Source organism: Eptesicus fuscus, chromosome 12, assembly GCF_027574615.1.
Source record: "Eptesicus fuscus isolate TK198812 chromosome 12, DD_ASM_mEF_20220401, whole genome shotgun sequence".
Taxonomy (NCBI): Eukaryota; Metazoa; Chordata; class Mammalia; order Chiroptera; family Vespertilionidae; genus Eptesicus; species Eptesicus fuscus.
This window is the reverse complement of record NC_072484.1, coordinates 27261219-27378637: the sequence shown is the minus strand read 5'-3', so window position 1 is coordinate 27378637 and position 117419 is coordinate 27261219. Positions and strand designations below refer to the sequence as shown.

Genomic DNA, 117419 nt, shown 5'->3' with positions numbered 1-117419 from the left:
ATTCCCTGGAGGGGAGATCTATTTTGAACTTACAACCCAGCTAAAATTTAATTAAATAGGGTTTATTTCTAAGAATGGTATGTGAGAGCAAGACTGCGTATATTTGCAATATGGAAATTTACACAGGTGAAGGAAAAAATTGAATGACTCTATTCTGGCACTGCTTGGGCCGTATCTGCAATTGGAACATCGCATATACCACGATAATTATTATAATGCATTTCAATTGCAGAAACTTTATATAAAAAGAATTATCCTACTAAAGTTTGCAAAATATGCAAGAGTAACGGTAAGAGAAGAGAAACGCGTTACAATTGCCAGCTTTGTTTAGTTCCACTTCCTATTACACAGTGTTTTACAAAGTATCATACTTTAAAAAGATATTAGCTTGTAAGAACATGTAATAAATAACTTCAAAATGCAATGGGTATTTAATTTTAAAGTGTGCCTTTAACATTTATGTAAAAAGTTTTTTGTACTCGTTCAATAGAAACTTATCTGGCCCCTGGTAAAGCTAGCAATAAAACTACTAGTCCACAATGTTAATATGTCTTGGCCACCTCAACCCTCAGAAAGACAGTCCAAGTCTCCTCAGGCTTTTGGACACTGAGCTGTTATAAAACATGTAAATTCTATGAGTATAGAACACATTGGAATTGTATTAGGCATGTTTGTGTGAATATTCATGCAAACAGACTCAAAACAGCAGAAATTCATGTTGGTGCCTCCACATAACAGACTCAATTTGGTAATAAGCTTAAAAAGGCATTGGGATAACTGCATCTCTGAAAATTTTATGCTAATTAGTCATATTTTTTTATTTTGCTGTGCATTTTTTTTTCAATTTTTCATCAGGAACTGGTAGATATCTTTTAAATCACTTACTACAGTTCTCTTGATTACATATGTGATGAACCTAATGATACATCTTAGAATTTGGGGGAGTTTTTTAAAACTTCAAACATCTAGAAATACTAGTACCGTATTTTCTGGATTATAAGATGACTGGGCGTATAAGATTTTCCTGGGTTAAAAAGTCGTCTTACACGCCGGAAAATACGGTATATGTGTGTGTGTGTGTGTGTGTGTGTGTGTGTGTGTGTGTGTGTGTGTATACCATATTTTCTGGCGTGTAAGACGACTTTTTAACCCAGGAAAATCTTATACACCCAGTCATCTTATACGCCGGAAAATACGGTATATAGTACAGTTCAGTTATGCAGGTCAAACTTGAATATTCTCAGTTTCTGCAGCAGGGCTTTTGTGTTGCAGCACACTTTGGAAACAAAAGACAAATGAGAACCACACTGGATTTTTTTTTTTTACAGTAGAAATAAATGCTGTTGTGGGTTTAATTGTGTCTCCCAAAAGGATATGTCCAGTTCTAACCCCTGGCTCCTGTGAACGTGACCTTATTTGGAAATAGGTTTTTTGCAGATGTAATCAAGTTAGGTAGGATGAGGTCATACTGAATTTGGTCAGCCTTAATCCGATGTTTACTGTCCTTGAAAGAAGAAGGACATTCGACTTCTGGGTATTTATCTGAAGGAAATGAAAGCACCACCGTCTTGAAGAGATATCTGAACCCCTATGTGTGTTGCAGCATTATTTGCAAAAGACAACCCAAGTTGTCTGTCAGTGGATGAATGGATACAGAAAACATGGAATGCTATTCAACCACAGAAAGGAAATCCTGCCTTGTGCAACAACATGGAACTTCAGGGCATTATACTAAGTGAAATAAGTCAGAGAAAGACAAGTTCTGTATGATCTCGCTTATATGTGGAATCTAAAAAAAATTTTTTAAATACATATTTTATTGATTTTTTACAGAGAAGAATGGAGAGGGAGAGGAATAGAGTTAGAAACAATGAGAGAGAAACATCGATTCAGCTGCCTCCTACACACTCCCCACTGGGGACGTGCCTGCAACCAAGGTACATGCCCTTGACCGGAATTGAACCTGGGACCCTTCAGTCCACAAGCCAATGCTCTATCCACTGAGCCAAACCGGTTAGGGTTAAAAAATTTTTTTATAGAAACAGGTTGGTGGTTCCCAGGGTGGGGGAGGTGGGAGAATGTGTGAAGCTGGTCAAGTCATAAGATGAATAAGATCAGGGAATCTAATGATTCCCAGAAGACAGCATGATGACTATAGTTAATATGTGCATTATACACATATATCAAATCACATTGTACACTTCAGTGTTTTGTGCCATGTATCTCAAAGCAGGGAGCAAATAATAGGAAAGAGGGCACTTTGGACACATGTTGTGAGACAACAGAGGCATGTATAGGTTGGAGTGATAGATCTTCAAGCCAAAGGACACCAAGGATTGCCAGCAGCCACCGGAAGCTAGGAGAGGGGCATGGAACAATTCTCCAGGTCTGGAAGGAGCCAACCCTGCGGACCCCTTCATTGCTGATTTCTGGCTTGAACTATAATAATAAATTTCTGTTGTTTTAAGGCACTCGGTTTGTGGCAATTTGTTAGGATAGCCGCAGGAAGCGACCAAATGCTAATGTAGAGAATTAAAATCTAGAAATATGACCCCCCCCCCTTAAATTTTATAAAATCACTTTTCTCGCCCTAATCGGTTTGGCTCAGTGGATAGACCGTCGGCCTGCGGACTCAAGGGTCCCAAGTTCAATTTCAGTCAAGGGCATGTACCTTGGTTGCGGCACATACCCAGTAAGGAGTGTGCAAGAGGCAGCTGATCGATGTTTCTCTCTCATCGATGTTTCTAACTCTCTATCTCTCTCCCTCTCTGTAAAAAATCAATAAAATATATTTTTTTAAAAATCACTTTTCTCCCTAAGATTGTATAAAAGTAAAAAGGGGTGTAGTAAGGCATATCCCACACACTGATACAAATCATGAAGGCATTGTTTAATGCAATTGGAAGGAGAGAAATGCTTTGGCCTCTAGCTAGAGCCTTGAGGTTTTCTTTTGCTTTTTTATTTTTTTTTTTTTTTGGTTAAAAAATATGTTTTTTATCAACTTTAGAGAGAGAGGAAGGGAGAGAGATAGATAGAAACACTAATGAGAGAGACATCCATTGGCGGCTTCCTGCACGCCCCCTATTGGGGATTGAGCCCACAGCCCGGGCATGTGTCCTGACCAGAAGTTGAAACCTGACCTCCTAGTTCATTAGGCTGATGCTCAACCAATGAGCCACCCTGGCCAGGCCTTTTGGTTTCTAAAAAAAGTTCCTGAAAGTGAATGCATTATGCTTACTTAAAAAAAAAAAAAAAAAAAAGTTCACAATTTCTTTGCCCACTTAAGTGAAATGCCATAAACACTGGCTTTAAAAAGGACAACCTTTCCTGTGTTTCACAGATGTTCCCAGAAGACTGTGGTTTTTTTTTTAATTGAATGTATAGGGGTGGCATTGGTTAATGGTGTACAATTCTATAACACATCAACTGTATATTGTTTATATTGTTTTGGGTGTTCACTATCCCAAGTCAAGTTTCCTTCCATTATCATTTACCCTCCTATAGCCTCTTCTACCTCCCTTTACTCTCCTTCCCCTCTGGTAATCACGATGCTGTTGTCTGTGTCCATGGGGTCTTTTTTGCTTAATCACTTCACCCTTTTCACCCAGCCCTGCAGCTCCCCTCCCCTCTGACAGCTACCAGTCTGTTCTCTATCAATGAGTCTGTTTCTATTTTGTTTGTTAGTTTATTTTATTATATTCCACATATGAGTGAAAGCATGTGGTATTTGTCTTTCTCTGACTGGCTTATTTCACTTAGCATAATACTCTCCAGGTCCATTCATGCCGACCCAAAAGAGAAGATTTCCTTATTTTTAATGGCCAAGTAATATTCCATTGTGTAAATATATCACAGCTTTTTTATCCACTCATCTACTAATGGGCACTTGGGATGCTTCCAAATGTTGGCTAATGTAAATAATGCTACAATGAACAAAAGACCTCGAATAGCTATAGCAATCCTAAGAAAGAAGAACAAAGTTGGAGGAATCATGCTACTGGATATCAAAGTATATTACAACACCATAGTAATCAAAACAGCGTGCTACTGGCATAAAAACAGACATATAGATCAATGGAACAGAATAGAGAGCCCAGAAATAAATCCATGCCTTTATGGTCAATGAATATTTGACAAAGGAGTCAAAAACATACAGTGGGGTAAAGATAGTCTATTCAATAAAAGGAGAGAAATGCTTTGGCCTCTAGCTAGAGCCTTGAGGTTTTCTTTTGCTCATTTTTTTTTTTGTTGTTAAAAAATGTTTTTTAAGTGCAAAAAAAAAAAAAATGAAACTAAACCACATTCTTACACCATACCCAAGAATAAACTCAAAATGGATAAAAGACTTAAATGTAAGTCATGAAACCATAAAAATCCTCGAGGAAAACAGGCAGTAATATCCCGGACATTTCTCATAGCAATATTTTCCCCTGTTGGGCAAGGGGAAAAAATTAACAATTGGGCCATATCAAACTAAAGAGTTTTTGCACAGCAAAGGGAAAAATCAGCAAAATGAAAAGACAACCACTGAATAGGAGAACATGTTCACCAGTGATACATTTGATATTTTTAATATCCAAAATTTATCAAGAACATATAAAACCCAACACCAAACAAACAATCCGATTAAAGATGAGCCAAGGGCCTATCAAGCTAGGAGCCATATCCTGAAATGCAACGAAGAAACTCGGGAGGCCTCAGGAAACAACCAGCGCTCTTCTCCCTCACCCCAGTTCTCGGATTAAGAACCCACTGGGGTTGATTCCTTGAATAACAAACGTGTGCCTTGCCAGAGCTTGACCACGAGGGAACTTCTTACACTTAGTATAATGCCCTCAACTTCCTAAAGCGGCTTGAGGATGTCATTTCTAATACCGTATAGGAGGCTGGATTACAGCATTTATCTGTTCCTACTTCCACACACAATTCTGGACGCTGAGGAGCACTGGTTGCTACTGAAAAAAACAACAACAACGCACAAGAATGCCCAGCCCCAAGAGGGGTGGTTGGACGCGGGCCATCACGTTTCTGGAAACAGACCCAGTGGAGTAGCAGGGGGAGAAGTTCCTTGGACTGAAAGACCCGACGTGGCCAGTTCCTGTGTGCGGTGGAGCAGTGCTCGGCTTCTCTGGAATTACAGATGCTCACAACGGACGGGGCGGTGCTGGACCCCCGTATCTTCTCGTCTGCACGCCGGCAGCCAGTTCCTCAGCTCGCGCTCGACTGGGGAGGGGAGGGGAGGCTGAGCTACGTGGAGGTCTGCAGCTTCAGCGGGTGGTCGAAGGCTGGGTTCTTGTAGGCCACCAGGTGCGCGTGGTAGCACTGCCTCCGGCCGCGCCGGCAGAGGCACGCGGACAGCACCAGGGTGCTGACCAGCAGCAGGCCGCTGGCGGCGCACAGCCCCGCGAAGGTGAGCACGGAGCTGGGCCTGGTGGTGAAGGAGGCGCACGGCCCCCGCCGGCCCGAGGCCTGCGGCTGGCTCAGCCCGGCCCCGTTGGCCGCCTGGACGCACACGCGGTACGTGGTGCCCGGAGACAGCCCGTACAGCGGGTGCTGCCGAGCCGTGGCGTAGATGTCCCCCACCGCGGACTGGTTCCCCGGCCAGCCCTCCCGAGAGTAGCGGATCCGGTAGCTGCGCACCACCGAGTTGGGGGCGCACCAGTGGACAAGCGCGGACGTGTCTGTGATCTCCGACACCCCCTGCAGCTTGGGAGGGTCTGGGATGGTGTCTTCCTGGCTGAAGCCGGGGCACTGGCACCTCAAGCGCCTCTGCAGCTCGGCGCACGGGGTCTGGAGGTGCTTACAAGGGTGGTAATCACAGGCCACGCCCTGGGGAGGCGCACTCACCTTCCCCTCCTTTCTCTCCTCCTCCTCCTCCTCACTGGAGTCGTCCAAAACCAAGACTGGAATGCCATCCTCGGAAGGACTTGGGTGGGGAGCCTGCGGGGTGGCCTGTGCCGTCCGGTAGTGCCGGGGGGTGCTCAGGGGGTTCCGGGAGGCAGGGACGAGCCCGCGTTGTTTGCTGGTGGGCGGGACGGAGGCAGCTGAAACGTGAGGGTCCAGGACAAGCGAGGCAGGACGTTCGTGCTCTGCCCAGGCCCGGCTTGCCGCGCTGGAGTTCCTGGGACCCGCTGTAGAGACGGTAGTGGAGGCAGCGGCCCCCGCCCCGACACGGCGGTGCGACCATGCGGGGGTGCTCACAGGGTGGGAGGGGGCCTTGGGGACAGTCTGTGGGCCTCCCACAGCTTGAGAGGAGGGGGCTGTGCTCAGCAGCGGGGTGAAGGGACCCGGTGTAGAAGGCGCGTGGGTGGAGCCCGCAGAGGAGGGTGGGCTGGAGCCAAGGAGGGTGGTGCTTTGGTCCCGGGGGCACACACCGGGCAGCTGGGACAGCGCCAGAGGGGCGGAGAAGGCCCCGCGGGATCCTGCAGCGGGTGCGCACACCGTGTCTGCTGCCCTAGGGGAGAGGTCCACCGGTTAGAAGGTATTTGGCATGAAGGCCGCTTTCTGCGCTGGCCTTTGGGCACTCAGTGCAGACAATCCCTCTTGCTTAGCCCTGTCAACAGGAGCCCCATGGCGCAGGGTAGGCGCGCGTCACCTCCCTGACCTCAGGGTGACCTGTGGAGGAGGCTCCCCTGAAGCAGAAGGGGAAATGGAAGCTCAAGTGAGCAGGGCCAGCAAAGGGCAGAGCCTAAACGTGGGCGAGCACTGCGAAGGGCAGCCCAGATTCTCTGAGTGTTCTCACCTGTCTGCCGCCTGGCCACGAGGACTGGTCACAATACTCATACTGGCTAACGTAGTTTCTGAGTGCTTGCCACATGCCGGGACCTATGGTGAGCACCTTACTGTATCAGTGAATTCAATCTGCACCACCTTATGAGGTGGGCTCTGTTATCCCCATTTTACAGATGAGGAGGGAGAGGCCCGGACAGGTTAAGTAATGCAGCCAAAATGAACAGTGCTAAGTGGGGTGAAGAGCCTGTACTCTCAACCTCTTCATGAATACGAAGTGAGACCCTTCGCTGCAAAGGGCCTGGGTGCTTGTCTTTGGAATCAACATGAAGGGGAGAAGAGGACAGACTGAGCCTCACTTGTTTCCAGGCTTGGGTTGGAGGTGAGAAAAGACCCCCCACGGGATGGGAGGATGTCTCCCAAAGTGAGCTGGTGGAGCTGGCTTGAGGGAGGTGTTCCCAACCCACATCCTTTTCTGGTGGCCAACCTGGGCATGGCTCCCCACTGCAAAAATAGCTCTTCCAGCTAAGAGCCAACGAGAAGTCTTTGTAGGACTTCCGTCTGTCCCCCAGGAGCTCTGTCAGCCCACTGGCCTTGGACTGAGTGATAGAGGAAGCCAGGCTCCATTTGGGGGATTCAGGGGAACCCAGTGGTTAAGAGCACAGTTTTGGACAAAGATAGATTCTGCTTCCTCCACCCAGAAGTTGCATGAATCTAAGCAAGTAGCTCCCCAACCTGCTCATCTACAAAATGGGGCAATGATACCACTGCTTTGGCAGAGACAAGCCAACTGTTCGTTTAGCCCATTCCTTTTTCCTACGTGGCATACAGCTAGACTACATTTTCCCAGCCTTCCTTGCAGTTAAGTGTGGATGTGAGTGGAAGTGATGAGCCCTACCTCCTGATCTGGCCCATTAAAACCTCCCACGTCTGTTCCTCCATGCCCTCTGCCCCTCTGGGCCCCTGGATGTGACTGCCCGGGGGCTATCCGCCCTGCCCTACATTGCCAACCGGCCCAGCCTGCTTATGTGAGCCAGACTTCAGCTCCGGGAGGCTGACCCTCACCCCTCAGTCACCTATTTTGTAAATGTGTTACCTGCTCAGGATAGTCCTGTTTACATCCATGAGGAGCCAGGACAACTCACAGCTGCAAGTAAGGGGGTTGCCAAAGAGGTTGATGGATAGAACCTGGGAGGAATGCAGGGTCCAAGGAGGGAAGGAACTCAGGTTGCAGCTGAAATACACAGGAAATAAATTAGGGCAGGCTTTTACACTCAGGTCAAAACTATTCCCAGAGTCATAGTGATGTATGGAAACCCATTCTGTCAGGGATTAGATGATCTCACCTTGGGCAAAACTCTTAATGACCTTGGACTTTCTTTTTGTCATCATTTCACAGATGAGAAACTGCTCTATAAAGGTGATAAGTAACTTGCCCCAACTCACACAGCTAGTAAGTCATGGAGTCAGGATTTGAGCCCAGGCAATTTGGCTACACATCTTATGCCTTATACACAATGTTGCATCAGTCAAAAGCTCAAAGGAAGATCTGAGACAGAGTTATCATTCATCAACATATCACCACGACCATCATTATTATCACCACCAGAGGCCCGGTGCACAACATTCATGCACTGGGGTGTCCCTCAGCCCAGCCTGCAGCCTTTTGCAGTCCGGGGGCCCTAAGGGGATGTCGCTGCTGCGGAGGTGGGAGAGGCTCCCACCACCACTGCTGTGCTCGCCAGCCGTGAGCCATCAGCCTGGCGTCTGGCTGAGCGGCGCTCCCCCTGTGAGAGCACACTGACCACCAGGGGGCAACTCCTGCATTGAGTGTCTGCCCCCAGGTGGTCAGTGCGCATCATAGGGACTGGTCATTCCACCATTTGGTCTATTTGCATATTACCCTTTTACTATATAGGATTACCATCACTGTCACCAATACATCACATTACCAGCATCATCACAATCACCACTGCCACCATCACCAGCACTTTCATCATTACCATCGCCTTCATCACAACCACCATCATCTGCACTAATGTTATAGAGCACACACCATGTGCCAGGCACTAAGTGCTCTGCATATTCTATCTCCTGTCCCTTTTGCCAAGCCCCGAAGTGAAGTACTCTGGTTGGGTCTAGAGCTAGCAGAGAAAAGAGAGAAATGGTGACACTGAGAGTGGTGATGGGGAAAAGTGCCCACTTCCCAGGTTCCAGTATGGGTTCCCAGGAAAGAAGGTGGCCTGCGATCATCATCAAAGGGACACTGTCCTTCCTGTTAGGAGTCAGGAAGGAGGTGAGTATAGTGACACTTAGGACATCAACAGGCCAGAAGACACCAGCCCTGGGTCCTGACCACTAGTAGGACCTTTCTACCCTCTCATCTTTCTTTCCTAGACCTCTGGAATGGCTGACTTCCCACATGGAGAAGCAGATGGATGGAGAAATAGAGAAGAACCTAATGCCCTCATCCCCTCTTCCACTGCAGGTTTCTCATCTGGGCTTAAAGGAAACCTTACATGCATGAGTGTTTGGGGTTTCACTATTACTCTGGACAGCACTGAGTTGCATGGTTTTCAGGCTGGATGGACTATCTGGGATCTGCCCAAGATACCATCCAAAGGATGAGGAAGAACAAAACCCCAGAGAGGACCCAAAGGAGCCACGGGAAGAAAATTAAAGTCTGGTATGCTCTATAAGATAGTTACACCTATTCAGCATAGGGGAACAGGCAACATTCATTCATGTAGTCAGAAACACTTACTTCTGCAGCAGAAGGAGCTGTAGGTGAGGAGTGTCTTGGAAGATACTTGTATGGACAGAGGTAAGTGCTAGGGAGTCTTGGCAATCCAGTTGTTGCAGGTCAGAGGCCATCTTGAAAATGTCCCCCTCCAGGCTCCTCAGCATGGGCATCTTCCTCAGGTAGAGGGATGTGAGCTTGGGCAGGTCATGGATCCACCTCGGCTGAACTGAAACACACAGGGGAGACTGCCCACTACCAGGAAGCCACCAACCTAGGAGGCTGGCAGGGTGTTATGGAAACACCAAGAGTGACAACATGAGTTGTGAAGGTCATTGCTGAGTATGGGCACAGTTGGAAGCTTTAGGAAGCTCAGAACTATGGGCTACATCACCTGAAAGACCAGTCCTCCTTCCTTCTAGCTGAGATGACTGAGAGCAGAGAGGAGAATGGTTGGTCCAAGGCCACACAGCTGGGAAGGGACAGGGCCAGAACTTGAACCCAGGACACTGTCTCCAACTCCGCTGCTGCCCTACCCTCTTGTTAAACTCCACACAGAAACACCCCAAACTTCACTCCGATGGCTAACAGGAGTGGGCACATACTTGAGAAAGGTAAGGAAGGAGGAGAGAAAGGCAAGGTGGAAGAGGCCCAGAAACCTAATTTTGTGGCTCTCCTAATACTACATGGAGAATGTGCCCCTTCCCCTCTGTGTCCAGTTCTCGCTCTTTTCTTCCTTTGTCTATGGTGGGACAGGCGATTACAGACACATGGAGTGTTTTTAAAAGTAATAAGACCAATCTTGTGAGCCAAAATCAGAACACACCAAGGGCAGGAGAACTGGTATTCTCACCTCCCTCCTGTGTCTTGTTTGAAGGGTCAGTAGCTGCAGTAGAATTTTAGCCAACCAAGTAGAAAAGTCCCTGAATTCATCCCCAAGAGCATCAGCTGCTTCACTGAACTGCCTGTTTGATTCTGATCCGGCCAAAGCAGTGCATCCACCTCCCCATTCTACCAGCATTCCCCAGCTCTGCTGGGTCCCAGTAGAACCGCGTGGCTAAAGGGTTGGGCTTTGGACCCAGAATGCTTGGGTTTAAATTTGGAGGCACCACTTACTGAGCTGTGAGACCTCGGGCCAGTCATTCACCTTTCTGGACCTTGGTTTCCTCACAGGCGACACGGAGATAATAGCCGCCTCCTCTTGGGACTCAAGGAATTAACCCTTGTATGGCCCTTGGAACGGGGTGCACGCGGCTCAGGCAATCTAGGCCGGGTTATCTATGAGCAGCACCGTGAGCGACCCCTCCAAGAAACTGGTCCCGCCACTGAAAACTCGGGGCGCCCAGGACTCACCCTGCTTGAGGAGCGTGCCGCTGAGGTCCAGGACCTCGAGGGAGGCCAGGGGCGCGAAGGCGGCGTCGGCGATGTCCACCTGGCCCAGCGCCGTGCAGGAGAGGTTGAGCAGGCGCAGCGCGGGGAAGCAGGCAAAGGCCCCGGGGGGCAGCGCCTGCAGGGGGTTCCCGGCGAGCTCCAGCGCGCGGAGGCTGCCCAGCGCGGGCCGGGCGCACGGAGGCAGGGCGGCCAGCCGGTTGTAGCTGAGGTCCAGCGTGTGCAGCCCCGCGGGCCAGCCGGGGTCCCAGCGCAGCGCGCCGATGCGGTTGTGGCGCAGCGTGAGCACCTGCAGCTGCGGCAGGTGGCCCAGCTCCGACGCGCTCAGGGCGCTCAGCAGGTTGTGGCTGCCGTCTAGGCTGCGCAGCGCGCGGGGCAGGCAGCCCGGCAGGCGCTCCAGGCTGCGGTTCGCCAGAGTCAAGGTCGTGGCCCCCACGGCGAAGAGCCCCTGGCAGGGCGAGCTGGTGGTGTCGTTGGCCCCGCTTCCCCAGGCGCCCAGCTGAATGAGTCGGAAAAGAGGGACCCTCTCCTGGGGAGGCTCTGCCAGGCTCAGGTGCAGCGCTGTGGGCAGCAGGGCCGACCACATGGTGCGTGGCTGAGGAGAGAATAACGTGACAGCGCATTAAATCCAGAAGAAACACCCCGAAAGAAGGGTAAGTGTGCCCCCTACCACCGGGCTTGGAGGAGGAGCACAAGTCCTGGGCGGTCCCCAGCATTACTAGGTGTGCAGTGACTTTGCCCCAGTCATCTCCCCCAGGTGCACGGTGCACCTCCTGCTCTTCCTTCTCCCAGCCATGCTCTTCCCTCTAATTCCCTCTCATTCTGTGGATGCTAACCCACAGGGACCTCCCGCAGAAGGCCTGTCTCATCTGCCCCATCTGGGCCTGAACCTCCCAGTAACCCCATAACCCCATCCCATGAGCTTCTGGAGGGAAGGGAACTTGCCCTTTATCGCTGTCAACTCCCCAGGTGCACAGACGCTGCTACAAAAATGCCCATTAATAATGAGCATGGGACTTGAGGGAGATTTTGTCAGTCCCAGCAAAACTCAATTGCCCCCATTTCCCCCTTAGAACTGCCCAGCCTCAGAGGTGAGTCCTGGTTTGCATGCGACCCGGTTTGCAGGTCACATTTTAAAATAAGTTCTAGGGTCTCTTTCATGGGAGGGCCCTCAGGGTTGCTGTCAGGGAAGCGAGGAGCCCCCGGACAGCTGCGATACTTGGAACCCGAATAAAGCCTTTTCTGGTCCCTTCTTCGTCCCAACAAAAGCCAAGGCTTCTGAGGTCAGCCATGCCCAGGGGGGAATGGCTGAGAGTCACCAGCTGTGGAGTTTCTGGAGTACCCAGGATTGCACAGGGCAACTGGGAGGTCAGGTAGGGGGTACATCAAGCAAAGCTACTTCCAATCGAGCCTTGGCCTTGACGTCACTCCTTGATACTCCCCCATTTCTGTAGCTGTGTGTTCCTGCCCCAGCTACTCTGCTGACCACTAGGTCTCTAAGCAACCATCCAGACCTCCCTCTTGCTATTTTGGAGTCCAAGCAGTGAGAAAGAGCTGGAAACTGAGGCCAGTAACCCAGGCCTCCAGCAGTGTGTCATACTCACCGGAAGCTGTCCTTTTGGAGTGTGGCACTTGCCCTTTTGTAGTCTTCACTGTTGTCTTATAGATCCCAGGAGCCAGTGACTTCCACAGCAGCTCAACTCTGAATTCCAGAGGGAGGCCTGTTTCCCAGATGCCCCTGCCCCTGCCCCCACCTGCCGCAGTCACTGAGAGGGCCTGAGATATCTGGGTCCCTGCACGCCTCTCCTTCCTCACTTTGTGGTCTTTAGCCAACACCCTCAGTGCCTGTCTCCTCCTCCCACTCTGGGACTGGACCTGCCCCTTTCCAGGCCTGGTTCCTCCTCCTAGCCCTCCCCCCTCTTCATCTCACCTTACACTTGCCTTTCCTGGCCTGAGAAACAGAGGAAGTCAGCTCTCCCTGCCAAGGTGAGGGCTGAGGGCTGATGGGCGCAGTGAGGCAGAGGTGACACTGTCACCTTCCAGGAATCTGATCCTCCTGATAGGTGGTTTCCACTTCCTGGGATGCTTGGAGGATGAATGGCGAGCTGGTATGAAGAGGAAGCCCTGTGGCCCAAAGGAGGAAGGCCTGCAGAGATTTAAAGGGAAAGTGGCCAGAGGGGTCTTCCGAGGAGTCTGGGAGCAGGGGCAGGCTCAAACCAGATCCACGCGTCTCCAGGAAGAGTTAGTTTGGTTTCTATGGGACCCAGTTCAGTGACAGCGTGGAGGTTTGTTTCTCCTAAGAGATGGGAAAGATAAAGAGGGTAGAAATGCAGAAAGAACATTTCTGCCTCATGGCGGGGGTCTCTGATCCCCGTTACCAAGAGCCCCAGGTCTCCCTGAAGCCCTGGTGACACGGCATGAGCTTGTTTAGAGCAGACAATACCTTGCTCCCCCTGAGTTCCGAGACTGGTCATTTTGTCTGAGGGCCTTTGATCTGCACATCCCAGCCCCCCAGGCCCAGGGTTAATCATCCCGAGTTGTGTACACAGACTCTGAGACCAGAGCTGCAGGGATCTCCGTCCTGTCAGCTCTTATCTGAGCAGCCCTGAGGAAATACAGGACACCTCGGAACTGCAGAGGGGGTTAATTGGGTAATTGCACATCCCAGGCATCTCCTTTCTTGGCCTTCTCCACCCAAAGCCTTAAAACTATCCTTGCAGCCTCAGTGCCAGCAGGGGCCGCATTGCTGCTCAGATGCTTGGAAACAGAGAACAGAATCTCAGAGGGAAAAGGTTGGGGGAGGGGGGGAAAGAGATTAGCCAAAGAATTTACATGCATATATGCATCGCCCATGAACACAGTCAGTAGGGTGGTGAAGGCCTGGGGCGGGAACTGAATTGGGGGTGGAGGGGATGAGGAAAAGGGGGGACATTTGTAATACTTTCAATAATAAAGATTTTTTAAAAAAGAATCATTCCTTTATTGGTTCCTGGCCTGTTCTGGACAAACCTGTCTGGGGCAGCACAGTCAGCACACAGGGAGCCCAGGCCCCAGAGGTAGAAACTCTGTGCCATGGATGACACAGGAGGCCAAGTGGGAGGGAGAAGTCAAGGGAACGGTGGGAAGGTGAGGGGACCAGTGTGTGGGCCAGTGGATGGGCTCAGGTGAGGCTCTGACCTCTGCCTTTCCTTGGTTCACTGGGCACAGAGAGCACCCAGCAGTCAATTAAAACATCAGCTTCTCTCAGCTGGCGATGGACCACCTGAGGCCAGCAGGGGTTTGGGGAGATCAGGCAGGGCTGCCCAGGGGAGAGCGAGCCACACCCACCTGTTTGAACAGAGGCCCTGAGGAGGAAGTAAGTTGGCCCTCCATAGAGGGCTGTCAAAAGGAACCCAGGGAGAAATGTGGGGTGCTCCTCTGTCACCAGTAGGGGGAGGGGTCTGGAGAGGCCCTGGTTCATTGCCCTGCACTTGCCCAGAGCCCCAGGCCCTCTGACCAACTTCTTGTCTCTGCTGCTTGCCGCCTGTCTCACCAATGGTGACAAGAACCTGGACTGGTCTGGATCTCCCATGAAGAGGAGCACTGGTCAGGCTTTGGGGAAGGTGGGAGGTGGGCTCCCTCCCCAGAGACACACATTTAAGTCTGTCCCATATTTTTCCCAGACCTCCAGACCTCGGCAGGGTGGCACCAACAGGAGTCAGGGGGTGGGGCTGCCGACCATTCCCCTTTTTATTTATTATCTATCTATCTATCTATCTATCTATCTATCTATCTATCTATCTATCATCTATCTATCCATCCTCACTCTTTTTTTCCATTGATTTTTAGAGAGAGTAGAAGGGAGAGGGAGAGATGGAGAAGGAGAAATATCAATATGAGAGAGACACATCTACTGGTTGCCTCCTGCACACACCCCGACCAGGCCGGGAAACCTGCAACTGAGGTACGAGCCCTTGACCTGAATTGAATCCGGGACTCTTCAGTCTGCTTTATCCACTGAGTCAAACCAGCTAGGGCCACCCCCCTTTTTAAATTGAGTACTTACTACTCAGAGCCTAACACCATAAGCATTACCATATTGATTCCTTACAGGTTCTGACTATTATCCCCATGCTACAGATAAAGAAACAGAGGCTCACAGAGGCTGACCAGTTAGTTTGTAATTAGTCTGTTTGCTTAATCACTGCTTTTATGTTGCCTTCCATAGGCTTCAACATTTCACACTGTAATATTCCCCTTAAGCCCAAGAGAAAACCTTTCCCAAATATTTAGATCCCAAGAATTGTGGAGAGAGGGGAGGGAAGACACTGCAGGTGTGTTAATGAGCAGGTCACTCAATCCTGTGGGGACCCTCTGAGAAACTGAGGAGCATACCTGAGGATTGTTTCAACAAGCAGCAAGGAAGTGGGTGTATTTACCCACCAGCTCTGCTTCTCGTTGGCTTGCCCTTCCTGTGGCTTTAACTCCCTGGAGTGCCTGGCTTGCTCTGAGCACGGATCAAGCTTCTCCAGGGAGTTCTAAGGGTTGGGCACCAAGAGCATCTGTTTAGCATCCTTCAAGGTTTTGCCCAAACCCTGGCAGGTGTGGCTCAGTCGGTTGGACGTTGACCTGTGCACTGAAAGGTTGCTGGTTTGATTCCCGGTTAGGGCACATGCCTGGGTTTCAGAAGCAGCTTGGGGATGTTCCGCTCTCACATTGATGTTTCTCTCTCCCTCTCCCTTCCTCTCTCTCTCTAAAATTCAATTAAAAAAAAATATATATATATATATAAATAAAGATTTTTGCCAAAGCAGGCCCTCCTTTGGTGTTCTCTCCCAGGTCACTCAGGCTAACTGCCATCAGGTAAATTGTCATGACCCCTAATGTAGGACTAACTTCCCGAGAACTGGGCCATGTTATTATCCTTGGTAGCCCAGATGCCCATGGTGGAGTCTGGCACTCAGGACAAATGTTCAAAAATTAATGGGAAGAGTACATGGTGAGTCAGAATGTCCTCCATGGTGCCCTGAAGTGGATGGGGCAGGACTCAAAACAGTAAACATTAAATTCAAATGCCTGAGATTTGAACATCTAAGCCTTGAGAAGTGCTCAATGAGGGTGAGCTGGAGGGCATGGTGGGTGGGGGTGGGGGTGGGGGCAGAGGTGGAAGGAGAGAAGTTTCTAAGCCAGATTCCCAACACTCTCATGGATCTTTTGGGATAAGATCTCTTGGAAGATCACAAGGTTAGAGTGTTAGGAAAACCATAGCCTGCTGAAGGGAGGGTGGCGGGGGTGTGGGGGTGAGGAGATAAGCTAATGATTACATACTTGGCCACATTTATTTATTTTAAAATATATTTGTATTGATTTCAGAGAGGAAGGGAGAAGGAGAGAGAGAGAGAAACATCAATGATGAGACAGAATCATTGATTGGCTGCCTCCTGCATGCCCCCCACTGGGGATCGAGTCCGGAACCCAGGCGTGTGCCCTGCCAAGGAATTGAACTGTGACCTCCTGGTTCATAGGTCGATGCTCAACCACTGAGCTACATCTGCCAGGCCACATTTATTTTTTGGAATTAGATTTTTAAAAAATCGGAGTCATGGCTCCTTGGTCTTAGAAGTGACTTTAAAACTTGTCTGGTTCCACTCTTCCCTGCCCGTTTTAGAGAGAGAAAACTGAGCCATAGAGAGGGAAGTTGGCTTATCTGAAATCATATAGGTCAGTCCCAGTTATCCAGTGAGAAGAAAGGGAGGCCTAATACTCACTATTCTATTCTGGGATCTTGGCTTATTTGCACAACCGACCAGGTCTCCCCTTCCTGGCATTATTAGCACTGTGAGCCCTTTCCCACAGGTATGACTAAGTAAGTACACCTAGTGAGTGTCAGGTCCCAGGGTAGAGTTTCTAGGGATTCTGACCCCACCCCATTCCCAGAACTCTAGAAATACCCACCCCACATAGGCTGCCCCAGAGAGTCAGAATTGGTGCTTTCTAAGGGGGCCCTGTTCACAGCTCTGGCGTCTGTCCGGGGTGGGTTGAGGGGGCTGGTGGGTTGACAGGTACCTACTCAGCCAGTTGCCCCTGCCCTGCCCCCCAGACACCAGCTGGCTCTTCTGAGGGCCCTTCCCCTAAGTGCTGGGATTGGAATGTACAGACTTGAAGACCGCATTCTTCTCTGACACCAGCGATAAGCTGGAGGAAGGGGAGGGAACTGTGGGAGGAGACAGTACCAGGTTTTCCAGTCTCCGGGCAGCCAGCTCAGGGAATGGTATGCAGAAAAGAGGTTTTCAGGTGATGGGGACCGAGATATCTGAGTGGGCTCCGCTGACGTGGCCCACCTGCCTGTGAGGAAATGATCCTGAGGGAATAACATAGTCATGGGCTGAGACTCATGCTTATTTTCCAATAGAGGTATCACTCAACAGCAGTAAGATTTCAGCTCGAGGATTTGCAGAATACTTAAGAATTTAAAAAAATACCATTTGAGATCCTTTTAAATTCTGTAGTGGAAAAGATTCAAACTGAAATGAGAGGCTGGCCTCTATCTGCCACTTTATGTTGTATATGGCTGTAGGAAGTGGGACAAGACAGTACATAGGCTGTTTTTATAAAGCAAGTTTATAAAAAAATCATAGAGGCGGCACAGGTATTAAAGGTCTTTAAATTGGGACAGGATAGCTGAAACTGGTTTGGCTCAGTGGATAGAGCGTCGGCCTTCGGACTCAAGGGTCCCAGGTTCGATTCTGGTCAAGGGCATGTACCTTGGTTTCGGGCACATCCCCAGTCGGGGGTGTGCAAGAGGCAGCTGATCGATGTTTCTAACTCTCTATCCCTCTCTCTTTCTCTCTGTAAAAAATCAATAAAATATATTTAAAAAATATAAATAAATAAATTGGGACAGGATATTGGGCTCACATTTAAACACTGATACTATTTTATTTGGTATAAGGTCTATATATTCTTTTTTTTAAAAAAATATTTTTATTAATTTCAGAGAGGAAAAGAGAGATGGAAACATCAATGGTGACAGAGAATCATTGATTGGCTGCCTCCCACACATCCCACACTGGGGATCAAGCCTGCAACCCAGGCATGTGTGCCGGGAACCAATTCCAACATGTCATAATTACAAGAGTTTCATCAAAAGGTTGGTGAAGATTCGGGGGCTCAACTAGGGCTGAGCCACATATGTAATTACCTGTTGGAACGGCTGGAAAAGCATCTCCTCCAAACCTGAATAGGATTGTCTACTGCCAGACAGTTCAGGGCATCTTAATCTATTGCCTCCTGTTGGCCAAACACCTGAACAGCTGTAGGCTATTCCCTAATCTGACAATGCTTCTGTAAACCCTACCCTTTGAAGTATACTATCTCCACCTTGCCTTAGGACAATTTGTGTTAATAAAAAGCACGGGATCCTGAGTCAAGCTCTTTTAGCTGAAGCTCCTCTGACCCCCAATGCCTCTCAAAACTATCTTTCATCCTTGGACTCCTTATTGAATCTACGCGCAGCTCCTTTCTCCAGATTGCTGCACCATTCTTAATGCTGGGACAAGAACCCCGGCATTAATGGATGCCCACCCAGGGGCACCAATACATGTGCCCTTGACCTAATTGAACCTGGAACCCCTCAGTCCACAGTCCGATGCTATATCCACTGAGCCAAACTGGCTAGGGCAATGTTTATATTCTTCTTTAAAATATATATATATTTTATTGATTTTTTACAGAGATGAAGGGAGAGGGATAGAGAGTTAGAAACATCTATGAGAGAGAAACATCTATCAGCTGCCTCCTGCACACTCCCTACTGGGTATGTGCCTGCAACCAAGGTACATGCCCTTGACCGGAATCGAATCTGGGACCTTTCAGTCCACAGGCCAACGCTCTATCTACTGAGCCAAACCAGTTAGAGCAATGTCTATATTCTTAAGCTTCAGTCTGTTTCATATTTTTCATCTTAAAGTAAATGACTTGATTCAGGCTTAGCAGTTCAGTGCACATATCCTGAAAACATGCTAGGTCATGCCCCAGGTGTTCAATGTATTAAAAATAAATAAATAAATAAATAAATAAATAAATAAATAGACATGGGAATAACGTTCCAGGGAATGGCATGCCCAAAGATTTGGAGGCAGGGAAGTGCCTGCTATATTGAGTCACAGAAATCAGATCTTTGTGGCTGGAAGGTAATGGGTGGGAGGAGAGGTTGGCAAGGACACTAGCATATGAGTAAGTTGCACATGGCTTGCTTTATGTGTTAAAAGGTCATTCTTGTTGCTCTGTCCATTGTAGGCAAGAGCTAAGCTGGAGAGTTACACTAGGAGGATGTTGAAAGTGTCTAAGGGGGAAGTGATGATGCTGGCTTGAGAGTAATGATAGTACAAGTGGAGACAAGTGTGGACGAAAGGGGCCACATGCTAACCTGACAAGCTCAGGGAAGGCCTGCACGGCGGTCTTACAAACTCAGAGACCTAAATTTAGTAACCACAAAGGATGGTCTGAAATTAAACTTTAACTAAAAGTAGTTATATCCTAGGCCGGTATCTTCACTGACAAGGTCAAACTTTACCTTAACTGAGCCTGTGTGTCTTTTTGCATCTATAATAACATACCCTTGAAATGCCTGGGTAAATTGTAACTTCTCTTTTTCTGGACCCCTTGGGGGCACAACCTAATGTGTCTGGGTGCCAGGACAGATACCAAAAATTCCTTCATTAGCATGTTAATTGTTCCTGCACCCACCTAAGTATGTGTCTATCATTTTATTTAAAATTTTTTTTAAAATTTAATAAGTCTTTATTGTTCAGATTATTACAATTGTTTCTCCTTTTTCCCCCCATAGCTCCCCTCCACCCAGTTCCCACCCCACCCTCTGCCCTTACCCCCCCCACTGTCCTCATCCATAGGTGTACGATTTTTGTCCAGTCTCTTCCTGTACCCCCCACACCCCTTTCCCCCTGAGAATTATCAATCCACTCCCATTCTATGCCCCTGATTCTATTATATTCACCAGTTTATTCTGTTTCTCAGATTTTTAATTCACTTGATTTTTAGATTCACTTGTTGATAGATATGTATTTGTTGTTCATAATATTTATCTTTACTTTTTTCTTCTTCTTCCTCTTCTTAAAGAATACCTTTCAGCATTTCATATAATACTGGTTTGGTGGTGATGAACTCCTTTAGCTTTTTCTTGTCTGTGAAGCTCTTTATCTGACCTTCAATTCTGAATGATAACTTTGCTGGGTAGAGTAGTCTTGGTTGTAGGTTCTTGCTATTCATCACTTTGAATATTTCTTGCCACTCCCGTCTGGCCTGCATAGTTTCTGTTGAGAAATCAGCTGACAGTCGTATGGGTGCTCTCTTATAGGTAACTAACTGTTTTTCTCTTGCTGCTTTTAATATTCTCTCTTTGTCTTTTGCCCTTGGCATTTTAATTATGATGTGTCTTGGTGTGGTCCTCTTTGGATTCCTTTTGTTTGGGGTTCTCTGTGCTTCCTAGACTTGTAAGTCTATTTCTTTCACCAGGTGGGGGAAGTTTTCTGTCATTATTTCTTCAAATAGGTTTTCAGTATCTTGCTCTCTCTCTTCTTCTGGCAGCCCCATAATTCTGATGTTGGTATGCTTGAAGTTGTCCCAGAGGCTTCTTACACTATCTTCAAATTTTTGGATTCTTTTTTCTTTTTTCTTTCCCAGTTGAGTGTTTTTTGCTTCTTTGCATTTCAAATCTTTGACTTGATTCTTGCGTTCCTCTAGTCTGCTGTTGGGTCTCTGTATAATATTTTTTATTTCAGTCAGTGTATGTTTAATTTCTAGTTGGTCCTTTTTCATATCCTCAAGGGTCTCGTTGAATTTATTGACCTTTTCTAGGAAATTCTTGAAAAACTTTATAACCGTGGTGTTTTTTTAAAAAAATATATTTTATTGATTTTTTACAGAGAGGAAGAGAGAGGAATAGAGAGTTAGAAACATCGATGATAGAGAGACATCGATCAGCTGCCTCTTGCACAACCCCTACTGGGGATGTGCCCGCAACCAAGGTACATGCCCTTGACCAGAATCGAACCTGGGACCTTTCAGTCCACAGGCTGATGCTCTATCCACTGAGCCAAACCGGTTTTGGCTATAACCGTGGTTTTGAACTCTATATCCAGTCGTTTGTTTTCCTCCATTTCTTTCATTTGTGATCTGTTTCTTTGTCTCCGCATTTTCGCTGCTTCCCTGAGTTGGTAGGGTGGGTTTGTATGCTAGGTGTCTTATATGGGCCAGTGAGTCAGCCTCCCAGTTACCTGAGGTGGACACTCTTGGTGCACCCCTTTGTGGACTGTGTGTACAGCCTTGTTGTGGTGAAGTCTTGATTGTTGTTGGTGTCACTGGGAGGAATTGACCTCCAGGCCAATTGGCTGTGAGGACCCGCTGTGACTATAATGGAAGAACTGCTGCGCTGGAGACATGCTTATGGGGCAGTACTTGCTTCAGTGGGGCTTTGGTGCTCACTGAGTCTGCCTCTTGAATGTGTCACTTATGGATGTGAGTAGTTAAAATCTGGTGTCGTCTCACACTGACCACTAGATACACTAGCTTCTGGATCTCCAATGGGGTGCAGGTCAGCTACTGTCTGAGGCCACCCAATAGGAGCCACAGCAAGAACTACAGTTTTCTCCTCTTTGCTTGGGGTTTGGAGGTTTTGGAGCTGTCTGACCAGAGCTGCAGTTTGTTTGGTTAAGCTGCGATAGGGCAGGCCATTTATATGCAAAAGCCGCTGCACGGAGCTTGGGTGGGTTTGTAGATTGTGCGGGGCAGGATCTCAGGGAGTCACTGGGTTAGGGCGTGGGAAACAGCGATGGCTGCCAGTCAGCTGTCTCTGCGTTTCCGCGTTTCCAAGTCCCCACATCCCGTGCCCCAGTGCAGTAAACAATGATTGCTGGGCGCACCTCTACAAGAAAGCCACCCTCACTTTCCGACCCGATGGCAGACAGTCCAGCTTCTCCCATAGGAGTTTGGGTCCCCAGCGTCTCCCTAGAAACTGGAGTTCAGAGTAATCGGGAGCTTGTCTCCTTTCGGGTTGAAAGAAGCAGCGCACCCAGACACCCACCACCAGCCTAATTCGCGTGCCTCGTACCTCAGCTTTTCAGCGCTTGTGCACGTCTCAATGCTCTTTTCTCTTTCCTTCTAGTTGTAGAACTTCCACTCAGCCAACTTTCCCGTGGTTCTGGGTGATAGACGTTTTGTCTTTTACTTGTAGTTTTGAAATTGTTGTGCAAGGCAGCAGTTTAGGTGTTTACCTATGCTGCTATCTTGGTTTCTCTCCTATCATTTTACTTTTTATCCAGTCCCAAGGGTTCTCCCCCCCCCACCCCACCCCCGCTTTGCTTTCTCCCACCTCTCTTGTCTATTACTAATGGATTTCATGTAACCCACCTATGTCCCTTCCTTTGATTGCAATGTATAAATATAGATGTAACCCGTCATTCTCAATCCATTGAGGTTCTGCTTCCCGGCAATTGTCAACAGTTTGGCTCAAATAAACTCACAAAAATTCTTTACAGGTTTGAATGTTTTTACGTTAACACAAGTGTACACATTTGAAATATGTTTCAAAGTAGAATCCACAGGATTAGGTAATAGGTATGGAGGGCTGAATAATGGGACCAAAGATAACCATATCTTAATCTCTGGAACTTGCAAATGTTATTTTATCTAGCAAAAGAAATTTAGCCTATGTGATTAAGGTAAAGATTTTGAGATAGGGAGATTATTCTAGATTATCCAGATGAGCCCTGATATAATCATGAGTGTCTTTATAAGACAGAGCCAGAGAGAGATTTTAAATTGCAGAGAAGGCCATGTGGAGACTGAAGGAAGAGGCTACATTGCTGGCTTTGAAAATAGAGAACAGGGACAAGGAATGCAACATTAGAAACTGGAAAAGGCACGGGAAAGGCAACTCTATTGGAATTTGGCGCTGCTGATGCTTTGATTTTGGCTCAGTGAAAGTGATTTCAAAATCTCACCTCAAGAACTCTAAGAAGAGACCTAGCCAGTTTGGCTCAGTGGATAGAGACTCAGTCTGTGGACTGAAGGATCCTGGGTTTGATTCTGGTCAAGGGCACGTACCTTGGTTGCAGGCCGGATCCCCATGAGGAGGTAACCAATCAATGTGTCTCTCACATTGATGTTTCTCTCTCTGTCTCTCCCCCTCTCTTACATTCTCTCTAAAAATCAATGGAAAAATATCCTCCAGTGAGGATTAAAAAAACACACACAAAACAAAACTCTAAGAAAATAAATGTTTACTCTTGTTTTAATTGTGGCAAAACATACATAACATAATATTTAACCATTCATTAAGTTGGCAATTCAGTGATATTAAATACATTCACAATATTTGTAAAAATCACCATTATCAATGCCTAAAATATTTTCATCATCTGCAACAAAAACTCTGTACCCAATAAATAATAACTCCCCATACCCACATCCCACCCTCAACTCCTGGTAACCTCTATTCTACATTCTGTCTCTATTTTTGTCTATTGTAGGTACTTTTAAAAGAGTGGAATCATAAGAGATTTGTCCATCTGTGTCTGGCTTACTTCACTAAGCATAATGTATTCAAGGATCACCAAATATCATTTCATTCCTTCTTATGGCTGAATAATATTGTATGTTGTTTTAATTATATGTGACCAAATTTGTGGTAATTTGTTTCAGCAGCCATAGGAAACTAATACACAAAGGAAGAGAGAAAAAAAGATATCAAGGATATCCCTAGGCTCTTGGGCCTGAGAACTGGATGGATGGAGATGCCATTTACTGGGGTAGAAAAGTCTAAGAAAGCAACAGATTTGGGGTAGGAAAATCACAGGCTCTGCTTTGGCCATTTTCAGTATAGGTGTCTTTAAACATCCAAAGGAGATGTTGAGGAGACAACTGGATATCTAACTCTGGAATTCTGGGGAGAGGACAGAGCTGGAGAGCTACATTTGGAGGCATCACCATGTAGATGGTGCTTAAAACCAATAGATTGGTTGAGGACACTTAGGGAAAGTGTGTGTAGAGAGAAGAGAAGGGTCTGAAATCAACATTTGAAGGTGAAGCAGAGGAGGAGGAATCAGCCTAGCAGGCTGAGAAGGAGCAGCTAGGGAGGTAGGAGAAAATCAGGGAAGTCTAGAGTCATGAAAGCTGAGAAGTTAAGAGAGAATGGTATTTCGTTAAGGAAGGCACAGGTTTTGAGAGGCTAAACAATGGAGGATACTTATGACCTGGACAAGAGTAGGGTCTAGTGATGGGTCGGGACAGAACCAGGAATGAGTGAGTTAAGGACTCGAGAAAGTGTGACTTATAGCTTCTTAACTCTTTGAAGAAGTTTTACTATAAGAAAAAGCAGAAAAATGGGGTAAGGCAGTTTAAAAACTCTTTAAGGTGGGAGATATTGCTGTAGTTATTTATGTAGTTACTAGAGGCCTGATGCATGAAGATTCATGCAAGAATGGGACTTCCTTTCCCTGGCTGCTGGCACTGCCTTTGCTCTGGCCCAGAGCCGCCTTTCCGCCTTCCCACACTACCCAGAGGCCCCGAGCAGCTGGGGCGGTGAAGAATGCCTGCGTTGTCACCATGGCAATGATGCAAGCGTCCCGCCCCGGCCACTCAGTGCCTGCATATGCAAATTAACTCGCCATCTTAGTTGGATTAATTTACATACTCACTCCTAATTGGCTGGTGGGCATCACGAAGGTACGGTCAATTTTCATCTTTCTCTTTTATTAGTGTAGATCATGTGGCTCAAAACTTAGTGGCTTAAAGCAACTAAGATTCTATTATTCAGTCATTAGATTCTATTCTTAATTTTTTTTTAAATTTCTTTATTGATTAAGGTATCACATATTTGTCCTCATCCCCCCATTACCATCCCACACCCTCCCCACACATGCCCCCACCCCCCTGTTGTACTTAATCTATTCTTAATTTTGTGGGTCAGGAATTTGGTCAGAGCTGGGAAGAAAGACATTGTGAGGACAGATGAGGAGTGAAAAGATGAGGCTTTCCCATCTGCTGACTTCACTCTGCTCACTAATGTACAGGTGAGCTCTTCAGCGGAGGGTAGGTGTTGAGGAGGGTTGAGAAGAAAAGAAGGTACAACAGAGTGATTTCAGAGACCTGGAATGTAAATATTCTTTTTGAAAAGTGGATTTTAGCCTGGCCAGTGTGGCTCAGTGGTTGAGCATCGACTTATGAATCAGGAGGTTGCAGTTTGATTCCAGGTTAGGGCACATGCCCAGGTTGTGGACTCTATCCCCAGTGTGGGGTGTGCAGAGGCAGCTGCAATGATTCTCTCTCATTATTGATGTTTCTATCTCTCTCTCCCTTTCCCTTCCTCTCTGAAATCAAATTTTAAAAAATGAGAAAAATTATAACAGTATGGCTTTCTGTCATTACTGAAAATAACAGGTTAGGAGTACATGATTATTAATCCTTAGTACCGTAATATATGAATAACAAAATTAGTTTATTGATGATAATTAATTCATAATATTTATGGAACCTATAAGAGATACTCTAAATTCTAGGACATTGCTAACCAATTTTTGTTTACCATGCTCCTTTTATGTTATATTTCCAGTTTATTTCTGGAGGAACTAGGATTAGTTTCACAAAGTAAGTCTGAGGAAGAATCCAAGATGAGAACTCTGAGACCATTTCCTTTTTTAGGAGTATTGAGAACATGAACAATACCTGTATATTTTTCTTGAGAGGACATTTGAATCACCAACTCCTGAAAGTAATTTACAAAAAAAAATTATCTGGCAAGAGTTGGTGTTGAGCAAAGGTCCTTGGTAGGTGATCTCCTTTTGCAAACTAAGCTTTTAGTGTTGAAAATATGCTTGTAATTCTTGTTCTGGAATTACTTATCAGAAGGAGTTTATGATTCACACATACACATACACAGAAAACAATCAGCAGGATTAGTTATTTATGAAATCATTTACCACAAGATTTTATTTATCACAATCTCATAACTCACTGTATTTAGCCTTGGATATTTCAAAAGAATTAAATCCCCATGATAGTAATGAAGATTTAACAGTAAGGATATCCAAAATAAAATGAATCAGTTTTTGCTAAGAATTTCCTAAGGGGAGTTCTCAGGATGTTTTGAGCAGCACTATTGCAAAGGTCTATACATACTTCATAGAATCACATCATGTCAGGAGTGATTGCTGATGTATTGCCAGGCATCACTTCTACATTCAAGGCAGAAAGAATGCAGAAGAGGGAAGACGAAACATATCCTTTTTATCAGGATAGAAAAATCTTCCCCAGAAATCTTCATAGCCTACTTCCCCTTTGGCCTCATTGGTCAAAACTGGGTCACATGTCCACTCTTAACCTGCAAAGGAATTGGGATGTTGGGGAATAGGATTGTCATGATTGGTGTAAACCATTAATGAGACATCACTGGAGCCAAAATCAAGTTCTGTTAGCAAGGAAGAAGGGGAGTGGTTTGGGTAGGTAAACAATAGTGTTAGCCACAATCACCAACTCTGCTGATTCTAGTTATGAGACAGCCCTCTAATTGCCCTGCCTCTCTATCCACTGGCTTAGCTCCAGTCCTCACGTCTTGTAACTCAGTTGCCACAGCAGCCTCTAATCTGACCCTCTAACTTCCAGTGTGGCCTCCCTTCATCTATCCTCCATCAGCTGCCAGACTCACATTTCTAAAATGCACATCTGATCATGGCACCTCAGGGCTCTCTCTCTCTATTAATGGCCCCTCTGCCAAGCTTGACCTAATTCCCAACCTTCTCCCCACTTGGCAAACCCTTACACATCCTTCAAGGCCAAACCTAAATGTCTCCTCCTTTGGGAAATCTTTCCTAAAGATTTCCCAATTCCAACAAAATCACTTATTATTTTTTGGTTGTTGTTCTCATATTTATTTTTTATTATATCAAGAATAATACTGCCCGGCCTGCATGGCTCAGTGGTTGAGCGTTGACCTATGAGCCAGGAGGTCACAGTTCGATTCCTGGTCAGGGCAGATGCCTAGGTTTCAGGCTTGATCCCCAGTAGGGGGCATGCAGGAGGCAGATGATCAATGATTCTCTCTCATCATTGACGTTTCTCTCTCTCCCTTTCTCTTCCTCTCTGAAATCAATAAAAATATGTTTTTAAAAAGAATAATACTTATCATATAGCATTATAGAGTTATTTGCTTAGATGTCTGTCTCTTACTTGATTAAAAGCTCTGTTCAATATATTATCCTTAGCAGCTAACATAATGCCTGGAACATAGTAAGTGCTTATGACTGAGGGCGTGCTTGTCTCCCAATATCTATTCTCACCTTCTATATCACTAAAAGAACCTTGGTTTTTAGTTGAGCCCATGGCTACTTTGAATGAAGACCAAATATTTCAACCTCCCTTGTAGTTAATTGAAGCCATGTAGTTAATTGAAGACATAATGCCTGGAGCTAAAGCAGCCATGTTGGACCATGAGTTGGTTTTTGAGTAGAAATCGTGCATGGCGGAGTGAAAGATAAAAGGATATGGGTTCCTGACATTATATATACATATGCCTTATTGGCATAGGCTTGCCTTAGGAGTTTTGAGTGGAAGAAAGAAAAACTCTCTTGTTTGAGCTGTTATTATTTTTTATTTTCTCTCTTGTAGCTAAGCAATTCTAATTGATAGAAATCTCTATATGTATATATTTAATTTATATAACATACTTAAGTTTTATAAATTATATAATATGCAATATAAATTACATATATTTATATGATATAAATTATATAATAGAAAAATATTATATATAATATATATGTAAGTATGGTTGAGTTATAATTGGCTGAACCCTAGCATGGCTTTATAATTGTAGGTCCATAGGCTACATTAAGTCCTAAGATATATTATATTTATATGCACATATGTTTAAATATGTGACTACTAGGCAGGGCATGCCTCATAAATCCCTGTGCTCTTATGTCTGACCACTGTGCTCACGTACATCACCTACTCCTGGATGCATTTGTGTTTGCAGCCCCTTATCCTAGAGTGAACTTTGCTTAGGTTATAAGCAGTGAATTATTTAACAACTTCTTGCCAAGTGTTTGGCTGTCCATTTGCTCCCCTGATGTCTACCTGATTCAAAGGACCATTTATGAAGGGAGAAAAAGGTCAGAATAAGAACATTTCACTCAGCGTCTAAAAAAAGAGCTTAGTCCATGAGGAAAAGTCACCCCTCTCTGGTGAAATCAACATTAATCATTTATATGCAATAGCAAGACTAGGCCAACCAGTTAGGGGGTGAATGGGGTTGTCTCTGGCCATAGTCTGGTGTCTGCTCTGTTGGGCAGAAGGCAGAACTCTTTCCTCCCCTCCTGAACTCCACCTCTGACCCAGATTTGCAATCAAATGTCATATTTAGACAAGTGGGCCAGCAGTTGGGATCTGAAGATTTTTGTAGTAGAAATTTTTACTCCTTTGGCCTTTGAAATCTGGTATAATATAATTGGAGGCAAAATGTCTATGGTAGTCCTTACCCAAATATGTTCTGTGAAAAATCAACTCCGAGGTATTATCACAAATAAAGACAACTCAGGGCTCTTAGCTCAAGAGCCCTTGCCGTTCATGTGGCACTATCAAGAGTAGCGTTAAAGAGCATAGCTCAGGTCAGAAGGTCTAAGTTCAAATCCTCATTTCCCACATCCTAGTTGGGTGACCTTGACAAGTTGTTGACTTTTCTGTACACAGTTCCAGTGTGTGCTAAAGCTGGCTTGTCCCTGTCAAGCCAGGGCTTGTCCCAGTCAAGCTGGGTGTTTTTAATCTCTTTCCAGTTCTGTGTTCACTGATGTCATGTTGGTGTCTTGTTGGCTGTGGTGGGAGTATTTACACCAGGGAAATTGGCAAATTGGTGCTCCCTTCCACCAATTTATATATATAAAAGCCTAAGCAACCGTTACGACTGAACAACTGGAACAACCGGAACGACTGGTTGACCAGTCACTATGACGCGCACTGACCATTAAGGGGCAGATGCTCAATGCAGAAGCTGCCCCCTGGTGGTCAGTGCATTCCCACAGCCAACCTCTCGTGGCCCCCAGCCAGCCCCCCTGATCGGCCCCAACTTCCCATGGCCCCCCTCAACCCCTGCTGGCCAACCTCCCGGGGTCCCTCCCCCCAGCTGGATGGCCCTTGATAGGCCTCCATTGCTGGCGAGGCTGAGGCACCCCACCCATGCACGAATTCATGCACCAGGCCTCTAGTAGCATTATGAAGCATTAACCAGCACATCATGGCACTTTCTGAATTTGTACAATGGTGCTGATGATACCTACTTTACCCCCAGTTGAGTTGAGAGAACTCATGGGAAGTACAAGTGATAGACCTTAATACGTTAGCATTCTGATTCTTTTAGCTATGTAACATTAGCTCTATTATTGTAAGACTGCTCTTTGAGGAGGCAGAAGCCTGATTTCACTTGCTCTAACATTGGTTGGCATGGTCATTTAACCTCTTAGTATCCTTTTTGCCCCTGGGGCATATTTGAGTGCCTTGGCAACCCGTCAACCTGCTCCAAAATCAAAGTTATAGAACTATGTGGCCTGACTCAGATAATGGTGCTGAGTTGGTAGAGTGATGGCAGATTTGGAAGAAAAGCACATGCATGGTGCAAAGACTCTGGATTGTTACATCAGAGTGGAGGATGTACCTGGATGTACCTGATTGCGGGGGCAAATGGACCATAATCAAAGAACATTGGCATACAAAGGGCTACAAGAAACCACACAACCCAAACCCTTGCTTTGCAGATGAGGAGACACTTACTCTCAAACTGGGGCTTGGATTTTCCTCTACTGTTGTTTCAGTTTCTTTTTGACCAGACTAATGTGCTTAGCTTTGGGCTATGGTGAAAACATGATCAGTTTTAGAATCAGTAAGAGAATTTACTAGATTGGATTAGAAAAACAAGCAAGAAAATATCTTAAAATGGGAATGTAAACTGGTGCAGCCACTATGGAAAACAGTAGAGTGGTTCTTCAAAAAATTATAGAGTTACCAAATGATCTAGCAATTCCACTTCTGGGTATTTATAGAAGGAAATGAAACAATTATCTTTAAGTGGTATCTGCACCCCCATGTTCATTGCATCATCATTCACTATGGCCAAGACATGCAACCAACCTAAGTGGTCACCAATGGATGAATGGATAAAGAAAATGTGGTATACATTACAATGCAATATTGTAAAAAAGAAGGAAATCTTGCCATTTGAGGCAACATGGATGGACCTTGAGGGAATTATACTAAGTGAAATAAGACAGACAGAAAAAGACATATAGTCTATAATTCACTTACATGTGGGATCTAAAAAAAACAAATCTATAGAAATGGAGAACAAACTATGTTTGACAGAAATGAGGGCAGCAGATGGGGGAAATGGGTGGAGGTCGGAAAAAAGAAAAAGAAAGAAAATATCTTAAAAGATGTAGTATCATATTATACATCAGAAGTTTTAAGATGCCTTAGGGCAGGATCACAGTCCCATACTTTGTATTCAGCCAGCACTCAAATAGATACTCCCCCCCCATGGATTAATTAATGAATATTTCATTAATTAATTAATTTCCATGACTCTGAAATGACTTAATGGATATCATATTAAAAAACAAAAACAGCCCAGCTGGCGTGCCTCAGTGGTTGAGCATCAGCCTATGAACCAGGAGGTCACTTTGATTCCCGGTCAGGGCACATGCCCGGGTTTCGAGCTCGATCCCCAGTGTGGGGCGTGCAGGAGGCAGCCCATGAATGATTCTCTCTCATCCTTGATGTTTATATCTCTTTCTCCCTTTCCCTTCCTCTCTGAAATAAATAAAAATACAAAAACAAAAACCAGGATACAGGATAGTGCAAAGACTAGAAAGACACACTCCAAAATGCAGACAGTGTGTGTCTGAATAATTGTGTGAGTGTGAATTGATTCCCCCCCCCCCCTACTTTTGGTAATATTTTATCATGTGTTAGTCAGCTATTCCACAATAATGCTGCTTAATAAACTATCCTCAAATTCAGTGGCTTACAATAGCAAGAAATTACTGCCATACTAATAGTCTGCGAGTCAGTTGATCCAGCTAGGCTTGGCTCCAGGCTGTGGACTGGGTTCAGATCTGCCGAATGTGTCTTTTTCTGTGCCCATGTGTTACCTGGGGGCCCTGTTTTCACAGTAGATGGCAGGAGTGCAAGAGGCCAGCCAAACTGTACTAGCAGATTGGAGGCCTCTGCTCACATCATACCCACTAGCATCCCATTGGCCAAAGGGAGTCATATGGCCAAGACCACATCAGTGGGGCAGGAATATACACTACTCACAGTGGGAGAGATGCAAGTATTTGCTGAACAATAATCCAACTATCACACAAACTACCATATTTCTTTGAAAACAACTACAAAAATACTTTTATGTTATCATTCAAAATAAATACACTTTACATTTATATTACAGTTTATAGTTGTGTGGTTTTTTTTAAAGATATTTTTATTGATTTCAGAGAGGAAGGGAGAGGGACAGAGAGATAGAAACATCAATGATAGGAGAGAATCATTGATCGCTGCCTCCTGCACGACCCACACTGGGGATTGAGCCCACAACCTGGACATGTGCCCTGACCAGGAATTGAACCGTGACTTCCTGGTTCATAGGTCGACGTACAGCTGGCTGGGCTTGCATTTTATCATTTTAAAAACATCTTTGTATCATTCCCTTAAATATTTTTTTTCCAATAGCCCAGTGCCATGGTGGGGAAGGCAGCATCCCCATTTTGAAGATGGATGTGGGGGCTTTATAACTCCTAGGAAGAAACACTGATTCTGCTACCTTTATTAAGATAGCATAGGTCATATGGGCTGGCCTGGTTCTTTGGGAACATTTGAGGAAGTTAGGGGTAACACGGAGATCCAGAGCCCCTTTGACTTTTTTTTTAAATCCTCACCCAAGGATTTTTTCCATTGATTTTTTTTTTTTTAAGATGGAAAGAAAGAAAGAAAGAAAGAAAGAAAGAAAGAAAGAAAGAAAGAAAGAAAGAAAGAAAGAAAGAAAGAAAGAAAGAAAGAAATGGGGGGAGGTAGAGAGAGAGAGAGAGAGAAATGATGTGAGAGAGACACATCAATTGGTTGCCTCCTGAACGTGCCTGGACCAGAGCCAGGGATGAAACCTGCAACTGAGGTAGGTGCCCTTCATCTGGAATTGACTCTCCAACCCTTTGGTCCGCCAGATGACGCTCTAACCACTGCGAAAACTGGCCAGGGCTCCAGGGCCCCTTTGTAAGCACTTCATCAGACCTCCATCCTCAAACCTACCCAGTTCCTGGAATACCCCACTATTGCAGCACTGGCTCCCTGACCTTCCATTGCCTGGAAGAGTGTCCTTGCTCTCTCTTTCCTGATAGCTGTAGTGGGCACAAGTGGGGTGTTCTTTACCAGTCCAAACCAGGTACCCCATCACCAACACTTGTGCCTATGTGTAGAGCCCTACTCTTTTCTCAAACACACACACACACACACACACACACACACACACACACACCCCTATATGTAGTTTCTATAAATTATTTATTTTTTTGTAACCTCACTTGCCTTCCTGTCCTGGGCCCTGTTTGGGGTCACTAAGGCTCTGAATCAGACAACGCCGGCTTGGGGCTTTGAACCCTCCCTCCCTTGAGACTCTGGGCTCTTCTCAAATGATTGTGCCTCCTCCGCAGGGCACACTTTTGCATCCCAGGGATCTCAAGGAGCAGCCAAAGGCCTTGCCCCTCAGCTTTCACTGGCAGAAGAATAGAAATAATATCCTAAGTTTCCAGTTAACATTCATTATTCGGAGGTCCCCTGAAGGAAAGTGGCTCTCGGATTTCCCCTCTTTGACAGCTGAAGAAACTGAGGCACAAAGGGGAATCATGGGTCTTCAAGGTCACATAGAAGTCAGAGGAAGGAAGGCAGTCTGTTTAGTGAAAAGGATCTTTCCACAGTTAGTCGGGAGCGTTAGTGAGCCTAAAGATAAACCTTTAATTGCCATTGTTTTTGTGTGTTTTAATTCATAGGGGCTCTTCTGAGGTAACTGAGTCGTGATGTGTCATGGGATATGTGGGCAAATGTAGGGAAGCTTTTTCTAAATCACCTAATCTGGCGTTATCCTGAGTGGCTCCCATGGAACTCTGGGCTCACGGTGGCTTACTAGATCCTGTCCTTCATTCAGCAAGAAGGGTTCGCCCTAAGGAAGTCTGAGAACCTATCATCCCAAGGACAGCGGGAGTTCAGGGCCCGCACAGGCATTTGTGAGGACAGAGAATGGGAGCAGGCTGGTGTTCTGTCTCTCCTGATGGCACTCAGTATTTCCACAGCTCCAGTGAGTACCAGGTGTTGAGAAAGGGGATGGGGACACTTCAACACAAGAAAAGGCCGGGCGCTGTCATTTAGTTTTTCCATCCATGATTTCTAGGACTCAAAAGCCCCTGGAGGTAGGAGGCATAAAGGGAAAAAGAGGGTGAAATAGCAAAGAAGAATGCTCCCTCCCACCCTGGCCTTTCCCCAGAGTTTCAGGGGAGGAAGAGGGACAGGGGAGGCATGAAAATCACAACTGTGTGGGAAAATAATGAAAATGAACGAGATGTTAAATGTACTGAAGTGAAAAAGAAGTTATAATTTAAAAAGCTTTTAATGATTTATTTTTTTAAATATGTTTTTATTGATTTCAGAGAAAGGAGAGATAGAAACATCAATGATGAGAAAGAATCATTGATCCCCTTCCTCCTGCACGCCCCACACTGGGGATTGAGCCCACAACTTGTGCCCTGACCGGGAATCGAACCGTGACTTCCGGTCCATAGGTTGACGCTCAACCATTGAGCCACGCTGGCAGGGCAAGATTTTAATGATTTTAGAAAATAAATATTGCCAAATGTCTTGGCTTCTAGTGCCTACAAATAAAAGATGAGTTTTCAAATGAAAGACTTTCATTAGCTTCCTTTTTTGACCTTGGGATTGAAAACCAAACTTACCCAGAATCATAAATAAAATACGCTCTAGGGAACTCACTTTTCTGGCTTCCAGACCTTTCTGATCCACCTCCTGTTAACTTGGGGGCAGCCAATCCCCAACACCCACTGCTCTCTCCTACCAGTGAGGGCCCTGGGGACTAACTCAGGGGAAGCCTGCATGGGGGCTGGGGCTGGGCGCAGGCATTTCAAGGCTGAGCAGCGCTGGGAATGGAAGGGTGGGGTTTTCTGGTCTAAACTTAGTGGTTTTGGGAGTTAAGACAAACCTGGTTTAGAATCAGTTCCACTGCTTACTGGTGGTATTGCCTTGGGTAAAGTTACTTCACTGTTTTGTGTTTTTTTTTCAATTACAGTTAGCATTCAATATTATCTGTTTCAGGTATAGTGGTTAGACATTTATATAACTTATGAAGTAACCTGCTCCCCCATAAGTCTAGTATCCCCCCAACATGATACAATTGTTATAATATTATTGACTATATTCCCTGTGCTGTACTTTACATTCCCATGACTATTTTGTTACTGCCAATTTGTACTTCTTACTTCCTTCACCTTTTCCCTCACTGCACCCCACTCCACCCCCAACCTGGCTGAGCCTGTGTTCTCCTTTGTGAAATAAGAAGGCAAACTGTTCCTGCCCCCTATGGATTGATGTGAGAAGTTGCATGAAGAGGTACATGGCCCATATGGACCATCCATTAATACATCAAAGAAATGCCCTTGACATTTGGCCATCGAATCAGAGGCCCTCTGGTGCCCCCCTGCCTCTGGGTATTTCCTTGCTCTCTGGTGCTGTTTCCAAGAGGCAGACCCGGAACGAAAGAGCCCAGGACATGTCAGGAAATCTGGTGAAGGTCAATGAGAACGGAGTGGAAACCAACCGATTTCGAAGTCAGTCTCACTGGGGAGAACGAGCTCAAATCTCAGAATTGTGAGGAAAATCACGTTAAACCTTAAAGTTGCACTCCTTTTTCGTAACAGAGAAAAATATTTGTTAGAGACAGCAGGCTGGAGAGAACACATGAGATCATACTCAAATCCATATAAACCATTTAATTAGAAAAGTCATAAAAACAACAAAAAGGGCAGATTTCCCAATGTCGTGTAGATAAGAAAGCAAATGGGGTTGAAAGGCACACATTAATTTAAAATGTTGTCATAAGTAGTCAGATGACCTTTTGCGCCCAAAGTAAAAACAAAACAAAAAAATGTCCTCTTTGGAATAGCAGCAGCATTTAAGGTTTCATGTCACACTTGGTTATTCCTTTAGGATGTGGCTGTGTAGTCGTGGGAGAAATGTTCCCTGAAAGTTTGGTGGAAACAGGTTCTTTCAGCGTTTCCATGGCAATGTCAGACAAGCCTGAAAAGCTAAGGAAGAGGGCTGTACTGCAGGTCTGGCTTTGGTAAGTGATGCAGAGCTGCACTGGGCTGCAGGCAGGTGAAATGTCACATCAAGGAGCATTCTTTTACTTTTATTTTTTTGTTAATCCTCCCCCGAGGTTATTTTTTCCATTGACTGTCAGAGAGAGTGGAAGGCAGGGGGAGACACAGAGAGAGAAACATCAATGTGAGAGAGACACATCGACTGCTTGCCTGCCACATGTGCCCCAACCTTGGCCAGGGATTGAGCCTGCAACCAAGGTACGTGCCCTTGTCAGAATTCGAACCCGAGACCCTTCAGTCTGCAGGCTGACACTCCATCCACTGAGCCAAACCGGCCAGGGCAAGGAGCATTCTCTTAATGTAGGGCCCATCATCATCTTAAAGACCTGACTAGGTCCTAAAATAATCGAGCCCAGGACTCTCCAGAAATGACCAATACCAAGTTTAACACAGTGAGCTCAGCACTCGTTTGTATAGAAAACATTTCAAATGGAGTTCTTTCCAAGTGCCTAAGCCACCTCCGAGCTTTGCAGACAGGCCTCAGAGGTTCAGCTGGCACCAGGGGAGTGCTCATTCACATTCCCCTCTAAGGAGAGGCTGAAAGAGATTTCCAGTGACAGGCCCGGGGGTCCCTATCCAAGGCTCTCACTGTGGCTCCTGGAATCCTGGACATCTCTTTTCAAATGGCTGTGCTGGCGTCCTGCTGGTATGGCTCAGTGGTTGAGCGTCGACCTATGAACCAGGAGGTCCTGGGTTCGATTCCAGGTCAGGGCATATGCCTGGGTTGCGGGCTAGGTCTCATCATTGATGTTTCTATCTCTACCTTCCTCTCTGAAATCAATAATAATAATAAAAAAGGTTGTGCTGGGAAATACAGCAACAGCTGGCTGATGTATTCTGGCATCTGAACTCTGGCCAGGCCCCCCAGAGTATGCATCTTAGAGAATTTTAAAATGGAAATGGAGCCTCTGCCTTCCCTTGGCAACCCAAGTCCTTTGTGTGACAGAAGAACGTTACAGAAAAGTAATAAAATACTACCTGACATTTCCCTCTACCCTTGGTATTGCTTTTTACCTTCTCAAAACCCACTCCTCCCAGGGCTGACAAGCCAAACCAGAAAATGACAACCGAGGCAGGTGTTAATGGGTCTACACTTGTTTCTTAAGGCAGAGAGAAAAGAAGTCTATCATTGGCTTTTGATTTAAGAAAGCCAAGGCCTTTAAGGGGAAAGGCCAGAAGTCATACAAACAGACACCAAACCCAGGAGAACACTGATGAGTCACAAGGGCAAGGCTTCCCTGCCGCCAAGACCAGACAAAGGCTGTGCAGATGGAAGCCAGTGGCCAGGCCTGTGTCCTGCCCTTCTCTTTGTGACCAGTTGGGTGGGGACCTCACTGGAAGCCTGGATGTGGGGAGGTGGCTTTATGAACAGAGGGATTTGGGCCTGTCTTCCTGAGCCCCAACCCAGAGTAGAAGCAGTGGAGACATGGGGCTGAGTTGAGGAATAGCTTCCCTGTACCCGTGTTACCCATGTCATCAAGGATATACAGGTGGCCGAGGGATCCTTAGATTGGAATGGGACTTGTGGGACGCAGCAGTAGTCTGAGAGGACCAATGTCCAAACCAGATGGGTCAGTGGTCACCTTGGCAGAAGTCACTGTGGACTGATGACACTGAGGGCCACTATTTTGACCCCTTGTCACCAACGGGTATCAGACAATCCCACCTCTCCTCTCTCCACCCCTCGGCCCCCTCCAGACCTTGACATTCATGGAAAATGTGTATGTGTGGATTTCCTCCACCACAAGATGGGAGCTAAAAGCAGTTGTTAAGGAACGACCTATTTCCTTTCATACCTGAATTTGTGGGATAGATTTGCTCTTGCTACACGTGCTTTTAAAGTTTGCTTTCTACGCTGACTTAGCAATGGAGCAGATAAGCACAGGAACAACTTCTGGCCATTCACTTGCAGGTTCTGTAAGGCACAGAGCTGAAGCCATAGGCTGGGCCTTAGAGTAATCTTAGAGCGCTACCCTTTCTCCCACCCTCCCATTTTACAGAAAAGGCAACCGAGGCTCCTCCCACTGCTTGTAGCACAGAGCAAAGCAAGCAAAGGGGGGAGGGGTGGTGGTGCTAGGCACTGTGTTTGAAATGAGGCAAGGATCTGAGTGACTGGTGGTGAATAGACGTTGTCTGTCAGTCTGGAATCAGTGCAAGCCACGGATCCCACCGTCCGGGGAGGATCACCTCTGGCTCGCCCTCTGTGTGTAGGCCCAGCAGGCCAGCTTTGCTTCATTCCTGACCGCCCGTCAACTTGTGGAACAGGTCCTCGTCGAGTGTTTCATTCTGGCCCTTGGAGCGGGTGGACAAGAAAATGTAGCCACCGATGTATTCATGCACCACCTTGCAATCTGCACTCAGGCAGGTGAACGCAATGGAGACGTTCTGGTCAAACTCGATCGCCACCTGGAAGAGAAAGCACAGGGAAGCTTAACCTCTGACAAGGAAAGAGGAGAAAGAAGCTGCTTTCCTGGAGACGGCCCCAGAGCGGAGGACTACTGAGATAGCTGACAGATGGATTTCTCCCCAAATCCTACAAAAAAACCACTTCCCCTTACAGAAAACATCTTTGCTCTCTGCGCCCTCTTGTGGTGTCAACTTTGCTGTGAACCTGGCAAAACACTATTTTTATTTTTTAAAAATATTTTATTTATTTCAGAGAGGAAAGGAGAGGGAGAGAGAGATAGAAACATCAATGATGAGAGAGAATCATTGATCGGCTGCCTCTTGCACACACCCCCACCCCCTTTACTGGTGATCAAGCCCACAATCCGAGCATATGGCCTTAACCGGAATCAAACCCGGGACCCTTCAGTCCGCAGGCCAACGCTCTATCCACTGAGCCAAAGCAGCTAGGGCGCAAAACACTCTTAACTCCCAACACACACACGTACTTTCTGTCTGTCTCTTGTTTAGATGTAGGACTTTCTAAGCACTCCCCGGTGTCAAAGGGAAGGTATTTTACAGACTTTTTCATGGAGAGTAAAAGGTCCACCTGAAATTTCCTCCAGCCCCTGGCCCTCACCCATTCCCCGCTGAAAGTCATAAACTCTAAGCACTAAGAGAAACATGAAGGGTTCTCAACCATGGAGCCCATTGCAATCACCTGAGACCCTTCACAAATTATTGCTGCCCAGCTACTGCCCTAGGCATGCAGCTTTAATTGGTCTTGGGAGTGGCCTGGGCAGTGGTATTTGGCCTGGGCAGTGGTATTTTAAAACTCCCAGGCAATCCTAATATGCAACACAATTTTAGTACCACTCCCTTGGAAGTCATCTAATCTCAGACCTTCATTCTAAAAAATGAGTGCCCAGATGGTCAACAACTCTGACAGGAATCCATAGTTCTTAAAAAAAAAAAAAAAAGTGTGAGTTTCCGGGTATCTCAGTTGGTTAGAGCATCATCCTGATATGCCAAGGTTGTGGGTTCAATCTCCGGTCAGGGCACATACAAGAAGCAACCAGTGAACGCATAAATAACAAATTGATCTCTCTCTCTCCCCTTCTCTCCTCCTCAATAAAAAAAGTGTGAGTCTCTTACCATGCCTCTACATTTAATGTTTTCTGCTGGAAAAATGAGGAAAGGAGGGAAGAGAGATTCCATACCAGCAGGATGCTAAGGTGCTCTAACTTCACCTAGAATTTCCCATGATATAGCCTTGGCCAGAACTTAGCTCTCTAGGTGCGGATGATGGGGTGCTGAGAGTTGGAGAATTCCTAAACTTGCTTCTCTAGCAGTTTTTCCCCTTTGGGGCTGGAATGCTCTCCAGGTGGGCAATGGAGCCGCCGAGCCCTCCACCAGTTAGACATTTTGGCAGCCGGTCAGATTTTTGGATTTATTTTGGGTGACAATTACATCTCATGTAGTTTCTGCTAAGTCTTATATAATCCCATGGTGAGTTGAAGGAAATGAATCAAAGTGCTCAGCAATTTTAGAATCTGTATGGAGACTAAGCCAACTAGTGGGGTAATTCAAAAGCATTTTTGATCTGTACTTGATCAGAATTGCCTGTGGTTATTTTAGCAGACAATGGCCACATGCTTATGGTTTCTGAGTTCTAAATATAAGAACAGCTTTTAAAATCAGAATAATCTGCAATTTTGAGGGCACGCATTTATAGGCTCAACACCAAATATACCCGAAGCTTTCACTTTACCTGCCGGATTTCCCAATTTACATTCCACTGTTTCATGTTGGCGAATCTCCATGTTGTAATTGGGACCCCAGTGGCTGCATCGATTCTAATCAGCCTATTATATGAAACTCCCAGAATGTCATCTTTCTTGCTTCCTTTAAATCTGAAAAAAAAAAAAAATTAAAAGAGGTAACTGCTTCTTGTAATATGCTGTTTATTCACATACAACTTCTTAAAGATAAATAATACCAACATTTCTAAATCATCTATGCAGAATGGACAATGAAGGGTTACCTTTCTACAGAAGGGCATTTTTATTGTGATCTAGAGAATATGACAAATAGAGAGAATTAAGACTGTCCCAAAGGTATTCTTTAAGTGAAATTGACTTTAGAGGAAAGCAAAATAAAAGGGGGTCAAATTAATTAATTCAAAATTAGCACCAACTGTGTATGCCAGGCACCGAGACGATAGCAGTGACCTAAATGGATGGAAAATCCCTGACTTCATGGAGCTTATAGTCTAGTGGGGGAAACTTGACCAGAAAGGAGGTCACAGGTTTCATAAATCAATGGGTGATTTCTCTCTCTGGTTTATCAAATATTGTTATTCTAAAAGGACCAAATTTCCTTTCCCATATTTTATAGGATTCACGGGTATTGGCACCTTGGACAGAGGTATAGAAGATCTTTTTGAGCAGCCAAACGTTTTGGGCCATTTGTGAAAGGGCAGTATTCTAAAAATAAAAAGAGTTCTACACCCTGAATTAAGTGAGAATGAGCGGTTCCAAGAAAACCACTTAAAATGGAAAGGAAAGTGAGAGATGCAAGTGAACACTGTAATCACCTGACAAGGTAATAGGTGAGGCCGAATTCGGGTAGAGACTGCCATGCCTGAATGAACCGCAGCTTGGCTTCAACCAGGGACATCTGGGCCACGTTCTGGTGGGCCTCCATAATCCGGGCTGCCAGCTAAACAGAGACAAGAGACATCAAACTCTCCCTCGCATGCACTGACTGCTCTATAACCATCCGATTAGTTCCAGGTCGCTATGAGAAAAATAAAAGGGAGATCCACCTGCAGCTTTTCAAATACGAGTCATTCTCATTCATATTCTCTCCCCTGCTCTCTCTCTCTCTCTCTCTCTCTCTCTCTCTCTCTCTCTCTCTCTCTCTCTCATGCAAATCCCCAGGGAGAAGCTGAAACTAAATCAACCAACATAAGAGCTTCTAAGGTTCATGGAGATGGAGAGTTCTGGGTTCCTCTTTCTGGGGTATTGGTGTGTCCAGGGACAATGGGTCTACTTGATTCAGTTTATCTGTTTGACTTTTTAACCCATGCTTATGGAAGCATAATTAAAAAATTTTATTTGTAGGGACTAAATAATTTTATTTATTTATTTTAAAAGATATTTTTATTGATTTCAGAGAGGAAGGGAGACGGAGAGAGTCAGAAACATCAATGATGAGAGAGAATCATTGAACAGCTGCCTCCTGCACGCCCCCTATTAGGGATCGAGCCCGCAACTTCGGGCATGTGCCCTTTACCAGAATCAAACCTGAGACCCTTCAGTCCGCAGGCCGACGCTCTATTCACCGAGCCAAACCAGCTAGGGCTAGGGCCTTATTTTTAATTAGACTATATCAGGGCATAATGCTATATTCAATTAGCAGTACAGTTACCTCTAACATAATTAACAATAATTTCTTAATATCATCTAATACCCAGTCTATAGTCAAATTTGCCCATCAACTGATTTTTTCATGATGACGGTCTCAATCATTTTATTTCAGAAAAGACAGAATTCACTGCAAACCATTACCCCAACAAGATTAGCAGTACCTGTTTAGACTTGTGTTTTTTTGCACACCGGGGTGACACAAAACATTCCGGGTTCATGTCCATGTTTTCAGGACTGGAAGCCACGGAAGATGTTGAGTTCCGGTTTTTCATCCTCAGAAATGAAAGAATGTTGAGGACTTCTGGCTGGTAGGAGCTATCTGCCATGGTTTTGCCCTTCGATGCCAAGATACAGGCAGCCATCCACTGGGCATACTGATTCTCCTGCAGCAAACACAGGAGGGCAGAGAAGCAAGTTCAAGTCCTGGGACTATAATACAAAATTGTCACCTTCCAAGCATGGAAAGATTAAAGTGGCATATGTTCTGAGTGGCCATTATTCACCTAACTTAATACCCACCAATGGCCTTTGATTCTTTTAAAAAATATATAAAGATTTTATTGATTTTTTACAGAGAGAAAGGAAGAGAGATAGTTAGAAATATCGATGAGAGAGAAACATCGATCAGCTGCCTCCTGCACACCCCCCACTGGGGATGTGCCCGCAACCAAGGTACATGCCCTTGACCGGAATCGAACCTGGGACCCTTCAGTCCGCAGGCCGACGCTCTATCCACTGAGCCAAACCGGTTTCAGTGGCCTTTGATTCTTGTGTTGAATGTCTAGTTAAGGGGCTAGAGAACAGCAATGTCAGTCTTGCTAAATTCCACGAATTTAAAGATGAACCAAGGATGTGTGCTATGGAGCACAGACAGCTGAAACCCTCAAGTACCAGACAGCCTTCCTTGATACAGATTTCCATTTTCAGATCACATCTGATCTCTCTGACAGAACAAGAAAAAAAATCATGAACTGATTTCCTATACTATTTCTGCCCTGGCCTATCGTTAGTAAAGACTCTAGTCCACAGTAGGAATCAGGTCCACTGATGAGCTCTGAACCAGAGAGGGGTGCCTCCCACCTGCCTGCATTTTTCTAACCTTGGGAGTAAAGAGGAGTGGTCCCAGAAGCTGAGTGGATGCAGCTGAAGAGTGAAATTCTTCACAGCAACAGTAGGTGTGGTCCATTGACTTACTGGCCTCAATGTCCACACCCTTTGCCATGTAATTTTATAGTCCCTCCCACTACAGCCAGAGTGTAATTACCCCCACTTGATGTTGGGCCCAGCCATGAGGCTTGCTTTGGCCAGTGGAATAAGGGTGGAAACGACCAATTGCAAGCCTACATGTTAGGAGGTCTTATCTGCTTCCAGTTGCTTTCTGGCATTCCTGCCATCGTTGTGAGAACAGCCTCCCCAGGCAGCTCAGGACTCAGAATAAATTCAATGAGCTCAAACTGCAGTGAAGAGCCAGGCTTAGCCAGATCTTCCCTGCTGATACCAGCCTGCTTCATCCACCCTCGGCCTACCTGTACATGTTTCAGAAACAAGTGTTTATTGGTATATGTCATTGTGACTTTTGTGGTTGTTTGCTATAAAACAATAGCTGACTGATACAATAGTGTTCTCATTTGAGACAATACCTCAGATGGTGTGTCCTTAGGTTTAATAAAGGTGAAATGACTGAACGTTTGTATGGTTTTACTTACATGGTCACATCTCAGATACACTTCATTCATACCATCAGCAACAGGGATTAGTAACTTGATTCCAAATTTTCTTCCTGCTACATTCACATCTGGCACAACTTCACAGCCTGAATAACAAAAGGCAGGGTCACAGCTGAGTTGTGGAGAATGTATTAAATAAATATCAGGTGTGCACCTAAAAGAAAGACTTTGAAATAAGCCCCTTAGATTTTGTTCCCTTCTGAAAAATGGAGGAGCAAGCTGATAACATTAATTAAAGGCTAAGTAGATAAGACTTACAATTAACATGGATAGAGAAAAATATTTTCTTTTATGGTTTTAAAAAAATACATCATTAATTGAATTCGGTTTTAAGATGGATTTGGCTATCCCAACCTATAAGAACCATTATGAATGTGAACTAACCCATAGGAACAATTATGAATATGAACTTCAAAATAAATCAAAACCCAGGAAATTCTCTTGATTGCCACAACGATAAGGGAATTGAGTGTATGGGTTAGTAAAATATTTCAACTAATAGAGTTACCAGGACACTCACAGTCACTTTCAGAACTTAGAATAGGCATTAAAGCAACACTGAATTAAACATAACTGTTCTGGAATTCAGAAAGCTTATCAGGAGCCTACAATGTATTATAGTTATGACATCAATTACCACCACTTCATAGATTTGAACACACTGGGAAAGAAGAAAGAGCAGACTATAAATAACCATGTTTACTAAATCACACTCCAGGCCCATGTGCCGGGGGGACCAGAGCTGCAGGCAGGGGCCTCTGGAACACAGGGGCGCACTGGAAGTCAGCCTCGCTTCCCTGGGGAGAAGTCGTGGCTTTGATCTGCTCGCTGGGTCATGACAAGCCACAGCGATGTAGAGCCCACTTACCTCTAAGATTTAACTTTTCCACTGGTTCTCCTTCTTCAAGTTCCTTGTTTTTAAAGTAGGTTATAGACGTGTCTTTAAAGACGAACCAATATTGTTTGAAAGCTTTTAATATTAGCTTCTTGGGCCTGCAAATGAAAGCACGGGAAACGTTGAAACAACATCCAGAAATGTAGAAAACATGGCAAATTTCAAGCACATCAAGACGCTCTTTCAAACAACATATGCTTCATTTCGAAAAACGAGGAATGGGGTTTGCTCTGAGATGTAGAGGTTAATAATAAGTGCTAAATAATAATAATAATGGTAATAATTATTATTATTGGTGAGAAACATCCATGAATCTGTGACATATAAAATTTCCATACACTTCTTAGATCTGAAGAAACTGCCAATTGTGAACAGCATAACTTTCACGTTGTCAGACATAAATATCAGATATGAAAGTAGGTAACCTCTTCTGTAGTTTCCTCTTGACCCTTAAGAGAAACCACCAGAGAATTCCCAGTGAGCCATGGAAAGCACTAAAATCTACAGCTAACCTATATAGACTCTACTTTGGGGGAAGATCTCTAACAGTGATATCTTTGGGGCCGGAAAACGTTCCTCACTGGGCTATACTTTAAAAAGTCTTGTGGCGCACTGGGTGAGAATTGCTGCCTTAACATATTTACAATTGTGTATTGGTGATATTTATATAGAGGTATGGACAAAATCAGGTTTACAGTTGTAATACAAATAAATAATAATGAAATAATATCAGAATAAACTGGTTTTTAAAAATATACATTTTTATTGATTTCAGAGAGGAAGGGAGAGGAAGAGAGAGATAGAAACATCAATGATGAGAGAGAATTATTGATCAGCTACCTCCTGCATGCTCCCCATTGGGGATCGAGCCCACAACCCAGGCATGTGCCCTGACTGGGAATCGAATCCTAAACCTTGTGGTGTATGGGACGATGCTCTAACCAACTGAGCCACCCAACCAGGGCATCATTGTTTTTTATTAAATATGTAACTTACTAGTAGGATTGTATCTTGTCTGATTTATACTTAGGGGTTTTCAAAAAGTATAATCTTGAAAAATTGGCTGGGCAGAAAATTCCAGATTGACTGTTATATTCTCTTGGCACTTTCAAGATATCTCCCAGCCATGAGAAGTCTGCTGCCCACCTGTTTTTCTTTGTAGAAAATCTGTCTTCGCCATCTGATTTAAAAGACTTTCACACTGGTTTATTTTATTGGTCTGCGATTCTTGAATTTAAGGATTTTTGTCTTCAATAATTATATAAAATTTTCAAGCACTCTCTTTTAAGTGCTTGCTTCCCCCCATATGTCCTTCTGGAACTCCCAGCTGATTCTTCTCATTCTATTTACATCATGTTTCCCATTTCTACTTGACTTTAGTTCTCTCTTCAGCTGTGTTTTTAGACTTGATGGTTAATGCACCTATTCCATTTAAAATCTCTGTATGTTTTTTTCATTTCTAGAATTTCTATTTGATTCCATTTCAATATTGCTGTTCTCCTTCATTATAATTTTTATCTTTTAATTTACTTAATGATTCTCAACATACTCATTTTATGGTTTCTTCAGATTGTTCCATTACCTGAAATTATTGAAACCGCTAATCCTGTTGTTGGCTGGGTCTGCTGTTTTTCCTTTATGGTGGTTTATTGATTCAAATGGTTAGTAATTTTTATTGGAAGTTTTTTGTTTTTTTTAAAGGGAGCTATTGTTTTCTGTAGAAGGCCCATGCATGTCAGATTGTGGATATTTCCCCCCAAGGTTTTTAAAATTACATTTGCTAGGGCTTCATAGATTTTTGTGGTCCTGATCCAGTTTCTATTTAAAATTTTTCAGTATTCTCTTATCATATAAGACATTTAAATTTAGATCTACATCAGTGTGTGGCACAGACCTTGGCTCTGATTTCTTGAGAGAGACTTTTCATAACCCCACACAGCACCCCATGCTAGAATGAACTTCCTCACTTCTTCCTTTGGTTGATGGGTAGTTTTTCTACTCCCTGTTAAATAGAGAAGGAAGCCCTTGCAAGTTTCTACCCTTAGGCAGGGCCTTCAGTCCTGGCTCCCTGCCTCACATGAAGCACACCCCACCTTAAAGCCTCATCTTTGATCCCTGCACGAGGCCACAAGAGAACTGATGTCCATGGACCAACTCCCTCTGTGCGGCTGAGGCTCCATGGGTAGACCTAGGGTCCCTCTTAATGTCCCGGAGTTGGGGTTTCTTGGTCTCTCTTTAAGATCAATTTTTTTAACTTACAACTCTTTTATTTTATTTTATCCAGCATTTATTTGTATTTATGATAACATTGGGATTTGCATTAGGTCAAATGCCAGGCTGCTGGAATTAGAAGTCCACTATTTATATAGCGAGTTCAACTGAATTTGTTTAGGAAAAAAACCGTCACTGTCAATAAACACACCAAACAATCCAAGGGTTAGTTCAGTGCTTTTCTACTGATAAGGAAAGGAGGCCCAGGGAAATGAAGGGCTTATTCAAGGTCACACACCCACTAGGAACAGAACTCCATTCTCCACTCTCCTTTCTCCCTTCCCTTCTCCCTTTTTCTTTGCTTCCTCTCTCTTCCTTTCCTCCTTCACTTCTTTCTTCCATGAACTATATTATATATTAAATTCAGTGTCTTGAGACCTTTGATAGATAAAGTGCCCACTGGCCAAACATGAGAATGATATTGTGAGTCTGAACATATCAATCCATTAAAGTGATGTGGATGTGGGGCTTTACTCCAGGATGTCTTCTCCTTTATCTAAAACATCTACGGGGATGCCTTGCCGGCATGGCTCAGTGGTTGAACATTGACCTATGAACTGGGAGATCCTGGTTCAATTTCCAGTCAGGGCATATGCCTGGGTTGCGGGCTCAATCCCCAATGTGGGGCGTGCAGGAGGCAGCCAATCAATGATCCTCTCTTATCATTGATGTTACTATCTCTTTCTCTCCCTTCCTCTCCGAAATCAAGAAAAATATATTAAAAAAGTAAAACATCTGTCGGGAGGAAATCATCATTGGTTTATAAAAAACTGAATTGTTCTATACAGAGAACAGGGCAACCTACTTTCTTTGTAGAACAATTATTAATAACTAGAGGCCCAGTGCACGAATTTGTGCACCAGTGGGGTCTCTCGGCCTGGCCTGTGGGATTGGGTTGAAACCGGCTCTCCAACATTCCCCAAAGGGTCCTTGATTGTGAGAGGGTGAAGGCCAGGCCAAGGGACCCACTGGTGAACGATCAGGGCCAGGAAGGTACGCAGGAGTTTGGCCAGCTGGGAAGGGATCGCGGTGTGGGGGGGTGGGCTTCAGGGCGTATCTGGCCCATCTCCCTCAGTCCCTATTGGCTGGACCCCAGCAGCTAGCTAACCTACCGGTCAGAGCATCTGCCCCCTGGTGGTCAGTGCACATCATAGTGAAGGTTGAGCAGCCTTAGCATATTATTAACATACTAGCGGCCCAGTGCACAAATTCGTGCACAGGTGGGGTCTGGCTGGCCCAGCCCCAATCAGGGTGGATTGGGGCTGGGCCTGTTGGGACGAGGAGATGGTGGGAGGTTGGCCAGCCAGCGCGCCCCGATAGGGGCCTGATCAGGGCTGGGCAATTGGGGGTGGGGCTGGCCATGGGGAGGGGCTGTGGGCAGTGGGCCCGCCATCCCTGCCCCAGAATGTGGTGGGGGATACTGATCGGGGGCCAGTGGCCTGGGGGAGGGGCCATGGGTGGTTGGCTGGCTGGGTGGCTGATCTGGGGTGAGGCTGGGTGGGGGAGGGGCTGCAGGAAGTTGGCTGTCCAGCCTTGCCCCCTATTGGGGAGGCGGAGGGCGATCAGGAGTGGGGCCAGCCAGGGGGAAGGGTGTTTGGCTGGCTGGCCCTGTCCTTGATTGGGGTGGGAGAGTCTGATCAGGGGTGGGCCGGCCAGGGGGAGGGGCTGCGGGAAGTTGGCCGGCCAGCCCCAATCCTGATCGGGCCGATTTGCTGGCCACAGTGGGTGTCATAGTGACTGGTTGTTCTGGTTGTTACAGTAACTGGCTTTTTATATATATATATATATTAAGCTTTGATTGGTTGAACGAACGACTGGACGACCGGACACTTAGCATATTAGGCTTTTATTATATAGGATTTATGAAGATGTATTTGTGGATTCAAATTATTACTGTTTTTCTGTAGCTCTATCACAATATGCATGGTTGCGACTATTAATGACCCTTTTGTTTGAGACCACATCCTAAGATCACATTTTAAAAAGAAAACAACCTGTAGAACAAGCATGTCAAACTCGCGGCCTGCGGGCTGCATGTGGCCCACAACAAATATTTTTGCAGCCCAGCCAATATAACAGTATGTAAGAAACATTTTAATAAAAATTTCCTAACTTAATTTTTACAATATCCTGTTATACATAATTATTAATAACGAACTACAATGTTCGCTAATGACTGATAATTATAATTGTGTTGTATTTATTTCCCTTTTGCTCCTTACACACAGGTGCACCATTTCTCTCCACTAATACTAGCAGCAAATATTTTAGCAGCCGATTGCCACATCATTAGTCTTGGACTGACTTGTTTGGTGTGCGCAACAGGAAATATTTTGCTTTTGGAGAACAAGAAAAATAAGTTTATTTGCATTATGCTTATTAATTTGTGCAGTTATTCAGTGTCTGGTAAGTTAATGTTCAAGAAAAAAAATTAATTTTTATTAAAATGTTCTATTATTTTACGTTAACGATTACTCATTTATTTCAGCCCATTGTATTCAGCATGTCTCTATTGAAATAAACCTACATTTCTATAAAAATTGAAGCTTTTGTTTTTTTGTGGCCCACATAAACTTAAACCTTGTTTATTTGGCCCAAATTAGCCTTTGAGTTTGACATGCTTGCTGTAGAAACCTATGGACAATCCTTTGGGTTCCTTTTTCTCATTTATACCTGATTGATTCATTTTCATTCTTTCTAAGTCTTTCTTTGCATTCTGTATTACCAAAAGCAACTGGTTTCCTTTCATGCCAATGACCCAGTGAAGTGTTGGTTTGTTAAAAGTCAACAAACCATAAAGTGACACAGTAACTGATAGAACTTCAAAGGGACCTTATCCCTTTCATCCTAACACACCTTGGCACCATCACAAATATGGCAGTCCTTTTTTTCCCATGAAATAAAAACTTCTCTGCCTTTTTAACAGTTTCTAATTGACATGAGGTGACTGGGTGGGTTAATCAGAAATAGGTAGATAACTAAGGTTATCCCTCTATAAGCCCGAGATCCAAGTTCTAGTGACAATTGATTTTCAAACTATGAAAGAACCGGGAAATGGTGTCAGAGTCGAGCCTCCCAGATGGAAGGTCACAGAAACTCCAGTCTGACATACGTGTTCGTTCTGCCTGACCCTGGCCATGTTTACACCACCATGTACTATGAGCCAGGCCCCATGCTCAATGCTTCATTTGTGTTATTTAATCTTCTCAACAAACTCAGGAGGAGGTATATCCTCATTTTATAGATCAGGAAACTGAGGCTCAGAGAGAGACAAAAGGACAGCTCCCAAGGTCACCCAGGTAGCATGTGCTGTGGAGCTAGTATCGGCCCATTGTCTGTCCGATGCCAAAGCTTTCGCTCTTATCTTTCAACCATGAATCTGCTTAATGGATCTTCAATTTAAACTCCTGGACTCTTTACCTATAAGGCTTTGTTATGAGTAATCCCTTTTCCCTTTAAGGACGACTTACCTAAATAATTTGAGATTATCTGCAAGTTTAGGGATATCAGTGATGTCCTCCTGAGGAAAAACATAATATTTCATAAGCAGTGATTAGACACGTGGTGCTGACACTTTATACCTGCACTGCCCAACACTGTAGCCCCTCACCACGTGTAGCCATTTAAACTTGAATTAATTACAATGATATAAAATGACAAACTCAGTTCCTCAGTCACACTAGCCACACATCCAGTAGTTGCCTTAGGGCGGGGGGGATGGGGTGGGGCAGGGTTGGGAGTGGGATGGGGCACATGCAGGGGCTTTTGTGGTGGCTGGCCAAGTTCTGGTTATTGGTTTGGTGGTGACTTGGGAGATAATTTAATACTCATTTGGTAGGCTGTACATTTTTGTTTTTCATTTTTCTGTACTAGCATATGTCACATATCACACAAATGAGAAAAAGAGAATAAAAATTTGACCAAGCATGCCCGGTGCCTACCATTCAAGTGAAACATCTGAGTTAGAAACAACTACTTTTACGTACAAACAAAAGTATTTTACAAGTTGGGCATCAGAGTGAGTAACCCTAGGTACACCCGGTTTACTGATTAAACTCTCGAAAGGTACCTGGTTCAAAGTTCATTCTACAGCCCTAGGTTGGTGCCTGTTTTCAAACTGAAAAGCCTATTGTTTGACATCAGAAAGCCTTGACAGAAAATATCTTGAGGGCGGGAGGAGGGAAACTTTCATCTATTCTAAGAAGGAACACTTTCCTGTTGTATGTATTTAGTGGTGGAAGTAGACAAAAAAGAACTCCAGTTTCATGGGGCGGGTGTCTCCTGTACATGTGCGGAGGCTCCGACTCTCTACAGAACCTTGGCTTTGAGTTCATTTCAGGTATTTAGTTTTGCATGAACCAATTCCCTATTTTAAGGAATTTAATCATCAGCGAACACATACTAAATACATAAGAATACAGTGACTCATTTTTATCAATTACTTTTTAAAAATCTAATTACAATGGATCCACCTCTCTGAATCAATGTGATTAAGCCACTCCCATGATTAAAGAAGTTAAACAAAAGTGTGGCACCCAACAAATGCATCAAGCTGCAGGGGCATTCCAATGATAAAGCGGACATTGGGCCACATTTCCTGGGTAAGGAGCAAAAGATGTTTTACTAAAGTCAAAAGAGTTCAGGAAATTTCTATAGTGTTCCAGAAAAAGGCCCTCACTTCGGTCAGCCTTGCCCAGCGGAAAGGTAATCAGGGGTGGGGACCATCTGGCCCATGAAATCACTTGGTCTGGTGCTGCCCAGGCATTAGGGGTGAATTAATTAAATGTTTGACCAAATATAGCGGGCTAATTTTTAAGTTAATAATCTTGTATGGCCTGTGAATAATGTTATAAATATCCAAGTGGCCCTTAGCAAAAAAAAAAAAAAAAATAATAATAAAAATAAATGTTCCCTGCCCCTAAGGTAAATAGATAACAAGGCTTTGTTACCTGTAAGGCATCTATTTCCACAGCGGCCCAGTACAATAGACCGAGGGTTCTTTCTAGACTTAAGGAACCGATTCCACGTTCCATGTAGTGAAATGGAGTCCCCAGCAGTCTTTCTCTCATACCAGGCCAACCCACCCCAAAGAAGACATGTGATGTGATAGTATTGTCATTAGTGTAATGAGAACACTGCATAGTCCCTCACTGAGCCGACCTGGGAAAGCTGGTCAGTTCTGGCTAGGTTTAAGCTTGCCCGAAGACCAGCATGTTTTCTTTCCTCAAATTCAGACACAATGTTCTCTTGTTTCTGATAAAAACCCAAACGTCACCTACACTGGTCAGGCAGGACAAAGCCACAATTCGGAGTTAGCAGGGAAGTCCATACCAAAGTGCTGTCCGCTCTTCCACCTTCCAGGGTCACTTCCAAATTGGAAAGTGCTGCTTCCACCTCATCGACCTCAGACTCACTTGTGAAATCCTGTATTTCAGCGGACGACGACAATTTGCTAATGTGATACTGCAAAGAGACAGGTTTTAGAAATGGCATAAGCACAATAAATCCGTTAGCCAGTTCTTCCTTTTTTTGGGAGACAACTCCCCTGTAATACGAAACATCTCCATGGAGAGCTCCCTCCGGTGCAGAGACAATGACATTTTAATCTGAGTCATTCTGAGATCCAGGGTAGGTCAAGTTCAGACTCGGCTCTGCTACATCACTGGCTGAGTTTGCATTGGGGAAGAGGTAAGGATTGCAAGACGGATGCTTCACCTAAGTTATACACGTGTGTGTACAAGGAGCATTTAAAATTTTAATTCACTGCCCTCATTTTTAGTGCCTTCTTCCAAGAAAAAGCCAGGATGAATACAATGAAACTTAAGCAAAACTAACTTGCTTTGTCTCCTTCCAGAGAAAAGGTACTGAAGTTCCCATACCTGTAGTGCTGCAAAGATCAACATTTCTTCCTCTGTGCAGTCAATTTCCTCTAAGACAATGGCCCACCTGGCTTGTTCATAGAGCTGGTTTATTCGGACAGCATCGTACTAGAGGAAGAAATAGTTATGTGTGTGTGGGTGGTGGTGGTGGGGTAGGGGGCACATTCATATTCCACAATACAAGATTCTGGAATGACAGGCCATTCCTTGTTAGACAGATGCACTAAACTTTAGTTCAGGTAACTAAAAGGGACACACTGCCCCAGCTCTTTTTACTTCGGAATTTAGAACTTCCTCAAAATATTTCCCAGAGGTTCTTCAAGGGGCCCAACTAACCCATCTTAGATTCCATTACTTCACCTCCCTTTTATCACATTCCTATTGGTATGAAAAGCAGATAGTAAAATTCGTTTCTGTGATAACCAATAAAAGGAGAAGGGATTCCCCACGCTGATCTGCAAACTCAGTGCAATCTAATCAGAATCTGATAGGGATTTTTATTTTATTTCATTTTATTGATTTTTAGAGAGAGAGGAAGCCAGAGGGAGAGAGAGAAATATCAATGTCAGAGCGTAACATTGATTGGCTGCCTCCTGCATATCTCTCTCTGGGGATCAAGCCCAAAACCCGGGCATGTGCACTGACCAGAAATTGAACCATGCACAGGACGGGATGATGCCCAACCAACTTAGCCATACTAGCCAGGGCTGATAGGGATTTTTAAATAAAACTTTATGCAAGCTAATTTTTAAGTTAAGCTGGAAAAAAAAATCCTATATAATAAAGAGCTAATATGCTAATTAGACTGGACGGCGGAACAACCTTCCCAAACAACCAGTGGGCGGGGCCACAGGGGCCATGAGGCAGCCGGGACCACAAGGCAGCTGGGGCTGCGAGGGCCGAGCCCCTTGCATGAATTTCATGCCTCGGGCCTCTAGTGTTCAAATATCATGAAGAACATTTTGAAAAAGAACAATATTGGGAAGACACCTGTCCTCCCAGACATTAAAACATATTATAAAGCTGCAGCAACTAAAATGGTGTGGTATTCGTATAGTGATAGACAAAATGTCAATAACACAGTATCTAGAAACAGACCTATATATGTATATAAGTTTAATATAAAATAAAAATGGCATTTTATAGCAGTAGGGGAAGAAAGAATTCAACACTATAGTGTTAACAATGCTGTGCCATTTGGAAAATAAAAATCCAAAATAAAAAAAAAAAAATCTCTCATCATCCAAAAAATATTAATTACAGATAGACAATGAGATACCACTTCACACTCACTAGGCTCTAAGGCAAAAGACAGATCATAACAAATGTCACTGAGGGTGTGGAGAAATTGGAATCCTTATTCATTGCTGGTGGGACTATAAAATGGAGCAGCCTATATGGGAAACAGTTTGGTAGTTCCTCAAAACGTTAAACATAGAGTATGATCCAGCAATTCCACTTGTAAGTATATAGTGAAAAAAAGAAAGAAAAAGATGTACTATAGCTTTTTGCTCTGATAAATCTTGCCATTTAAAAAAAAAAATAGAAAAGAAAAAGAGGGACTCAGACAGATACTTGTACACCAATGCTCATCATAGCATTATTCACAATAGCCAAAAGGTAGAAACAAGCCCAATGCCCATAAATGGATGAATAAATAAACACAATGTAGTATATACACACAATGGGATATCATTCAGCCTTCAAAAGGAATGAAATTCTCATGCACATTACAACTATAAGACATTGAAATAAGCCAGACACAAAAGGACAAATACTGTGTGATTCCACTTTTATGAAGTACCTACAATAGGCAAATTCATAGAGGTAGGAAGTAGAACAGAGGTTACAGGGCTGGAGGAAGGGTTAAATGGGGAGTTATTGTTTAATGGGTGCAGAGTTTTTGTATAGGATGATAAAAATGTTCTGGAAATGGACAGTGGTGGTAGCTTCATAACATTATAAATGTACTTAATGCCACTGAATTGTGGACCTAAAAATGGTTAAAATGGCCCTAGCTGGTGTGGTTCAGTGGATAGAGCATCAACCTGCAGACTGAAGGGTCCCTAGTTCGATTCTGGTCAAGGGCACATGACTGAGTTGCAGGCTGATCCCCAGTAGGGGGTGTGCATGAGGCAGCCAATCAATGATTCTCTCTCATTGTTGATGTTTCTCTCTCTCCCCCCCTCTCCCTTTCTCTCTAAAAATCAATACAAATATATATATGTACATATAAAAAAGAAAAGAAAAGCTAAGCTATTGACTGGGAGAAAAATCTTTAAAAATTAATTTTAAAAATGGTTAAAATGGCAATTGTTATGTATGTTTTACCACAATAAAAAGAAGTAAAAAACAAAACAAAAAAGAAAACCCAAAACCCAAACCTGTACATGAATGTTCTTAGCAGCATTATTTATAATAGTCCCAAAGTAGAAACATTCCAAATGTCCATCAACTGATGAATAGATAAATAAAATGTGGCACATACATTCAATGGGACATTATCCTATATAATAAAGAGATAATATGCAAATTGACCCTCATCCCCTCACACAAGATGGCCGCCCCCATATGGTCAAAGATGGCTGCCTCCATGTGGTCAAAGATGGCCACCAGGGGAAGGCAGTTGGGGGCAACCAGGCCTGTAGGGGAGTGCAGTTGGGGGGGACCAGGCCTGCAAGGGAGGGCAGTTGGGGGCAACCAGGCCTGCAGGGGAGGGCAGTTGGGGGGGGGCAGGCCTGCAGGGGAGGGCAGTTAGGGGTGATCAGGCCATCAGAGGAGGGCAGTTGGGGGCGACCAGGCCGGCAGGGGAGGGCAGTTGGGGGTTACTGGGCCAGCAGGGGAGGGCAGTTGGGGGTGATCAGGTTGGCAGGGGAGCAGTTAGGTGTCAATCAGGCTGGCAGGCAGGTGAGGGTTGGGAACCAGCAGTCCCGGATTGTGAGAGGGATGTCCGACTGCCCGTTTAGGCCCGATCACAGGGATCGGGCCTAAACCGGCAGTCGGACATCCCCCTAGGGGTCCCAGCTTGGAGAGGGTGCAGGCTGGGCTGAGGGACCCCCCCCCGCAGTGCACGAATTTCATGCACCAGGCCTCTAGTTTGACAATAAAAAGAAATGAATACCGGTACATGGTACAATATAAATTGACCTTTAAAATATTATGCTAAAGAAAGGACCTAGTCACAAAGTACCACATATTATATGACCCCATTTATATGAAATGTCCAGGATAGGCAAATCCATAGGGACAGAAAGAAGACTGACTGATGCTTGCCTAGGGCCAGGAGGTTGGGAGGAAATGGAGAGCGGCTCCTAGTGGATAATGAGTTTCTTGTTAGGATGGTGAAGGTGTTCTGAAATGAGACGGTGGTGATAGTCGCACAACTCAGTGAATATTCTAAAAACCACTCACCTGTACCGAGTAAATGGGTGAAATGTATGGTATGTGAATTATATCTCAAATGACTTATAAAAAATCTAAACATAACGACTAAACCTATTAGGAGGAAACATGAAGAGAACACTTTTTGTAACCTCTGAATGAGGAAGGCCTGTTCATGGAGAAAATGACCGAGGGGAAGGCTGTGCCACAAGGGGCAGTGACACTGCTGTGGGTGAGAAAGGGTCTGCGCGGAACTGTTGGCCTGAAGCAAGCCCGTCGAACACGTGCCTGGCGGTAAGTACATGGATAGAGCAACACCTAACACCAAACTGGACGGGAACAGTACGATGAATCGCCCTGTGCACTCAGAGAAGCAGTGACCCCGTTTATATTTTCTACATTTGGCCATTTATCTGCTGACTCACGACTGCACAAAAGGGGCAAATCAGGGCCAGGGAGAGGACTCAGTTGTCCAGTAAACTTCAGGTGGGAGACACACACCTCACATGGGACCTGGCGACTAGTGGGTCTTTATTTACACAGATGATCCCTCTTTCTCATCGCCAAAGACTTTTCAGCACCACCGTGGGGAGTCTGCTGTGCACCATCATGGGGTCCTGGTTTACTCATGAGAACCTGCTCTTAACCTAGGCCCTGACAACGCCGCCTTCCCAAACCCTAAGCACTCTGGCTCCCTGAACAGCTCTCTTCTTGTTCCTTCACTCCTGTGAATGGAGAGGGGCAGCATGCACCTGCTGGGCACAAAGACCCCCAGAGACTCCCACACAGTCGTGGCAGCTGACCAAGCTTGCTAGAACCCAAAAGTGCAAATCAGAGAGCAGAATGCATTTACTGATCTAACTCGGAAGAGGTAAACAGAAGATTACACACGTTAATCCTAACTTTGATGACTAAATGACTCAATTGTACACTACCATGGATTCATATTTAAAAAAAGAGAGAGAATAGAGAAAGGGTATCTTACTTTGGGATTCAAGTCAAAGAAGGTGTAGTATTTAAATCGTAACAGCAGCTGCTCATCTTCCTGGATGCCCTGTTCCATGAGGGAACGCGAGGAGTCCAGCCAACTAGAAAACAGCAGGATGTTACAAAAGTTGATCAGTTTTATACATATATGTTACACCATTATAGAATATGTTTACATGTTATCTATGTTATATAATATGTTATATGTAATACATGCATCATGTAATGTATGTTATATATATTTACATTATATACACATACATGCACACATCTCCTTGAACAAAATCCGAGTAATATGACCGAAAACCAGTAAGGGAGAGGACTTGAAACTAGCTTATATCTATATTTTATCTTACAGCTTTCCCAATGCTATGTATGTGTGTGTATATATACTTATATATAATTTATTTATTTATTTATTTATTAATTTTTCTCATTGACACTTTAAAGTAACCCAGTGAAGAAGCCAGAGCAGTTTTTATTTTCTCAGTTTTATAGATGATAAAACAGTCTCAGTGACACTCAGTGATATGCTTAAGGTCCTGTACCTCGTGGTGGAGCCAGAATGAGAATCTGCACTTGCTGACTTCCCGCCCAGCCTCTCCCCTACACCAGGTGACTGCCCGCACAGCCTCTCCCCTACACCAGGTGACTGCCCGCACAGCCTCTCCCCTACACCAGGTGATTGCCCGCACAGCCTCTCCTCTACACCAGGTGGTCCGACCCAAAGCTGGCTCTATCTTATTGTCTAGAACTTTCTATAATTACAACAACATTCTGTATGGCCCTGTCCAATAGAGTAGCCACTAGCCACATGTGGCTACTGAAGATTTACATGTGGCTAGTGCCACATTTCAATTTTAATTAAATTCAAACTTAGATGTAAATATCCACATGTGGCTAGTGGCTCCTATACTGGATAGTTTTGTCCTAAGGTTGAAAAAACATACACAATGGGTAATGGTGAGAGGTGGAAGGATGGAGATTAAACAGTAACCACAAAACCAGGTGGGCATGAATGCTATCCAGTAACACTGAATGAAAATGGCTTGAACTTCTATTAAATTAGCCCCCAAGATGTAATCTCCATCCCAAAGGTCTTGGTCCAGTGGGAGAGACCAAGCCTCATAATAAAGGAGGAGAGTGACACTGGGCAAGCAAAGTATGAGAACAGAGCTACAGAGAAGTGACCGATCTTGAATGGTGACATCTACAAAGGAAAGAGTGTGTGACTGGGCCTTAAAGGATGAGCAGGGGCTGACTGGAGAGCAGAAGGAGAGGAGGAGAGTCCTGGGGTGCACCATGGGGGTGGGGTACACAGTAGGACAGGAAGACAGTGCTGGGCCAGATATCACAGGCAGTGGAATGCTGCCCACAAAGCTGACTTTATTTGGTGAACAATGGGGAGTGGAAAGAACCAGTGGTCTGAGAAGTAGTTTGAGTGTGTCTTCAGAGCCCACTTGAAGCAAAGCTGAATGACTTGCTCTAGAACGCCTGAAGAGAGAAGCGGCATTCTACAAGACAGTGTGGGCAGGTGGGCCGCCTTGGGTCTCCCCCTGACCCATGGGTTCCAACCCACTTATGAACTGCTCGACCTCCCATAAAATACACTTTGCACACCTTAGGGGGAAAGAATTCATATTCACATATGGTAAACCATTGGGTTACCCAAACACATAAGGATGTTACACTTTATATGTATTGAAATGACCAAAGACCTTATTTTTTTCCTTTTTGTTGCTACAACCAGTCCTGACTTTTGCTAACAGTGTGCAATCCTCAGGCACTCTAATTTAAAAACAAACAAACAAACAAAAAAAAACACAAACCCTTTCCCCATCTTGTGGCATCTCTCTTACCACACCAGTATCAGTTCACAGAGAAGCAACACGGATCCACATCCTTACCCTGCGTTAAGCTTGGTTTTATCGACCAGAGACCGAGGCTGGTACATATCAGCCAGCGCCTCCGGTGACTGTGGGGGTTGGCTGAATGCGAGGATGTTGCAGTTTTGTTCGGTCAAAGGGCTGTCACTGAACCACGTCATGGTGGATGACACCGGCGTTCCGTTGACGGGGTCATACGTGGGAGTCATGGTTTTACTGTACAAGCCGGGACTTACTGTAAGGCAAAGGGGAACACACACTAGGATATGAGATTCAGGGAGCAGAAATCTCTGGAAAAGTAAGTACAGATTGCTGACACTAAAATGGATTTTGAATTTAAATAGTGGTAACATTTAAAATAATCAGAGGAGTCATGACTGATGGGGGAGGAGTTATACACAGGTAAAGCGCTTGCCTGAATGGTTAGCTACTGAAAACTTGGGAACTGACAGGCTGTAAAAGCTTCCACAATCAACCCACACAAGTGTGGGAGACTATGTCCTTCTCAACAATTCAAAATCCCTCTGCTTTAGCTGTGAGTTTTCATGCTATTAGAGAACCAGAGATCTCACAGAATGTATGTACAGACTATATTTTGAGCAAATTCTTTAAAGAAATAGCACTACTTGCCAATTTTAAGAACCTAGCTAATTAATGGTTTATATATCATCTGCCTTTACTTTGCATATGAAAAGTGCAAGTAATTCCTTTTATTCTTTTCACTGGAATATATTATGCAAGAAAACAAGCTAGCTTTTTATATTTTTACTAGAGGCCTGGTGCATGAAAATTCATGCACTGGAGCGGGGGTCCCTTAGCCCGCCCTGCCCCCTCTCACAGTCTGGGAACCCTCAGGGGTGGGAGGCCACCCAGTGATCAGGGGAAGGTGATGACCCATTACACCTCTGCTGCTGCCACTGCCAGCAGCGCAAGCCTCAGTCGGCCCTGGTTACCTGAGCCTCGGGTGGCCCTGGGCAGCTGGGGGGCTGAGGAGACTAGGTGCTGCCATCTTTGAGGGCGTGGCAGTAAATTAGCATATTCCCTCCTTATTGGTTGTGGCGTGAGGGTCAATTGGCATATTCCCTCTTTATTAGATAGGATATAAAAAGAAAAGAATGAAGCCTTTCTAGGATTTTTACCTGTTCTCCTGTTACATGTCCAGTGCAAAATTTAAATGGAATTCATATAAGAGTCACATGAAGATTGAACCAGGAAAACAGAAGTATATTTGAGTGATCCAAATAATCTGTTTCCTCCCTCAAATTCACAGCCAGTTCTACTAAGGTTTCTAATTCATCAGAAATATAATACATGCAATTAACATAATGAGCTATAAAGCATATCTTGTAAAAAAAAATTCTGTTAGGTCTAAAATTAATTGGATATCCTTTCCTCATCATAGGACCCTTGGAATTTTAGCCCTTCTTTGTTTGGGGGAGAAAGGAGAAGGGAGGGACAAGAGGAAAGACAGAGTAGAGGGGAGGAGAGTTCCTGGGATGTAAAAATTGAAGTAACTCTTGCCCTGGCTGGTTTGCTCAGTGGTTAGAGAGTTGGCCCGAGGATCTAAGGGTCTCAGGTTCAATTCCTGGGGCATGAGTGGGAGGCAACCAATCAATGTGTCTCTCTCCCATCGATGTCTCTCTCTCACTCTCTATTTCTTTCTCTCTCTCCCTTCTTCCCACCCTCTTTCCTCCGTCCCTTCCACTATGTCTAAAAATCAATGAAAAAAATAATCTCAGGTGAGGATTAAAAAAATATTTAAGAAACTCTTGGCTTTAAGAATGAATTAAAACAACAAAGCACCTATCACAATTCTTACCTGGTGGCCCAGAAATTGTTGGAGAACTCTCCAGGTTTAAAATGTCTTCAATTAAGGGCTCCTTATTATTCTTGTCTTTTTTCTTCTTCTTTTTAAAATAGTCACTAGAAGGCTTTATCAAGGAAAGTTCTTCTGGTCTTCTAATATCTAACAAATAAGTATAAAAAAGAAAGAAGAAAAACTGAAAAAAAAAAATTCCTGTTGGGCATTTGAAACCATTTCTCAGGAAATTCCAGAGAAGTAATAGAACTAGATTGCACTCCTTTTTAAAGAAACAGAGGGGAATGAGACTACCCGCCCCCAACAACCAATAAGGGTATAGGGAGGTCAAATAGTGGAGGGAGATTCAGCCTAGTAAAATTTCTATTTTGTTTTTTGATTTATTGTGAAAATATTTCAAATGTATCTAAAGCAAAGGGAATAGTATAATGGCCCATCCATGGACTCATCACCCAGCCTCAACCAGAATTTTGCTATTCTTATGTCACTTACTTACTACCAATTTCCCCTCCCTCCTTTCGTTGCTCCCTTCCTTCTTTCCTCCCTTTCTTTCTCCCTTCTGCCCTCCCACTCTCTCCCTCCTTATCTTTTTTATTCAGTTTTTTAAACAACAGCTCAGGGCCCCACCTTTTTTCTTCCTGGACCACAGATCCAGAGAGCCCTTTTCTTACATGATGCCCAGCTGCTACTTTCATCACTGTGGCAGACATCCTTGGCACCTGCCCACCTCTTCTTGGCCTCACCCTTTCAGTGCACTCTGACTTGACTACCAGTGGCAGCTAGGACATGTGTCTGTCTGCCCATGGGCTTGATCTGAACACCGGAGGCTACACTGCCCAGATACAGCGCAACCGGCCACAGAGTTCAGAGAATGAATGCTCTCCAAGAGCAGCCCCGGTGACTGATGAGTGGCGTATTAACACCCAGCTGCCTCGGTCCTTGGGTGGGATGGCTCTGAGGCACGTCTCTGTTGCGACAATCTCTTATTGGTGGCCTTCTCTGCCCAGTCTCACGTCCCCATTTGTAATCAGTGTTTCCCGACATTACCCACCCCCCCAAATAAATAGATATTTGCACTGGAATCCTTATCTCAGGGTCTGCTTCTGGAGAACTGAAACTAAGAAGATTATCCCCATTTCCCTCATTAATAAAATACATTTATCATTGCCATTAACCGCACTGAGCTGCTATGATCCCAGGGAAAAGCCAGCGAATGTGGATGTTAGTCTCTGGGCAGCTCTCCTGGAGGTAAATGAACTGATTCCTCCCACTTCTCAGCTCAAACACTGCTTCGTGCTGAGACTGAGGCTGGCAGTTCAGCTCGATTCTCTCCCCAGTAACCAAGGATGTCTGATCATCAGGATGCAGCATGCACCTGTGACCACTTCAAATGCATAATTTATACACAAAACCTAGAGATGAATCAAGATGTCCAGTGATAAACATTAGAAGCAAAACACCAAAACAAAACAAACAAAACCACAACAAAACCCTATCTCCAAGCCTAATTATTTGCCTTTCCTTTTCCTTCAGGGAAAACCCATCATTTTGGTGAATTTGATCTACCTTCTATTGATCAGATAGAAAGAGATTAGTAGAAATGCCAGTTGGGCCTTTTAGAACTACCATGAAGATATATAATCTGGAAAAGAGAAGAACATCTGACTGCTTCTATTTACTTCAAAACCTCAAGTGTTTGGTTCCAGGTATGATGTGTGCTTCCAGTCCTCTGTGAAATTTGGTGTAATTTAATCACTCATTAAGTCCCACAAAAAGGAAATGGTTTTCAAATCCTCATGAGAATGTTACTGGAAACAAGGTGCCTGGTGTTTGCTCACCATGCAGCAGGGACACTATGGAACTTACATTTCGTCATGGGAGCTTCCGTTCGCTTGTTACTCATGTTATTAAACAGCTAATGTGTGCAGGCATTGTGCTGGGTGTGCTCAAAAAAAAAAAAAAAAAGGTTCTCTCTTCACCCTGTTAAATACCATACCAGCCACCAATGCCCAATACTGGCATTCCCAAGCCTATATATACTATTATACTTTTTCCTTTTCCCCTACTATCTCCTTTTAACATCTTAGTTTTTACATTTATTACTTATTTTCGGTCTCTGTACGCTGGAATGGAAGCTTCAGGAAGGAAGAGACTTGGGGCTACTTTTTATGGCTAACATATCCTTAGCATTCACCACAATGCTTGCCTAATTAATACATGTTTGTTGAAGGAATGAATGAACAGTTTATAGCTTCATGGGGAAGACAGATCCCTCGTGTATACATTGTATAGACTGTGTTCAAATGCTGAATCTTAGCCTTGGGACCAAAGAATTTACCTATACACCTTCAAAAAAAACTCTCTATATAAAACCCTAAGCGACCAGTCGACCACTTGACCAGTCGCTATGATGCGCACTGACCCCCAGGGGGCAGACACTCAATGAAGGAGCTGCCCCCTGGTGGTCAGTGTGTTCCCACAGTGGGAGCACCACTCTGCTGACGGGTGCCAGATGCCGGGCTCACAGCTGGCGAGCACAGCTGCGGTGGCTCAAGCCTCTCCTGCCTCTGCGGCAGTGGCAGCAGGCACAGTGGGGCCAGGATGAGCGGGAGCGGGATGGCGCCGGGCTGGGCTGGAGCTCCTCCCCGGCCGCTTGCCACTTCGCTCACTACTACATCCCTTGGGGGATGTTGGACTGCCAGATCGGCCAAAACCAGAGGGGTCCCGGATTGTGAGAGGGCTCAGGCCAGGCTGAGGGACCCCAATGGTGCACGAATCCGTGCACAGGGCCTCTAGTATGAAATAAGAACACCCTCACAAGGCAGGGTTTACTCCCACTAAGGAAGTCCCACAAAAGAAAGAAAGGGTTTAGGTGATGCTGTCCTTAATGGCTGTTACACTTATGGGATGGTATCAATTTGTTTCAATCCATAATTAAGTGTACTTTTCTGCGTAGGATTTTTGTGGATAGGGCTATTGGAGCCAAGTGTTAGAGAAGCAATGAAGACATTACTCCACCATCCTCTCAAAACTAATAAGGATGCCTTGGCTCCAAGGTGATAGTGATTTAATGGAACTCTTTTTTGTTTGTCTTAAATATAATGATGATTTACTATGGCTAAGAGAAATTAATTTAGGGGATTGTAATGGGTTTGTTTCTTCTGAGTATAAATCTCTTTTGAAGCAGTTTTAAGCTTTGTGGAAATGAATCTGAAGTATCTCAATAACGTCCCGGTTGGATTAACTCCACTTCAATGGCTCAAGTCCTCAGAATTGGGTTTGAAAAGTGTGCTTCCTAAGGAGGGCAGTACTCTGGAAAGCCAGCCACTCGAGGCAGGCAGGGAGCACACAGCATTTTCCTGCCCTCCTCTGCCAAAAGTCCAAAGGGCACAGGGGCCCCTCCGGGGTACTCACTCAGGGCTTTGCAGATATCACTGACAGCTTTAAACACCACAGCCGAGAAGCTGACTCGCAATCTCACCGTCTTCACGTTTGGCAGGCGGAGGCGAAGCATTTTATGCTGAGGGGTGAAGACAAGCGCTGCATCTGCCTGGACTCCACATTTGTCCAGGGTCCAGTGCGTTTTCAGGAGCCAGCAACGCTTTTGTTCCCACCAAAGGGCAAAGTCTGACCAGTCTTGAGCTATGTCTGCAAAAATAGAAAACACAGTGAAGTAAAACGAGAGGGAGGGCACTCCAGACAATTCCACTGTGCGCAAAAATGGAAACAAAGGGCCGCTCTTCAGCGCCCCATCTCCTCGTATAACCCAAGGCTCAACAATTTTTGGCTTCTCTTCAAAGAGTCTAAGGCGGGACAGGTAGAAAACAGACTGAATCCTACCATCACTGATACTTAAATACTGTGGAAGGAGCAGAAATACACAAATTATGTTCGTATTGAAATGCTGAAGTTCTCTTCCTTCAATCTCCTAGTGCCATGGTCCTTCCTGGGAAGGCCAGGAGCGCTCTGCTTTGTTTAATCAAGATAATGTCTCCACTAGAAATGTATCCTTCCCCCCATCACAAGGGAATATCCACAGCGCCCAAACAGAGCCTGCATGGAAGTTCTATAAAGCTGACACACCACTCTTCTCGGTAATGCCCAGCTTTTATCAGAACCATCATATTCCCAGTTTCCAAAGTGTCTACACTAAAATCAGAGCCGAATATGTTCTGAGTGTTAGCATCAACATGGAAACTGCCCTCTTCTTCAATGTTGGCATCGAAGTTGAATCGTTTCCCTTCATCAACGTTGGAGTCAATAGTCAATCTTTTATTTTGCTAAATGAAGAGCCACCAGTGTTGTTATTTACTTTGTAAAAAATGATTTCTCTCTTTTTCCCTCTCTCTTTTTAACTTAGTGGCTACCTTTGGCGGGGCAGTGACAAGGAGGGGTCAGGTACGGGACTGGGGTGGGGGAACAACTAATGTTCTATTTCTTGACCTGGGTGGTGGTTACATGACTTTGAAAATTCACTGAACTTCATTTCACCAGTGTCAAGGAAGAGCCCACACCCATGGCCTTAGAAGATAAAAATAAATACAAAGCAAACAGAACATTATTAAATTCTAGGTTGATCGTGTTGACTCCTGATGTGAAACTCTGACCCTGAAGATTTCTCTTTCTCTGTTTAAGAAGAGAGAGTAGCAAATGGCGGACATGTGTTAAAAGACAAATTAGCACCAGGTGGCCGAAACCGGTTTGGCTCAGTGGATAGAGCGTCAGCCTTCGGACTGAAAGGTCCCAGGTTCGATTCCGGTCAAGGGCACATACGTTGGTTGCGGGCACATCCCCAGTTGGGGGCGTGTAGGAGGCAGCTGATTGATGTTTCTCTCATCGATGTTTCTGACTCTCTATCTCTCTCCCTTCCTCTCTGTAAAAAATCAATAAAATATATTAAAAAAAAAATTAGCACCAGGTTGACTTTATCACTGAGCAATCAAGCATTAACAGGAGTCCAGCACCTTCGAAAAAGCCTGCGGTCACCCTAGATGTCACCAGTAGGATGGGCCCATTCTTGTGGAAATGTGGCATTTTATCTACCGGGAAGCTTTAGTTTGTCACCAGGGACTCGGGTTTTTACAAGGGTTGTTTGGGGCGGGTTAGTTTGAGACGCTTGCAGGGCCCCTTAGTTCTCTTCTTCTTGGGGGAAGGGTGCTTGCTTTCTGGGCCATTACCAAATAAATGATCAGAAAAATGTAGGTGACCAGACAACTTAGATCAGTGGTGATGCAACAGAGAGGGTTTCAAATGTAGAGACACCAGAACAAAACAGAAACTTACTGATCTGTTCTACTAACTTGAGCATCACTCCCCCAATGTGCAGGTCTCCGGACACTCTCAGGGTGATGTCTTTCTGCTCCTCTTCATCTGGATGGTCCACTCGGACCACGAGGTCCCAAGAAGCAGATGCAAAGTCATTGGCTGAGAGCATCGTGGCAAATGCAGGTGTCTGCAGACAGAGATCAGAACATGAGGAGACCCTGCAGAGCAAAATGTTTTTATGTTTATTTTTTTATTTTGGCCTCATCTTGAAAAAAATCTGCAGCATTCTCAGTGCCCCAGATATTAAATTCAGCATTTTATTTTTATGTATTTATTTATTTGTTTATTTATTTATTTTTTAGTAACCCTTGTTGACATGCAGGTGTTTAAGAAAAAATAAGAGACTAACTCCCATCCCTTTTAGGAATTGTTTATAGGCCATCACCGACCAAGCAGGCTGGGAGGGGAATGGAATTTCTTCACAAGCTTAGCAAATTGTCAGGATTGCTTCTGTACTTTTCTGATGACCTGCCCCTAACTTTGAGTGTACACGTCTAATTTCTATTTCCAAATTATATGCTTATATGACTGTTCTGGTATACTGTATGCATGATAGAATTAAAAAACAAACAAACAAACAAACAAAAAAACAGGCCCTAGCTGGTTTGGCTCAATGGATAGAGCGTGAGCCTGCGGACTGAAGGGTCCCAGGTTCAATCCTGGTCAAGGGCATGTACCTTGGTTGCAGGCACATCCCTAGTAGGGGGTGCAGCATCTTAATTTTAAAGACAAGAAAGTATTATACCAAGGGTCTCAAGCCTTCTAAATTTATCTTTCATTTCTCCCAAGACCACTTGGCTTTTTATTTTCTGTGCCTGCCCAATGCGTCAACCTTCATTTTCTCCCTCTACTGACTTTTCTTGATCTTCTCTGAACTATTCTAGCAACAGGCAACAAATCCTTGATGATACCTTTAAAAAGAATCCACTTTATTAAGTATAATTCGCATACAATAAAACACACAGATTTTAAATGTACCATTGAATACATTTTGTTGTATGCAAATTATACCTTAATAAAGCTGATTTTAAAAGGATGTCATTAGAATCTTTATCTGTAATATAACACATATGTATTATTATATTCATCCTATAAATATTAATGACATCTTCCAGTATGAAAATTCAAAAACTAAAAATATAGCAAAATAGTGTCTATTTCAGCTAAGCAGTATCAAAACAGAAACGTCTCAAGGGGGTAATAGGAACACTGGAATCCAGACTTGGCAGAAAAGAAAATATTAGCTCTCTGTTAGTTTTAAGTATGTTTTCATTGATCTTAGGAAAGAGGAAGGGAGAGGGAGAGAGATAGAAACATCAACGATGAGAGAGAAACATCAATTAGCTTCCTCCTGCACGCCCCCTACTGGGGTAGAGCCCACAACCCAGACATGTGCTCTGACCGGGAATCGAACCTACGACCTCTTGGTTCATGGGTTGACTGGCTCAACCACTGAGCCACATTGGCTGGGCTCTCTGTTCCTTGTAAACAGAAAGCAAATGATAACATGTCTCCTGGCTATCTAAAGATTTTAAATCAAAATCAGTCATGTAAGTGGTAACAAATCTTTTTCACTTGGCTAGGTAAAGACAGCTTATGAGAAATCCATGTTTTCCTAAGACCTGTTTAAAAAAACAACATTGGCGCACTCAAATTCCTAAGAAAGGGCTGATCCAACCGAAAGTGCCCATGAATCCCTTCCGGGTCTCATGAACATGCAGGTTCTATTCAGCAGGTCTCGGTGGACCCTGCATGCATAACAAACTCTATGTGATACCAGTCTGTGGCTCACACTTTTGAGTTGAAACAGCCCAGTGAAACATTAGCTCCTGGGTCAGTTCCTCCCTCCACCTACCCAAATCAAGATCAAGCCAGGGTCTATAGGGCCTTTTGAAAAACACTATTTTTAATAATAAGCAATAATTAATCCACCAGGGTCACGCCGGTTTGGTGTTTATTTGAAACTGCTCATAATTGTAAGCCTCAGAGTACCTCGAAATACACAAAATAGCTAAACATGCAATTCTGAATAGGCATAGGACAGATTTTATTTGTTTGAATCAAGTCAAAAGTTCAGAAGTAGCTCCTAATGTTTTTATGACCAGAAGGATGCCAGTGATATAATAATGCTTGTTCCTCCCCGTGCACATACGCGCATATGCAGACCCCTTGCTGGGGCAGTGCCCTGCCATGGCTATATCAGGCCTAACTACTCCCTTCCTCCTCATCAGCTTCAAGTATTGTTTATTATGTACTTACTGGGTGGTGTATTCTGTGTTAACTACTATTCTTGTGTTGCCTCCACCCTGTCAGCAATCCCATTTAGAAACGAGGAAACCCAGGATCAGAGAGGCTAGGCAACTTGCCGGAAAGCACACAGCAAGTTAGATGGTAGAGCACAGACAGAAATCTAGGTCTTTCTAACTTTAAACTCTTAACCACTATACCGGGACACATCCTTGATACTGTTGCGACACCAATATGAAATAAAACTCTTAAGAACACATGAGCTAAACTCTCCGTAGCCTTTACTAAGCATTTCTACTCATGTAAATCTTCCCCAGTGAGGAGACAATCAAGATATCACCTTCACAGACAAACTCATAACAGGGCATTGAGCTGTTTGACTCTAACAGCTTTACAATTTCTAAAATGCTATGATTTGGAGTTTAGTTATTTAAAAACGTTTTGTCCATAAAGAAAATAACCTGTCTTTTAAGGCGAGTCCATGAGCAATCACACATAAAGGTCTTTTCTTTCCTTACCTGGGCAATCAAAACACTTCGCACTGAGGCAACAGATGGTGATTCCCTCACAACAAACCCAGGCTAAAATTAGACAATCTGGTTTTCCCACATTCCTACCCTATCTTTCCGCGCCTTCATTTTTATTGAATTTCTCATCTGCAGCAAGCTGCTACTTGTTGAGCAGAGCAGCGAACTTCAACCGTGAAAGGGCATCTTAGAGGCCAGGACAAGAAGCAAGGCCACCAGCAGAAATGCCTGCTGGGGTGAAGCCCAGCTGCCTCCCTCCTCCTGTCCTTCAGAGAAAATGCAGGAACGAGAGTGAGACAGAGGGACAGGGGGTGGGGGGGAGGCAGAAAAAAAAGAAAACGAGGAAGGCAGACAGACCAGAAAACGATACAAAGGATAATAGGTTGATTAGACAGACAGATGATAGATAGGTAGATATGGGCAAGAGCCTCCACGCTCTCCCTGGAAGATCAGAGTGTGCGTTTCGGAAGGCCTATCTTTTGTCAATTCTGCAGGGTCCGGGGTCCCGGGTGGATAGTGGGTAGGTGGAAACCCGCCCTCCCTCCCCCCCATGAAGGCAGCACCCACGGCTGGACAGTTTACTTTGCGTGGCGCGCTGCGCAAGGCTGCAGAAGGTTGCCGCACGCCAAGGACGTTATTTTTAATTCAACAGCCATTTAAGTGAAAGCGCGCTGGAGAGAGTCAGGGGGCCAGGGGTCCGAGGGATCGCGTGGCCCACCTGAGCCGCCCCTCCCTACCGGTCTGCCGCCCCCTCTAGCCCTAGCCCCGTGGCACCCACCTTCTTTCTCGGAGCCGGTGGCGTGCAGCCTCGCAGACCTGCACGTGGAGGGTGGCGCCCCTAGAGGCCAGGACCGAGGCCACCCAGGCGGAGTCGGGGCGGGCTCTGGGGGCGCACGGTCGCGGCTGCAGCTCCGCTGGGCTGCGGACGCCGGGGGAGGATGCACGGGACCTCCCGCCGAGGCGCGGCGCCCGCCCCCAGCCGGACGCTGCGAGGCGGGTGCACAGTTCCCGCCCCGCGGCCTCAGGGGCACTGCGGCCGGCGCCCGGCTCGGCAGGCGAGGGCACGCTCAGCGCCGGGCCTGCCGGGTCTCGCTCCCGGGAGAGGAGGCGCGCTCCGCAGCCTTTTTAAAGGGCAAAAGGTGGTCCGAGGGCTGCTACGCGGCGGGAGGGCGGCGGGGTTGCGGGGTGGGTGGTGTGTGTGAGAGGGGAACCTGGGACACGCGCTTACTCCCTGCTCCGACCGTGCCACCTCTCATCCCGCCCCCTTAGACCGCCTTCCGTTCTCCCGGCTCCCCGGGCTCTCCCCGGGCGAACACAGGTTATTAAAGCCCGGCTCCTTTCCCCTGCCCTCCAGGTACGGCCGTCACTCACACCCCGGGGAACGCCCCGGCCCGGAGACTCCCAGCCCCAGGCCAGAAACTCCCCTTTAAAGAGCCTGGAGGCCCCTGATCGCAGGTGGGAGAAACGAAGGCGGCGCGTCTCTGAGTAAGAGGGTGATGTAAACCCCCCTCCCCCGCCAGGAGGGTGAGGCGCCCAAACTACGCACAATGGAAGACCCCGGGCACCCTAAGGGCGCGCCCCAAGCGGAAGTCTGGGGTGGCTCACCCCAGATTCACCACCCAGCCCGCCGGCTGGTCACCTTCCTGTCGGATTCACTTCCCAAGGGAGCGGGAAGGGTGGGTGACTTTGGGGAATTTACACAACCTCTCCACGCCTTCTTCGTTCACATTACACACATTTGTTGAGTGTTTATTTTGTGCCGGGCCTTGAGCTGAGCTCAGAGGATACGCTGTTTTTTTGTTGTTGTTTTTTTAACACAACACTGTTTTTATTTATTTATTTTTTAATATATTTTTATTGATTTCAGAGAGGAAGGACGAGGGAGAGAGAGATAGAAACATCAATGATGAGAGAGACTCATCGATCGGCTGCCTCCTGCACGGCACTGGGGATGGAGTCTGCAACCTGGGCATGTGCCCTTGACTGGAATCGAACCCGGGACCCTTCAGTCCACAGGTCGACGCTCCATCCACTTAGCCACACCAGCTAGGGCAGGATACGCTGTTTTTAAAGCAGACATGGAAATTACAGTGAACTCATCTGTAAAATGGGTGGAGGGATGGACTGCGCACCTCCATTCCATGGGGAATTTCATGCAGTATAACACAGGCTTTAGCGATTCACATCAAGTGCATAAAGCTTGCCACAGCGTAAACACAAATTTAAAATGTGGTGAAATTTAGAATTGGAATCCTTATTTTTGCTTGTACATCATCATAGTCATTATTGTCGTTTTGAAAGTATTTTACAAGGTTATTTGAACACTTGTCAGCACATAATGAAAATCTGAAAACTGAATATCCTAATTTGGTAGAGTTTCTCAACTCTGGGAATGGGGTCACTTGTCATCTGGTCCCACAACTGTCATCTGGTCCCAGTCTCTACATGCCCAGCACGGACTTAACAAATATGCTTTTATCTTGAGCATAAAGAGTCTAAAAGTTTTACTTTCTGGAGACTGCTCATGGCTGAATGGAACATGGACTGTCTTCAAGATCTTAGTTGTGGTCTTGAAGTAGTAATGGCTTTATTTACATCACATTGGTTTCTCATTTTAGTTGAAAATATCTGGGTTGTGCTAAAGAATTTAACTGGTTTTACGTTTTTGCTTGGCCGAAGTTTTTAATTGAAATAATACATATATATGTTTATTATATATTATGTATTTATTACATATAATCTATACTAATAAAAGAGAAACATGCAAATTGGCCGTACCTTCGTGACGCCCACCAGCCAATCAGGAGTGAGTATGCAAATTAATCTCATTGCCTCTGACAGTAGGGAGGAGGCAGCTCCCAGCACGGCCTACTTGGCCATCGCTGCAGTGACCTGGGAGCAGGCAAGCTGGCCTGCTTGGTGTCACTGCGGCGACCCGGGAGCAGGCAAGCTCAGCAGTAGGCAGCACCCAGCACAGCCTCAGCGGCCTGGGAGCAGTGAAGTGCAGCCTGCAGGCAGCACCCAGCATGGCCTGCTTGGCAGTTGTCTTGGTGTGGAGCAGGCAGGCCCCGCAGAGAGCAGAGAACCATGGGGAGAAGGCCTAAGCTGACAGTAGGACATCTCCTGAGGGCTCCCGGATTGGAGAGGGTGCAGGTCAGGCTGAGGGACACTCCCCCTAGCCCCCCATGCACGAATTTCGTGCACCAGGCCTCTAGTTATCTATATGAAAGAGCACATATTATGAATATACAACTGATGAATTTTCATATAATGAACAAATTTGTGTATTGTTTTTAAAGTGTTTAATTGAAATATATGTATTTATTATATATTACACTAGAGGCCCAGTGCACGAAATTCATGCATGGGGGGGTGGTGGAGGAGAGCCCCTCAGCCTGGCCTGCACCCTTTCGCAATCTGGGACCGCTGGCTCCTAACTGCTCGCCTGCCTGCCTCATCACCCCTAACCACTCTGCCTGCCTTGTCTCATTGCCCCTAACTGCTGGCCTGCCTGCCTGATCACCCCTAACCACTCTGCCTGCCTGCCTGATCACCCCTAACCACTCTGCCTGCCTGCCTGATCACCCCTAACCTCTCTGCCTGCCTGCCTGATTGCCCCTAACTGCCTCTACATTGGCCCCCGCCACCGTGGCTTCGTCCGGAAGGATGTCTGGAATGATGTCCAGAGGTCGTTCGGCTGTCTGGTCTAATTAGCATATTTCGATTTTATTATTATAGATATTTATTTATGAAAGAGTACAAATCATCAATATACAGCTGATGAATTTTCACAAACTGTGTATTGAGTGTCCAGATCAAGACACAGGACATTACCAGTCCCCAGAAGTCTAGTTTCTCTTCCTGTTACTGCCATCCCCCACCAAGAGTAAACATCATCTTGACTTCTAACTCCCTAGAAGGGTTCTGCCAATCTTTGTGCCATATATAAATGCCGTTGGATGACATGTACTATTTTGTGTCTGGTTTCTTTTGTTCAGGGTTATGTTTTTGAATTTCATCCATATTGTGTGTTCTTGGATTTTTTTTTAAACTTACTACCTGTGAAACAGGTACAACCCATCCATTTCCTAAGGTCTCAGGTTAGAAGTAGATTAAGAAGTGTATTCTGGACTTCAACATTTCATATATACATAAATAAGCAATACTCATCTTTTCTTCATCTTAAAAAACAAGTACAACCAATACTTTGAGCCAGTTATTTAATTAATCTACACATATAAATCAAGCAATGAATTAGCTTATTTATTCATTCAACCATTATGTTCCTGTGAAATAGACATCATAATATGCACTGAAAATATTAAGATGAACTAGCACAGACTTTGTCTTCAGGTCATAACTCTGATGCTAAGGAATTCAGAAGCGGGCCATCTTCTTTCTGCAGGTGTGCGGAGTGGTGAGGAGTATGACAAAAGGCTTCAGAAAGGAGGTGATTAAAAAAAAACCACACCTTATTTACTTATTTATAGAGAGGAGGGGAGAGGGATAGAGAAAGAGAAACATCGATGGAAGAGGAACATCGTTGATTGGCTGCCTCCTACACACACCCCTACTGGGGATTGAGCCCACAACCTGGCCCAAATCAAACTGGTGACCTCTTGGTTCCTGGGTCGATGCTCAACTGCTGAACCACACCAGCAGGGCAAGGAGGTGATTTTTGAGATGGAATTTGAAGTGTTGGCGAACAGCTTGATAGTTGCCTGTAACAACCTGTAGTCTCTAGAAAAGTGTTAGGTATTATTGCTTCTCAGAAGAGGTGGAGGATAAAGAGAAGCTATATCTCTTGACCTCAAAGTTTTACATGTGCAAATATTAAAACAATAACTATTGTCAGATACCCATATCCTGAAAAACTGACCTGATAGTATCCTCAAAAGATCAGTTAGTCATGTTTGCATTATTATATGGGATGTGAGTAGATTGGGCTGGACAAGAGACATGGCCATGTTCTTCATTCACTGGACAGAAAGGGGATATAGACAAGGAGAGGGACTTAGAAAGGTCCAGTTACTTTAACTTGTTAAACAAAAGCGACTTTCTTCCTGTAACACCTTCCCACTTCCACTGGACACACCTCAGAATTTAAAAAAATGCTGCGTTAGAGAGAATGAAAAAGCTTCTGGGAGGAGAAAAGAGGAGGAGTTTTTTTTTTTTTTTTAATTGATGTTTTTATTTGACAAAGCAGCATTATCCGATGTAAGTTTTAAAATTGAGTACTTAGCTTATAAACACACTGAGAGTCTGGCAACTAAGAAATGGCAGCGCTTGCACTTGTGTTTATGGAGAACATGTTGCGTTCAGTGCAAAGAAGCAGAATGTGCCTATTATAGCTCCACCCTCCTTTCCAGCTGGGTGGATAACAAGCACTTTCTATGCCCAGGCAAGTTCTATAATTTTCTGCTTGCGAGGGTGGAGAGGGTGTGTCCTGATGTATCTATCCGAACAAGATGAAGAAGGGTGAGGAAGAGCAAAGAAAAGTAAGAAGGCCTTGCTGGAGGCCATGGTGCTGGAGTCACCGTTGAGATTGAGAGGAGTAGGAAAAATGGTCTCTCCTTCCCCTCTTTCTCTCTTCTTCCTTTGCATCCATCTCCATCAAAGGGTACAAAGGATCATACCTGATGTAGGATATATACACTGATAATTAAGTCTTCCACCTCTCTTGATTATAAAGTTTCCTTTCTTGGAGAAAGCTGTCATCAGTTTCCTTTGGAACCTCCCAGAGATAGTTTATGCATATAGACTAATTATGCAGGCAATAGTATTTTATAGATACTGTTTTGCCTTTTGCTTTTCTCACTTTAAAATACCTTGGTAATTGTAGTGGATATCAGTCATATTTGTGGCTGCCTATTATCCTTGGAAAGTCCCAGTCTTAAATCAGAACTCCAATTCCCAAGATTTCTTATAGCCAGGACATGGGCCTACCTCCTAGACTTTGTCACTCAGATACACTCAGGCACAGCTTTAATTTGGAAGTGAATGAAATGTGGAGAGAGGATGTACTTGAAGTTTCTATCCAATAATCATAGGCAAGAATCACTGATGAATTTTAAAATTAGTGAGTAAAAATATGATGAGAAACAGGATATTTGTAGCCTCAAAATATCTCCCTGCTAAGTATTTGTCAATTACATAGGGAAAGATAGCAACATGAACGTGGAGGAAAATGCAGATATCACCTTAAACAAGTGATCAAAATGAACATACCTCATCTGGAATAATGCATATTGACTTCACACACCTCCTGATATGATGCACTGAGAAGGACAATAGCATCACTTCCATGTTGTTCCTGCCCAAATTACATAACCTCAATTTAATCGTAAGAAAATATCAGACAAACCTATATTGGAGGACATCCTATATAATAAAAGCCTAATATGCTAAGTGTCCAACTGATGTTTCGATTGTTCGACCAGTCACTATCATGCGCACTGACTACCAGGGGGCAGACACTCTGACCAGTAGGTTAGCTTGCTGCTGGGGTCCGGCCTATCGGGACTGGGTGAGACAGGCCCGACATGCCCTGGAGCCCTACTGTGGTCCCTCCCTGGCCTCTAAAATATTTCTTCTAATTAATTTCCTTTCAATGTGCATGACTCCGTGCACCGGGCCTCTAGTTCTACAAAATAAATTTCTAATACTCATCAGAAGTGTCAAGGTCATGAGAGAGAGAAAAACTGAGGAACTCTCTGAGATCAGAGGAGACTAAAAAGACATGACTACTAAATGCCATGTGAGATCCTGGACTGAATACTGGAACAGAGAAAGGACTTCAGTGGGAAAGCCTGTGAAATTTGAATAGGGCAGTAAATTAGTTAACAATATTGTATTAACACTAATTTCCTGGTTTCTATCATTGTATTGTGGTTATGTATGATGTTAACAAGAGGAAGCTGGGTGTAGATTCTTTGTGTACGATTTTTGCAATTTTCCTGTAAGTGTGAAATTATTTAAAACAGGAGGTTGGGAAGGAGGGGGAAAGGGAAGGAAGAGAATAGGAGCATATGCTAACCCTGAAGCAGCTCACCAAGAAGGTAAGGAGGATTGGCGGCTCTGGAGCCAGCCATGACCTTCCAATGAGTGGAGGGAGGGAAGACCATGTACAGCTGATTGTTCTTGTAACCCACATTTTTCAAACTGGGTGGGCACTATTCTTACCCCTGGCAATGACTACATAACATCATGTTTTCAAGTTTTGGAGATTGATGAATCTGTGTTCACCTGCTGGTACTGCTGACACTTAATAGATCAGAGGGCTTGGGCATGTTTTAGTTTGGTTTTGCTTCTATAAAGTAGGAATAATAATACCCAACTCATAAGGTCCTGTGAAATGAGACAATGTTTGTAAAGCTCTCAGGACAGAACCTGAAACATGGTAAATGTTCAGTAAATAGTAGGGTAATAAATACATAAAAAAGAGTGGGGGTATTCTCATCTGATAGAGAGGAGGAATTAGAGACTCCTAGAATGTTGCATCTCATGACAGGGAGGTAGAACTGCACTCACCTGTCCTCCTAGCTTGCTCACAGGTAAGGGAGAGTAACCCATAGGAATTTATTTACTTTCTCAGAATGCACCCCAGGGAAAATGTGATAGTCTATACCCAGGTTAGTGGGAAAAAAGAACATGTTAAGTGACTTTCTTCTAAAAAAATCCAGAATGCTGAGAGTGATAATGGTTGTATTTCTTTATTTTTCTAAATCTAACTTAGTCTATTGATTTTTGGTTAAAGATGGTTGGCCAGCTACTCATATATACCTCTTCTCTCTAATTGAGTCCCTGATAAAGATAACAGTATAGGAATAAAAGTATATAAACTTACAATGACAAAGGTAACAGGAGAAAGGCCATCAGCCAATGAGAGATTTTAAGAATTTTCTAGAAGCTAGAAAATTGAATAAGGAGTGATTAGTAATGAAGCAGGACAGTGAAATTCATAGTCTAGGAGTATGTGAAAATGGGGATGTAACTGAGGCTTTCTAGAATATTCTCAGAGAAACTCAGGACTTGAAAATGCCAGGTAAGACAGAAAGTGGAAGTGAGCTGTGTTGTCAAAAATAATGGAATGGATAGAGAGTCTCTATACAGAACACAATCCTCCCCACCGCCCCCATCACATGTAGGGTGAGTGTGTAGCTGCCTCCACCCAACTAGCTAAAATCCAGAGGCCTCTACTCTGTAGAAGCTAAATTTCTCCTTTGAAAAGGCAACTTTTATATAAAGGCCAACTTCCCATCCAGTTACCCTGAAGCAAAGCTTACCAGTGAAACCTTGGACACTGAGCTCCCAAACAAATTTAAAAACAACAACAACTCCTCATTGTCAAACATTTGAAGAAATTCTCCACTATGTGAGGCAAAATTAAAAACAGTTATTTAACTTATATTTTTCCAGTTTTATTGAGATATAACTGGCAGGCAAAATTTAATATAGAAGAAAATGAGTTAAAAAGTTAAGAAACCTAGAGAATCAATATAAGAGAAAAGCAAAAACAGAGTGGAATAAATTATCACAGAAATATGAAAAACCACCTAGAGATGAGGAACATGAATCTCCAGTTTAAAGAGTCATTTAATATCCACCAAGTGAATAAGAAATAGCTACACCAAAGTACAGCATTGTGAAATGTAAGATCACCATAGAAAAAAAACCAAATCTAGATGCTTTAAGTAAGAAAAAAAAGGTTGCTCCAAAGGAACCCAAATCTACATTCTATACCCAGCAAGACTATCAACCAAGATATTTTCAGACATGCTAGGACTCAGAAATTTAATTCTTACATATCCTGTCTTAGAAACATTCTCAGTGATGAGCTATGAAGCAAGTGACCGTAAAAAAGTAAGTATAACTTTTTCAAGTTCAAAAATTAATAAGTAACCAAAGCAAATAAGACTAATTGTGGTTATGAGATAGAAAGCAAACATTGTGAATGTGGTAAAACAGGAGAGATGTTTGTCTTCTTCCGGTTCCTGACACAGAGCTTCTAAAACCCTTTAGTTTCCTGAGTGATAAGGGTGACAGGAGTGTCTTTTGTTCTAATGTGGTGACTATTGGCGGGCCCCTAGGTAGCTTCAGGATGGAGGCTGGTCTCTAGGAAGACTGGGGCTTGATTAAAATCTTGGACTTGCAGCACCACCCTCTATTCTACAGGGCGGTGAGAGAGGCTGGAGTTAATCGCTGACTCCCACAATCATGCCCACAGAAGGAAACCTCTTTAAAAACCCTTAAACAGTGGGTTTTGGAGAGCTCCTGAGCTGGTGAACACACCTATATGCTAGGAAGATGGTGCACCCTACGTCCAAGATTTCAACAAATTCTGCACGCGAGACCACTCTGAACCTCACCCTAAGGTCCTCATCACCTGCTTGTTCATTTGTATCCTTTATAATTAAGTGATATAGTAAGCAGCATTTTCCTGAGTTCTGTGAGTTGTTGGAGCAAATTATTGAGCCTTGAGGGAGGGGGGTTTTGGGAACTCCTGACTTTGTAGCCAAGTAGGACAGAAGTTTGAGTAACCTGGGGTCCTAATTCAAATGCAACTGGCATCTGAAGTGAGGGCAGTCTTGTGGGATTGCATTCTTAAACTATGGAGTCTGTCACTGACTCCAGGGAGGTAGTGTCATAACTGAATTGAATTGAATTAAATGGACTTGAAGGACACCCAGTTGGTGTCAGAGAATCAGAATTGGTTGGAGAAAAAAAAATCCTGTAGTCACCCTCAACAGTGCCAAAATAAAGGTACAGTGACAGAATTTGGGGTGGAAGAAAAGGGAAAAGATGTTAGCAAATGTTAGCGGTGCTAAGACACCCATATTACAATATGGGGTACCAAGAGATATGGTTGATAAACAAGTAATCAAAATGTTAGTATACTACTTGAAGTAACAAAAATAACCAAGAGAAGAACTAAAATAGAAATGAATCTAGATATACCTATATTAGGAGGTGAGAATTATTTAAGAGAACTGAATACTCATTGGTTATAGCTGGAAGTCCACAGATGATGGAAATTAAGAATTGGCAGTAGAGACATATTATATGTAGCCAATTCTCATTATTCATGGGAGTATGTTCCATAAAGTATCCATGAACACTGAATTAGCCAATGTTGCTGCTATGGGAAATATATACACACACAACATATCTCACATAGATTACAATCTTAAATCTAAAAACAACTCATTCTGGTAGATTCTATATTTAAAAATATTCTGAGGTTCAGAAGTGTGAAGTGACTGACCTGAAGCCACCCCATTAATAGATGCTGGAGTTGGGATTCAAACTCCTGTCTACGTGGCATTGCCTGCTGGTCACCATCCTCTGGTTATCTCTGTGAGAGCTGAAACAAGAAGGTGGAGTGTTGCTCTAGCCAGTTTGGCTCAGTAGATAGAGTGTTGGCCCAAGGACTGAAGGGTCCTGGGTTTGATTCCAGTCGAGGGCACGTACCTCGGTTGCAGGCTTGATCTCTGATGTGTCTCTCTTATGTCGATGTTTCTCTCTCTCTGTCTCTCCCTCTCCCTTCCACTCTCTAAAAACCAATGGAAGGATCTCAATACCAGATATCAAGCTGTATTACAAAGCCATTGTTCTCAAAAATGCCTAGTACTGGCACAAGAATAGACATAAAGACCAATGGAATAGAATAGAGAACCCAGAAATCGACCCAAATCACTATGCTCAATTAATATTTGACAAAGGAGGCAAGAGCATACAATGGAGTCAAGACAGTCTCTTCAACAAACAGATACATGCGAAAAAAAATGAAACTAGACCACCAACTTACACCATACACAAAAATAAACTCAAAATGGATAAAGGACTTAAACGTAATATGGGAAACCATAAAAATCTTAGAGGAATCCACAGGCAGCAAAATCTCAGACATATGCCGAAGCAATATCTTCACCAATACAGCTCTAGGGCAATGGAAACTAAAGAGAAAAGAAACAAATGGGACTACATCAAAATAAAAAGCTTCTGCACAGCAAAAGAAACCATCAACAAAACAACAAGAAAGCCCACTGCATGGGAGAACATATTTGCCAATGTTATCTACAATAAGGGTTTAATCTCCAAAATTTACAGAGAACTCATACAACTTAACAAAAGGAAGATAAACGATCCAATCAAAAAATGGGCAAAGGACCTAAATAGACACTTTTTGAAAGAGGACATACAGAAGGCCCAGAGACATATGAAAACATGCTCAAAGTCACTAATCATCCGAGAGATGCAAATCAAAACAACAATGAGGTACTATCTCACACCTGTCAGAGTGGTTATCATCAACAAATCAACAAATGACAAGTGCTGGCGAGGATGTGGAGAAAAAAGAACCCTCTTGAACTGCTGGTGGGAATGCAGACTGGTGCACCCACTATGGAAGACAGTATGGCATTCCCTCAAAAAATTAAAAATGGAACTTCCATTTGACTGAGTAATCCCACTTCTAAGAATATATCCCAGCCCTAACCGGTTTGGCTCAGTGGATAGAGCGTCATCCTGCGGACTGAAAGGTCCCAGGTTTGATTCTGGTCAAGGGCATGTACTTTGGTTGTGGGCACATATCCAGTAGGAGGTGTGCAGGAGGCAGCTGATCGATGTTTTGCTCTCATTGATGTTTCTAACTCTCTATCCCTCTCCCTTCCTCTCTGTAAAAAAATCAATAAAATATATTTAAAAAAAGAATATATCCCAAGAAATCAGAAACACCAGTCAGAAAGGATATATGCATCCATATGTTCATAGCAGCACAATTTACAATAGCTAAGATTTGGAAACAGCCTAAGTGCCCATGAGCAGATGAGTGGAATAAAAAACAGTGGTACATCTACACAATGGAATACTATGCTGCTGTAAAAAGGAAGGAACTCCTACCATTTGCAACAGCATGGATGGACCTGGAGAGCATTATGCTAAGCGAAATAAGTCAGTCAGAGAAAGATAAATATCATATGATTTCACTCATTTGTGCAATATAATGAACAACATAAACTGATGAACAAAAACAGATCCAGAGACAGAGAAGCATTGATCAGATGCTCAAACCTCAGAGGGAAGGTAGGGGAGGCTGGGGATAAGGGGGAGAGATCAACCAAAGGACTTATATGCATGCATATAAGCATAACCAATGGACACAGACACCAGGGGGGTGAGGGCATGAGCCGGGGGGACAATGGGAGGAAAAGGACACATATGTAATACCTTAATCAATAAAGAAAGAAAAAAAAATGGAAAAATAACCTTGAGTGAGGATGAACAAGAAGAAGGTGGAGTGTTGTTCCATCTCAGAAGTTGGGCACGAGCATGTCAGAATTGACCCAGATATTTTTGCTGCCCACCATGAAAGTGCCACAGTATTGATTTTGTAGTTACAAATACATTTAGCCAGTAGGGGAACTCACAAATAGGGAATCTGTGAATACTGAGGCTCGACTCTAGAGGTAAAGATTTAACAACCAGAGAAAGAGCTGAAAGAATAAGAAGTGGTTGCCTCTGGCGAACAGAACGCTGGATGGCAAGGAGCAGGGTATGGAACTGTAGAGAAACATCAATCCGTTCGTTGCCTTCCATATGAGCCCCAACCAGGGATTGAACCTGCAACTCAGGTATGTGCCCCAACCAGGAATCAAACCGGCAGCCTTTCAGGGCATAGGACGATGCTCAACCAACTGAGGCACTCTGGTTGGGCAAAATATTTTAAAATTGCCCTACCTGAGAAACCAAGATGGCGGCATAGGTTAAACACCTAACCTACAGCCGGGCACAACAATTTCAAAAATACAACTAAAAGTCAAAACGGACATCATCCAGAACCACAGGAAAGCTGGCGGACTGAAATGCCCACAACTAGAAGGAAAGAGAAAACCACAAGGATAATCAGAGGAGCCGTAAAATCCTGAGGTATGGAGATGCGGGTGGAGACACGAGCAAGCGTGTGCGGGGAGGACGGAGCCGGAGAGGAAGGGGCGGCTGATGGCCTGGCCGGCGTTCACTAGCAGGAAGGAGATAAAAGCTCCAGATTGCGCTGAACACCAGCTCCGACTGCACTGAACCCCAGTTCCGGGCGAAACCCTGGGAAGCCAGGCGCACGCTGGGGGAATGAATCTGGGCTGTGGGGTGCAGGCACAGAGGAGCGGCAGAAGGCAGAGCTCCAGAGGCGCGCACGGGAAGGTGCGCAGAGAAGGGACTGATGCCTGTGCCGCTGAAGCGCCAGACTGCGCTGAGACCCAGTTCCAACTACACTGAAACCCAGTTCCAGGCGAGAATCTGGGAATCCAGATTCATTAGGGGAGAGACTAGACTGTTTGGCAGCTGGCAAAACTCCAGGGCGCGTTTCTCTCAGAGGTGTTTGCAAGGAGTACAGAGGGACACAGACACAGGAACCTCATAGGGCGGGGCTGACAGGAAGCCATGGTTGTAGGCTCCACCCTGTAACTCCGCCCCATCCAAGCTGAGAACAGAGGCTTTTCCCTGCTGAGTACCTCAGGCAGTAGCTGACCTACACTACATTGGAGACCCAGAAACGAGAGCATCTAGTGGTCGGTGTGAGATGACACCAGATTTCAACCACTTGCATAAGGGATACATTCAGGAGGCAGACTCAGTGAGCGCCAAAGCATTGCTGCACCAAGATCCGGCCCATAAACATGTCTCCTGCACAGCAACTTTTCCTATATAGACAAAGAGGGTCCTCACTGCCAATTGGCCTGGAGGACAATTCCTCCCAGTGACACCAACAACAATCAAGACTTAACTATACAAAGGAGGACCAAGATGGAGGCATAGGGCGGAAGCCTGATCGTTGCCTACCACAACAATTTTGAGACTACGACGGGAGAGCAGAGCAGACACCATCCAGAACCACCGGAGGGCTGGCTGAGCAGATGCTCTACAACTAGTATAAAAGAGAGGGGTACGCGGGATGATGCTGATGCCGGTGACCCAAAGTCCACACTTTAAGAACTACGGCTCAGGTGACACAATGGCGGCCTGGAACGTGCTCGGCGAAGTTCCCCCGGCGGTCTCCAGCTGAGGGGACGGCTCCACTCGCTGCCGAGCACGGACAGACGAGCCCCTGGGAGACATGGGGTGGGAGACTCCGCGCTTGCTGACCTCCGAGTCCTTCAAGAATCTCAACGCCCCGGAAGTGGCCAGGTGCGCACGCTCGGTGACCGGCCACCGCTGCAGACCCAAGGGCTGACGCAGCGACACCGGACCAGCCCGCCGCCGCGCACCGGGCACACCGGAGCTTCGCCGAGCCTGCCGCCCAACGAGTTCTGCGGCAGCTGCCCTGGAGCTCTGAGAAAATGACCGAAGGAATTGCTGAGAGGGAATTGACCAACAGGAATTGGGATCAAGAAGACGAAACCCCGCTGAGACCCGGGTCCAGGCGAGGCTGCGAGCCTCTGGGCTCAGGTGTGGTCACAAGCCCTTGGGTCTAGGTGAGGCCTCACGCCCCTGGGTCTGGGTGAGGCCACACGCCCCTGGGTCCAGGTGAAGCTGGATTCCGGGTTCGGGTGAGGCCATGTGCCCCTGGGTCCGGGTGAAGCTGAATCCTGGGTCCGGGTGAGGCCGTGTGCCCCTGGATCCGGGTAAGGCTGGGTTCCGGGTCCGGGTGAGGCCGTGCGCCCCTGGATCTGGGTGAGACCACGCGACCAGGGGTCTGGGAGAGGTCACGCGCCCCTGGGTCCGGGTGAGGCCGTGTGCCCCTGGATCCGGGTGAGGCTGGGTCCCGGGCCCGGGTGAGGCCATGTGCCCCTGGGTCCGGGTGAGGCCACGCGCCCCTGGGTCTGGGTGAGGCTGGAGCCCAGGTCCGGGTGAGGCCATGTGTCCCTGGATCCGGGTGAGGCTGGGTCCCGGGTCCGGGTGAGGCCACGCGCCCCTGGGTCTGGGAGAGGCCACGCGCCCCTGGGTCCGGGTGAGGCCATGTGTCCCTGGATCCGGGTGAGGCCTCGTGCACCTAGGTCCGGGTGAGGCCACGCGCCCCTGGGTCTGGGAGAGGCCATGCGCCCCCGGGTCCAGGTGAGGCCATGTGTCCCTGGATCCGGGTGAGGCTGGGTCCCGGGTCCGGGTGAGGCCTCGTGCCCCTGGGTCTGGGAGAGGCCACGCGCCCCTGGGTCCGGGTGAGGCCATGTGTCCCTGGGTCCGGCCGAGACCAAACCAGAGGGAGTCGGACCTCCGTTACCACCATTTGTCCACCATCCAGAGCTGAGGGGTCAGTGCTGACATGTATACATAAGGAACTGGTGGACATTGAAATTGGGTCTCTAAAGAACTGTTGGTCCAGAAAGAAACTCACTACAGACTGATTCATTTGCCTGTCAGCATAACTATTATTGCTCGTCTCACATTCAGTTCTTATAAGTATATCTCTAAGGACACATGATCTCGTTCATCTAGGGGAAATGATGAACAACATAGACTGATGAACAAGAACAGAACCAGAAACAAGGAGGCATCGATCGGACTATTGGGCTATCGATCGCTCAGAGGGAGGATAGGGGATGTTGGGGGGAGGGGGGAGAGATCAACCAAAGGACTTGTGTACATGCATATGAGCCTATCCAACGGTTAAGTTCAACAGGGGGTTGGGGCATCCGTGGGGAGGGGTGTGGGATGGGAATGGGGGGATGAGGACAACTATGTGACACCTTAATCAATAAAGAAATTAAAAAAAATAAAATAAAATTGCCCTACCTATACAGACAATAGGGTGGTGAAGGCCTTGGGCAGGGGGCGGGGGCAGGCTAGAAGGGGTCAATGGGGGGAAAAAGGGGACATGCAATACTTTCAACAATAAAGATTAAAAAAAAAAGAAAGAAAGAAAACTACCCATATGAAAGTAAAAAAAAAAAATTGCCCGACCAGTGTGGGCATTGACCTATGAACCAGGAGGTCACGGTTCAAATCCCAGTCAGGGCACATGCTTGGGTTGCTGGCTTGATTCCCAGTGGGGGGCGTGCAGGAGGCAGCCTATTGATGATTCTCTCTCATCATTGATGTTTCTCTCTCTCCCTCTCCCCACCTCTCTGAAATTAATAAAAAATAATATTAACAAAAATTTCAAAAATCATTCCCTCTCCCAGGTCTCCTTTCTCCTCCTTGGGCTGCTGGGAGATCTACTCTGTCATTATTGGGGTTTGCTATGGTGTTATAAATGGTGCTGGAAATGAATAGTTCAAATGAGAGGCCCCAGGCAGTGGGAGCTGTGGGTTTTAATGCAGGAGGCCCCCTGCTGATCCCGTGGGCTGGGGAAGGCTCCTGGGAGAGGTGGACCTTGGAAATAGGAGCAATAATGTCTCCATTTGGAAATAAGCTGCTATCCATATCTTTCATTAGCATCAAGAATAACAACAGGAAAATGTTCATTGCAAGCAAGGAGACCCATTTCAAACTAGCTCAGGGAGAAAGGAGTTTATTGGTCATAAGTGAGAAGTCTAGGGGAATGGCTGAATCGAGGGTTTCACCAGAACCCTGCCTCTATCTCGCTGTCTCTTGGCTGATTTCCTCTGTGATAGCATCATTTTCAGGCTGACTCAACATGGTGAGAAGGATGACCTTCACCATGCTCACTGGAAACGCTGAGGAGTTCTAAGAATGTCCTGGAAAGCCTCCCCACCAGCCTGGCCTGGAGCATGTACCTGCTCTTGGGAGGGTGGAACCACCCTCAAGTGAATGAATCACATGGACTGAGGAAGATTTCTATGGAATGGAAGTGGGAAGGGTTCTCCAAAAACAGACCAAAAATAAATAAACAAATAAAAGAACGTTGAGTAGAGAAAAAATATGTCTACTATAGCCTTGCTATCTAAGTGTGGTCCAGAAATGTTTAAACAGTGGCTTCAGTCATGACAATGGCCCTCCTCTGGCACGTCCATCCCACTGGCTGAGGAGTGCATGGGACTAAGAGAAGTGTCCACCTGTAGTCTAACTAGACCTTACTTTACTCTGAGTACCAGAGACTCAGGAATTCCCTGCACCAATGACCCCAAACATATTTCTGGAGCCTGCATGGGCCTCTTCTCCAGTCACTGGATTCTGACCACCCATGTTCCAGTGGATTCCCAACTGACTTGGAGGTGTAGGACCTCAGGACAGAGAAGAACAGCATCCGGGACTACCCTTCCTCTGCACGGTGGACCCACCACAAGTGTGTGCACATAAGGTCCGACGGGTGGCCAGGGATCTCACCTTCCTGCAAAAATGTCCCTCTTACTTCTTCCCCTTCCCTTCTTCTCGCATGGTCCTTGCACGGACTCTAAGGCACTTTGGGCATGTCGGAGGAAGGAAAGGAATGACCCAGGTGGGAGGGAGCATGGAAGTAGCTTGTGGAGGATTCAATGACCCCACCTCCAGGCCTCCAATATCATAAGCTACAGCAGCGCAGTTTTTCCTTGTCTCCACAGACAAATATTCCTCGACTAGAATTGGTCATCGCCTACCTGCGTGGGTTTTTACTTTGGCACTGAATATCCAGTCAGTCTGTTTTAGGAAGAGGATTAACCAGAATCGTTTTCTTTACCTGTTCTGTATCTGGGACTTGGCTTGGGTGTGTACCCATGAGGCCATTATGGTTTGAGATGGAGCCAGGGAAGGAAAAGAACATGAGTGGGCTGCCAGCCTGGGCTAAGGAGGAGTTAATCTATAATAGGTATTCAATAAATGTTTAATGAAGGTGGCTCTCTATGTTATCTGCAGTGTTTTCCTGGTAGAAACTTGAGCTGTTTTACCACAGAGTTCCCACTAGATGTCACTGTTGTCATGTTTGCAAATCCTGTATCCCTCATTTCCTCCTACCCTTCCCCCACCTTGGTTTAATTTCATTAGATTTGGAACACAAATACGTACATTTTTAAGTTACAGGGCATATTTTCTTCTATAAACTATCAGAATCCTTGCTTTATTTCCAGGTTGTCACTGACTTTCCATTACTTTTGTTGTTATCCTTGCCCATATTTGGTATTTGAAGGTCCCTGTATGTAATAGGTGCTTAATAAAATTTGAAATGAATTGAAAAGGGGGACTTTAGAGTTTATAGGGATTTGAGAAGAATAATGTCCTTTTACTGTAACTTATTGCAGTACTATTTACTTTTTTAAAAAGTAAGCAAATGCTTTGATTCTACTAGGCTCCTTACCAAAGTCAGTGTGTTTGAAAAGGAAAAAACCCATTAACCTCTAAGAGAAAAGTAACATTTCCTTTGGTTCTACGTGTAGGCAACAAACCACAGAGGCAGAATTACCTGGGACTATGTTACCCATAGAAATCACAACTTTTTATACCACATTATTGCAGATAATTTTGAAATATCAGATACATTCATCTCCACTTTGAAATTAAGTTACTAGATTCACTGTTAGAGCTTATGTGTTAAAAGAGGACCACATATAGTACTCTATCACAATTTAAAAAAAATCATATTCAGTGGAATTCGTGTAGTCATATGATGTTATTGAGTGCATTTAAAAACATTACCCTGAGAGGGGTCCATAGGTTTCACCAGAATAACTATGGTGGGCTCCTCAGAGCTGTCCATGTCCAGGTCCCCAGAACCTGTGACATGTTATACTACATGCAAAGAAGTATTAAGGATGCAGATAGAATTAAGGTGGCTAATCAGCTGACCTTGAAATGGGGAGATGATTTTGGAGAATCCAGGTGGGCCCAATGTAATCACAAGGGTCTTTATGCATGAAAGAGGGGTCAGGATCAGAATGAGAGGGGGGATGTGATAACCGAAGGAGGTGGGACTGATGTGCTTGCTGGTTTGACCATGGATGGGGTCCACAAGCAGAGGAATGTGGCAGCCTCTAGGAACTCCAAGGAAACAGTTCTCTCCCTGAGCCTCCAGAAGGAAACAGCCCTGTGACACCTTGATCCATTCGAACTTCTGATCTCCAGAACTGTAAGAGAATAAATCTGTGTTGTTTTAAGTCACTAAATTTATGCTAATTTGTTACAGCAGCAATAGGAAACTACTACACTGACAAAGTTAGGAGTCCCTGTATCTAGACTAATTGTCTGTCAAGGACAGTTCTGTCTGTGGGGCAGGTGGTTCAAACCATAGCAGCTTGAACAAATACACATTCATTATCTTACAGTTTCTTTGGGTCAGGAATTGGGGAGTGACTTAGCTGTGTGGTCTTGGCTCTGGGTCCCTCCTGATTGGATGAAGGCTGGACTCAGGGATCTGCTTCTGAGGGGTGCACTCACGTCGCTGTAAGCAGGGCACCTCAGTTCCTCACCACATGGACCTCTTCCCAGGGCTGCTTGAGTGTCCTCACACCGTGGTGGCTGGCTTCCTCGAGAGTGGGTGATCTAAGAGAAAGAGCAAGGCAGAAGCCACATGCCTCTTATAACCCAGCCTAAAGTCACGCATCACATCTGTCACATTCTATTCCTTAGAAGTGAAGGAGAGGAATTGGGCTTCACTTCCAGTATCAAAGAATCTGTGGACATATTTAAAACTATGCTCAGCGAGTGTGGCTCAGTGGTTGAGTGCCAACTCATGAACCAGGAGGTCATGGTTCCATTCGCAGCCCGGGTTGCAGGCTCGATCCTCAATGTGGGGTGTGCAGGAGGCAGCCAATCAATGATTCTCTCTTATCATTGATGTTTCTATCTCTCCCTCTCCTTTCCTCTCTGAAGTCAATAAAAATGTATTAAAATAAATAAATAAAATGACCATACTATTTTTCTCTTTGTTCCTTTTTAAAATTTCCATGAACAAATCCATACCAAGAGCTGAAGCCAAGAAAATGTGGATAAAGAGTGTAAATGACTGACAAGACTATATATAGAAAATTTCATTTTAATTTAATTTATATAATTTATTACAGCCTTAATTTAATCAAATTAGTAGTTGAAATCTTAAGCCAAAGAAATGAAATCCTTCCTTGTAGAAATTCTGTCATTACCAACTTGGCCTAGAATAGTATGCTTTTTTTTAAAAAAATAAAGTTTTTATTTTGGAATAATTTTAGAATTACAGAAAAGTTGCCAAGGTAGCACAGAGGTTTCATATGCCCTGTAACCAGTTTTCCCTGTTGTTAATATCTTACATTGCTAGGGTACTTTTGTCACAACTAATGAACCAATATTAATTCACTATTAGGAACAAAAGTCTATACTTTTTTTTGGATTTCCTTAGTTTTTAAGTAAAGCCTTATTTCTCTGAGCAGTAAATATTTAGAGTATGTTTCTTCTATGTGTCTCAGGCAACAAAAACAAGTAGGTATGGAGGAGAGGACAAAAACTTCGGAGATGGATGTGGGTTTAAATCTCGCTGGCATCACCTAATCAGATTACTTCTTCACCTCAGTTTCCTCATCTGGAAAATGGGAATGATAATACATCATAGGAATGTTGTGAAGGTTAAACAAATTTATATATGCAAAGGACTTTGGATAATAGCGCACATTAGCCATTAGGGGGTAGCTATGACCACTGTTACTGAATTCAGGGTTTTGTGAGGTAGCCTGACCCAGAAAAAGATCTTTCCCATACAACGTGACAGGTGCAGGGCCCTCATCAGTGCCTGGGGATGGTTCTGAGGCCTCCTGCTGAAGTGACATAAATGGAGTCTTGACAAATGGAGGAGGTTTGGTGGGGGAAGGACCCAAGAGATGGGACAAGAGATGGGAAGAAGTGTCCAGGGAGAGGGCAGTGTGATCAGTGGTGTGGGGGTGTGAATCAGCCCGGAAGTTTGGGAAAAGGCAAGCAGCGTGGTGTGTGAGGCGGTGTGGCCAGGAGCCGGCTCGAGGGAGCTGTGGTGGGGAACTTGGATTTCCCCTCTCCTGTGGCAATGGGGAGCCACTGAAGGGTTTTTAACAGGGAAACGACTCAGGTCAGATTAAGATCTTGTAGAAATGGATTTGATGGGGAAGCAAATCAGAGACGGGCCATTTAATTTGGAGGCTTTTGCAACACAGCAGGTGAAAGGTGGTGAGGGACTGGTCACTGGTAGTGAGTGGAGACACATTAAAGATGTAGGTAGTGGGTAAGATTAGCCAGACCTGGTGAATGCAGGAGGTGATGGAGAGGGAGGCTCTCTTAGTTTCCTGGGACAGCCATAACAATGACCACAAACTTGGTGGTCTAAAACAACGTAAGTTTCTTCTGTCACAGTTCTGGAGGCTAGAGGTCTGAAGGCAAGATGTCAGAAGGGCCACAGTTCCTAAGGGCTCTAGGGAAGAATTCTTCCTTGCCTTTTCCAGCCTCACTCAGGTGGTTGTTGGTGTTCCTTAGTGGCAGCATAGTGCCAGCCTCTGCCCCATCTTCTTCTTTCCTGTCTCTCTTTGTCCTTTCCTCTTCTTATAAGGACCCTAGTCGTTAGATTTAGGGCTCACCCTAAATCCAGATGATTTCACCTAAGACCTTTAGCTAATTACATCTGCAGTGACCCTGTTGCAAGTATGATCATATTTAGTTGAGGTTCTGGGTGAACACAAGTTCTTGAGGGACACTATTCAACCCACTACAGAGGCATTTAGGATGATAATTTATAAGAATCCTAAAAGGAAGGTTGTAACAGACCATTCACAGATGAGTGAAGAGTGAATGACATAGAGACAGAGTCTAATGTGGCAACGACAGTGTACCTGTTTCCTATACTTTTCTTCTCCTCTCCTGAGCATGAAGCCAGACTACAGTTCCCAACATCCCTTGCAGTTGAGTGTGGCCACGTGATTGATTTCCAGCCAATGCAAGGTAGGTAGAGGGATGTGTGCTACTATGAGGCCTGCATCACCTCCTATGTATCACCGTGTTCTTTTTCCCTCCTAGAAAGCTGGCTGGAATGAAGACAATCCCTGAAGAACTTTTAGGGGCTAGAAGTTGAAGATGGCAGCGATGAAGGTGGCTGACCTCCTATCCCCTGCCCTTGAATCATTACTTAGAGGAGAGACACTCAATGACAGGCAACACTTGGTTTGCGAAATATATTGTGTTAGGGCACTGATATATATACATTTATTGTAAATCATTAAAACATTTTTAGATTACAGTTAACATACATTATTATATTAGTTTTTGGTTTACACTCCAGTGATTAGACATTACACAACTTACTAAGTGATTATTCTTATAAATCTGGCACCCATCTGACACCATACATGGTTATTAGAATATTATTGACTATATTCCCTGTGCTCTACTTTACATCCCCTTGACTATTTTGTAACAACCAATTTGTACTTTTTAAAAAAAGGATTTTTAAATTAATTTTTAGGGAGAGGAGGGGATAGGGAGAGGGAGAGAGAGAGAGAAACATCAGTCTGAGAGTGAACATCGAACATCAGTAAGCTGCCTCCTGCATGCCCCCTGCTGGGGTTTGAGCTCTCATCACTGGCATACACCCTGACCAGGAATTTAACTGCCAACCTTTCAGTGGCAACCAACTGAGCCACACCGTACAGGGCCAGTCTGTACTTCTTAATCCCTTCACCTTTTCACCCATCCCATCAATCCCCCTTCCATCTGACAACCATCAAAATGTTTACTGTATCGATGAGTCTGTTTCTGTTCTGCTTACTTTGGAAGGGTAACTTCACTGGATAGAGAATATTGATTGGTAATACACCCCCTCTCCTCCCAGCCCTCTTTTCTTTCTCACCCTTCTGGTGATTTGTACACTGTAATTCTTTATCCATATTTCTCTATAGGTTACGTTTTTGTTTTTCCCCTTTGTCTTCCTTCAAGATTTTCTCATTGTCTTTGGTCTTTCTGTAGATATTATAGAATAGAATAGATAATTTTTATTTTGTATTTATCCTATGTGGTGTTTGCTGAGCTTCCTAGATCTATGATTTGGTGTCTATTGTTAATTTTGGAAAGTACTTGACATTACTTCAAATATTTCTCCTGCTCCATTCTCTCTTTTTTTCTCTTTCTGGCATTCCAATTATGTATATACCTTTTGAAATGGTCCCATAGTCATGGGATGTTTTGTGGGTTGTTTTTCACTTTTTTTTCCCCCCTCTTTGCATTTCAGCTTGAGAAGTTTCTACTGACCTATCTTCAAGTTCACTGATTCCTTCCTTGGCCCTGTTAAATCTACTGATGATACTGTCAAAGATACTCTTCATTTCTGATACTGTGTATTTTCTTTTGACTTTTTCTTAAAGAGTTTCCATCTCTCTGCTTATAGTACCCATCTTGCATGTTGTCAGCATTTTCTATTACAGCCCTTAACATTTCAATCATAGTTACTTAAAATTCCCTGTCTGATAATTCCAACATCTGTGTTTTATCTGAGTCTGGTTCTCATGATTGCTTTGTTTCTTCAGACTGTCTTTTTTTTTTCTTTTCTTTTGCATGCATTGTAATTTTTTGCTCAAAGCTGGACCTATTGTGTTGGGTAATAGCAACTGAAATAAACAGGTCTACAACATGCGGTTTTGTGCTTATCAGGCTAGGATTTGGACTGCGATTAATGTTTGCTGCAGCTATAGGTACCAGAGGCTTCAAATTCTTCCAGAGTCTTTGTTTTGTCTTTTCTCTTGTCTTTGGAGCATCTCTATGTTAATTCAGAAAGAGTCTGTGTCTTGCAACTCTTTCAGCTATAACCCATTGTTTTTCTACCTTATAGTGGTAGGTTGTGGTGAGGGCAGTATCCTATAGTCTTGTGATAAAGTATCCAATTATTAGTGAGCCTGTGTCTCTGGTGGTACAGCTCTCCCACCTACCCTGTCTCCTGCTCCCTTCCATGGCTGTGGTCTTCCCAATCTATTTCCTCATTGCCCCGTTGACTGTTTCTTCCCTCTAGATAAGACAGGAGTTGGAGGGGCTGGAGTAGGAGGAAGGTTCTTCCCTCAGCTGGGGTAAGGTTCTAGCAATCTTTCCCCTTGTTATGGGAAAGGTCTTGAGTGTATTTCCCTATTATTACTTTTTCCCTATCCCTATTAAGGCCATGAGAAGATCCTTTTCAGATTCTCAATATGAGAGCAGGGGTTCCTATAGAGAAGCCTCATGAAATTGTGGGGGCCCCACATGACTGCAGCCTCAGGAGTTTATTACTCTCATGCTAGTCCATACTCAGTCTCCAGTAATTCATTAAAAATCCATTTAAATATTCATACCCATTTCCCCCTCCAGTGGCTTCTGCATCAGATAAACAGATGCCAGTTGCTATATTTCTCTGGATGTGTCTGTTTCTTCATATTTTGAGGTGGTGGTTTGCTCTGGGACCTCAGTTTTGTAATGAGTTAAAGAAAAGTATTGATTTTCAGTTTGTTTAGTTTCAGTTTGTTATAAGAATAAGATGACGTCTTCCCAACTCTTCACATACCAGAGCTAAAATCAGAGTCACATGAGGTTTGCGAAGGGCATCTGGTTAGCTGTGTAGGCCCTCAGATGAGGGTGGTCTAATGGATTGTACTGGCACACTGTCAGAAGACTTGGGTCTGGCTTGAGGGCACAAGCGTTCACTGCCTCAAGGGCCCTCATTTCCTTATTTATTACATGGGAGCAGTTCCACCTGCCTCAGAGTGTTGTGAGAAAACAAATGTGACAGATGAGAAGTGTTACAAGGTCTTGCTGTCAGTGTTAACACAGCCACACTCTACTTCCCTGGAACCTGTGGCTCTAATGTGGCAGAAAGGAGACTCAGCCTTCTTTGGAATTGGGTTGCTCTAATGTCCTATGTCTCTCCTGACTTGCCCCCTTGTCAAGTAATTAGCCCCACATTTATAAAGCATCAGCCTTGGACTTGGTTTCTCTTAGGCTCCCCTCTCTCTCTCTCTCTCTCTCTCTCTCTCTCTCTCTTCTCTCTCTCTCTCTCTCTCACACACACACACACACACACACACACACACACACACACACACAGCCCCAGCATTGGCTGGCCTCCAGTCATCTGAAACATGTATCCTGTCAGTTTAAAGGGGAGTTGACAGGAATCATTGGGAAAAACCACTCGTTCTGGGATCTGGGCTCATGGAATTTGTTCCTGCTGGACATTCCCTGGACCCGGAGCAATGCCAACACAACGCAGTGCCACCAGCCTCCCCTCTTTGCCTGACCTTTCCCTACTCCATGCCTGAGGGCCTTGGAGAGCAGCCGCAGAAGACTGGTTGACCTCCAAAGTCAGCTCCTGAGGGCTGGCTGCCAGGGAATTCTCTCGAATGGGGCCTTCTAAGGGAGAAGGCCTCAAGTAGAGAAATTAGAAACAGAAAGAGACATTGAAAGATATTCTGCTCAAAATAAGCCTCCCTTCTCTCCCCAACAGTCAAATAAAAGTCCTCTTTCATTTGGGTGTATTTTGTTTTTAAAAGTTCAATTTAACAGGTTTTAAAAACAAAGTGGAATAGGTCAGAAATTTGTAAAAAACAAAAACAAACAAACAAAAAACCCCACTGGAATTTTCTCTTTTTTACAGGCCCCTCCCAGTGAGGCTGCTTCTTACAGAGAGTTTCTTACCACTCTGCTTGGATCACTTTCCCAAAGCAATGACCTTTTAGGCCATCAGGTAACCCAATCACCCCATCTCCTTTATTCTCTGGATTTGTGTTATTTTCCCACCTCAGCCCCCTCAAGGCAGGAAAAGGCTGTAGGATATCCCAACTGATGACATTTAGGTGAACAGCAGACTCCCTTCAGGCCTAGGTGACAATATAAGGTAGCACCTCCATGTAGTTTGGGAATAGGTGTAGCTTCTACAAGATATTCCAGTTTTGGGAAACACTTGACCAACTTCCTGGGAGGAGTTGGGATAAGAACAGATCCTATGACTGCTGATATGATTCACCCAAATTCTGGGTCTCATCAGCCTACTATTGCCTCTCCCAGAGGAAGCACCATGTGTAAGGAAATATGAATCTCTTGTCCCTCTGCTTTACCTACCTATTCTGAAAATTCTCATTGGATCTTCCTCCTTTTCAGTTACTTTGCCTTTCATGGAGATGAGGTGTCTTTACATATTTCTTTATGTGATTATTTGTTTGGGGCTTATTTCTCTCTTGTTCTAGGCTCCAATGAGGGCCTCGATCACTCATCATTACTGAATTCGTTGGGCTTAGCACGGTGCCTGGCACACAGTAAACTTAAATATTTGGTGAAATCAATTCAATCTTCACAATAGCCCTATGGGTAAGCTCTATTATTATTATTTTAAATTCTCACCCTCAGGTATTTTTTTCAAATTGATTTTAGAGAAGAGGAAGGGAGAGTGAGCATGTGCAAGAGAGAAATACCTATTGGTCGCCTCCTGCAGTCACCCCAACTGGGAATTGAACCTGCAATCCTTTGGTGCACAGGATGATGCTCTAACCAACTGAGCAACCTGGCCAGGGCTGAAAACTCTATTAGTATGCCCATTTTGCAAATAAAGAAACTGAGGCTTGTAACAACTCATTCAAGTCTCCCAACTGAAAATCCAGATCTGAGTGATTGATTCTTAAGCCCATGCTTTCATTTGACACAGTATAAATCCCCCTGCTAGGTGAGGGAATGAGAGAAAATGAACATACCACACAATCTTATGATAAATTCATAAGAAGAAAAGACGAAACATGTTTGAGGGACCTGTAAAAAAGGGGGGGTGGCCTAAAAATCTCTCTGGAAGGCAATTGCTAATGGCAAGCGCATTTGGTTGGACTAGTTTCATTCATATTTATCTTGGCAAATAAGAGTTAGAAACTTTCTCTTTTGGCAGTTATTGGAATTGAAAAAAATTCTATAAATGTATCTAAAGAATTGTTCATTTATTTCAACTAAATAAATGTTCTGGGTAAAAATGCAAGTTACTCTATTTCAAATTTAGTTGACATTGCAATATTTAAAATATCAATTCACCAGCTAAAATTTAATATTTTACCCTGGGGGAGGGTAGGCACTATCATTTGTTGAGCACGCATTATATTCTAGGTCCTTCACATTGAACCAACAATAGCAGCTTTGAAGACAGGTCGTATATCTTCCCTTGCTTTAGTATCTCCTAGAGCCCCCAAGAAATGGCTGGGGATGGGAGGCCCAGGGTCCATTCTGGACTCTGCCTGTATGAATACCTGGGATATTTCTAGGGCACCATTTTCTCCTGAGTTAAATAAAGGGGGGGTGGGTGGGTTAGATGGTCATTAAGGATTCTTCAGGGTTAAAAGTTCAATGGGTCCATGACTCCAGGTGGGTGTTCTGGTTCTGTTTTACAGTCCTCTCTCTTTAGGAATAATGGAAGGGCCAGAGAGGCAAAACCACTGTTCAGCCAACACCTGCACAGCCTGTCTGACAGGTGGGCCTTGAGAATAAACAGTCTCTATGTGTGTTGGCCAAGTGCTGAGCCTGCAGCCTCAGCCTGCAGCTGGCCTCCTTGGCTCCTGTCGACCCCTTGGCTGCCACGTCAGTCTTTGGAATCTCCAAGTCTCCGGCAACGGTTCAATCGTTTGCTTTTTCTCCTCCTAAGAGACAGTCAAGGGTGTTGGGGGGCTTGTTACTTTGGGAAGTCTGCCACATTTATGAATGCCTTGTAACCCCTATTGAGTGACAGATTTATTTGACAATTTTTGATAAGTGGGTTGTTTGTGACTCTCTGACGGAAGGAATTATTTGTAATTCCAACTTGAAAGCCTGACCATCTGAGAGCAATGACTAAGTGAGTGTACGTATTAAAAGGTCATTTATCGTTGCTTAACATCCTGTCATATATCATCTTATGATCCCTCTGTTTTTATTGTTTTGATCTTAAAAAAAAAAATCTTTTTTAAATGTGAGAGCTGGAAATTGGGAAATGACAGAACTATTTATGGTCCCCGTAAGCAGCTGGCCCGTTTCAGTGACAAATGTTATAAACATGTTGTGTTAAAATCCCAGTCCTCTGCTCTTGATTTTAATGACTTGGAATTCATTGAACTTGAGGCACCCTGGATTCTGTTTCCTGCTGAGATTCGGTAATGGTGACATTCTGACTTGGCAGAGGGAACGTCACTCTGCTGAGTCACGGTTCTCTTAACTTCGTCCAGGTCTCCACAAACCTAAGAACTAGAATTTGGTCACTTTGCAGGTGTCTGGAACAGTTCCCAGTGCCTGTTGCTAAATAAAAAGAACGACCATAAACTTGTTGCTTTAAAGAAACGCAACGCACTTTCTTCTTTCCCACCAGGGTCCCACCTCTGATGACTTAGTTGTTTAATGCGCAGCACTATTAACAATTGGTTCTGTGGCTAGCCGACCAGTTGAACCAGCAGTAGAGCTCTAAGCCCTTGATGTGCATTTTTCTCATTTGATCCTCACAATGCCCTTCAGAGGTAATTGCTATTACTGTTCCTCTTTTCAGGTGAGGACCGGTTAGCTAATTTGGCTGAAGCCATTCAGCTAGCCAGTGGGAGAGCCAAGCTGTGAACCCAGGGAGGTCTGAGCCAGGGCCTGAGCTGTTATTATCCATGATTCATTGTCAGTTCAAATGACTCTAGTTCTTGGCCACTTACATCAGCAAGCCACCTGGGAGATGTGTAAAACGGGTCCTGGTGGGAGGAGAGGGGAAGGTGTGGCAGGGGCCAATCAGACGAAAGAAGGGAGTGACCCAGAGCAAGTTCTTCCAAGTTGTTGGAAAACCAACCAACAGAAAAAATCAGGGGGAAGAACTCACCATAATTTTTCCAAACAAAATACAATACTTTGGGGGTTCAAAGACCCTAAAATAAGATGAATATCTTATTCCCAGGGAAAAAAAATGGACAAAGGGAAAGGATGAGATTTCAAAAGTGGAAGGCAGGACCTGGACAAAGATCAAAACTGTGAGAGACCATTGATGTCAATGGCTGTTCTTTTCACGAAAGATATACATTTCCATGGAAATATAGTTGCAAAAGCCTAAGGCAAACAGTGGCTGAGAGAGGAACAATGGAAAGTGCTGATGAAAGGGAAATTAGCACAACAATTCATGGGTTTACCAAAGGCAGCTAAGGGAATCGTGTCTTGTGTGTATACTTGCTTAACATGTGCAGTGCTTAAAAATATACCCAAAGAACAGGGAAATGATGATGGAAAGTTTATCAGAATTTTTTATGTATAGTCAAAAGCAATAACGCTTTTCATAATTAAAGCAGGGTCTTTTGTGGTCACAGTAGAAAGAAAAGAGCCCTGCAGCTTATTATTATTATTATTATTATTTTTGGTAATAACTTTTATTGTTGAAAGTATTACATGTACCCGTCCTTTCCCACCCCCGATTAACACCCCCCCAAGCTTATTATTTTTTCACTCCTGTGATATGTCTTGAACATCTGTTCATGTCAGTACATAGAAATCTATCTGGTTCCTTTTAACAGTTTATAGTGCGGCTATTTAGTTATTTTGTTACCTCCCTCGTAATGGCCATGGAGGGGGATTACATTTTTTGCTGGTACAGACAAGGGCGCAAAGAATGTTCTTTGTGCGTGTCTCCCATGGTAGCCATCACCCTTCAGGGGAGTCTGCTGCAGGGAGCGAAGCTGATTGACATTTCCAAGGAACACACCTCTGCATCCATCACAGCCAGACCACGCTGCCGTGACAGTGCGGCAGGGGTACTGTACCTGTCTACTGTGTGACTCCAGGGCAACTTTGACTAAGGTTCTCCCCCAAGATTTGGCTTAAATTTCCTCAAAACTGAGCTGTGGTCTGAGGATCTTCCTACTCAATCCTTCCTTCCTTTTCTCTTTTTTCAGATGTCAGATCTGCATCCCAGTCTAAATGGCCTGTTTGTCTTCTCCTGTCCCCTTCCCCCTTTATTCTCTGCAAGTCCAAGTTGCCCTTTGGAGAACTGTGAGAAAAAATCTGTTCCGTGCCTCTCCCATGACACAGGTGATTGCCAAGAAATTCAAAGTTTGAGAAGTAAATGAGCAAATTTGAGAATAAGTAGTGATATCCATTTGTCCAATATCTCAAATTCCATATTAGGACCCGTACAATAATGGCTGACACCTTGGTCTCAGACTTCCAGCCTCCAGAACTATAAGACTGTACATTTCAGTTGTTTAAGTCACTTAGTTTGTGGTACTTTGTTATGGCAGCTCTAGCAAATGAACACATCAAGCCATATAATACATATGTATATACGTGTTATTATATTATTATAATATATTATATTATAATATAATATAATATAATATCCTACCTTATAATAGAGAAACATGCAAATTGACTGCACCTCTACTATGCCCATGATTGGGCCTGCGAGAGGCTGGGGGCGGGACTCCGGGTGGCCTATCCCGCCGTTGAGAAGACCAAGATGGCGGTGCCCAAACCTCTTAGTTCTGGGGGTCCCGGGGGGCGATTGCCACCTGGGGGGCGTGGCCGGGCCCAGCCAGGCGCTCCCGGGGGACCCGGGGGGCGTGGTTGGGCGAGCCAGGCGCTCCCCGGGGGTCCCGGGGGCGATCGCCACCCGGGGGGATATGAACGGGCCCAACCAGGCGCTCCCGGGGGTCCCGGGGGCGATCGCCACCTGGGGGGGCGTGGCCGGGCCCAGCCAGGAGCTCCAGGGGGTCCTGAGGGGTGATCGCCACCCTGGGGGGGCGTGGACAGTCCGAGCCAGGCTCTCGCGGTGGTCCTGGGCGGCGATCGCCACCCTGGGGGGCGTGGCCGGTCCGAGCCAGGCGCTCTCAGGGGATCCTGGGGCGATCACCACCCTGGGTGGGGGGCGTGGCAGGACTCGCCCAGCCCCTCCCAGGGTCCCTGGGAACATTGCAGGCATGTGGTTGCTGAGACCCAGACCAGGCCTCTGGCCACAGATTCATAGCTTTTCGGAGACCTAGGGCAGGGATCTGCCTCATCTGCAGAGACAGAGGTTCTGCAGTGCCCCCAAGACGTGGGTGGGCCCAGCCAGGGATCAAGGGGCATGGAAGGACTCCTGGCAGAGGGGCAAGGACCCTCACCCCTGAGGCGGGGGTTGAGGGGTGGAGCCACCTCAGTGAAGGGGTACTGCACTGCAGGGTACTGGACTGACTGATGTGATTCAGAGAAGCTCCCAGTGCTAATGGGCCTCGCTCAGGCGGCCTTCACACTTCAGAGGCAGTGACTACTGCTCCTGCCTTGACCCAAAAGCAAGCTCGCTACACCCTGCCCCATGGCAGAGCATGCCTAGGCAGTGAGTGGGAAGCCTTCCACCTGCTTCGGAGAAGGGGGGGGGGGCAGTAAAGAATGGGGGGAGAGGAAAGAATGTGGAGCATCCGCAATGAAGAGGTGCTTGAGAAAGAGGCTCGGAAGCCTGACTGGAAGGTTTGTTCTGTTTGCTGGGCCGCTGCCCCTTAGGAAGCGCAAAGAGCATGGCTCTGAGGGCTTCCTGAGTCAAGTTCCACAGCCAACTGGAATTGGCCTCAGTTTCCTGGTCTGTAAAATGGATGAAGCATGTCCCAGTGCCTTCACTGAGCTTTGATGGCCAATTGAGATACTATATAAAGAAAATGAGGGAAGAAGTGAGAAAGAAAAGGAAGGACAAAAAACACAATAGAAAGATTGAAAGGAACCTGTAAACCCATTGTCACTTAAATAGGGAATATAGTCAGTAGTGTTGTAATGATGGTATGATGCCAGGTGGGTACTAGAAATATCGGGGAACACTTTGTAAAGTATATGATTGTCTAACCGCTATTCTGTAACTAATATAAACCTGAAACCAATACAAAATAATGTTGAATGTAAAGAAATGAAAATTGGAGTGAAATTTTTATAAATTTCAAAGTTTAAATAAAAGCTGTAAAGGAAGGAAGGGGAGAATAAAAAGTGTTTTTCATTTTGCCACTTCATTAAAAAGACAGCTGTCTTTATGTGGTGCTTTTATACTTTTCTAAGTCATTATCTCATTTTAATTTCCGGGCAACTTAAAGACAAGATAAGTATTCCCTCCACTATTCAAAGAAAGGAAATCTTGGTGTCTGGTCCTAATGATTCAATTGTCAAGCCCTTATTATAAAGCAGGGTTAGTAAAATTTTCTGTGCAGGGTCATATCTATACTAATAAAAGCCTTGGGGGTGATCAGGCCAGCAGGGGAGGGTATTTGGGGGCAATCAGGCCTGCAGAGGAGCAGTTAGGGGTTAATCAGGCCAGCAAGGAAGCAGTTAGGGGGCAATCAGGCAGGTAGGTGAGCGGTTAGGAGCCAGCAGTCCCAGATTGTGAGAAGGATGTCCACAGGAATCGGGCCTAAACCTGCAGTTAGACATCCCCCGAGGGGTCCCATATTAGAGTTGGTGCAAGCTGGGCTGAGGGACACCCTCTCAAGTGCACGAATTTCGTGCACCGGGCCTCTAGTAATATAATATAATACATTTCCTTTCTTCAACTACTTTTTGGGTATTAATCATTTTCTCTCTCTCTCTCTTCTCCCTTACTTTTCTTTTTTAAAAAAATATATTTTACTGATTTTTTACAGAGAGGAAGGGAGAGGGATAGATAGTTAGAAACATCGATGAGAGAGAAACATCGATCAGCTGCCTCCTGCACCCCTCCTACTGGGGATGTGTCCGAAGCCAAGGTACATGCCCTTGACCAGAATCGAACCTGGGACCCTTCAGTCCACAGGCCGACGCTCTATCCACTGAGCCAAACCAGTTAGGGCCCCCCTTACTTTTCTATATATCTATGACAAGTGTACCCCACATCCTCTAAGAAAAATATACATGTTTTAATTTATTTAAAAAAAATCGGGTAATCTTTTAATGCCATGTTTTTTCCTTGAAGACAAGCTTCCTGGAGCCTTTTATCTTTGGGCTCCCACCTGAGCCTGTTGCTTTCCAGAGCTGTCACTCATCTGATGCCCTGGGGCCTCCCTTTTCATCATCCTGGGGATTCCCTTTTCCTCTCCTTTGTTTTGATTCCCTAAGTTTTCCTGAGTCCCTGTGTTTGTTTTCTTGTTCTAACAAAAAGTGGAGGAAGTGGGGTAAATCCTTTGAGACCTTGAATATTGGAAAGTTGTCTTTAGTTTAGCCTTGTATTGGATTGCTAGCATGGGTTTTGGGTTAGTTATCTATTGGCACGTAACAGTTACCCCAAAACTCAGTGGCTTACGTACCGAACATTTCTCATCTCACAGTTTCTGTGGATCAGGGATCTGGCTGGGTGCTCTGGCTCACAGGCTGCAGTCAGAGAGTCAGCTAACCATATATATATGGTTGCCTTTTGCATATGCCCAACTGGAGACTGAACCTGAAACCCAGGAATGTGCTCTGACAGGGAATTGAACCGTTAACCCATTGGTGCACAGGGTGATGCTCAACCAACTGAACCACTCTGGCTGGGCAAGGAGTGATGTTTATAAAATGCAAATCTGATGATGTGGGTCCCCTTTTTGACATCTCTCAAGGGATCCTTATCACAATTGGGAGGAGAAGGTCATTCCTGGCTGACCCACAGCCTTAAAGTTCTGAAGCTGCCCACCTCTATAGCTCCTGCCCTGCACCTGATCTCACCCATAGTCCATCCTCTTCAACTCAAGCAGGAATTGAGGGAAGCCCTCTTGCAAACACAAGGGGAGCCAGCTATAAGATGAAGCTGTCTTCGCCGAAACCGGTTTGGCTCAGTGGATTGAGCATCGGCCTTCGGACTCAAGGGTCCCAGGTTCGATTCCGGTCAAGGGCATGTACCTTGGTTGCGGGCACATCCCCAGTAGGGGGTGTGCAAGAGGCAGCTGATCGATGTTTCTCTCTCATCGATGTTTCTGACTCTCTATCCCTCTCTCTTCCTCTCTGTAAAAAATCAATAATAATAAAAAAAAAAGATGAAGCTGTCTTCATGGAAATAAAACAGAGATGAAAAGAAATCAAGTCCTGAGTGAAATCTTTGGACATTCAGATCAAACTGCCTGAAGCTCACTGCAGTGCTTGACATTTCCATATACTAAGCCTATCAATCCCCTTTATTACTTATACTAGAGGCCCGGTGCATGAAATTCGTGCACGGAGGGGGGTTGTCCCTCAGCCCAGCCTGTACCCTCTCCAATATGGGACCCCTCAAGGGATGTCTGACTGCCCGTTTAGGCCCGATCCCAGGATCGATCAGGTGGGATCGGGCCTAAACGGGCAGTCGGACATCCCTCTCACAATCCAGGACTGCTGGCTCCCAACTGCTTGCCTGCCTGCCTTCCTGATTGCCCCTAACCACTTCTGCCTGCCAGCCTGATCACCCCCTAACCACTCTGCTGCCAGCCTGTTTGCCCCCAACTTCTCTCCTCTGCCGGCCTGGTCACCCCTAACTGCCCTCTCCTGCAGGGTTGATCACCTCCAACTGCCCTCCCTTGCAGGCCTGGTCCTTCTCAACTGCCCTCCCTTGCAGGCCGGATGCCTCCCAGCTGCCCTCTCCTGCTGGCCATCTTGTGGTGGCCATCTTGTGTCCACAAGGGGGCAGTTATATTGTGTGTTGCAGTGATGATCAATCTGCATATTACTCTTTTATTAGATAGGATAGAGGCCTGGTACAGGGGTGGGGGCCAGCTGATTTGCCCTGAAGGGTGTCCCGGATCAGGTGGGGGTTCCCTTGGGGTGTGGGGCAGCCTGAGCGAGGGGCCTGTGGTGGTTTGCAGGCCGGCCACGCCCCCTGGCAACCCAAGCAGAGGCCCTGGTATCTGGAATTTATTTTCCTTCTACAATTGAAACTTTGTAGCCTGGAGTGAAGCCAAGCCTGGGGCTCCCTCCACGGCCAGCAGCCATTTCTGTTGGGGTTATAATTGAAACTTTGTTGCCTTAAGCAGGTGGGCCTGGCCAGGGTGTGCGGAAAGCTTTGCTTCCCCTGTTGCCGGCGGCAACCCTGGCCTGCTCTCTCAAGCTCCATTCTGCCGCCATTTGTTTGAATTTGTTTACTTTCTATAATTGAAACTTTGTAGCTTGAGTGGAGGCTTAGGCCTGGCAAGGGCAGGCGGAAAGCTTGGCTTCCTCTGTTACCTAGGAAACCTTGCTCTCTGTGGCTGTAGCCATCTTGGTTTGGGTTAATTTGCATACTCGCTCTGATCGGATGGTGGGCATGGCTTGTGGATGTGGCTTGTGGGTGTGTCGGAGGTATGGTCAATTTGCATATTTGTCTATTATTAGGTAGGATTGTATACTAGAGGCCCAGCACATGATTGAAATTGCGCGAGGAGGTGCTCCGCCTCCCGCCGTGCGAGGAGGCACCCCACGGGCCTGACTGGCACCACGGGCGGCCGGAACCCATGCCTGACTTCTGCCCCAGGACCCCCCTGCCCCCCTGCCTGTGTCTGCTCTGGACTGCCGGAGCCACCGCTCCAGCTGGGCAGGCCCCCCTGTTGCTGTCTCTGTCTCTGTCTCCACTCTGGGCCTCACCAGCACGCGCAACCTCCTCCTGTCCACAATCTAACACAGGATCCTGCACAATCACTGGTTACTACTGCCATTTCTTACTGGGCTCTGGTTTCCATTCTGAGCATGGCTCTTGTTATGCAGAACTTCCCAGTGGGCATTGCCACCAATGTCTTGGAGCCCTCCAGATGCAAAGCCATCAGAGCACCCTGGAAAAAGTGAGATAGAATATTTCTCTCTCCTCATGTTACACTCTGAGAGAAAACTCTCAAAACTCATTGCTCTGGTCACAATATTGTTCAGTTTTAGTGAAATGGATATTTTGATTTTACTGGCATTGCAGTTCTCTCTCTTCCAAGGACAAGATATGAGTTCATGGGGCACAGCCAAGGATATGTAAGTAATAGACACCACCCCTATATTAAACTCCACCAGCCTCTCCAAAGCCAACCAGGATCATTTTAATTTTAGAATATTCTTTCCCAGAAGGCCCTTCAGTCCCTCTCAAATAGACTCATTTAGTAGATAAATATTGATGTATCAATTAGCTTTTGCTAGCTTAGCCTGCAGCAATCCCAAAATCTCAGTGATTTGCAATAAGAGTTTTTACAGTTTTAATATCATATTAATTATGTAAACACTAGAGGCCTGGTACACTGGTGGGGGGCATGGCCTGTGGGGATTGGCCCACTGTGGGAGCACCACTCATCTTGGTCAGCCGAGTGGCACTCTTACTGTGGGAGCGCACTGACTACCAGGGGGCAGCTCCTGCATTGAGCGCCTGCCCCCTGGTGGTCAGTGCATGTCATAGCAACTGGTTGACCAGTCATTCTGCTGTTTGGTCGCTGGGCATATACACACACACACACACACACACACACACACACACACACACACATACACATATATATGTATATATGTGTATATATATATATATATGTATATATATATTTTTTATGGTTCTATATGTAAATTTATTCAAGATTCACCATCAGCCCTTCAATATAATGGTTTCTCCATTCTTTTATTTAAATTCATCTCTTGATTAACTGAATTTCATCACCAGGTGGTTTTTCAAGAAGTACTTAGGGATGCAATAGTCCCTGCATATTTTCATATTTGTGAATGACTATTGCCTTTAGATTTGAGTGACAGTTTGGCTGCGTGAAAACTTGTTGGCTCATACTGCTCTCTGAATGCTGTAGACAATACTCCACTACCTTATGCTACTGAATGATACTGGGGGTATGCCTCAGGCCAGTTGATCTGTATAACATCTAAATACATTAAAGCCTGTAGAAGCCTGTCATGAGATCCTAACTGCTTTCCTTCAGGACTTGCTCTGGAACAGCACAAGAATAAAAGAAGTCCAAATTTCAGCCACTCTGCTACAGATTGCTGCCCTCCCTGTAAATATCTTTCAAAATGTTTGCCAGATCATTATGGTGGCTAATCAAATACCACCTTCCCTATAATGTAATGGTTTCTTATGTAGACGTTGTATTTTTCTACATTAAAATTGCTTTATTTGTGTTGATTTTAGGAGTAATGCATGCTCCTTGGAAACATGAAAGCAATATATAAATTGAAGTTTCCTAGGGTCTCAGCTATCTCCCTGGAGATGATCACTATTAGCATTTTAGTGATGGCCTGCTCTGTGTCTTGGGTATCATTGTTTATTACAAAAGAGTCCAAATAAGTTCCATTAGATGGAGGAGCACAGTGTCAAGGATAATACATTTTGATGATTTGAACGGAAAGGTTAGAGGAGCAAGATAAATACACCAAGAGGTAGGAAGCTGAGAGGTAAAAATGGGCAGGTGTGTTGGTATCAGAGAAGTCTGGCAACAGGTGTCAGGAAATAAAAGAGGGAGTTTGGGAACACTGAGGCTAACAGCAGGGTCCCAAAACTATTATTATATCTCACCCAGACCCAACATCCCTATTGTGTTTCATTATTCAACAGTTAGCAATGATTTTAACATGTGTGTTTTGACACCTGAAACCACATGGGATTTCCTGATTGTCTCCCAGTCATAATAATCACTTCAGTTGTACATTTTGGGGTAAATTTAATGTGGAATTACGCACACAAAAAGTTTAGTATTTGTTGCTCATAAACATTTTAGAAAGCATGTTATATGTTTGTTTATTCTTTCAACAATTATTTCTTGAGTACTTACCCTATTCTAGCCACAAACAACCTCTGTGCACTCATAGAACTTAAAATCTAATGAGGAAACAGACATGAAGTATATAACCACCCAAATAAAAATACAAACCTGAAGGAATCATATAGGGTTTTGAGAAAGCAGAAATGGATTTTACTTTGGTTGGAAGTTCAGAGGTTTGTTTTTTTTTTAATTTGAAACTGAAGTATTAGAATTCATTACCTTGGAGGTGAATACATTTAGGAGCATTCCAGGCTGAAGAAACAGCAGTGCAAAAGTCTCAAGGAGAGAGACTGTTGTATTTAAGGATCTGAAGGAAAACCAGGTGGCTGGTCCACAATGTGTGAGGGTGGTGTGGGAGGCTGGGGCAGTAGATGAGGCCAGATCTTATAAGGAATAAACCTGACCAGCATGGCTCCCAGGTCCCTAGCATGACCCACTGGTTGAATGAACCTGTCATTTATAGAGAAGAGGCATATTAGTTGGGAAGAGATCAATAATTCAGTTTTGGACAGGTTTAGTTTGATATCTAAGTGGAGATGTCAAATGGGCAGTGGGCATGTGAATCTGGAATCATGGAGAGGTCTGGAAGTGGGGTGTGTGAGTGCTCAGTATACAGAAGATCTTTAAGGACATGGGGAGGGATGAGTTCACCTATGTTGAGAACGTAGATTTCCAAGAGAATAGGGTCAAGGAAAGAGCCTAAACTTGAACCCTTAAAGTTCAGTTAGAGGAGGAGGAGCCAGCAGATGAGATCGAGAAGTGATAGATAGCCGGAGAAATAGGAGGTAAGCCGGAAGTAGGAGGGTGAACAGGTTTTCAGGCAAGCCTGAGGCTTCATCAACACCTGGCCTGGCCACTGACCTCCTATGTCACCTTTCTCCTTCTCTGACTATACTGCTGGTATCTTCAAGCTTTGCTTTCTGGTTCACTCCAGCTTGGCAAAAGGAGTAAGAGCTAAGTACCAACTCTTGTTGTGATCACCGGGTTGTCACCTCTTAAGAACTTGGAAATAAGGAAATTCAGATTTTCTTCTGAGAGTTAAAGTCTAAAATCAGAGCTGAGATGTGCAAAGGTATTGGAGAGAAATGGGGGTGCTCCCAGTAGGCATGACTGGGCAACTGGAATGCATTCATGACTAAAGGGGCATCAAGCAGTTATAAAGAGTAGAAAAAGGAGAATAACAGAAAAATGTTGACAGTGCTCACCCGAGAACTGTCCTGCAGTGAGGGAGCTTTAGATGTTCAATGTTTCAATCTTAACAGCAAAAGCAAAGTCCTTAGTAAAGTGGGGATAGGTGCAAATAACACTAGCCCAGTGATTCTCAGAGTTTGGTTGTATCAGAATCACCTGGGGAACTTGTGAAATGTACAAGGGCCAGTTCTTTTCTACTTCAACCAGCCTGGCTTTGCTAGCTCCCCAGGTGATTCTGTTGCATATCAAAGAGTGAGCACTACCGCTCCAGCCAACTGGTTGGAAGCATTCTGGTTCTGTTTGTAAGAACCCCCTCCCCCTCATGAAGTGGACCCAGCAAGCCCTAAATACAGTTGACCCCTCTAACCCCCTTGCTCTGATTCCACTCTCACCAAACAACCTTCGGATTGTGAATCGGCTTCCTGCATATATCTGCTGACAGGTAAAGGACGCAATTATCCTAGGGACTCATGGCTTTCCATTCCCGTGACAATGATTTCTCATTGTTAATTGAGAAGATGTTAATTGAGCTTGGTTAGTAAGTGTCTCTCTGGGACAGTGGTCCTCAACCTTGGTCACCCAGTACCCAGTGGCTCTGCACTAACTGCTGGTTACTCCTAGGGCTGCTGGTTTTAATGCTTTCTATGCTGTGGGCCTCCATTGGAGGAGAGCATTTCTAGGCAGCCTTGCAGAGCAGAGGGAAATGTGAAAAGCTTTGCCAAAGGAGGCCTTCTGGGAACATTCTTTTATGAGGCAATAAAATACTCAACTGGAAGAAGGAGATGCCGAAGAAAGGTGTGAGGAGGGAGAGAACACTGAATAGAGGGCTATCACTTTAGAACCCAGTCAGTTTTCAGCATTACTAAGATCCCATTAGGCCAGGAAGGGAGCGATCAGTGGAAGTATAATGAAAAATATCAGAATATAATTTCTGTGGATAGAATTCAGCCCGGGGACTGGTCTTATTACTTCGGATCCTAAACAAATCTGTAGAAATCAGGCAGTCTAAAAAGACAGCATTGGTGGGATAAAAGTGGGTACACACACAATGTTCTCTGAGTGCTGGAGCCTGAGCACCTTTCTCTCCAGTTTATCTTCCAAGATTTCTTTACTCCTGCGCTTTAGTTGGTTATGATTCTAAAATGAGAACAATGGCATTTAAATTCCTCAGAATTTGCAAGCCTTTCCACACAGTATAGGATCTCAGGCTCTGGCCTACGGCCTTTTTCCTTTTTGGTGAGAAATCTAACCCGTAGGCAAGTCAACGAAGAGTGTGTCCTTTGTGTTTCCCAGTAGAGGGCATCCTTACCAAACGGATTTCTCTTCACCCTCAGAATTATTTGCAGTCAAGTGATGTGTGTTAGGGAACAGAGTTTGCTTCTAAAGGCTTTCAGTTCAGCTTGTTTTTGGCAAGTCATTTATACATAAGGTGTTAAAGTGTTAGGAAGATTTGTTCCAATATTTTTCTTAGTTGGGTAAGTGATAAGTTGTACTATTAATGATGGTGGTAGCAGATCATAAAATTGTTTAGCTAAAGTTCTGCTGATTTTATTTACTCATAAATTCGACAAATATTGATTGAGTGCTTTCTGTGTGCAAGGCATGGAGGTGGGGGTGGGTCTCCAAGGGTGAGCCTGAGTCCAACCTTCCTGGAAGAGAATTTATGATATGGAGAGGGGATGATACATACATGTAGGGAGTTAAAAACACACGAATATCTATCTATCTATATCTATATCTATATCTATATCTATATCTATATCTATATCTATATCTATATATCTATATATCTATTTCAAATGCTTGCTTATTAGAAACACTGATTTCTCTAATATTAATTATTGGTGGCTTTAGAAATCTTTCCATTTCCTGTTGTAGATGGCAGCCAGGATATTCAAGTTGTTTTCAAATCTTTTAGCTTGTGCCAAAATTGATTTGTTCAGGCCTCTGTTCTTCCTACTTTTGAAATCCAGCTATATTTGAAGAGGAAATTAATCTGTACATTGCAATTCCACCCCCGAATTTTAAAATATATTATCTGGAAAGACTTGTTCATTGTCTTGGTTTCCTCTAAAGTCTTTCCATTTCTAGTGAAAAGGAGGAATTGTTGTAACTCGGCTCTCCTCAGCCCAGAGGAAATCTGGAGTGAAATTCGGAAGTGGCAGAGTTGTTTAACCTTTTCCTATCAGAGTGTTGACAATGGAAGGTTTGTTGAAAGTGTGTGGGTTGAATGATATGCTGTAGGCTTGAACCCGCCACATGCTCTGGGTGATTCATTTGATCACCGCACGCCAATAACACCAGATGAGAAACAAGAGACTCTCCAAGTTCAGATGCTTTCTCCACCTCCAGGATGGGACCATTCAGACCCACACAGAGACCCAAAACTAGCAGTTTGGGAAGCTTGCTCTCCTGATAGTATGGCTTGCAGTAGCTTCCCAGGGTGGGAAGAGGATACAGCCAGGAAGATATATGAACATGGAAATGCTTTTAATTTTGGGTTCCGCATCCTGTAACACATGGAGCTAAGTGCTGAACCTTGGAATATACTTGTAGGTTTGGGCTCCTCCCGAGGAAACACAGGTGTATGCTCAGTGTACTGGGTGATCACACTTTCTATAATTGTCCTGTTCTGTGGGATACCAGAATGGCCCAGTGTTCGAGGCATCTTGGGGAGAGTGCCATTCTGGAGGGTGATTAAATTTCGCAGTCCTCAGGTTTACTTCTAGTGACAGTATCTACGGTAGGTATTGTTAGTGCTTCTTCATCTAGACCCCTTTACTAGACTGGCACACACCCTTTCACGTGTGGTGAGTGTTGACTGCTAAAGAGTCATAGATGCTCCTTCTCTAGAGAATTGTCCCCCATTGATGGGAGTCACTTCACCATGGAGATTATGTTCCTTTTGGAAATTCACAATGAATGGTTGAAAATCATGTACAAAACATTGGCTCCCTTTCCTCAAGATAGGAACCAATTTTGTGATGTGACTCATGCTCCAAGGCAGCTCATGGAATCAGGCCGAAGGAAAAGTCCAGCTAAGACTACCTTCTCCTTGCTTAGCAATTTCCTGTCTCATCCTTCTCCCTGCTCCCCCTGCTTCTCCTGAGAGCATTCCTGTAATAAATCATCTCAGGCTCTGCTTCTAGAAACCCTAGCTGAGATAGCATCTCTTTTGACTTGGTAGAACATACAGTCTACTTTATATAATGTGTTGGTTGCATATTAGCAGTCAACTCTTCCTCTCCCTTTTAAGAGGACATTTTATTTTATTTTTTAAAATTTATTTTATTGTTGAAAGTATTACAGATGTGCCTCCCCCCTTTTTTTCCCATTGACCCCCCTCCACCCTGTACCCGCCCCTCCCAGGCCTTCACTACACTATTGTCGGTGTCCATAGTTTATGCATATATGCATATAAGTTCCCCGGTTAAACATTTTGTTCATGTATAGGGTGACTATGTACTTCAGTCCATTCTGGTCAGTGAATCTTGTTTAATGCAAGCCAATCATAGTTTGATTCTTCTTTCCAGTGAGTGGTTTAAGAATGGCATGTGCCCCAATTCTAGTCAGTGGCATCTAAGGGAAGTCTGCTGCAGGGCATCTGGACATGTTTTCTTTGATCTTAAAAGGAGAGCAAAGGAAAATATATGTTTGTATTCCTATCTCTGGACATTGTTTGAGTGAGAATGTGGTAGTGGAGTGGTAGCAATTATTTTGTGATCATGAGGAGATGCTAAAATAATCTCAGACTCTGAAGGTTATAAAGTCATTGAGCCATTGAATTACCCAACCTTAGAACCCCAACCAATCAGTTATCCTGAGTTTAGTTTGTAAAATAACAAAAGTTCATATTTGTTTAGACAATCTTTAATTGAATCTGCTGCTATTTGTTAATAAAAATATTCTAGATATCTATAAAGCTAGGCTTGATAAATGGTCAAGTCATATTGAGAACATAGGATAGAAAAAAGTAATTGATATTCTCCATTCTATTTTTCTATCATAAAGAGAAGAATGGGCTGGTAATGATTTGTACAATATTTTGTTTTGGCTTATGTAGCTGGTTTATTGAATGGGCCTAACTTAATGGAAGCAAAACCAGAAAATGGGTTTATTTTTCTTCCATCACTGACTTCAAACATTCTCAGTTGCATTTCCTTTGCCTCTTGTCCCCTGGTGACAGCTTTTGTTCACTTTCAGCTGTAAGAACAGTCTCATTTTTGTGTTAGAAAATATAGTGCAAGTTAAGTCAATAGTTTCAGTCTTGCATTTAGTTACAAATATTGTTCTTTTCCAGCACCTCAGGCCTGAAGACTCAAGCTTGAGGTCCCATTCTTGCATCTTATTTTTCAGGTCATTTTTACTTAGTTGGTGCTCAGTGTAGTTCTCTTGGCTGATACTTGCTGGCTACCATTTCCTCTGTGTAGCTGGTGTCCAAATTCTGGCTCTTTTGCGGGATGCTATTATTGGTTCCTTGAAAACTTCACGGAGGAACTCTTATACTTTGCATTCCTGGAGCTGCTGATTCACTTTTTGCCTGACCTTTGGGACGCTTCCACAGCTCCTGTCCTCCCTCTCCAAGCTATGTATCCCACACAGCCTCTCCCTCTTCCTAAAAGGCTGTCTTCTGATTGGGGTAAGATGAATTGAGCCTTGTTATCTTCCATCCACATTATTTTCCTAATCAGTCTACTCATGTATTTTCACCTCAGTGAAGGAAAACATGAAAGTTGTCCAATGCTGACCTCTTTGTAAAATTATTATTTATTTATTATTATTTTTAAATTGTTTTCAGAGAGGAAGGGAGAGGGAGAGAGAGAGATAGAAACATCAATGATGAGAGAGAATCATTGATTGGCTGCTTCCTGCATGCACCCCACTGGGGATCGAGCCCACAACCCAGGCATGTGCCTTGCCCGGGAATCAAACCAGTGATCTCTTGGTTCCTGGGTTGAAGCTCAACCACTGAGCCACACCAGCCAGGCTGTGATATTTTCATGACCTGGAGAAAGTACTACATTTTTAAAACTTGCAGATGGAATTAAAGTTTTGTGTCTGGACAGGAACCCTCAGGTAATGCCTGGTCCCCCACATTTACCTGCCTCCTCTCCCTCCTCTTTGAGCTCTGGGTTTGCTTTTTCTGGTTCATCTTTCTAAATGTTACTTTCCAAATTCTATCAGCTAATTCCTCCTTAGCTCATTCTAGGTCCGGTGTTCTGAACATGGAGCTTTCCCTGGTTTCCTTTTCCAGGACTCAAGGCATCATAGACATGAGTCCTGTCCACCTGTCGCTGACTGTCTCCACTTTCTCCTAGTGTTCCACCTACTTCTGGCTCCCAAATGATCTTTCCTGACTTTTCCACGAGATAATTCTTCCTTTTATGCCTACTAAATTCTTGTTTAATAATTGCAGTGTTTATATGATTTTACTTATTTGTGGAATCTAATGAACAAAAGGAATTGACCAACAAAATAAGACCTGAAGTAGGAAGGCATGGAACAGACTGACATACCTTGATGTAGGGTTGGGGGGACAAGAAGAGATAAACCAAAGAACTTATATAGTTACTAGAGGCTTGGTGCATGAAATTCATGCACTTGCGGGGGGCGGGGTGGGTTCTTCAGCCTGGCCTGTGCCCTCTCACAGTCTGGGAGCCCTTGGGGGATGTCTGACTGACAGCTTAGGCCCACTTCCCAGGGGAGCGGGCCTAATCCATCAGTTGGACATCCTTAGCACTGCCACGAAGGTGGGAGAGGCTTCCGCCGCTGCCATTGCGCTTGCCAGCCGTGAGCCTGGCTTCTGGCTGAGTGGCACTCTCCCTGTGGGAGCGCAGCACCAGGGGGAAGCTCCTGAATTAAGTGTCTGCCCCCTGGTGGTCATTGCATGTCATAGCAACCGGTCGTTCCGCTGTTTGGTTGATTTGCATATTAGCCTTTTATTATATAGGCTATGCATAGCCCATGGACACAGGAAATAGGGTAGTGAAGTCCTGGGGAGGGTGAGTAGGGGCTGGGAGGAGGGGGGGAAAGGGGAAGAAAATGGGAGATATCTGTAATACTATCAACAATAAAAAATATATTAAAATAATTTCAGCGTTTTTTAAAGAACTGCATAGCCTTCTGAATTTGTTGTATCCATAGACTCATGACAAAATATACTAATACCTTCTGGAATTTGTTCTAAGTCACAGAAAATAATATTATTCTCTCATTTGATGGATCACTGTTTCAATGTAGTATTTGAGAACAAGACTGATAATTGTATTTACAGTAAAAGAAACAAACAAACAAATAAATAAATAAAATGAGTTATTATTTTTAGCTCTGCTAGTGAAGCAAACATTATGTTAAGTAAAGCTAGTACATAAATAATTTGTCTGCAATATGGATTGACACTAATAGCTTTTACAATCTGCTAAGCACTGTTCTGTGCTTTTTATATGAATTAACATTTTTAATTATTGTGACAACCCAAGGAGATTTTCCTTTTATTACCTTCAATTTACAAATAAAAAATGGAGGCAGAGAGAGGTTAAGTAACTTGCCTGTGGTCACTCATTTTGGAAAAAGCAGAGTTGGGATTTAAACCATGACACTGGCTCACAGTTCCAACTCCCTTATGTTAAGCTATAGTTACTCACCATGCTATACTGCAGGGGTTCTCAAAGTGTGGTCCTGGGACCAGCAGCATCAGCATTGCCTGGGGACAGGTTAGAAAGGTGAATTCTCCGGCCATGGCCCAACCCACTAAACTGGAAATTCTGGGGAGGGGACCTGGCAATCTGTGTTGAAATAAAGCCCTCCAGGTAATTCAATGCTTGCCATATTTGACACCCACTGCTAGACTGCCATCTATCAAGTAATTTTTGATTTACCCTTTGAGTCCTGCCTCCTTTCGGACAAGTAGGAGAAACTTCTAATATCTAAGCATCCACATGGGGAGTGAATTTGGGGTCCTGTTTTGAGGCAGGAGGATGCTGCCAATAGTCTCCTTAGCCCTTCATCCTCTCATCTTCCCACCTCCCTGGAAACTTTGTGGAAGATGAAGGAAATGCTGTATGTGATTGCTTATTCAATAACAGCTGGCACTGATAAAATTTAAAGTCTGTGGGTAAGTCATAAAGCTAATCATTCATAACTGAGGATTAGCTGTAATTATACTGCTGATAACTGAATAGGGAAAGAGTAAGAAATTTTGTTCCCTTTCTTTTAAATTGTTAGCTTTTACTGCACATTATTTACGGTAGGTAGATAAGGCTAGAATAAAGTAGTTTTCATATTCTGTTCACAAAACCTGCAAAGCTGTACAGTGAGGATAGAGTTACCCTGGCCTCAAACCAAGGAGAGGCAATTTTGCTGTCTTGTTTGATTTTTGTCTTTTAAGGCAGGTCCTTCTCTGACACCCTAATTTTTACTGATCACCCCCTAGAGTTCTTTATTTCTCTTTGACACCGAGAGAAGCTATTCGTTCTCTCCTGCTTTTCCCACCTGTCTCTTCAAGTTTTCATTCCTCTTGTCTTTTTGGTAATTCGAAGAACCACTTTATAAAATGCTAAGCTTAGTTTTTCTCTGTGCACCCAATTTCAGTTCCCATAGCAAAACCATATGTGCCAACCTGTTTGATGTTTAGCTGCTGCCTATCACCAGGTGTGGTCCGGGAAAGGATTAGAGCAGTGCTCCTCAAGCTTTAGTGTCCTATAGGCACCTGGGCAATCTTGTTGAAATGCAAATTTGGCTTCTCACAAGATCCTGGGCCCACACTTGGAGTGACAATGCTCTATCAGTGGTTCTTGACCCTGGCTGCACACTGGGATCACCTGGAGGGCTTTAAAAACCTCCAATGCTTGGGTTGCACTCCATAGGTTGTGTCTCAGTTGAACTTGGATGGGGCACAGGCATTGGTAAAAGTTTCCCAGCTGACCCTCATACACAGCCAGAATAAGAGGAAGGCATCTCCTCGGGGCTCCCTGACACTGTACCTCATGATGTCCCCGAGGATGTGCTCTAACTGATCCGAGATGGAACAGTGTAGTGGTAGAGAACAAGACACTGGATCCTGACCTCCTGGGTTGGAATCCCCATTTTCCTGAAAACTAATTGTGTGACCAGACAATTTAATTAGCTTCTCTGTGCTTTAGTTTCCCAATCTGTAGAGTGGGGGTAAAATGACATGTTCTATTAAAGGATTATTGTGAGTTAAAATACGAAAAGTGCTTAGAGGTGTAAATTAGTTTATCTATTACTATGAACTAATTACCCCAAAACATAGTGGCTTAAAACAAGTGTTGGTTATCTCACAGTACCTATGGGTCATGAATTTGGGAATACCTTAGCAGGGTAGTTTTGGCTCAGGTTCTCTCATGAGATTATAGTGAAGGTGTCAGCTGAGGATGCAGTGATCTTGATAGGGGCTGGAAGATGATCTACCCTGTTCCCCCCGCCCCCCAAATAGCTCAATCACATGGTTGTTGGTTAGAGCCTCAGTTTCTCACCCCATGGGATCTCCATAGGGCTCCTTAAATGTCCTTATAGCATTTCAGCGTGAGTGATGAAGAAGACAGAGAGAGAGAGAGAGAGAGAGAGAGAGAAAAACCACAATGGTATTTTATGACTGAGCCTCAGAAGTCACACCATCGGAATCCATCACATTTTATTAATGAGAAGTGAGGTTGTACTCAAGCCCTTAAAAACCTGGGGCTCCCTTTTCAAGTCTATCTCCACTACCCTTTCCCATACATCCCACCCAATTGGTGTCTCCTTTGCTGGAGGGTCTCAGCCTGGCAAACTACCCCTTCTCCAAGATCTGGCTCAGTACCACCTCTTCTGTGACTTTCCCCTTCACCTCATTCAGGAAGTAATTGCTCCCTCTTTTGTTTTCCCAGAGGACTTTATGTCTGTCCAACAAGATTTCCAAATATGTGGTATGGTTTGTGTTTATGTCAGTTACTTGAGGCTTGGGACCATACCTTGATTTATTTTTCTGTTGTTTGCACCTAGATAATGCCTCAGAATGTCTCTCTTATCCAAAACCATTGACTTGTAGAAAGCTATGTGGTAAATATATTGCATAGTTTCTAACACTGAAGCAGCAATCTGTAAGCCATTACATGGCTATTTTTGTAGAGAAACTTATGACTATTCACACTAAGTGAGCCAAACGAAGACTATTAATAGTTCCTCATCAGCTGAGCTCAGAGTTTGCCATCGAATGGGTTGTCACAAAACTTTTGTTTTCAGAAGTCATGGAATCCATGTAATTGATGCACTCTAGAAACAGACTGGGATTTTCCAGGTCAGGGATGAGAACATTTGTCATTCACCAGATCAATGGCAATCTGATTCCTTTTTCTTGCTGGTCCCCACATGTAGGAAAGCTCACACTAGGAATGTACCAGGGACAGAAACTGGAGAACTGGGGAGGCCAGTCAAGGAACTAGGTACAGTGGTTCCCAACCTTTCTAATGCCGTGACCCTTTAATACAGTTCCTCATGTTGTGGTGACCCCCAATCATAAAATTATTTTCGTTGCTACTTCATAACTGTAATTTTGCTACTGTTAATGAATCATAATGTAAAAATCTGTGTTTTCCGATGGTCTTAGGCGACCCTGCTAGCGTAATGTAAATATCTGTGTTTTCCGATGGTCTTAGGCTCTACAGCAGTGGTTCTCAACCTGTGGGTTGTGACCCACAGGTTGAGAACCGCTAGCAGGGTCGCCTAAGACCATCGGAAAACACAGATTTTTACATTACGATTCATAACAGTAGCAAAATTACAGTTATGAAGTAGCAACGAAAATAATTTTATGGTTGGGGGTCACCACAACATGAGGAATTGTATTAAAGGATCGCGGCATTAGAAAGGTTGAGAACCACTGAACTAGGACCTTACCCAAGGCTGACATTGCTCCTGTTAAAGAAGTTTCCTTTAGAATGAAATCCTGAATCTTCTCTTATTTAGGAAGCAGGTGGTTGGGGTTTTACTTCTGTTTCCAGTTGACCCTAAAAGGGGGAAAACTGACATAGGTGGTCCAAAGGGGAAGTTCATTTCCAAGGTTTTGAAACCAGGAAAAAGGTAGGAGAGACGTGCAATGATTTTGAACAGAATACCCTCTGTGGATCCTAATGTCCATACGAATAAGATCAATTCTAATGTTTTTATTTTTATTAGTCCTAAAATATCATCTTATTACCTTTTGTTCTTTAAGCACTGTTGCTACAATTCTAGAATTTGCCAAAAAGTTCACATTTGCCTTTAAAATTTAATAATTACCTCCAAAATCTTTCTGTTTTTATTTATTTTGTACTAGAGGCCTGGTGTATGAAATTCGTGCACGGTAGGGAGGGGGGTAGCAGGGAGGTGTTGTCCCTCAGCCCAGCCTGCAGTCTCTCCAATCTGGGACCCCTCAAGGGACCTTCATTTTTTCCTTCCAGAGTGTGGTGGAAAAACCCTAGATTACCTTCTTGGATTCTTATAACCCAAATTACCAAGAACACTGCAATTGGTGGCCTACAGGGAGCTTAGCCAATGAGTTATCAGAAAAGGTATTTACTCTCGAAATGGTTTGGCTCAGTGGATAGACCGTGGGCCTGCAGACTGAAGGGGCCCAGGTTTGATTCCTGTTAAGGGCATGTACCTTGGTTGGAGGCTTATCCCCAGTGGGGAGTGTGCAGGAGGCAGCTAATGGATGTTTCTCTCTCATTGATATTTCTGACT

At 44.7% G+C, this 117419-nt stretch overlaps 2 protein-coding genes across 3 annotated transcripts; both read right to left on the bottom strand.

Moving 5' to 3' along the window:
* Window positions 1-5247: 5247 nt before the first annotated feature.
* LRRN4 (leucine rich repeat neuronal 4) lies at window positions 5248-11444 on the bottom strand. Its single transcript, XM_008141280.3, has 4 exons — window positions 10823-11444; window positions 9494-9698; window positions 7826-7963; window positions 5248-6454 (listed from the first exon to the last, which is right to left on the bottom strand). Exons 1-4 carry the CDS (start codon window positions 11442-11444, stop codon window positions 5248-5250), a joined length of 2172 nt encoding a protein of 723 aa, XP_008139502.2.
* Window positions 11445-34932: 23488 nt separating this feature from the next.
* Window positions 34933-69214, bottom strand: FERMT1 (FERM domain containing kindlin 1). 2 transcript variants are annotated; one of them, XM_028144764.2, is made up of 16 exons: window positions 68876-69214; window positions 65282-65481; window positions 63413-63646; window positions 59999-60145; window positions 58201-58414; window positions 56292-56394; window positions 51926-52033; window positions 51378-51509; window positions 49517-49566; window positions 43749-43873; window positions 42860-42966; window positions 41315-41536; window positions 40319-40443; window positions 39494-39635; window positions 37525-37743; window positions 34933-35410 (listed from the first exon to the last, which is right to left on the bottom strand). In XM_028144764.2, exons 2-15 carry the CDS (start codon window positions 65430-65432, stop codon window positions 37570-37572), a joined length of 2034 nt encoding a protein of 677 aa, XP_028000565.1. In that variant the 5' UTR covers window positions 65433-65481; window positions 68876-69214; the 3' UTR covers window positions 34933-35410; window positions 37525-37569. The 2 variants fall into 2 exon arrangements, with proteins under 2 accessions (XP_028000565.1, XP_008139296.1); XM_008141074.3 differs by having other exon boundaries at window positions 65282-65450; window positions 68876-68930.
* Window positions 69215-117419: the final 48205 nt, after the last annotated feature.

Coding starts and splice junctions, on each gene's coding strand:
- FERMT1 (XM_028144764.2), bottom strand. CDS start 65,432: ATGCTCTCAGCCAATGACTTTGCATCTGCTTCTTGGGACCTCGTGGTC. Junction 63,647..65,281: donor CAAGTTAGTAGAACAGATCA/GTAAGTTTCTGT, acceptor CTATTTTTGCAG/ACATAGCTCAAGACTGGTCA. Junction 40,444..41,314: donor AAAAACACAAGTCTAAACAG/GTACTGCTAATC, acceptor GTCTCTGTTTAG/CTGGCAGCCCGGATTATGGA.
- LRRN4 (XM_008141280.3), bottom strand. CDS start 11,444: ATGTGGTCGGCCCTGCTGCCCACAGCGCTGCACCTGAGCCTGGCAGAG. Junction 7,964..9,493: donor CAGCTCCTTCTGCTGCAGAA/GTAAGTGTTTCT, acceptor TGTGTATTTCAG/CTGCAACCTGAGTTCCTTCC. Junction 6,455..7,825: donor AACAGGACTATCCTGAGCAG/GTAACACATTTA, acceptor CCTCTCCCCTAG/GGCAGCAGACACGGTGTGCG.